The sequence below is a fragment of the Phalacrocorax aristotelis genome, chromosome 13 (genome assembly GCF_949628215.1).
Source record: "Phalacrocorax aristotelis chromosome 13, bGulAri2.1, whole genome shotgun sequence".
Taxonomy (NCBI): Eukaryota; Metazoa; Chordata; class Aves; order Suliformes; family Phalacrocoracidae; genus Phalacrocorax; species Phalacrocorax aristotelis.
Genome location: NC_134288.1, coordinates 983,307 through 1,090,909, shown reverse-complemented (window position 1 = coordinate 1,090,909; position 107,603 = coordinate 983,307). Strand labels below are relative to the sequence as shown.

The window sequence follows — 107,603 nt, the reverse complement described above, 5'->3', positions numbered from 1 at the left end:
AGACTGTTCACTGCAGTAGTCCTGATACTCCCCTTTGCCTATTTAGGTGTGAATTTTCTAACTACAGGGGTTCAGGCTTACCTGAAGTGTTGGAAGATTAAAATTGTTTAGGCACAGTGACTCCAAGGTGTCTTTAGCATCCAGCATCACTCCTCTACGAGAACAATTTAGTTCTTCCTGTATAATCTGTAGCCTGCTATTGCAACACCCCACTGATTATCTGCCTTGCACCAGTTTCTGATAAGGCTGTTCTCAGTCAAAACTGTGTAATCATAGAATCATAGAATGGTTTAGGTTGGAAGGGACCTTTAGAGGCCACCTAGTCTACCCTCCCTGCAGTGAGCAGGGACTTCTTTAACTAAATCAGGTTGCTCAGAGCCCTGTCCAACCTGACCTTGAATGTTTCCAGGGATGAGGCATCGACCACCTCTCTGGGCAACCTGGGCCATCACTGTCAGAGTTGCACCACTGTCACCATAAAAAATTTCTGCCTTATATCTAGTCTGAGTCTGCACTCTAGTTTAAAACCATTACCCCTTTTCCTGTTGCAACAGGCCCTGCTAAAAAGTCTGTCCCCATCTTTCTTATAGGCTGCAATAAGGTCTCCCCGCAGCCTTCTCTTCTCCAGGCTGAACAACCCCAACTCTCTCAGCCTGTCCTCGTAGCAGAGGTGCTCCAGCCCTTGGAGCATTTTTGTGCCCTCCTCTGGATCTGCTTGAACTGGTCCATGTCCTTCCTGTGCTGAGGGCTCCAGAGCTGGACTTGGCACTGCAGGTGGGGTCTCACTAGAGTGGAGCGGAGGGGCAGAATCACCTCCCTCGACCTGCTGGCCACGCTGCTTTTGATGCAGCCTAGGATATGGTTGGCTTTCTGGGCTGTGAGTGCACATTGCTGGCTCATGTCCAGCTTTTTATCCCCCAGCACCCCCAAGTCCTTCTCCTCAGGGCTAGTCTCAGTCCCTCCATCCTCCAGCCTGTTCTGGTACCAGGGGTTGCCCCAACCCAGGTGCAGGACCTTGTACTTGGCCTTGTTGAACCTCATGCGGTTCTCACAGGCCCACCCCTCCGGCTTGTCTAGGTCTCTTTGGATGACAGTTGTTCCATCCACCCATTGGAGCAACTGGACTTTGGATAGTCCAGTTGTTCCACCTTGTTTTTTGATTGCTAGTGTTTGTACAGAAGGACATTTGTGGCTGTTGTGGATCCCCATCTTTTAACTAAGAGAATTTGAATAGCTTAGGGAAGGATGACCCTAAAATTTAGGGGGAGTTTGCACATCAGTCTTCCTCACTTAGTGCAAAAACTCTCCTGTATCTTGATGAACTGTCAGCAGCCCGACTCCTTCGCTCGCAGCCCGTGTCCGTATTCCCATGGCCCGCTCCTTGCCACCTGCCTGAGCTCTTGGCAGGGACACCCCCCTGCAGCCCCCGATCCCGAGGGTTCAGTGCTTCGCTCGGGCAGCGAGCGGCGCGGGCAGCGGGCGGCGCAGGCAGTACTAGCAAACACGCGGTCCCACATGGTCTAGCGGTTAGGATTCCTGGTTTTCACCCAGGCGGCCCGGGTTCGACTCCCGGTGTGGGAAACAGCAAGTGATTTTGCTTTCTACCTATTCTTTTCTCCATTTTATTTGTTGATTCCGAGAGCTCCCTCCCAGCGCCCGCAGCGCGGGGTGAGACGAGCGACTCCCACCCCCACGCCAGACCCTCTGCGTCTCCCCGGGGACATCGGTTAAGTGAACGCCTGGCACTCGTAGCAGACTCGAGGATGACGAAGCAGCACCAGCGAAGGGTGGCGTTCCACGCACGGTGCTGCAGCAAGCGCCAGCCTCTCCTGCGGATCAAGCCGTCCCACAACCGTGAAAACTTCTGTTAGGAAATGCATTACTGAGAGCTCCCCCCTGGCCCTCCCGTCTGCTCCGGAGGTGAATCCAGCCAAGGCCACAGCGAGTGCGCCAGTGGTGCCGCAGGGCCGACCATCCACAGCCGATCGATCAGCCAGGGCAGCGCTACGACACACCAGGGCCGGACACGGAGCTCGTGCAGCTGCCTCCCCTCGAGGTCCCTCATTAGCCACCCCCACCCAGTCTGGAAGCACCGGGTCCTGCTCGTGTTGTGTTCGTCCTCCCCCCCAAACAGCCCAGGCACCAGCCAAGGGCGTGAGGTGTGCTGGTGCAGTGGACCAAAAAAGACAAAGCCACAGCCTCCCTCCAGAGCCTGGCTCCGTAGGCAACCGGTGGGAGAGAAAACCCTTCAGGAAGTCAACCGACATAAGCCCAGCCACACGCTTAAGTCCCAATCATATGATGAGGGAACAAGACGGAGCTGGTCAGAGCCAACCTTCAGGGGCTGACTGGGAGCAGCGAGTGAGGGCACCCAGCCACTGTGGTGCTACGGCAGCAGCCACAACACCCCCATTTTGTCTGTGCGAAAATTATTAATTTTGTTTACAACCAACCTGTACAAAAATGTTTAGGTTGGAATAGACCTATCTATTATAGTGATGCCTTTTTTTTTTTTAATTTTTAAAGAGCTCATTTTTCCTAAATGTCCCAAACTCAATTAAGTTGACCAGTTCAGCTTAAAAAGACTTGGAAACTCTGTGCAAGAGTGTCAGGATATTTTTAGGCTATTAACATTTCAGGAACTTTGTTAGAAATGACATTAAATGACACAGTAGCCTGGGAATTTTGAAAAAACAGGTTTTCATTTGCAAACCTATGGGCCTGAGTTCTCATACCTTGGTTGGTTTAAGTATTCCTATATGCTACAGCAAAATTATAATTTTGGGAGGCAACGTGTTTTTAGAACTTCTCTTTACATCGTTTCAGATTTGTAGGACAAAAAAGAAATAACCTAAAACCCCCAGTGTTTATTGCTTATCTTGTGCTGACTTCAGCAGGAAACCCACTCAATGTTATCTGTGCGTTGAACAATTGGCCAAAACTTACTGCGTATTATTAAATTTAAATACAAATGAGCTATTTTGTGGGCTCCCAGGGGAAACAAAGCACTGTTAATGAGGCGCGCAGGGTTTGTTTTGGACTGCTTTCTGAGTTAGACTGTTCAGCTTCAAGGCTCCAGCAATCAGCAGGGGCTTGGGCCAAAAGCAGCCCCAGAACGCCAGGTCACTGACAATTTAGATTATACTTGGGACAATAGCGGCTAAAAAGCTGTCAGGCAGCAGTGGCCCGTTAAGGGAGGTGTAGTTTCTGGCGGAAGGGGACAGCTGTAGCACTTTCAGGTGCTGTTCCTCTTACGCTTACTGAATCCTGCTGAGCCCTCGCCTGAAAGGAGGAAGGTCAGACCACAGATGCTGTTAAATCGTCACGTCAGAAGAACCAGTCATGAAGGAACACACACGGTTTCACCCCCCAGCCCAATCTGCGACCTAATCTGTTCTATCCCTCTGTCCTACAATAAATAACAAGCTTGAAACAGCACATCTTTAACGCTAGCCCTGACCATCGCCCATTTGGCCCAAGATAAAAGCATGTCAACAAGGTGAGCGCATACGATGCTTCTTCCTGTGCTCTCAGGCTCCAGTATCAGCAGCTCAGGGACTTCCTGACCTAGACACGACTTACACATGGTGTGTGTTAGTCACGACAGTTCAGTTCTTTTCACCCACCAAAAAGGCAAGGGCCTTTCCCCCCCTGGTGTGAGATCCCCGAAGCCACCCTCACTCGGCACTGCTGCCCAAGGGGTTGCGCTGACGCTGGGAATGGCACCGTGAGGGCCAACGGCCACCTCAGGAAAGGTGCTGGTTTTCTTTTACAGCAAGCATAAAGTTGCCCGATGTAGCAGGTGTGGGTACAAATCCGGATTCATGCTGAACGCCCTGCCTGCCCAGGCGCACCCTCATTACCCCGGTAACAGCATGGTGCAATGAGCGTTTATAGAGCTGATGCAGCTTTTTGGAGCGGGGGGGGGCTATAAAACCAGTTATGGTTACGGGGTGCTGAGGAAGGGGAATAAAGGACCCTTCCCGCGGTGAGCACACCTGACGTGGGCAGGGTGCCGGTGCACAGCCGGGGCGCGCGGCGGAACCACGCCCGGGCAGGAGGGGCTGCCGCACCTTTGTCACAAAGCGAGACGCCGTGACGCGGCTGCCCCGGCGGGGGCACGCCCGGGAGGGGGAGAGGGGACGTTACGCCCGCCGCTCACCTTTGACCTCCCCGCCACCCCCACCCAGGCGGCCGCGCGAGCTCTCGCGAGAGAGCGGCGGCGCGTGACGGCCCCGCCCGTCTGCCCAAGTCTCGCGGGTGTTCGAGCCACCGCTTCCGGGCGCGCGCCTTCCCGCGAGAGGTGGGGGGCTGTGCCAGTCCCTTCCTCTCGCGAGAGCCCCTGCGCCGCGCGCTGGTCGCCCCCGTGCCGTGCGCCGAGCCCTGCCAGCAGCCGGACGCGGCGGGCGCCATTTCGGGGAGCCGCCGCCGCCGGGGCCAGAGCCGGGGCCCAGCCCGGGTCTGGGTGCCGCCCGTCACCGTCGCGCCGCCCCGCGCCGCCCCTCGCCGCCTGCCGCCCTGGGGCCGGCCGAGCGGCGCCGCCCGCCGCAGGTGTAGCCGCCTGGAGAGGGCTCCCGAGCCCGCGGGCCCATCCCCCATCCGCAGCGCAGCCGTAGCCCGGAGCCGCCGCCGCACTTCGGGCACCCGAACAAGCACCACACCCGCCCGTCGCGCAGGTAACTACTGGACGGGGGCCGGACCAAGCCGCGGCCTGGCCAGCGGAGCGCCAGGGCCTGGCTTGGGGGTGGACCGGCGGCCTGCGCCCCTCCTGCCGCCGCGGCCGGCGCTCTCCGCCTGGGCGGGCCCGTACCTCGGCCCCGGCCGCCGCCGGCGGCATCCGCGCCGCTGCCCTGTTGCGTGGCCGCGGCGCCCCGCGGGCTGCCCCCGCCCCGAGGCCGCGGCCTGGCGTGGGGGGGTTGCGTGTTCCCGGGGCCACGTAGCGGGCGGCCACCGGTGCGGCGGTGTCCCTCCGCGTCTCCCCCCACGATGGCGCTGTGCCCGGTGACCGGCGGGGGCGCTGGCGGGCGCGGCGCGGGCCGGCGGTCCTGGCGGGACGGGGCGGCGCGACTCCGGCCCCGCGCAGCTTTCGGGAACCCGAGGGCGTTTGGTTCCGATCGCGCCAGGAGCGTGGGGAGGGTCGCGAGTGGGCGCTTGCTGCGTGGAGATGCGTGTCGTGTGGGAACTGAGCGTTCCTCCCAGGTGTCCGTGTTCTCCCCGCGCCTCCCTGGTGCTATTCCCGGGGGCTCCTTGCAAAGCAAGAGCGGAATTGTTATTCTTTGGGATTTCCGCAGCAAATAATTTCGAGGAGAGGGCCTTTTTAAACCCCTTTTGCGTAATACAACACAGCAAAAAGGGATGGAATCTGTCTTCAAAATATTGGCTAGATCAGTAGCCGTAAATGTCATGTTTTCTGGAGACCCACAGAGTCTCAGGTGTAGTTGATTCCTTGTTTCTGTTGATGGTTTGGGGTTTCTTTTGTTGGTGGGTTTTTTTTTGTTTTGTGGTGGTTTTTCTTCTCTACAGAGGTGTCGGGCATATGCAGCTTTTTTGAGCAACCTGAAAGGCTTTTATGAAAATTATTTTGAGCTTCAGTGTTTAATGAAAGATAGTTGAAAATCTGTCATGATTTTCTACTAATTTGAAATTAATAAGGATTATTTGTGATTTTTTAAAAAGAAAAGTAAATTTATACGTAGCGTCATTTTATGCGTTACATGAATAACAAACTTGATAGGAGGTCTGTGTTAGGTGAACAGAAGGTATTCTGATAAAAACATGGTGACGTACCAATGGAAGTGTTTTGTACAGAGGGCATGGATTGCACGGGGTGAGACCAAAGGTCCCTGTAACTCAGGATCTTGGCTGATGGTGGCCAACAGTAAATGCTTGAGAATAGAAACACAAGGCAATCATACAGTGGTACTTCTCTCTGTGTGCTCTTAGTTGTCAGTTGTGGTTCAGGGTAACAAGGCATGTCTTTGTTTAATGAAAAGCCTTTTCTGTGAACTTTTGTGCTTTTTTGTTTTCGGGTTTTGAACACATCTGCATGTGCTTTTTTCTTTGTTAGCATCCACAGTGCTCTGTAACAGTGAATTCCACGGCTTAATGCTGTGTGAATAAGGACCTTTGTTTTGAACCCACCGGATGATACTTCATCCACTCTTGGGTGAATGCAGTAATAGTCACGCCCTAGGTGCTTTTCCATGCCAGCCATGATTTGGCAGTCCTGGTTATGGCCCATGCTCCCCTTTGGTCACCCCTCTTCAGGATGAAGAATCCCACTCCAGGTGTAGCTGGATGGGTTAGCTGAATTACACGTGTGAATGTGTAATTGTGCGTGGGAGTTGTTACCCGTGGGGATTTTCTTGTAGAATCCTGGCTTTTGCCTTGTACTTTTTCATGGTCCTTAATCATGCTGATGTAGTTGTTCATATCAGATACTGGTGGAGCAGTGGTGAATTAAATCATCTGCATGTATGTGGCTGACATGAAAAACTGAATGTAAATACTCTAGTAAGATGTAAAATGTGAGCCATTACATGTAAAATAAGGATGGTCTTATCTGTAAGTGATAGCGCTGTAGTCCAAGAGGCAGTAACATGAAAATGAGGTTAGCGTGCCTTGGTTAAGTAATTTTGAACTTCCAGTGCTCTGATATTGCTAAGGATTATGTTTTGTTCTTGATTGTTTTAATGGGCATTGGTCAGATGTGGGTGGGGGAGTGCCTCGATTCTTACATGTGGTGCAGCTCAGTTATGAGGGTATGAATGAAGAGCTTAAAGGGTCTTGAAACGCTGGAGCCATTTCATTATGCTGGCCAAATCTCTGGACAGCACAGTTCCTGCAGCAATGCCTGTAACTGAGGTGCAAGAATTAATCTGTATGATTAAAAAGCCATTTTATGGCATGCATGCAGGAAAATCTTCACTCTTGAGCTGTCTCACTTGGACCAAAGAAGGAAAAAGGAGAGGAACTGCTTTATTGAGAGATTTGAGGAAGTTGAGTCTCCATACTTGAAAGCAGTCTTGAGAGATTCTGAATAGCAATCCTGCATAGGGAAAGGAAGTAAGTGTCAAAGGGATTCAGAGTGTAATAAAATCAAAATTTTATTAGTGGGTTGAAGTTGAAAAATAAGAGGGACAAGTTAAAAAAAAAGTTTATGGTGGCTACTATTACGTGGCATGGTGGATCTTTTTTGTGTGAAACCTGAAGTTGCAGACTGGATGGATCTTGTGTGTGCTGTAGGAGCTCTTAATGCTTGAATCATATCTGCCTCTTCTGTGGCCCCCATTGTGCAGGAGGCTGCATTTCTTGAAGTCTTCAGTAAATACAATAGTAGCAAATGCTAGGAAGCTGTGACCAGCTTTGCCTTAACATTTGTTCTGTGTTCTTTAGATGGTTCCTGGGTCCTTTGGTCAAGCTTTGGTACTTCGTAAGATGGCTGCTGGACCTGTGTTTCTGTATCAAATGACCTGTGCTCTTTTTTTTGAAAGAAATAGGTGTAGTACCTGTGGGGTTTCAGCTGGCTAGTGGTGTTCAATAGCATTTTTTGTTCACGGCTGTAATTGCTTTGTGTCACCTGCTTCATCATCTCACTGGGCAGGGCTTCATTCCAGCTCTTGTTGGGAATGTCTTCTGAGAACACGGCTCTATGCATTTGAGTCAATGCAGTGATGGCCTCTTAAGCAAAAGCCTTTGGAATGTAAAGCACAAGGCTGTTTCTGTCTCAGGTAAATTTTGCTTCTTCTTCTAGGTGTCCTGAAAAATGGCTGATGATATTGATATTGAAGCAATGCTTGAAGCTCCGTACAAGAAGGTGAGAAAAATGTGCCAGTGAGGTCCTGTTTACCTTAATATACCATTATTCATGAAACTACTGCTGAACTGTAAACTAACATCCCTGGAGCCCTCATGATTTATCTTATTGGAGATGCATTACATGTAACTTACAAGTAAATATATACTGTTAATGTAATTATATTGTGCAGTAGTTTCACTTCAGAGTGATGAATAAATGCCCATCTATCTCTCTTTGTAGACTTGCCTAACGATATCTCACCTCTACTCCCATGAATTCACCTTTGATTCCAGTGTGAACTGTCAATCATAAGGTAGTAATTGAGTGACGTATCGCTGTACCGTGGTCCCCTAGGTTTTAAAAAAAATAAAATTCAACCAACAAAAAAAAAACAACCCACAACGCAACCAAAAAAACCCAAAACAAAAAACCAAAAACCAACCAACCAAAAAACAAAACACACACACACAAAAAAAAGAGAAACTAAAAACCTCTCCTGAAATTGCCAGGTCCAGTTTGTTGTAGCAACAAGGTGAATGCAGTGGTTTGGGAAAACAGCAGGGTTCCAAGAATAACCTTTTCACCAGTCCCATGGCAAGTAAATATTTGAACAGTCTGCTCGGTGCAAGAAGAGTGAGACTTGCTTTTAATGCAGAAGACTGGTGGCGGTTAATCTTTTAACAGGGCAGATGGAAATCAGTTCTGAGTGAATGAATTTACAGAAATTCTTGGATCCCTGAATAGAATGTTCTTAGCAAGTAAAAGACAGTATCACAGTCTGCGGTATCATTCTAAAATAAGCTCTTGTATTCTTCTGTCCTAGTTGTTTAATTAGGAAATGTCAATTTTGATGCAAAATTTTTATCAATTAGCGTAGCAATGTCTTTCACCTAAACCAGCAGCAAATGAATACTGTCTTTTTTGTTTTCACCAAATGTGGTGAAGTGTTAACGTTATGCATGCTTTAGCACTGGTTTTGCAAGAAATGTATATTAAGTTTAAGTTGCTTAGGAATTGTACTTTTGATGTAACAGATGTGATTAAACTGTAAAGCAAGTATATAAATTATATAGCAGCTATTGTTAGCCTATTCTGCAGTGTTTATTACCACAATGTCATGAATATTGGATGAGCATGTGTAAGTTTTAAGTGGTATATTTAGTTTATGTAATAATTTAGCAGTTATATTAAAATCTTGAAGAGATATTTGTAAATTGTTATGTTAAAATTCTTGTGTCCTGGTTTAACATGGATATTTTCCATGTAAACAGGTATGGAAATAGGGAATGTTTAGGCTGGACTGGTGGATTATTGATGACTTTCTTGGGAGTCGACGTTACTAAAGCAGTGTGAATCCCTGTTTGCTTCAGGGCGAGATGTGTGACAGAGGTGACATCAAGCTCTTACAACCCTTCAACGAAAATGAGTGAAGATCTCGGGAATGGCATCGGTCACAGGAAATCCATAGTGGCTGGCTGCTAGCGTAGCCACTGGGGCTTAGGCAGAGATATAGCCTTGGTACTGATCAGAGGGGCACACAAACACAAACCTGAAACTTCCTCTTACATTTTATAGAAATAACACTTAACCACTTGAGTGCTGAATTCTGCAGGATAACTTGCTCTCTAAACCATGTAAGGAAGTATCTACAATTTAATATACACTCTTAAATGATGCAAGTCTTGTATTTTGTAATTGTATGACTTAAATTTAAGCAGCAAAGTGGTTAAACATGCCTACCTAAATTTTCTAAAGCTTTCCATGTTAAACTGTAAGCAAGTAATTTAGTATTAAAATTTTTGTTTTGTATTTTCTTATTCCTATTCCCATTACCCTTTGACCACTTGAAATGTTTCCGCTTCGTCCTCATGATGTTCTTCTATCAACCCTGCTTAGGATGAGAACAAATTGAGCAGTGCCAATGGCCATGAAGAGCGCAGCAAGAAGTAAGTATTTTCTCAGTTCTTTACGTTTGGGAGGAGGCTGCTGACTTCAGTAAACTTGCGAATGCATGTCAGTAGTGTTTAGGGAAATAAAATGGAAATGCTTGATATTGCTGCAGCAGTTATGAAATTTTATTTTGTTTACAAATGTAGCTGTGTGCTTGTAACTGATGTCATCAAAGTTGTGGAAATGTGTAATGTTAGCATCAGGTAAAAATACAGACCTGGTAGGTTCAGCACATTCCTTTTTTGTTGCTTTAGCAATGGAATGGATTTTGAGTTTTAAAAATCTATTTGGTGTAGAATTTTGTGAGTTGGAACAGTTCAAATAATTTAGAGGTGCCAGTGCTTGCTTAAAAAGGTTTAGTGTGTTAATCCCCTCCCTCTATTCCCCTGCCATTCAAAAACTTAGAAACAGCAAATTTAGAATCTAAATGTTACGAAATTATACCATAACCTTTTTAAAGAACCAGAGTGCAAGCCCACCTTCTTCAGGAAGCATAATTCTGGGGTCTGAACACCTGCTGGTGACCCAGACAGTCTGGAATCAATTCAGAAATTTGAAGAAAAATGCCTTGCATAAGAGTCTCTTAAATACCCCAAATAAATGAAAGGTTTTTAAGCCAGTGAAATAAATTCCTTACCTTACAAGCATCATTTGGTCATAAGATAGTTGATGTAGGAAGAATAATTATGAACTTCAGCTGAGTAAACAGTAACCAGTGTGTTTTTGTAATACAGAGTTAACTTCAGTCAGCATGTATGCTGTTGTCATCTTCTGAAATCATACAGATGAGATGAAGAAGGGATCCAAAGAACATTTCTTTCCAGGTGTATAAATAGTTGGGAAATTAGGTCTAATGCCAACATCAGGCTTACCTTGGAATCTAAATAATCTAAAATTGATTATACCTTATATCTGCGTTGTAAACAATACTGTGAACATCATTTTCATGCTAAATACCGAGATCCCTAAAACTCTGTCAAAAGCAGCTGCTCCCAATATTTTTAAGTTCTGAGTTTTTATTGTGTTAAAATATATATGTACCTGGCATGTAAAACTCTGCTTTTGTTTGGATGGGTAGTCTCAAAATATAAACGGGATCTGAAATATATGCTGGGATTTGGAAGAGCAGTGGTCATTAAATTTTAGAATTGGTTCTGACCTTGGTTCATTGTAGGATGATGAGAGTACTATAATGTGTTTCCGTCCATTTCCTCAGTTGCTGTAACCTTGCTAAGACCAAAGCAACCTTTGTTATCTTTCTGCCTATGGTCCTGTTTTTGGGTTGGACCTGTATGTTCTGAGTTTATATTTCAAATTCAGAAAAACAGTAAACTAAGCTTGGGAGAAAACTAAGTTATTGTAAAATAGAAGAAGGCAAAGGTGTCTTATTGCTGTTAGTCTTGTAATGTTACCTGTTGTGTAGAGTTTCACCTCTTCTGCTTTCCTAATTGTACCCTCGCTTCTGATCAGAAATGTTGCTCCTGTGATATCTCTCAAATTCTGTTTTTGAGTTAGCAGTTGCTAGAAGGTTAGTCACTCTTGTACATCAGTTCTCTGATATAGCTGGTCCCCTAAATTTATGAAGAGCAGACTACACCATTTTGTGTGCAACTTGTGACAGCATACTCGGGTGCTGAAGACTAAGGTGTACATATAGGCTTTACAAGACTTCTTGCTTTGCTTATCAGTTAAATAGTTTCGAGTGTCAGTATCTAGAGGATATTCTTTATCTACTTTAGTTGGACAATACTGAAATAAGATTCAAACTGTCAGGAAAACCATAATCCACAGCAAACATCAACAACTAAAAAATAACTTTAGATTCAGTGTGCAGCTTTCAATAGTTGTCAAATCATACCAAATTTCTGTTTTGAAATTGGAAGGATTAAGAATCTGCAATTTTACTAGTTGTCTGTACTGTATGTCCGGTGTAATCATGATTGGAAGGCAGAACACGGATCTTGACTGTTCGGATTCTTTACATGCAAAGAGGGTTCAGCTCGCAGTTGGGTAGTGAATAGTTGCTGTCTTTATTGAAGACTAGCTGCAGTTATTAGTTACAGGTACTGGCCAGTGTATTGAGCTACAGGTAGTATTTTTCAGAGCTATTATGATAGTGTTTGAGGGTTTCAAGTGTATGAGGGACCACTTTGAAAAAAGATGGTCTATGTAATCAGAAGGCCCAAAAGGAGGAGAGGAAAAATACAATAGCAGGGGATGTTTTGAATTTCAGAAGTTTAGCAGCAAAGTTGGTTACTCCCAAAATTTAGTTTGAGGCAAATTACTTAAGTAATTTAAGACTTAAGTCTTAAAGTTATTGCTTGAACATCTGTTTAACATGTGTTTTATGTATACATATATATATATTCTAAAAACTCGGGGACTGTAGGTTTTTATGGTCCAAGACTGAGATGGGGGGGGGAAAAACCTGCAAATAACTTGGAAGTAATCTGCCAGGAATGGAGCAGTGGCTCACTGGCTTTCAAATATGAGGTATATTTGACTTACAGGTTTTAAAATTTTAAATTTTCTAAGTAAATGGTTAAAACTACGATGATCTGCAGTTTACCCCAAATGTGTAAGAGCCTTAGACTTAAAAGAGCAAGTGGCTTATGAGTGGGCGTAGCGAGTAGGAAGCAAAACTTAGGCTGGTGGCAGGAAGTATCAAGAGAACAACCTTCCTTTCCCTCAGACTTGCCTCCCTTTGTTTTTGTTTTGTTTTACTTTGCTGTGAAAGTATAATTTATTGTTAGCATCTTGATGGTGTACTTAAAGTATCTTAAGTAAAGACAGACACATGAAGTACTGTATTTAGTGTGTACTAGATCTTATGCAGCAAATATTTTTCAGTCCTTTCACTCTTCCTGGAAGCATTCTTTAGTGATCACAAAATTTAAAATAAAAAAGCACTTTGGAGCAGTTTGTATTTCCCATGATAGATTTTTAAAGATTGCTGATACGCTTAACCACCCATTTAACACAAGAAACTTCTATAAATAGCAACAGGTAGAAACTTTTTCCTATCAATGTCTGTGGCATCAGGTTAGAGGAACTGGAATGTGGAATAATAACGCTGAACAACATGTGTAACCAAAGTTGTATTTTTTTTCTCAGGAGAAAAAAGAGCAAGAGCCGAAGTCGAAGCCATGACAGGAAGAGGAGCAGAAGTAAGGAACGCAAACGGAGCCGAGATCGGGAAAGGAAAAAGAGCAGAAGCCGGGAAAGAAAACGGAGCAGAAGCAAAGAACGCAGACGCAGCCGTTCTAGAAGTAGAGATCGCAGATTCAGAGGCCGCTATCGAAGTCCCTAGTAGGTTACTTACGTAGTGTTGCATGTGTGCTGCTTCAGGATATGATGTGTAAGCTTAAAGTTCACTCTCTGCTTTCTAAATCACTCAACATCTCAAAAAAGAAGGTGACAGGTTGGGGTTGAAGAGTGTCAATAAATACAGAGTGAGAAAAAGGAGGACAGTAATGTATCCAGTTCTTCCTGCTAGTTTTCATTCTTATCTGAATGCAGAAGGATGCGAAAGCAAGTGAAAGAATGTGTACAACTGACAGGAAAGCAAAGTTTATAACAAATTTAAAATAATGAGCAAGTTTTATATAAGTCCTAACTACCTTCAGTATGTGAACTTGATGGCTTAACTGTCAAAAAATGAATAGTAGTCTATGACTTTGGTTACAGGCTCATAAAACCTTTTGCTTGTATTACCGAAAGTTTTTACTGGCATGCTGCTCTTAAACCCTTACTGCATAAACGCTTCCTGTGTTTATGCATCCAAACTGGAGGTGTCTTGTCTTAGTAATGGCCATGCATTGCATATTTGCCCTGCTTTTTGTCAGACTTGTTTAGAGGCTGTGGAAGAATTCTTCAGTTCCTCTCAAATCTTTGGCTTCATAGAACTTCTGCTATAGGTAGTTCCTGACAGTTGTAAATAATTTTGCAGAAACAATTTTTTTCATTGGTTTTTGTTCTGTGCTTCTGGTTTTTATTCCAGCTCTCCCCTTTTCCTCCCCATCACCTCTTTTTACCTTCAAAGAAGCAGAAAACCAGTGACAACTGGGCTGTATGCTTGGCTTTCATTGATTACCTGAGGCTGCTGTTTGTGTCTGCTGTTGTCCTGGTCTCATCTTAACTGTTTCAAATCTCAGTGTGCAAGATCATGTCAGAAGCAAGCATTTGAAAAAGATGGTGTTTTTTTTACGACATGTAACATCATCTGTGGTGGAGAAATCTCTCAAGATGTTCGGGAAGACAGTGCCTTCTAGTAAATCGCAGGCTTGAACAGTTTTCTGCACATAAATGTTTTTCTAGGTGGCTGGGTCCTAACCCAGGGAATACATTCCTTGTGGTACTCTTGGAATGCAAACAAAAAATGCCTGAGGTCTCAGGGTCTCATTTTGCACTAATTCACCTGGATGTTTGCATTTTCATACTGTCTCTGCTAAGATGCAGTGGCATCCTGTGCTTTCATCAGTCCTGCATACTTGGAGATTGTAGAGTGTATCAGCCCTGCTTTTACTTTGTCTTAAGTATCTTTACTGTGTGGGTGCCAGAGCAGTGGAACAGGCTGCCTAGAGAGGTTGTGGAGTCTCCTTCCCTGGAGACATTCAAAACCTGCCTGGAGGCGGTCCTGTACACTGGGCTCTCGGTGTACCTGCTCAAGCAGGGGGGCTTGGACAAGATCTGCAGAGGTCCCTTCCAATCCCTACCATTCTGTGATCAGGCCTGTCAGAGCCTCTGTAAAGGTGCTCTGGGCTTCAGCTCTGAAAATTTCAGCTGTGCACAGCTGGCATGTTCTCTGCAGCTTTTTGGCACCTGTAAGATTATAGTAGCTAGCTGGTTTGTGCCAGTGCCACCCCTGTGGCTCCAGACTGCCTTATAAACACAGGACCTTGGTCAAGATCTTCAGCCTCCAGTATGTTGAGCATGTGAGTTTTCTCACCTCCAATGTGGAGTTGCATGGAGAGGATGTCCTTCATCTCATTGTTTGGCTGGGATTTGTTGCATTCTCCGAGCTCCATCGGAGGGTTTTGTTCTTTGTTTTCCCTGTCATTACTGGGTGAGAAGATTCTTCACCTGGAGGAATTGGGGAGTTTAAGTGTTCTGGTCTTCCAAAATAATTTCCTGAAGCAGGGGTTGAAAGTATGGATGTTACTACAATAACCCATGCTTGTTCTAATGCATCAAGATATGTTGTGCCAGGAAGGCAAATGATTACAAGGTGTCTTTTTCATTGTTATGATACTCTTCCATAGCTGCTCTGGGCAATTTCTGTGGTACTGAGAGATAATGAACAAAAAGGTGAGATAATCTGTATCCCCTGAGCATATGAGGTTGCGCTTATTGGTTTGGTAGTGTTGTTCTCTGCTTCAGTTGCTGAATTGTTGCTTTTGTTTAACTAAGTAGAATTTTGGCATTTAAAATAGTTTAGTGGAAGACTGATACAGGGCAACTATGTGCATCCCGAAGGCATTGGTAATGACTGCTGTGTAGCCAGCAGTTGGCTGTCGTTTGCTTGTAGGTCATGGGTGGTGCTGTTGAAGTGATACATGTACTAATGTGATTCCAAAATTCTAGTTTTGGCTTAGAAGGTGTAAAAGGGAAGGATCTCAGAAGGTATGAGAGAGAAGAACCCTTCATTTTCTCTGCAGGACTTTTCAATGCAGAGGCTTTACAATGCGAAGTTGTATAACAGGCGCTGACTTTCACGGAGATCCATGTTCTGGAGATGAAGACTTCTGCATTACCAGACTCCTTTGGATCTACCAAAAATGGTGCTTCCATATGAAGAAACTGTCTCTGTAGCAGTGCCATCAGCTCAGTGTTTCAAAAGTAACTACCAGAATGCTCTTGCTGGCTGGAGAATTTTAATCCGAATCTCACCTTGTGGGGCTCTTTGACAGTTCTGAGTTGGTGTTACTGCAGGCAGTGTTGTAGCTGACTGCAACACCCAGGTCAAAATGCCTTGTGGCTGTATTTTCTTTTTTACATTTTCTTCTTTACTCTTTTTCCTCCACGTGATCTTTCTTGTTTGCTTTATAAAGGCCCCTTTTCAAGCTAGTGTCTCTGTCTCTAAACTGAGATGCGTTTGCTGCGGGGTGTGATGTGGAAGCATCTCTGCAATAGAAGAGAAAGTCTAGAATAGATAATTTGGAAGGGAAAGTGTGCCATAGAGAACCTGAGGACTTCGAATTCGTCATCTCTAAGCACGAGAGTGATTACATGTTACTAATTTTTAAAAATTGGGTGACTGGCATGCATTGCTTAGTGTTCACAGGGCTTTTAAATGTTATTGTTCTCACATATGTTGCCCCTTAAGTGTTTTACCGTTATGTTATTAGGTCTCTTAGAAAGAACTTGACCAAGTGTTCTTGATTGGATGTCTGACAAACCCCAGCCACTGCTAACATACAGTAGAAGTCATGTGGACTGTGCTGTTGCTATTCTGGAATGAAGAATTTGGGAAAAGCTGCTGGGAAAACAGGGTTATTACATGAGGACTGAAAGTTCATAGTGAGTCTCCTGGATTTTGTTAGCCAAAGCTTGCCTTGTCTGAGACTCTTGTTGGACTCTTGGATATGACTGAGCAGGTGAAAACTGATATTTTACTGGCTATCTTCCGACCTGACTATTTTTCTTGGGCCACATGGCATCACATAGGTTTAGAAAAACATGCACCTAGCTGTGCTTTGGCTGTACACAGGACTTGGTGCATTTGGCTTATGAAAAAGGTAACCTCTAGACATAAGGATAAATTGCTTGTGGCGTGGTGCTTCCATACATGATAGCAGGAACCAGGCAACAATTGCAAAGAGTTCTTATGCAGTAGGACGAAAGAAGAAAATTCCCCAGACACCTACAGCTTTACAAGCAAGTCTCAGAAAAAACCCAAAGAAATGCATCCCGCAGAATACTGTTGAAACAGGATCTTCAGAAGGTAACTTGGGGCATCATCTTGCCCCAGGCAGCTTTCTGTTGAGTCTGTTCCAGTGGTCTGTTATGACTTTAGTTTGCTGGGGTTTTCTAATGTTCTAATGTTTCTCCCATGTAGTCACGTAAATAAGATTCCACTTATTTGTCAAGAGAGAAATGGAAAAGAGATTTTTGGAGTTGTGTGGTTTGGTTGGTTTTGTATTGTTTCTGGCCCCCCCCAACTTGGAAGCTGTGCATGTATTTGAAAACTTACTGTGTATCCTCTTGGGTTTTTTTCATTAGATTTAGACAAACACTTAAAACATTTCTTTCACTTCCCTTAAAATTGTGGCCTTGACTATTGGCCATGATTTAGTTGGTCTATATTCTGGAGTCACTGTAGTTGGTTTGTCTTGCTCTGTTTGAATTGAAATGGTGAACAGTGTTCTGCATCAGGAGGTGTGAAGATGCAAGGTAATCCTGTCTCTGATAAGAAGCCAGCCTCTGGACTTAGTACCAACATTTCCAGATGCAGCTTTTGGCAGTATGTGTCATAGACACTGGAGAATCTGAATGGACACTCTCGGAAGTCTTTTGCCTGACTTGAGTAGGAAATGGAGTAGTTTATCATAGGAAAAAAAAAGTCTGGTTTTGATCAATAGTGATCTCATCTTGGCATGTGCCTGGTGTTTGTCTTATTTTCTCTTAAGTAGTTTCTAAATGTTGTTTTTTTTTTCTCCTCTGCCATGTTATACAGGGCCATATTTCCCTTGCTTTAACCTGGCCAGCATGGTTTTGGATCTTGGCTCACTGCTTCCACCTGTGTCATGTATGATGTGTTTGAAAACAGGCATCCTCCTCCTTGTTGTGGATGCTGAGTTTGAGCATTCCTGCTCCACTGAGTAGCAAGAAGACATTTATCAGCCAAACCAGTTGTCTAAATGGATTTCGTGACAGACTACTTAATGCCTTCAGACTGCTGTGTTTTTTTCAGGGTGTTTCACATCAGTTTATAGCCAGAGCAGAAAGAATCAATTCTGTGCAGATGGAAAGACAAACCCCCTAGCATTCAGTCTGTGCAGCAGTGCCTCTGCTGTTCCGTGGGTATAGAGGAAGAACATTAACAGGTGGTGTTCTTTGCCTTGTATCTACAAGGAGATCAAGTTGAGGACGAACATGATAGGATGAATCTTACTGTTTGTGTCAGTCTGCTACCCTGGGCCCCAATAACTAGCAAGAGGACTGTCCTTAACATGGAATCAATGGGCAGATTGCCATTTGTTCTGACATCCTCTCTGAAGCCCGATGAACTAAAATTAGGTTCAACCAAGAGATTAGATTTCTTCTGTGGTGACATGCCTATGTAAGGTTAACTGCTGGCTTAAATGGCTCTGTGTTTTGATGTACATGAAGAACTTTAAGTAAAGGAAGTTGCATTTACATATTTGTAGCACTTGAGTGGCTAGAGCTGAGGTGACATTAGTGAATGTGTCCCTTGCAGATGTCTGCAGGGAGCCACTCTGGTCTCCACTTGCACCTTAAATTTTGTGAAACTTCCAGTTTTAAAATGTTACACTTGACCAAATAGTTCGGCCAGCACCACTTTGCTCAAAACTCTGAGGCTGAGTTCAAGGCCATTAAAGTACTTGCTTTGCAGTCATCAGTGAGTAGAATATACATATGGACCAAAAAAAAAAAACCCCAACATGTACAGATCACACTAGTAACTGTCGCTTAGAATATTTTGCACATGCAAATGTGCCATGTCTGGCTGCATCATGATTCAGTTCTTCCTTGGAGTCCTGCGTATTACAGGATTTTGAGATGCAGATGAAACTGAGCAGGGAGCATATTCTGTGCCTTATGGCTTGTTGGAGTGCTGCATGCAGATTATGCATGCTATGGGTGCTGCTAATGGCAAACTTTTACAAGTTCAGGTGTAAGGGTGGTTGGGCACTTGCAATGCAGTGGGAGTACAGACAGGAAATCTTGAATTCAGGTACTCTGGTGAGTAATGTCTGTCTTTGCTTTTGCCGTAGTTCTGGTCCAAAATTCAACAGTGCCATCAGAGGGAAGATTGGTCTGCCTCACAGCATCAAATTAAGGTTTCTGAGTTTTCTCTACTTTTTATTGCATCATTAATAGGATTTGTTTAAAATCAGACTGGTGTATCTGAAGGTTTTCTTATAATCTTATTGATCTCTCTCCATAGCAGACGACGCTCCAGAAGCAAAAGCCCCTTCAGAAAAGACAAGAGTCCCGTTAGGTAGGAATTTTAGCATGTTTGCTTTCTTTTTTAAAACCTGATTGAAATTGGAAAAGTAGTGGGGAAATAATGGATGACTACTTGGTCTGCAGCTTATACTCAAAAGTAATGCTGGAATTCATTTAGAAAGCTCATGAGCAGAGAGTATTGAAAATAGATTGCTTTTTCCCCCTGTCGAACACTCTTCCCTCCCCTGTGACGGTGTACAATTGTAAATAACGTCAGCTTGCAAAACATGTCTTGCTTTGCTTTTTGTATTTCTGTATTCTCAATCTTTTTCCTGTTAATTGTGTTTTAGATGCGCTACGTTATTTGTTATTGGTAGAGAAGCTGGGTACCTTTGAAATCAAGGAGGTGTTTATCCATGCTTATGCTTCTCATTTAAGGGAGTTGGATGTAGATAGCTGCTAATGAGATTATTCTCTAAATTAATGCAGTTAAATTTAATCAATCTTGCTTTGTGTTTTTAATTATTAGCAAACCCTTACTGAGATAATTAAAATTTTCTTGTGTATTCTCAGTGAATTTTTTTAAGTATTTATTAAAAATACAGATCTGTATTACATGGCTGGAAACTCGTCCAGGATCCAGCATGATAATTCTGTCCTGTACTTGAGTACAAGTCAGATTTTTTTAGATTTGAAGCTTTAACACCTTAAAGTGGTGCATCTAATGTCAGCTAGTGATCAATATCAAATAAAATTAATCTTGTGCTTCTCGTGTCAAGGATGAGAATAATTATTCACTATTCATACTTTTTTATCGGTTAGCAACCTGAAACTAAAATGAGAATTGGGAATTCTGTTTGTATAGATGTTGGTATTGTTTATGCAGTGGCTGTAGTGACTCTGATGTGACTAGGTGGATGTAAGATTTTAGTCTGCAAAGCCACAAAAAAAAATTCGTACTGCTTGTCTGAGAGTTCAGACGGCTAGTCCATGCATATTAATCCCATTTTCCTGTCCTTTCCTCTAACTGGGTTTGTTCAGCCTTGAGAAAAGGAGGCTCGGAGGGGATCTCATCACCACGTACCAGTACTTAAGGGGTAGCTACAAAGAAGATGGAGGCTCCCTCTTTACACGGGAGTCCCATGGAAAGGACAAGGGGGAATGGACGCAAGTTGCTCTTGGAGAGATTCCGATGGGACACCAGAGGGAAATTTTTCACACTGAGGACAGTCACTGTTGGAATAATCTCCCTAGGGAAGGGGTTGACTCGGCCACGTTGGACACCTTCAAGAGTCGTCTGGACAGGGTGCTGGGCCATCTTGTCTAGACTGGGCTCTTCCTAGAAAGGTTGGACTAGATGATCCCTGAGGTCCCTTCCAACCTGGGATTCTGTGGTTCTGTAATCTTTTTGACTGCAGGCTCCCTGGTGGTCCTTGTTTCAGACTGTAGCAAAATCGCACTTTTGATGGGGCTTCTGTACTTAAAATATGATTTCCTGGTCATATTTAACGCTTACGGCTGAAACAGGATGTTTAGTCATGTTAAAGAAGTAGAATTAGTGTATATTGTTGTTGTTTTTATTATTTATTCCTTTCCTTAGTTCTTGACCCTGCCTTTTCTAATATGGCAGGAATTTTTTTCCCCATCAGTCTTTGAATTACTGATTATTTGAAGTTTTGTGCATGGTCCAGAGAAGAGTCATCTTAATTCAGGTTATCTTCAAACTGAACTTCCCTCTTTCCAGAGAACCTATTGATAATCTTACCCCTGAAGAGAGGGATGCTCGAACAGTGTTCTGCATGCAGCTGGCTGCAAGAATTCGACCGAGAGACCTGGAGGAATTTTTCTCTACAGTAGGAAAGGTAATTAATAGGGAGGTTAAAATGATTCTGAATACTTGCTCATGCTGTCCTAGTACAGGATTGATGTTCTGTAGAATTGTAAGCAAGTGGCTTTCTGGAGCTCCCTATACACGTGAAAGGGGGGATGAACAATAACCAAGTAATCCTTAATGGCTCTGAACATGAAAAATGTAATTTTCAGGAGTTCATTGTTCAGCATGTGATGTGGCACTAAACATGGCAATGCAGTTTTGATTCAAACAACTTCATTTTCCAGGAGTTTCTTTTGCAGATAGGTCTGCCTGTTGTAGTGTAATTTTAAAAATTAGTTCAGTTTTTCATTTTGAAAAACTCTGTTCCACCAGCTGTAAGGTTAAAGCAATGCTTAAAGCATTGCAGTGCTGCAAGTAGTCTATTGCCCCTGTTCCTGTAGCGTACTACGTTTGACTTTGAATGGCAACTTCTAGTGCTAGCTTGTCTCTGGGATATGTTTGTTAAGATAGCTTTATGCTACTCTAGATTTGCAGTGTAATTAAAAAAAACAATTGGCTTGGCAAATAATTGGTTATTAATATGTATTCTTTCTGAGAAATGGACTGGGTTTTTTTTCCCCTTTACTTCTAACAGCATTTCTCTACTTGCCTTTCAGGTTCGTGATGTGCGAATGATTTCGGATAGAAATTCTAGGCGTTCAAAGGGAATTGCTTATGTAGAGTTTGTTGATGTTAGTTCAGTGCCTCTGGCGATAGGACTAACTGGACAGAGAGTCTTGGGTGTGCCAATCATAGTACAAGCCTCACAGGTAAGGAGTGGTAAACCTTATTTTTATTCATGTTGAGTGGTGTCTCTCTTATCTTGTTGGAAAATTTACTGTTTGAAAATTTGGTTACCGTTGAATGTTTGGAAAACCTTAACAAGAATGATTATTTAAGCTAATTATAAATGGACCTTTGTTCCCCATAGTTGACAGGCAAATTAAAGCAATTCAAAGAGATACAAATGCATTTTGAAAATACAGATATTAAGGAAATAGTAATAATGAAACTTGTAATAGTGTTAGAGAATTGTAGTATATATTATGTATGTTTTCTAGCATGTGTAAAAAAGGTAAAGTGTTAATTTAACACATACAAGCCGGAATTCTGCATGTTGTTGTTCAATCTGAAGGCTTTTGGAAGCAGTGTCTCTACTTAGTCATGGTCTTGGATTTTATTTTAAGTTGAAGTCCAATGGATAGTGTGCAGATTATAAATAACTTGTATTTTTTTTTGTGAATCTGCTAGTTTTAATCTGGTAGATGTATACTGCTTGTGTTAGGGTTTTTTATGAAATTCTTAATGAGTTTTCTTTTTGCCTTAGGCAGAGAAAAACAGAGCAGCAGCAATGGCAAACAATCTGCAGAAGGGCAGTGCTGGTCCTATGAGGCTCTATGTGGGATCATTACACTTCAACATAACTGAAGATATGCTTCGAGGAATTTTTGAGCCGTTTGGCAGGGTAAATTGACTTGGCATGTTGTGCTGTGGTGGTTTATCTGAAAGACCTAGATTGGTTGTAGAGCACTCACAGCTTCTGGAAATAACCCAGCTTCATATCTGCAAAACATCTGTTTCTTTCTTTTTTTTTTTTTGCTCTTCTCTACCTGTACATCTACAAGGCTTTAGGCACATAATATTGGAGCACAAATGAGAACCTGGATTTATGATGTGGTCCGGTGATTTTTGAATGGCAGGAGTTATGAAGGAAAGCTGAGAACTCAATGAGTACCTAAAATCACAAAAAAGAAACAACTATCCAGACAAAAACCCCTATGTTACATCCTGCTTCTGCAGCTTGTAAATAACTACAGCCCCTGCGTGTTTGTGGATGGGGGCCCCATGTCACAGGTTAAAACACAAAGCACAGAATAAGGTCTGAGTTCTGTTCACTGTGAATGTAGTAGTTTCTTCTGTTTCTGAGGATTTGTGCTTATGTGTTAGCTCATGTTACTGCTATGGACTAGCAGTGTGTCCCACACAGCCCCTTTTCACTCCTGGTCATTAGGCCCGTTTGCAGCATGGTAGTATGTTTTTTGTAGAGTGGGTTACAGAAGTGAGCAGATTCAATCTGAAGTTTCCAGAGGAGTCATAATACATGCTAGCCCTACTGTGCTAACTAATGTATCATGGGTATATCGTTCTTAGACAGGGAAAAAGTTATTTACTTAATATGCTGCTTAATGGAAAAAAATCTTAAAAGAAAAATAATAAAATTAATCAGTCCATTGATGTTTCTTCATACTATCTTTGGATATTAACCCTGCCTCATAAATGTTGTAACAGTGCTTTTCAGATGCTTTATTCAGATTCAGTATGTGTATCCCTTTAATTCTGTTGTGCAAAAGCCTGGAAAATTGCAGCAATTTATTAAATATTAATCCACATGGATGATCTCATTTTGTTTTCTCTTGAGGTCTGGCAGTGGATTTAATGCTGTGTAGGAGGCTTACAAGCAGAGTGTGAAGGTTTTTCCTTCTGATTCCATATACTCCAGTCTTAAACTCAGTTCTTCCTCTTTCTTCTGTGTTGCTGTCTCTTCCCAGCACTATTTTATGGCTCATGGATAATTTACTGATAATGTTTTAAACTCTGTAACTGTAAACTGTTAGGATTTCCCATGTGCCTACAATTATTTAAAATACGCATCTTTTTCTTAATGTCCCTGGTCAAAATAATGCAGACTGCTTTTCTTATCTTGTAAAACGGAGTTTTTCAGCACGAGATGCCACGACTCTGATGTTTCAATTAGATTTGATGATGTCTTGCACGCTCGTTGTCTGCTAGAATGTTGCATCTGCCTGTAGCTGGACTCAAGGGATAAATTGTATGTCACCCTTATGCTTCTGTTGTAGTATCAAAGTACATATTTAGCTGCCTGTACACTGATTTTGACTTGAGGAAAGAATGAGGAACTGATTAAAAAAAAAGTGGTTTCACATTCATATATGTATATTTGGCAGGACTGTATTCAGGTTTTGTTTTGATATCTTGTGGTTTGTTCCAAAATGTCTGTAACAAATAGCTTTATTCTTATTTTTAGATTGAGAGCATTCAACTAATGATGGATAGTGAAACTGGACGCTCAAAAGGATACGGATTTATTACGGTATGAGTAGAATTGCCAGACTACTTAGACAATTTCTGATTGGAACCTTCCCATGTAGTAGAGCTTTTACTCAACAATCTCTGTTAAGTCTCATCTTGAAAATGTCGTGTTGCAGGACATGCAACAACAGCCTTTTCCATTGTTTCTACTGGTTCTATGTGGGCATTGTGATTGAACAATGCATGTGTTTAGAATGGACTAGTGTCCTTTGGTCAGTGCCTGGCAAAGCAGTGCTGTCTTCTGCAGGCAAAGATACTAGTAGAGACTGGTATTTTCACAGTGCTGTGAAAATGATTGAGCTATTTAGGGGAAATAAAATTTTAGAGGCTAAAACTTAAGGTTGAAAACATCTTTCTTCTTCACCCCCAGATACATGATTTTGTGAACTTGTTTTTTTTGTGGCTGACCTGGCAATTTGTTATGGGGAAAAAAGTCTCGGCTGGGACCTCTGGCACTTGGAGACAAATAAAACCAAACTAACTATATAGCTGATATTTGATGTTTTTAACACTGACAAAATATTTGACTATTTAATTTGATGTTACCCAGCATAAAGCAGAACATCTGTTAGGAATAGCCAGAAAATGCATGGCAGTTATAAGGTTAAAGAAAGTGACTGTTCTTGGAAAGTGTTGAAAGAGAACTGTAGCCATGAGTTCTGTTGATTGAAGCCAGAGCGTCTAGATATGCAACAATAATACATATTTAAATATATTCTTATTTAGATATGAGAAAGTAAATACCCAAAGTTGTGTGTGTTCAGTTTAAATGAAAATACAGAGCATGTTTAAGTTAGCTTGTAGCTATTCTTAAGTTTAAAGTTTCTCATGTTTATGTAACTTCGTGTGGATATTACATACAGTAGAAGTGTTGCTGAATCCTGTAGGCAATATTACTGAGCCTGTGTTTTTTCCAATCTAACAGTTCTCCGACTCGGAGTGTGCCAAGAAGGCCTTGGAACAACTCAATGGATTTGAGCTGGCTGGTAGGCCAATGAAAGTTGGACACGTCACTGAGCGCACTGACGCTTCCAGTGCTAGCTCGTTTTTGGACAGTGATGAGTTGGAACGGACTGGAATTGACTTGGGAACAACTGGTCGCCTTCAGTTGATGGCAAGACTTGCAGAAGGTATGTGTGATGAATGGTAGAAAATGTGTGAAAATACAGAAGTTTGCAGAATTTGAATTAATACACCCCACAGAATATTATGCTAAATGCATGGACTAGTATTTTTAAGCTTTTGACAACAGTAAGATTTCTGATATTTCTGTTACTGTATCCCAAACTGAGCAAAAAGTGCTTGCTTCAAGGTATGTTCATATTCTGTTTTAGGTACTGGTTTGCAGATTCCCCCGGCTGCACAGCAGGCTCTGCAGATGAGTGGATCTTTGGCATTTGGAGCTGTGGCAGGTAAGAAATGTTGACCTATTTATTTTTAAAAAATACTTTATGCTTTATAATTTTGAGAAAAGAGGTACTTAGCTACATTTTGTGATCTTTTTAAGTGAGAATGTAGGTATTACAGCATGTTTTACAAACTGTAAAACATTGAAATCCATGAACAAATAAACAGCGACAGTGTACGACAGCTTCGGGCGTGATTCACTTCGCATTATTTTGGCAAATCTGTTGTAGTTCACTTAATTCATCCCAAACCTTAATCTCTCTACCTTTTCTATTCCCTGTACTAACGGGGACTTCCATGTTCTACTGCAGTGTAAATGTTAACTGTTAAAAATGACAGGTGTGTAAATTGGAAGGGTATTAACCCTTCTGAAAAAAACAGCTGTACCATAGGCAAGAAGGTTATTAGGACTTGATGGGGGACCCGGCAGCTAGGACTACAGTAGTATCGGGTTTGTACAATGTGTGTCCTGGTGAGGAAGGACACTGTCAGGGAATCACATGTTGCTTGGAGTTGGCTATAGTTTGTGTGTTCTGCAAGTGGGTATGTTGGAAGTGTTACTGAGGCTTTATTTTGTTGTGAGAGGGAATGAGGCTGAGGATATGATTGCTGCTGGTAGTTCATAGCTGGCCTAAACCAACTGTTCGGGAGGACTTCAGAACTAGAGCAGTGAGTAACCTCCTGCAGGAGATTAGGAATTGGAGTGGAATTTCTTTTTCTATTGCTTTTTTATTTAATGCAAGAACAAAGGGCTTGAAACTGTTGTAGCAGTGGAAAAGACTTGAATAACTAGATGCTGGAATGTGTGAGAAGTGTCAGGAAATCAACAGAGAATAGGTGGCATTGTTTTGTTTGTCTTCCAGCAGAGTTTGTGATGGAAGTCATTCAGATTTAAGATAGACCTGAATCATGTCACTGAAGTCCAGGTGCAGTTTTGAGAAGAGTACACACATGAAACTATAGGCAGTTGCTAAAAATATAAAATAGGGTCTTTCTACAGCTACAACTTCAGAAGGAAAAGGAACTGGCTAGTGAAAGAAAAATGTGGGTTGAGGAAGAAGGGGACAGGTTTCCTCTTTGAGAAGAAGATGGTAAAAAAGACACAGCAGCAAGGAAAAAAGCATACCTAGTCCAGAAGAAGGTAAACACTACAATTAGATTACCTTTAATGTAGGTGATAAAGTGGTGTGACAGTCTTGCTTGGAAACATGTGTAGTCAATGAGAAGTGTGAGAAATGTCTTAAAAACACCAATCCTTTCCCCACCTCCATACTTGAAACAAACAAGCCAAAGAAGTCCAGACTCCCCAAATCAGGAACATGGTCAAAAATGTCTGACACAGGTGAACTGTTACGATAGCATAGAACCAGTATGCGACAACATGGCTGTGGAGGAATAAAAGACAAGGTTGACTGCAGGTCTTTGAAAAATGTGCATGTTTAGTAACAGTAGAAATAAGTGGTAGGAGTAGCATTGTTAATTCCACTTGTATTGTACAAAAGGAATAATGCGGGCATGTGCAACTTAAGTAATTTTGGAAAAAGATAACGCTTTTTTACTACCATAGAGTCATGAGCTATCCCCAAAGTGAGATTTGGTTATGGATTAAAGATCTCTTTACTCTTGTTAGAGAAAATTACTACCAGGAATTATGTCATTATGGGAGACTTTAACTTCCCTGATACAGATTGGAGAAGAATTGCTAGTAATAATGGTGGGGCCCAGATATTCCTGGATGTGATATCCGACAAATTTCTTCATCAAACACTCACTGACTCATGAAGAGGGGATGCTATTTTAAACTCAATTTGGTAAGTAATGAAGATGTTATGGATGAGAATAGAAATGACCATTGACTTGAGGGATCATGAGTTGCTCAAGTTTAAATGGAAGGATAAACAAAACAGTTCTGCAACTAAGGCTTTTGATTTCAGAAGTGGTGGTTGAAGAAAGAAGGCAATGAAGTCACCTGGTCTAAGCAACTTGGGTGTTTGAACAGGCAGGATCTTCAGTCCTAAATTGCCATATTGGATCTGTATTCCACGGAAAAAAGAAACAGCCCTGTTAGAAATGGGCTCTGCACTGAACTGGGTGATTAACTACCTCAAAAGAAATACGGAATAAGCACAGAGCCTGTGAAGAATAGGAAAGAACTGATAATAAACTTTTTTTTTTGTTTGGGAAATAGATAAAATGGGAATTAGCTGCCAACAGTCAGACCTTGTAAAAGACACAAAAGCATAGATAAAGATTTACCAACTCTTGAAGAGAGCAAAAGGGAAGCACAGCTGAGGTTGAATGAAACAATACTCTCAAGGTGTTTCAAAAGAACTTCATGTGTCTGTAGGGGGACACTGGTCACAAAGTTTGGAATTTGAGGAAGGTAAGCGAGGAATATGGATTTTAAAAAAAATTATTCACAAGGTAGAAGCAAAGCTAAAAGTAAGAGCTGAATGGACTCTGTTCAGAGTAGTGAGACGACTCCTATCAAATTAGTGAGGTTAGTGAAATATGAGGTCTGGTATCTGGTATTGCTGATAAATATTTTAAGTCTGTGATACAGTATATAGCTGGAATATCTAATTCTAAGGAAGGAAGAACAGCGTCATTTAGCTGGTTTCCAGTCCTGTTACTCTGACTTCTCTCTTTCAAAAGGCATACTAAAGATGGGTAAACTGGAGAGTATTATTAAAGTATAGCATAGTTTCAGAGAAACTGCATGTAAAGACTAACAATCTTTGATAAAACTGACTTTCCTAGACAGAGGAGCAGTAGTAGAACTCTTGCCTCAGAACTTTTGACTTGTGCTATTTTCAAGTTATATAAACTAGAGAAGTGGGTAGTAGAGGAAGCACAAGATGTGTAAAGAAGCCAGCTCAAAGAAAGAGGGATTTTTTTTCAGTTGAAAGCTGGGAAGGTTAGAGGCTGTTGTTGAAGCCGAAGTTCAAGCATTGGGATGATTTTGTTTAATATTCACATCAATAATAATGGTCAACAAGAGTAGGAGTGAGGTGAGTAAGTACAGACGTACTGTCAATAAGGGATTCTTGGGGTGTTGTACATTGTTTTCCTGTTGAGGGTTGAAACAAATTCTAGCTATATAGCCTGGAAGCTTAGCAGTGAAAGATGGTCAAGGAGGAGGAAAATAAGTGAATGCTCCTGTTTACCAGTGAGTGAGTATGAACTGACAATATGGTATGTTTTTGAAGGGGTAGCTCCTTTCGTAGAGGTAGCATACTTGAGCATCTCAGATGTAACGTACTCATTTGTGAACAGTTCTGGTCATCCATGTTCAAGATGGGTTGAACCAAACTAAAATAGGGAAGCTAAATAACTAGTTTTATGGGAGACCTGAGAACTTGGACATTATTCCCATGGAGAAAATTGCAGCAGGAAAAAAAATTGAAGGTAAACAGTAGTAGCTGTGTACTTCCTGTTCCTTAGCAAATTCTGTCTGAAAACCTGAAAATTAAAATAATCATGAGGTTATTTATTTGAAGAACATTCTTCTAATGCTTTGTGGGACAAAACATTGCCTACTTTTGGGAAGGAACTATCTGTTTATGAAAAAGATTGAGATAGTGGTGCTGCAATAGAGGGACAAATAGGTGTAATCATCCAGGACCTCTGTTTGATCTGCTGTTCTGTTGTAAGTAATTACTTAGAAAACTGGGGAATACCTGGCAGGCCTTTGTTTATTTAAAGCCAGCTGGGTTCCATATAAACATGCAACTTCATTTTGGTTTAACAGACAACATGCTTTGGTAGAGATTTCTGTGTTTCTGCTTTTTGTATACTAAGTGTGTACTTAATCATGCTAAACTCACCACACTGTAAGAGTATATACAGAACATACTGAAAAAGTTACTTTGATCTTAACAGATGTATTCATTTTAGTTTCCACATACTATTTAAAACTGCATGTAAGAGTTGACAGTGAAGGGTGACAACATTTCTAAATTCTGGGTGGATTTAGAAGTGAGAGGAGAGGACCATTGTCCCACCACAAGTAACAGGAAAATTCAGTTAGTTGACGAAAGATGTGGTTAACAGGGGTTACATTTCAGAGGTGGTAGATAATTGACATGTGAAACTTGTTGCCACAATATACTGTTAGCTGATCTTCCTATGTTTAGAACAGATTTGACTCTCAGCCCTAGACAGAATTTGAACTGGTGATCTATGTAGATTTGCCACATTTGGTGCAGGTGACTGTAGTGCCCCAGGCTGAGTGACACTTGGTGAGTCAGCTGTCCATGATGTGTATGTGCAACTGTGTCAGAATTACAGAGGGAGAAGCCTCTGTGCTCATCTAACTAGAGTGATGCAGGAGATTTGGGGTTTTACTTTTTTCAAAACAGATCTGTTTACAAAAAAGTTTGGCTAGTACTTAACTAGATAATTCGTTATAGACTTGGCCAAATCTATATGCAGTTTCTGCAAGGAATACAGGCTAAGACAGTCTTCCCCATTATGGTATATCTCACTCTGCGGAGTTGAGGATTTCTTTGTGTTCAGATCCAGATGGAATGTGCGAAATATAGCCTATTCTTGTTACAGCTTAGCCTTCAGAGCTTGCTCCTTACATCTCTTATTTTTCAGTGTGGTTCCCTGTATGTGTTCTTCTGTGGAAGGCACTTGAGGAAGACTTGTCTTTGGGCCTCTCACTGCCAAATACTTAGAGGGGGAAAAAAAAATAAATCACTCCAGTTGGTCCCCCGTGTTTATTAGAAGGGGGAAAAGTATGTTGATACCTGATACCTTCAGGTATTTCCAAGCAAGCTTGGAAGCTTACTTGGGGTCCATCAGTTCACTGCTTTCTAAAAGAGTGAATTAAGGTGATGGTTAACTTTAGTCTTCTAACTCCTTGTGTTTGTGGGAATTAAATTGGAACATAAGTGGAGAGGATTATGCTTACACTTCTTGCATTCTGAAGTTTTCTGTTGGTTTAAAGATGTCGAATATTGGAGCCATATACTTGGAAATGGTTAGAAAGTCTGCATTTGTACACTCCAGGTACTTCAGGTTGGGGCAGCTGTATGTTATTAAACAATTAATTAGTGTTTTCTTGGCAAATTAAATGTTCTGAACACTTGAAAATGTTTTGAATTTGAAAAATACTGAAGTAACATGTTATTATTATGATGTTTATATGGGAAGATAACAGATGAAATATCACCTTATTCTACTTGAAATTAAGTTTGATAACTGCTTTGATATTTAAACACACAGTTATCCAAATGTGACATGCTTTCTGTTACTAAAGATGCCAAACTCCTAATGCCTGTAAGAATTGCTGTAATTATTTTCTCACGGAACAAAATATGTCTTAAAAACATGCACAGCAAAGGCAAGGTGGAAATGAGACTTTAATTTAAAGGGCATTGTCATGTCTCTCCTTTTAAGGTATTGTTTCTCTTTGAAATACACTTACCTTTGTAGTTATGGATCTCTGTCAAGTACAGAATATTCCAGCTGAGAAGCTGAAATTAGTGGAACTACTCAGAACTAGACAGGAAGAGTGAGAGTGGGTTGAGGTACTTGAACAAGCTCTTAACCACAAAAAATACAGGCTAAACAACCTGGCTCGCAGGTAATGATACAGGTAGTGCTAGCAAGCATGCTAATTAACTTCTGTATATTTTTCTTTAGATTTGCAAACGAGACTATCTCAGCAGAATGAAGGTAAACTAGCATTTGATGTGACTTGTCACTGGTAGGTTGTGTTGCAGAAGTCTGTAACCCCACTATGTATTGATTATTGACTGAAAAGAACTGAATGCATGTTAAACACTTGGCTGTTTTCTTTGTAGCATTTCCTCAGTGTTAGTAATGTTCCCCAGCCATACATTAGTCCTAGAAAATGTGTGGGTTTGTGTTTTTGTGGGTTTAGGTGTGGTTGGGTGTGGGTTGTTCTCCTGCCTTAGTGGTAGGGACTAGAGGGGTCGTTTGAGAGTCAGGAGTTTGGGGTTACTGTCTCGGGATTAGTCATCATCTGACTGTGCAACTCTTAATGTCTGCATACGTAGAGAGAAGTTGGCCATTATTTCAGTTAAATTGGCAGAGGCTGGTAGCCTATGGAAAGGGCAGCCTATAGGACAGTGCTTATCTTTAATTAGATGTACTGAGATGATGAGCAACAAAAAAGATGAGTAATAATTTCATAGTTTCTGGGAAAGAGTGTAGATGCATTCTACAGTTAAAAATGTTTATCATTTTAGCTGTCAAATATTGCCTGCATTATCCATTTCCAAATGACAAAAGTACAGATACACCTTTTTTTTAAGGATATTTCAACATGCTTAAAATACATACTGAGAATTCTCAAAGGCGTCTGTCACTTCCTGGGAAATCAGATGGGGTGATGCCACTCTGTCCCGAGCTGCTGCTTGGCTTCCATGAGGAGAAAGAAATCAGAGGTGCTGCTGGCATACAACTCAGGCAGAATTTTTAGATGCATGTGAAGATGCATTTGTCTGCATTTAAATGGTTAAACTGTACATCTGCCAAAACCAATGTACAGAGTTATCTTTTCACTTTTCAGCTTCAACTGTAGTTCATCTGTGCTATTTTCTACATCAATCAGTTTAAAATATCTCCATTACAGATAGTGTTTAGTTAGGCATTTTGCTTTCCTGCCTGCCTTCAATTTTCTGTTTAGTTAGAACTGTTGCTGTTATCGCTGAATGTTGGGGTTTTAAAGAATAGCTGGAAGATGCTAATTTAAAGTGGAGGTGTGCATAGCAGGTTCTTATATTTCTTACTGTTTTTTTTTCCCATTACAACAGTTCTGGCTGCAGCTGCTTCTGTACAACCACTTGCAACACAGTGCTTCCAGCTTTCCAACATGTTTAATCCTCAAACGTAAGTGACTTATTGTTGTGTGTTTGTGTTTGGCGTTTGTTGTTGACTTTAACATCTGAGAAAGGAATCGGCATGTTGCCGAGGTTTTTGTGCTGGGTTTCAGGGTGGATTGTGTCTGAGTGATAACAATTTCATCTCTGTCCTGTTCTTCCTCCACTCCCTACAGTGAAGAAGAAGCTGGCTGGGATACAGAAATTAAAGATGATGTGATTGAGGAATGTAACAAACATGGAGGAGTTATCCACATCTATGTAGACAAAAACTCAGCTCAGGTATGCCTGGTTCCAGGGGAACACTGAGTAGGCTTTAGGAGTTCTGTTGCTTTGTAGTGGATAGAGGGAACACTACAAATACAATTTTTTTTTTTCCTAAACTGAATCTAAATTTCTTGAAGTTACTTTGCAGTTTTTGCAGAATGTAGGTGGTTCCCGATTGTTCTGAGTCACTGTGTGTCACCCGAATGCAGGTTATGAGAGCAGTTTTCTGGTGCTGCAGTCTGCTCTTAAAGATTGGCTGAGCTGAAGTTACTGTGGAAAAACAGGCTGAAGAGTAGTGACCTCTTTATTTCTGGCTTTTGCCTTTCCCATTAAGCTGTGCATTTCCTAAAGCCAGGGACTTCCAATTTCTTCTGTTTTTAGAGAATGCAGGCTTTAGCACAAAGCACACCCTGCTCCAGCAGACCTGAGGTGTGCAGTTAAACATGTGCCTAACCCTGTGCTCGGAAACAGCTGTGTTCACTAGTAATGTTAAGGTCTTGCAGTGGGAGTGCCTGGGGTTGTAACAGAGAGGAGGAGAAGGGCTACTGATGCAGACTTCATTACAGGTTAATGCCTGTTTGAGGGACTCTCGGCCTGCACCTTGAAAAGGCTGATATATTTTTCTTTTGTGTTCACTTTTACACAATTATCAGCCTGCTTATCTCTTCCCCTGCATTTCACCTCATAGAATATAAACTATGGAAGGTCTGTGAAGAGATCTGGCCTTCTTGAACTTCTCTTACATAGAATTCACAGCCCAAACTGAAGTATGGCTTTCAAATGCTCTTATAGTCAGAGTAACTTGTAACCACTGGAGTCTTGAAGTGTCCTGTTGTGTTCCATTCCATTGTGCGAGGCTGAAATCTATGCTACTGTCCCTGTCAGTGTTGCTTAGATGGGATTGTTTCGCCCTGGTAATGTGTGTGGTACTCACAGACCTTTTTTATCACTGCGCTACTCCTACAGAAGACTTGTCACCTGAAACTTTCATGTGGATTACTGAGAATGTTAGGTTAGAGATGAGCTGCAGTCTAGGTTATAGAACAACATCCAAACTTTCCTAGCATTTTGTAATTTGAAGATCACTACTGGGCCGATGGGTGGGAGAAACCTATCCCACAGTATATTAGTCTGTCATAGAAAACAAAGTGTCCTTTGACAGCTGGGATGGGGGCACCAACGACAAAAAAACCCCAACACACAAACCCCCAGAAACACAACAGCTCTCGACATACCTCACACAGGTTCTGAGCCCACGGAGCTGTGAATCAGGTTCATGTTAGGTGGATTTAAAAGAGAAAAACTGGAGGTCCTATATCGTGAGTTAGCTGTTTGTTCCATGAAATCCGTTTTGTCAGAGTAGTACAGCAATGACTCAGATACAAAATACCCACTGATATTTAAAAATACGGTATTTGAACATAAGTTCCCATTGTGCTGTTCTGTTTTCCAGCCTTAGGTTCTGGTCACATTACCTTTTTAAGTGTTTTCATCTCCCATAATTTTAGGGCTCTTTCCCAGCCAGCCAGGCTTCTAGGCTAAGGGCTGTTGGTAGTCAGCTGTGAAGATATGATTTGTGGTGGGTGAAAAGATTGCAGTCCCAGCTGAACACATGGTCTCATGTACCGTGCCAGTCTACACTGCGGTGTGTTAGGGAGAAGTAAAGCTTTATGTTGCTGTATTTCATTTCCAGGTTTAAGTAGCTTGGGTGCCTGTGCAGGGAGAGGCTGGGAACAAAACTGTGTGTGTTAATTGCATTGTGCCTTAAGCATCAGCCCCTGATCTCAAGTTTCCTTCCTGAGAAGGAATGGATTAGATCACAGTGGGAAGAGTTAGTACAGGCTGGCAAAGGCTGCCAAGGGGAAGGCTGGATTCTGTGTCTTAATATACTCTTTTCCTGTAAAACCTGTTTCAGCTAGAATCTGATCTGGTTCAAGAATTACTGGTGGTGTTCTATTTCTAAGCAGGCAGCCAGAAAAATGCATACACGTTACTGTGGGCATCTGTATGTCTTGCAGTTGTTGAGTGTGAATATTGCAGTACTCTGGATTAGGCTGGTTTAGTGCTTCATTTGCAGATGGAGAACTTCAGGTATCTCTGGCAAAGTTAAAAGATCAGTGTGTCATTCACGTTAGATGTTATCTTAGGCTCTTGCCCTGCTGTGATGGGTTTTTTTCCCTTCGTCTCAGTCCGTATTCAAGTAAAGACAGATGCTGAAGTTCATGGAGGAGAATTTTTACAGTACTAGTCTTCCCTGAAGTGCTGGACATCCTTCCTGCCCCTGGGAATGGGGAATGCTTAATGCCTTTGATTGCACACCTAATTAGGCACTTGTGCTGGAAGCTGGTGATTGACAGAACTTCATGGCTAGTGTGCAGCAGAGGTAGCTAAGCTCCTTGTCCTTTCCTGTCGTATGAATTTTGTAGTCAGGAGCCATTAGATACTCTTGAAGGGTCATTGTGAGCCAGTAAGCAATCCAGTACTTGTTGGTTTCAGACCAAGCTCACATTTGGGCTGTTTTGCAAAATCCTATTTAGCAAGTTTCATGCTGAGGTTACCGTTCCAGCGTGGTAGTGCAGGTCAGTAAAAAACTGCTAGCTATGCCGTTTTCCCCTGCTCATTCTGCATCATGGGTTGATACCAGTAGGAGTGTTGAGGGAGGTTTGCCTCCATCACCACCAGGTGAAGGCAGTTTCTTGAGAACAGTGTGGGGTATTTCTTAAGCTTCTGATGGACTGTAACACTTCTGTATTACAGGGCAACGTCTATGTCAAATGTCCTTCAATTGCTGCTGCCATCGCAGCTGTCAATGCGTTGCATGGGAGGTGGTTTGCAGGTGAGTGCGTTTCTCAGACCTGTATTTAGTCATTAATTACAGAAATTACCAAATACTCATTTTTTAATTTTCTTTTCTTTAAAATCTCCTGATTAGGTAAAATGATTACTGCAGCGTATGTACCTCTTCCAACATACCATAGCCTTTTCCCAGATTCCATGACTGCAACCCAACTACTGGTTCCTGTTCGACGATGAAGATGGATTTAGTCAGTTTTGTACATAGTTATTTTTTGGAGGAAGATTGAGTTATCTTTTATTTAGATAAAACTAAAGGAGAGGATTTAATGTCATTTTGTGTACACTTCCTGCTACCTTTAAAAATAAAACGAAGTAAGCAGAAATGCAGTGTGTTCATTCTCCCTAACTAGCATTTCCACTGTACACAAAGCTGTTGACTTCTTGTTCTGCTTTGTAATTCTTGTACATTTACTAAGGTGATCTGTAGGAACTGAGAAGTAGCTCATAGAAAACAAGTTCTCTGTAAAAGGCCGATGGGACATAATGACATTTTTAATGTTTCACAAGCCTTTCTTTTAATGCAGCAATTACATTTTACATTTCACTAAATGTAGGTGATCTGCTAAAGGTTAAGATCAGAGATAGACTTTATGAAGGGACATATTTAGTGTCTTGTACAAATGGAAAATTGAAAAAGCTGCTGAAAGCTGACTCCAGACAGCTGCTCAGCTGGCTTTGTGCTGAATAATTGGTAAGAATAGAAGGATTGGAGGGTTTATTTCTTGATGGTAACTTTTGATTAATGTATCTGTAAAAGTTTCTTTGTAAATACTGTGTGAGGTGTGTCTAAATTTCCAAACAAAACAATCTCTGCATTTCTGGATAAGTTTCTGTGTGTGCAGTGTGGCACAGTTGAAGGATTTCAGCCGAGTCTGAAAATCAGTAGGAAATACAGACACATGTTTTGTTCTGGTTGCATATAATCTTTGCTCTTTTTAAGCTCTGTGAGCTCTGAAATATATTTTTGGGTTACTTCAGTGTGTTTGACAAGACAGCTTGATATTTCTATCAAACAAAGACTTTCATATTGCAACAATCTTTGTAAGAACCACTCAAATAAAATTCTCTTAAAAAGGCCTTCATGAAGCTTTATTTATCTGCTCTCTTGATGTGGCTTAAGCAGTGTGTGCTGGAGACTGGAGGTGGGTCCTTTGAAAGAGTGGATGTTTGGAATACAGTGTCTACGGGAGAAAATGTGGGAGCTGGTTCCTGCTGTTCTGGACCCTTGGTGTTCTGCAGCTGAGTTGTTACGGCCTGTGGGTTTTCTCACTGCCTGGGCAGCTCCTGCCCCTTCTCATGCCAGAGAGAACTTCCCCCTGCCCACCTCTGCCCCCACCCTTCACACACAGTTATGAACTGTGGGGATGCAGGAGTAATTTCTGTTGGCTTTTATTTTGGTTTCTGTTGGGAAGCCCGCCCAAGTGGCATGCCCTCTTGGTAGCCCTTTCCTACCTCCCTGTCACTTGCAACCACTGGCTAACAGAGGCTGTGTTTGACAGAGGGAGTGTGTTCCACCCAGGTGGGTGAGAGTGGGCTGGTCAGGGGTGCTGCCAGTGTTCTGCGTGGAAGCTGCAGGTGCTGCTGTGCAGGGTGTGCATAGCTGGGGCTGAGCTGCAGCACTAGGAGTGACCCTTCAGCAGTCCAGGAGAGAGCTGGCGGAGGAAGCAGGATGGGGCAGCTGGAGGTGATACAACACCAAACACAGGAGGGCATCCTAGGCCTATGTCCCACAGCTGAGGAAAGCCAAGTAAAGCTGCCCTCAAGCTTTGCTTGGCCTTATTTTAGTTGCCACTATTAATCCACTGGTACTAGCTGGAGTAAAATGAGCTGTTCCAGAGAAGCTGGGTGGTTCCACTTGGTGGTGGCAGTTTCCCTCTCAGAGGTTACTGAGGTGCATGAGAGAAAGAGCAAGCTTTTAGTGGCAGATCTGTGAGTCTCCCTTAAAAACAGGAAACGGCACTTCTCAGTAAAGGCTATGTAGGTGCTTGTTCAGGCTCTGCTGCTGCTAACCTGTCCTACCTATCCTTAAACAGAACTACAGGTGGAACAAAGATAAACCTTGTTTCAAAAGGCAAATAACAGGAGGTTGCATACTGAGCTAATCATTTTGCAGTTCAACTCTAGGCAGTGCTGGTGAATGGTGGGGGTAACCTGTTTTCCCTGGGAGGCACTGAGCAACTTGTAGGCATGTTAAGGTTGTAGGCAAAGACTCTACGGGCAGAGCACTGTTTCTGTAGCCCCCTGAAGGGGGAAAGCTCCCTTCTCTTGCTGAGGGAATGAAAACACTGCACATTCCTGTCACTGGAGGCAGCTGCAACCACTGCCTGTGCCCTCCCCTACTTTGGAGGGGCTGTACAGCAGAGCACACCTCACCCACCACAGGTGTGAGGCTGTATCTGCTGGAGCTGTGCAGGCAGCAGGATGGATGAGCTGTGTCTGTCTTGGTAATACAGTAACCAGCAGTGGAGCTAGTCCTGAGGGGAGAGCTTTAGGAAAGGCATTGCTCAAGGTCTGGCAGGGAGGTTACATTACAGAATGCCAGGTTGGAAGGGACCTCAGGGATCATCTAGTCCAACCTTTCTAGGAAGAGCCCAGTCGAGACAAGATGGCCCAGCACCCTGTCCAGACGACTCTTAAAGGTGTCCAACGTGGCCAAGTCAACCACTTCCCTGGGGAGATTATTCCAGTGGTGACTGTCCTCAGTGTGAAAAATCTCCCTCTGGTGTCCTGTTGGTATCTCCCCAAGAGCAACTTGTGTCCATTCCCCCTTGTCCTCTCCATGTTAACACTTGATGCCGTTATCCAGATCACTTATAAAGATGTTGAATAACACTGGGCCCAGTATCAATCCCTGGGGGACTCCACTAGTGACAGGTTGCCAGTTTGAGAAAGAGCTATTTACCACCACCCTTTGGGTGCGGCCTGTCAGCCAGTTACCCACCCACTGCACAGACCGCTTGTCTAGGCTATAACACATCAATTTCTCCAGAAGGAGGCTGTGGGGGACCGTTTCAAAGGCCTTGGAGAAGTCCAGGTAGACAATGTCCACTGCCCACCCCATGTCAACTAGGCAAGTCACTTTGTCATAGAAGGCCACCAGGTTTGTCAAGCACGATCTGCCTTTAGTGAAGCTGTGTTGGCTTTTCCCAATCACGTGCTTCAATTGACTTGTGATGGCCCCCAGGAGGATTCGTTCCATAACTTTCCCAGGGATTGAAGTAAGGCTGATGGGCCTATAGTGACCCGGATCCTCCCTCAAGCCCTTTGTGTAGACAGGGGTAACATTTGCCTTCCTCCAGTCCTCTGGGACATCCCCCGTTCCCCACGACTTCTCAAAGATCATGGAGAGTGGCCTTGCGATGATGTCAGCCAGCTCTCTCAACACCCTCAGGTGGATGGCGTCAGGGCCCATAGATTTGTGGGGGTCAAGCTCCTGTAGTAATTCCTGTACTAACTCTTCCTTCACTGATGGTGGGTCGGTGTTTGGATCAATCGGCAATTTCATGCCCAAAGCCTGGGACCCGACAGTGCTGGTAAAGACAGAGGTGAAGAAGGTGTTGAGGACCTCTGCCTTTTCAGCATCGCTGGTGACAGACTCTCCTTTTCTCTTTAACAGTGGGCCTGTGTTTTCCTTCTGCTTATGGTTGACGTACCTGAAGAATCCTTTCTTGTTATTTTTGACATCTACAGCCAGTTTCAATTCGAGCTGGGCTTTTGCTTTTCTAACTGCATCTCTGCACCCTCTGGCAATGCCGTTGTAGGTCTTGGCGGATAATCCTCCACTTCTCCATCTCTGGTGTGCTGCCCTTTTGGATTTGAGTAGACCCAGGAGGTCATGGTTGAGCCAAGGGGGCCTCTTGCTCCGCTTACTTCCCTTTCCTTTGTAGGGGATAAATTGGCTTTATGCTTCCAATAGAGAGTTCTTGAAGAACTCCCAGCACTCGCTGGCTCCTTTGTCTTCCATGGAAGCCTCCCATCAAATCCCTCCCAGCTGAGCCCTGAGTGCACTGAAGTTTGCTCTTCTAAAATCCAGAACCCTTGTCTTAGAGCTGACCTTCAGCACAGTCATCTCCATGTCTGGTGTTGAAGTCATCCTTGTGATTCATCACAAAATACCTTCAGCCACCATGTCACAGGAGCCCTTTTCCATTTTCCAGCAATTCAACGATTTCCAGCCCTAGTAGCGTGGCTGTCCCTGTAGTTGTTCTGTGCTGCTCCTGCCTGCTTCCTGTGCCTGCGCACTCAGACCGGGTGGAAGAAGGTGCCCAAGCTGCTGTGGTTTGCCCTCACTTGCAGAAGGACTTGCCCAGGTCCTTCTGGGGTCCCTTGCACTCTGTGAGGGCCTTTGTTACCATGTTACCAGGAACTCAGAAATGGGGCCAGCTTCAACCCACCCATTTTTGGAAGAGGAGAGAAATTTGATAGTTGATGTGAATTAGCCAGAAAGTAACTCTCCCACACTAGGGAATGTGTGAATGCAGTGGAGCAGTTTCCCGTCAACACATGTGGAACACGAGCTGCCCGAGTATCAAAGGGAAAAGTGCGTGCCCTGTACTTACACCTGTGAAATAGGAATGTTAATATAGTACAAAGTATTATTAATCCCCATTGTCACAGGAGCAAGAGACAGGAAGAAAGTGGAAATTTGGTAAAAAGCACGCTTACAATCAGCAGAGCAAGGATGGTGCTTCACCATTTCAGGAAGAGCTCTCACTTCTAGGTATCTGAAGATTTTATTATGGTACAGAGGAGGAATGGCGGTACGGGGCATGCTGGGTTAAAACCCAAGCTCCAGGTTAGCAGCGGATTCCCATACCAATAGCCATGAATGTCCCAAACGTCCCACCACTTTGCATCATCGTTTTGCCAACTCCACCCATCAGCTCTCGTCCTCTCATGCCAATCCTGAGACAAAGAAAAACACAGGAATTATATAGAAGCTGAAGCCTGACAAGTACCAGACACGCAGCAGAAAACATCCAATACAACCAGCTAACGGTCACCTGAGCACCCAAATCAAACACCTCCTCTTCAGTCTAAGTTTAAGATGATAGTGCCTGTCTCCACAGGGAGGGGGGATGCAGTGCCCCATGCCTGAGCTATTGCAAACACACAGTGAGCTGTTCTTCAGGTCACTTGAGTGACCCTCACCAATGGCCCATGCGTATTCATCCCTGCAGTGGCACCGGCTGATGCTTTACCCTCCTGCTGCACCATAAGCAGGAACAGCTTCACCTCCTAGTGCCCCCAACACCCTTAATTTGGGGGAAAAAAAAACCATTGTGCTGTCCAAGTATTCGACTTGCCAGAGAATAAAGAGTCTGAGCTGTTGTACTACCATCTTGTCTGGCTGCAGTTGCAGTACTTTTAATACCACCAACTTAAAACCACTTTGTGACTGACTTCCTATCCGCCACTGACACTGTATTTTCAATATGAGAGAAACCTGAAAGGCCTCAAAGTGTCAGAAGCATTTCTGTCCTCCAGTTCCCATTTACCTGAGGTCAGACAGAAACAGAAATAATTGTTCCTTCTCAGGAAGCTCTTGTAATATTTGGCTTTTAAGCACTGCAGTGACTAAGAAATCTCATGCACTTGATTTTTAAAACATGGAGATTTTCCCTCAGAAATGGTAGAGCGAAGTAATGTAGCTGTGTCGTTCAAGTACAACAGAACCACGGTCACCACTTCTTCCAAATACCCTAAATCTGTATTCTCTGCTAGCATCGTACCATTTACAAATACTCTTCTGGATCTCAGCCAAAGCCAGCAGAGAGGGACATAAGAAAACTTTTTAAACTCAATCAGATTAGACTTTTCCTCCATTTAGGCTTAGTACCAAATCATTGGCCACATTTAATCATGGATTAAAAAGCCTCAAGCACAAAGAGTTCTGCAAAATACAAAAGCACTTATTTTAGTAATTCCTTTTCATGGATGATGTATGCCAGAACCAGTCAGTGAGCAGCGCATTTGGAGCAGGGAGCATTGTTTGTTTCCACGCCGGGGAGCACCAGGGGAAGGTGGAATATTATCCCTCTCTGATTCACAATGGGACTGTGCCAGTGCCAGCCAGAGCTCTGCCTGCACTCTTGCAATTGAGGCTTGGAGTCTGTATGGTACTTGCTGTCGTGCAGGGGTATGTGACACACAAAGCAACCACGATGCAGATACCTGAGAGCTTACAGAGCACTTCAGGAAGCTTTCGAGTGAGGAGAGGGCTGAACCTGTACCTGCACAGACAATTCATCCAGCTTCTCCTGGAGCTGATCTTCCAGAGCCTCAGCTGCCCAACATAGCCTCCCTCGCGAGCGGCAGGAAAAGGTCTGCGAAACTGCGACCTCCTCGTAGGCAGCTGACACAGAGGCAATGCCCCACCACCACCAGACTTTCCCACTTGAGGCCGGGGCTGACAGCAGGCTCTTGAACTGTGGCTAATTCAGAGCCACTGGCAAAATTTCTCCTATGTGACAACATGGGACCAGACCCACACCTCCCTTCCCAGGCCCAGAGCATTTCTCTCTGGCTATTGCTCTGTTATGACCAGCCCAGGAAACCATTTCCTCAGCATACCTGAGACAGGAAAACGTGCCAAACAGCGCCCCCGCTGCCATGCCCACTGCAAAGCCCATCATGAAGCCCATCTTTACTCTGTCAAAGCAGCTGGGCTGTGATTGCCCATACGGGCCCACGGTCACAGGCATCTAGAAAAGAGCACAAAACCCCACATGGACTTACTGCTTTGTCTGACACCCTTCCATAACCAAGCTGGGCTGGGGAGCAGCCCCGCGCACTTCAGAGCCCCTCTAAGCGTAGCGCTGGAGGCTCCGCAGGCTTTCGGACTTGTTTGCTCGCCTGTGAAGTAGGAAAAGGTGGGGAGGGAACGCCAGAGCCTTGATGGCGGCCGCGCTTCGCCCTCGGCGAAGGCTCCAAGGGCCGTTTTGGCGCCTCTCTGTGCCCTTCAGCTCCCGACAAGCCGCGCCCGGCACGGCCCCACCGCTGAGCCGCTCCTCCCGGGCAGCCCCCGCCTGCGCAGGCGGTGGAGCTGGGCCGCGAAGCCGCCCTCCGGGAGCCCGAGCCCGGGACGGGCGTCCCCCGCCTCCCCGCCGCAAGGCCTCGCACCCGCGCACTGGGGGCCTCGCAGCCTGCCCCTGCCTGGCCCCGCCGCCGCGGCGTGGCCCGGCCCGGTCCTACCGCACCTCGCTCCCCGCGTCGGCGCCGCGCCCTCCACCGCCGCCCGCTCCGGTCTCCGCTTCCGGCGCGCGCTGTGACGCGGCAGAAGGGGTGGGCAGCCGCCCCGCCCCGCCCCGCCCCGCCCCGCGCCGCGCCGCCGCCGCCATCGCCATGCTGCTCTGGCGGTTCCTGGCGGCTCCGCGGGTGGTCCCCGCCCCCCGGCGGCTCTCGGCGGCCCCGCCGGGACAGCGACCGCCACCGCCACCGGGTAAGGCCGCGGAGGGGGCGGCGGCGGGGCTCGAGGCGCCGGGGCCCGGCCGGCGGAGGGCGGTCCTGCCGCTCCCGCGGGGCCTGACGGCGGCTCGTCCGTTCCACCGCCACCCCCCCGCTCCCTCCCTCCCTCAGGGCGAAGCGGCGATGGAGGCTGGGCCCTGCGGCCGCTCTACATGGACGTCCAGGCTACCACGCCGCTGGTAAGGGCCGGGCCCGCTCCGCTCCTGCCGTTCGCCCCTCGGCCCCGACCCGCGGTTCTCCCCGAGAGTGGGAACCACGGGGGGAAGAGGAGGAATGGATGAACTCCGTGTCTGCTGCCCTTCCGGAGCCCCCGCGTGTGCCCCCGGGCGGCCGCGGTGTCGCGGCGCCGTGACTTGGGGCGCGGGGGGGGCCGGGGCTCCCCCGGAGGGTCTCTGTGCCCCGCCGAGCTCCGCCGCGGCAGCCTCAGCCCCGCGAGCCGCGGGCGCGCCGCAGGGCGGGAGGGTGGCGGTGCCGCCTGAGAGCCTCCCCCGGAACCTCTGGTGTTGCTTTGAGGGGCGGCCAGAAATTCATTTAACCGAAACACTTAACCTGTGTAATTTTTACTGACTTTTCAAGACCTTGTATTTCTTCTGCTCAGAAAATACCATTCTTCTGTGGTCGTCTAGGTGCAGGCTGAGGCTAAGTGCGAGGGCACAGAACATAATTGCTGGATGCGTGAATTTGCTGGAGGCTGGGTTGGGCATAACCTGTGATAATCTCAAGTTTTTGAGATCTGGCCTGAGCTAAACCTAGGCGCTGCAGAAGCAGTACTGCAGATGCTGGGGCAGAGAGACGGGGGTGTAGAGGGGACAGAGATGCTTTTCCTTTTCTTCCCCATGGCAAAGGCTGAGTGGTTTGTGTCCTGCAGGATCCCCGGGTCCTGGACAGCATGCTCCCGTACCTGACAGCCTACTACGGCAACCCCCACTCCAGGACTCACGCCTATGGCTGGGAGAGCGAGGCCGCCATGGAGAAGGCAAGACGGGTGCGTCCTTGGCTCTCCACAGTCACAGCGGTTTTCCTGCTGGCGAGGAGATTCAGTGTCAACAGAAAATCAAAAGCAACCCTGAAAGTGTTGTAGTTAGTCAGTTCTCTGTGCACTGGATTTAGCAGCTTCCCCTTTGCTTAGCTATACTTCAGCAGATTTATTGAAAGAAAAAATAGTGAGGTTGAAGCAATTGAAATCACAGAATCCCAGGTTGGAAGGGACCTCAGGGATCATCTAGTCCAACCTTTCTAGGAAGAGCCCAGTCGAGACAAGATGGCCCAGCACCCTGTCCAGACGACTCTTAAAGGTGTCCAACGTGGCCGAGCCAACCCCTTCCCTGGGGTGATTATTCCGGTGGTGACTGTCCTCAGTGTGAAAAATCTCCCTCTGGTGTCCTGTTGGTATCTCCCCAAGAGCAACTTGTGTCCATTCCCCCTTGTCCTTTCCATGGGACTCCGTGTAAAAGGGAGTCTCCATCTTCTGTGTAGCTACCCCTTAAGTACTGGTACATGGTGATGAGATCCCCACTGAGCCTCCTTTTCTCAAGGCTGAACAAACCCAGCTCTCCCAGCCTGTCCTTGTATGGCAGCTTCCCAGTCCTCTGATCATCTTGGTGGCCCTTCTCTGGACCCCTTCCAGCCTGGCCACATCCTTTTTGTATAGCGAGGACCAGAACTGGACACAGCACTCCAGGTGTGGCCTGACAAGCGCTGAGTAGAGCAGGATGATGACTTCTTTCTCTCTGCTGGCAATGCCCTTTTTGATGCAACCCAGCACCCTGTTGGCCTTCTTGGCCGCAGCAGCCACTGTTTGCTCATGTTGAGCTTTCTGTCCACCAGGACCCCCAGGTCCCTTTCCACAGAGCTGCCCTCCAGCCAGGTGGATCCCAGTCTGTGCTGGATTCCTGGATTATGTTTTCCCAGGTGCATGACCTTACAATTCTCCTTGTTGAACTTCATAAGCTTCTTGCTGGCCCGCTCTTCCAACCTCTCCAGATCTCCCTGCAGAACAGCTGTCCCTTCTGGAGTGTCTACTTCCCCACTCAACTTGGTGTCATCTGCAAACTTCATCAGGCTACACTTGATGCCGTTATCCAGATCACTTATAAAGATGTTGAATAACACTGGGCCCAGTATCAATCCCTGGGGGACTCCACTAGTGACAGGTTGCCAGTTTGAGAAAGAGCTATTTACCACCACCCTTTGGGTGCGGCCTGTCAGCCAGTTACCCACCCACTGCACAGACCGCTTGTCTAGGCTATAACACATCAATTTCTCCAGAAGGAGGCTGTGGGGGACCGTATCAAAGGCCTTGGAGAAGTCCAGGTAGACAATGTCCACTGCCCACCCCATGTCAACCAGGCAAGTCACTTTGTCATAGAAGGCCACCAGGTTTGTCAAGCACGATCTGCCTTTAGTGAAGCTGTGTTGGCTTTTCCCAATCACGTGCTTCAATTGACTTGTGATGGCCCCCAGGAGGATTCATTCCATAACTTTCCCAGGGATTGAAGTAAGGCTGATGGGCCTATAGTGACCCGGATCCTCCCTCGAGCCCTTTGTGTAGACAGGGCAGAAACCAATACTTCAGGCGAAGGTACCCCAGGATTTTTGGTTTCCTGAGGTCACAAGCATGGTGCTGCAGTAATTGGGCTAACTTCACATTTTATTATTCTCCTAATCTTAGGTATGGGTCTTTGTAATTTTTTTTGGAAGCAATATGTACTGGGTTTTTGTCTCATTAGCCTGTCATAAAAAAATGTAAAAGGTAATGCTTAATACTGCTACTGCTAATGACTACAGCTTCCTTACGTATTCGGTATTAATGCAGATATCGAGACTCTTGTACCTGTGCATAACGTTGTTAGATACTAGCTGTAATCCTGTCGATGCTCAAGGGGGTATCTGGACAACATTTTGCATGTGTTTTGCTATGGTGAATTCATTGCATTTTATCTCAACAAATCAAATTTGTATTTCTTTTTAAACAGCAAGTTGCAGACTTAATAGGAGCTGATTCAAGGGAAATTATATTTACCAGTGGTGCAACAGAATCAAATAATATGGCAATTAAGGTAAAAGGTTTATACTGATAGTTATTTATTATGTTAAAATTATGCTCTTAAGAACTCTATGCATCTTTCACACTTTGCTAATTAACAAGGGTTAATATGTTCGCCTAGTTAGCAAATGTTTGCATCCCTGGATTTGCCCCTTTTGGTATTCTGCTTTTGGTATTCTGTATTTTGGAGGAAGTGCTGGGATGTTTTGGTGCCCAGGATATGGTTCTGAGGACAGAGTACAATATTCAGCGTTTATCCTACATGTACCAAGTACAATCCTTCTACTTACATAACTAAAATATTTATTGTGAAATACAGTGGAGATGCTGACTACAAACTTTTTTTTGGCTAGGACTAGGTAGCGTTTTAGCCTTTAGTATGTGGTTGTTCAGAATTCTCATTCTATATGACTCCATTGCAAATGTTTTTTAAAAAGTATTTTTGTTAATTGTGACTGGAAGTTACATCAGTTAATGTTTTCACAGGCTTTTCAAAAAGTGAAATGCTTTGAAAAATGAGTGCTGGTGGAAATCCGTACTGTGATTTACATGTCAGTACCTTTTAGTTTAATGACTTTGGGGAAAACAGGGGAGACCCAAATTAATTATATCTAAATAGTAATTTCTTGTTTCCGATCATTTTGTGTAAAGCTTGCTTTCTTCAGTGGTCTAATGGCAATTTTCTTGTTAATGGATTGTGCCCGACAGGGTGTTGCAAGGTTCTATAAATCCAGAAAAAAGCATATCATTACTACGCAAACAGAGCACAAGTGTGTGTTGGATTCTTGCCGTTCCTTGGAGACAGAAGGTTTTCGGGTCACATATCTACCTGTTAAAAAAAATGGGCTCATAGATTTGAAGGTAAGTTGTTTACCGACTGAAAGAAAGTGAAAATAGGACCTTTTTGCTTAAAATTGGTGCTCAAAAGGACCTTGTGTCCTCTTGATGATAAAGAGGAAAGGATGATAGATATTGCAAGGTAGAGTGAGAGCCACAGTCATATCTCAGTTATGGTTGGAGAAGGATTTTCTGTTCTTCCTGGCACTCTGGACTTTCTCAACCGAAACATCCTCCTCTCATTGCACTGATCACCTGCAGTCATTCATGCCCATGTAGGTGGAGCTTTTGCATGCCCTGTGGAGAGCCCAGGACATGACTAGAGTGGAGCTGGCTTTTGTACAGTGGTGTGACCTTAGCTACTCAAGGCATCAGGTGCAGCAGTGACAGTACTCCTTTCTGATTGCTGTCAGTGAACTGACCCTTCTGGGTGTACTGGCCACAGTCCGGGGAGTTAGAAGTTGTATACACTTATTTCATTGCTTGTGTCCTGTAATACAGGACAGCATCAGTTTTATTTCTAGCCCTGCCATCTGACTTGGAGAGACGTATGTGTGTATGGGTAGAGGGATCAGGCCTGCAGGCACAGAAGTGTTAGTTACGTTCTCTGAGAACTTTGCTGGCAGACTGCTTTGTATGATGCTTTCTTGTATATTTTGCAGTTCCTTTATAGCAGCCTTACTTCGTCTAGGTGGGGCTTTAGCTATTTTGTGGGTGGTTAATTCATTAAAGAAAATAGTTCAGGGGAAGGTATGAGACACAGCAAAAGCCTCCTCTGACTTGTTTTAATCAAGTTGGGTGGCGCGGTGGATACCAGGGTTAGGATACGCAGAAATGCAATTGATCACATTCCTCTTCCTACAGGGATTTCATGTTCACGTGGATCAGGGCTCTCACCAGGACTGTTTGTCAGAACCCCAGGGGTTCCTCAGTAATGTGCGAGTTAGGGGAAATTGAAGTTGTGCACAGGAATCTTTCTTCTGCTGTTAGTCACAACTTCTGTCTGTTTGAATATTTCACCAGGAGTTGGAGGCTGCATTCCAGCCAGATACAAGTTTGGTTTCTGTAATGACTGTGAATAATGAAATAGGAGTAAAGCAGCCAATTCATGACATTGGTGAGTACGCCATGGCTTCCAGAGCCCAGCTGATGTATCTTCCGCTTCGTTTTATTTAATATTTTCATAGCCAAGTGCTATGATGCAAAAGGTTAGGTGTAGTATAGTTAAGGAATAAGTAATAATGCTGTCCCAAATGAAATTCAGTACTTCTACAGTGAGTATTGCAGCAGTTTTAGCCTTGTAGTACAGATCAGCTGCTGTGTTTCTAGTTTCGTTCTGAACTGTGCGATGGATGGAAAAATTGCACAGCATAATTGGCTAAATTGAGTTTACATACTCTAACGGTTTAATGAGCACTTCTAGTGTTTAGGAGAAATGTGCAGAATTCGGGGTGGGAGGGGATGGTGAGCACCACACTTAGACACCCCTTCCCTTCCAATATTGCCACATACAGTCATGAACCATTGGTTTGGAGGTCAAAAGACTGCTGAAGAGCCAGGTTTCTGAACAGGAGGAAGGGAGAGGGTGTACCAGGCTCTGATCAGGCTGGTGGAGGGACAGGGACCTCAAAGCAGTGTGGCAAAGTGGGTGAAAGGACAGCTGGAGAACTAAGGTCGTTGGAGCAGACAGGGTGGGCAGGTGGCCCGCACAGGCAGGTCCCTGGATTCTGCAGTGTTTCCTTGATGACGTTTCACATGACAGTGACAAAACACCCTTCCTGCCCCCTTCATATTTAAGATGTCCTTTCATGAGATGTTGGAGTTTTTAGGCTTTGCCTCTGCCCTGGAGTTTATAGCGCATGATTTTGGAGGTTTTTTTTTGCCCAGGCTGGGGCAGGCATCTTACCCTGTTGTGCAGCTGATTTACCTCTTGCTTAGCTGCTGCATTTGTTTTTTTTTTTCCTTTATTATGCTCAAAAGCAGCATTTTCCCTAAGGCTCTTCAGGCTATATTTGTTCATTGACAGGTAATTGAGCATCAGTGATTTGCTTATAGGTGTGAGGACTGTATTTTCCTCCTGTTTATGCTGGCACGGCCATTACTGTTGTCCCACACTTAAATGCCAGAGATACCTGGTACCAGGCTCTGGTTCCCACAGTAAGTTCTTGTAACACCTTTGAAACAGGTCTAATAGGCTGGGGCTGAGGCCTCGTGCCATTGGCGTAAGGCCCTGTTAGGCTGAGGCCTGTGGCCTGATGTTAGCATGAGCGGTGAAGTTCTTGCAGGACAGCTTCTCCTGTGGAAGATAATGCTGAGCCTGTTGTACAGAGGAGAGGTCTGGGGTGCAGCTCTACTAGGTGCGGATTCCATGGAAGATGTGGAGTTTTTTGATGACAAAAATAAATATTATTTAAGTTCGCTGCCCGTGAATGTTACATTGTTTTATTCCTTACTGTATTTTAGCTCTGGCTGCAAAGACATTGATTACAGGCTTGAGTGGCTTCAGGTGGGAGTAATCAGCCTGTGTGAGAACCAGTGCCAATTCTGAGAACATTTCTGAACCTGAGTATTGCAAAACTTGGAAATAGAGGACATGGCATAAAAATACATAAGTATAAACTTGAAAGTAAGGCTGGCTTGTGCTAGACTGGTGTTGAGAAGAAAAATAATGAAAAAAAAAATTAATTTTGTCCAGCTGTGGAGTCATCCCTGCGGGGAAACTTGGATGTCTAATGCAGCCATTTGTACTTAAACTTTGTAGGTGTGGGTTTGGAGACGATCTCACTTCTTAACAGCAGAAGGCTTTTCAACTTCTCAACTGAAGAAAAACACTGTAGTCTTGTCTGCTGATCTGCCTAAACCTGTGCCCATCTAGGCATCAGCTAGAATAGCTCCTGCACAGCTTTGGACACCTTACTGTCAAAGAAACATGACAGCACCTGTTTCTTCCTTTGTCACCTCAGAACTGGTCCCTGCTATGAACTGATGCTTTAGATTCATTGTTGGAATCATTGGAATCATAACGATAGGATGACATAATGTGGGGCTTTTTTGCTTTTGTGGTTTTATTGCAGGTGAGATCTGCCGCGCGCATAAGGTTTTCTTCCACACAGATGCTGCGCAAGCGGTTGGTAAAATTCCTGTGGATGTCAACGCCATGAAAATTGATCTAATGAGCATCAGTGGCCATAAAATTTATGGGCCCAAAGGTACTTACTGAAGTGCTTTTCTAGAGAATTGTTGTTTCCACGCCTACCTTAAGGTAACTACCCAAGGTATGAAGTCAAACCTGTCTGTGATACTGACTGTTATGTAAACTGTAGAAAACTGTTGTGAGACTGGTATTGGGCTGACTTTGGAGTAGTTCAGGCACTGCTGCCAGACTTAGAGCTGTGGTAAGTGGATCTTCAGTGCTGATGGGTTGTGAGGTGGCTTCACCAAAGGAAAAACACTATATTACAATGGTGACAGCATTAGGAGAAGTGGCTTTTCCGGAGTCATCTGCTTGGTGTGAAGCAGCACTGATGCTGAAATGGTTGAAATGAAATCACGGGGTTATAGGGCAAAGTTTAGACCCAAGTGTAATGAGGAGATCAAAAGGTAACTGGAAGGTTTAAATTCTTAGTGACTTTGGTTGTCTTCTACTTCCAGTGGCTTCTCCCCCCCAACCCCATTTGTGCATCTTTGAAGAATGGGGTTTAAAACCCGGCTATGGATTTTCTAGTTGACTTCCAAATAGCAGAAGTTCAGATATTATAACTGTTGCAGTCCATTTAGTTTGTAACACTGGATGTGGAAAGACAAATCAGGTTTGCTTTATGCTATGTGCTGTTCAGAAACAAAAGGTAAAGTTGTTATTTTTTTCAATGTGTCATCTTTTTCTGTACGAACTCTTCTGAGAGATGAAGACATATCTCTGGACGAGGACTAAGTTTTCAACCAATAACTTTGGGCAGGTGACAGACATAAATTTTCAAAACATTATGGCCAGAAGTGGCAACCATTCTTCCTGTGGTGACAGTCACTCCTTAGGTATGCTAAGGCACATGAAGACATGGAAATCAAGTTTCTAGGTGAGGAGACTAGAGAGTGAAATTGGCTGGTTGTCAAAACTGGCTCATCTAATCTGCCCATTGGAAACTGATGCCACTGATGAGTCTCCCTAATGAGAAGAAAGGGAGAGGACTCCTGGGACTGGTGCTGGCCTGGTAATCCAGGAAAAGGAGTTCTTCTAGAACTTTCAGTTGGAAGCCAGTAAGGGAACATCAGTGAATGAAATATCTGCAGTGCAAAAGGATGAAATCCAGCTGTGCACAGGACTTGCGAGAAGTAAGGGAAGTGCTGAGTCCTTAGGTAGCTGAAGCACACAGGGAGAAACTGAGCTTCTCCCGTGACTGAAGCTCTGGCAGCCTGAGTGAAGAGGACGTGAACAGTAGGAACAAAGACCATTTCCTAGAAAATACTGTGCTTCCATATGGGCTCAGTACATTTTTCTCCAAGGAGGAGATGTCCAAACACGTATGTGCTGTGGAAATAAGGAATGTTTCCTAACTTTGGGAGTCCCTTTTCATAATTTCAGAACTGTGGGTGTACACTCAAACAGCTTTCCTTGTTTTCAAGGGGTTGGCGCTATCTATGTTCGCCGTCGCCCACGTGTCAGGCTGGAACCCCTGCAAAGTGGGGGGGGACAGGAGAGAGGACTGCGGTCTGGGACTGTGCCCACCCCTTTAGCAGTGGGCCTGGGGGCGGCATGTGAAGTGGCACAGCAAGAGATGGAGGTATGTGAGAAAAGATACTTCTCCTGGATTCCAGAAATAATGTAACAGGGCCAGTTAGGTCTTAGATTCCTTAGATCTTGTGTCCATGTGCCCAAATTAAATTTGATTCTGATGTTGTAACACGAAGTAAATACTCTGAGATCTTCAGTGATGTTTTGGGGTAATTGGAAGTTGATTTTCAGCTTTCTTAAGTTCCTTTTTCTTGAAGTGGTTTGAATCATGGTTTTCTACAACAGGTTTACAGTCAGAGTTTTAGTGAAATACAGCTTTAAGTGCTTGTACTCATCTCCTCATTCTGCACACAGTATTATGTGTGGTCTTTACTCTGCCCTAGTGAGGCCACATCTGCAGTGCTGTGTCCAGTTTTGAGCCCCCCAGTTTAAGAAGGACAGGGAACTGCTCGAGCAAATCCAGCAGAGAGCTGCCAAGGTGATCAGGGGACTGGAGCATCTCCCTTGTGAGGAAAGGCTGGGAGACGTGGGTTTGTTCAGCCTGGAGAAGAGAAGACTGAGGGGGGATTTTATAAATACTTATAAATATCTAAAGGCCGGGTGTCAGGAGAATGGGACTGGACTCTTTCCAGTGGTGCCCAATGCCAGGCCAAGGGGCCACGGGCACAAGCTGGAACACAGGAAGTTCCACCTGAACATGAGGACAAACCCCTTCCCTGTGCAGGTGCCAGAGCAGGGGCACAGGCTGCCCAGAGAGGCTGTGGGGTCCCTTCCCTGGGGACATTCACACCCTGCCTGGGCACGGTCCTGTGCCCCCTGCTCTGGGTGTGCCTGCTCAAGCAGTGGGTTGTAGAAGATGATCTGCAGAGGTACCTTCCAACCCCTGCCATTCTGTGACTCTGATTAGCAGCATCTCTGAAATGAAATAAATCACGTTTATGTAATGTACATTTAAAAAATAAGACTTGCTAGTCCATTATCGTACCTATTCAATGTATATAAATTAAAGTTTACTGCAGCTTTGCAACTAAGAATATTTTTTTCCTGGCTTGGACAGTAAAGTTTATTTGGCAGGTCTGGTGTCTCAGCCTCTGTGTGCTGCTAGATCTGTTGTGGGCACCAATGTGTTCCTTATAGCTGGAACTTTCATGTAGTGCCAGTGGGATGTGTAAGCCAGATATCTGTACAAGTAGGGCCAAGCTTCTTCCTGGGACACAGGCAGAGATCCACCGTCTGAGCTGGAGGGTTGGAGAAGCCTTGTTACAGGCTGGAGAGCCTGCAGAGCCTGAATTCTGCATGAGGCTCAGATCTGGATTCTCCTCCTTGCCTGGCAGAGTTTTGGCATTTCTAAACCAAGTAATATTTGAGATAGCTTTGTTTTCTTCTAAAGCTTTTTCAAGCATGTAAACAAGCATGAATTGCATGTGTGCATCTGGCTGTTTCTGTGCATTGGAGCTGATACCATACCTTTCTGCTTTTTTAGAGAAGGTGACCTAATTTTTTTAGTCTAGAACAAGACAGCACGTGTAGGCAGTCTTCATTGCATAGGTACGTTGTGTGAACACTGAGTTCATGGTAATTTGTGAGAGATTTTTGGGAAATAAGGGGCACTTACCATAATAGATGCCCTTTCTTGTGTCACAAAACATGTCGTCTTATGCATTACCTAACTTTTCTTTAAACAAAAAGAACTAGGTGCTTTTATGAAAGCTACTTTGGCAGCTTATATATATAGATCTTTCTGAATGGTTTGGTGTATTTTTGAAGGCTGAGCTAGCTACAACCAAACTGTGATTCTCTTAAAACAGTCTCTAGAGTAGGCAAAGTTTGACAGTTTCTTTTTTAAGTTTCAGATGTGTTCTTTACCTAGTCTAACCAAACCCAGCTACTTCAGTCTGCTCATGGCTGGTGACACAAAGCAGTTTGAGTGAAGTCAAAGTGTACACTGTTTACTATTTTGGTCTCTTTTCTGGTTTCTTTGCTAGTATGACCATAAGCGAATCTCACAACTGGCAGAACGACTGGTTACAAAAATAATGAATGAAGTTCCTGATGTGGTCATGAATGGAGATAGAGAGCAACGCTATCCAGGTAACGTTACCAAAATGAGCCCATTAGAACCATCTGGCTCCTCAGTGTTAATGGCCATGACTGAATAATGCACTGTAGCTATGCATTGTGCAAGTACTGCCATGTGGGGTAGGATTTGCCCTAGATTTCAGCTGATGGGAGGTTTTTTTTCCTATTTCATTTATTTGTATGTAGGATGCATCAATTTGTCTTTTGCGTATGTGGAAGGGGAGAGTCTTCTGATGGCTCTGAAAGATGTGGCTCTGTCTTCAGGAAGGTAGGTGGAATGTGTGGGAAGGACAGCAATGTATTTTGGAGAGAAAATAACATCTGCTAATGGAGGTACAAACTAAGGAGTGGTCTCGTCTGTGCCCCGTGTTTGTGTATTCGGGTAATGAGTCAGCCTGGCGTTGATTGCATTCTAAGATGGTGTTTCTCTGTAGTGGCAGATTTCAAATGAAGGTCAAATCTACTCATCCTGAAAGAAAAAAAAAAAAACAAAAAACCCACAACCAAAAAACCCAAACAAAAACCAGAAAAAACAACCTAGAAATTCCTAGCTGCCAGCCTTGCAGACTGGTTGCCTGTGATCTGTGTAGCCTTGGCTTGTAACTGCCGGTTACCAGCATTTGAGCAGCTTCTGTACTTCAGCAGGATTTCACGCAAGTGGCTGATCATCACTAGAACCTAACATGGCTGGACAAATATGTAGATTAAATTAGGTCATAGTACCTATGTTAATGCAAAAGCAGAAACAAAATTGAATACACTTTTATGGAGCTCTGTTGACTCTGCAGAAGTGATGAGGAATGTTTCTGTTACTAAGACAAACTTGATGCTTATGATGAAGTTAATGGAGTGTAAAGGTGCCCTCCTTACCTTTGAGAATGAAACGGTCAGCGTATCTTAATTAGAAATGTGTTGGCACTATGAAGAGGAAGAACAAGTCTCCACATGACTGTCTCTGAAGCCAAGTGCTTCTGTAATTTGAAAAAGCTCTTCTGAGGCTCTGCTTTGCGCACCTGTTTGTGCTGCACGTTGCTACCTGCAAAAAGTTGAGTAATGACATGTAACCAGTTTCGCCTACTGCTTCAGGATAGAAGTTGTCTCTACTGACAACTATAACTAGATCATCTTGCTCTGGATTCCTCTGTGCACTTTTTTTCATTTATTTGTTCTGCTGTCAAACAGCAGCTTATGAAGTTTTTTTTTCTTTTTTAATGTTCCTGTTGGTATGTTGCATTCTCTGGCTAGTTTTGTCTTGGCTCCTTTGTCTTTTTTCATGGCCTTCACTTCAGCTACCTCTTAGTCTGCATTCCCGCTGCATCTGTTGGGCATTGTGTTTATCCTTACTGCATTATCTGCGTTCTCTCTTCTTACCTCATGCTCGTAACTTACTACCCTCACTCCCCTCTGATGCCCACCCCTTCCACCCTTTTTCTTCAGCAGCAGAAATACCACGCTTCTTGCTTGTATTCATTGGTGGTTTCTAAGAGGCTGGGGAAGCTGATACAGGTTGTTGTGAAGAGTCATAGTATTATTAAACGTCTGGAAGTGACCTGTTCTTTGTTGGAGGGGATTAGTGAAGTGTTGCTTGAGTGTAGCATCTGCACATGAACTAAAGTTTGAACTTTGCTTGCCTTCCCTTTCCCCAGTGCTTGCACGTCAGCTTCTCTGGAGCCGTCCTATGTTTTGCGGGCAATCGGAACAGATGAAGACTTGGCTCACTCATCTATAAGGTGCGTGGAGTGGTCTTCCCTAACACTTCCAAATATTTTTATTTTCTGCTAAAAGTAGGCGGTGGATTTGTTCCGCTCCTCCATACGCCCGTTACTTTAGTCCTTAATGGTTTCCTTTTGGTTTAGGTTTGGCATTGGTCGTTTCACTACAGAGGAAGAAGTAGATTATACTGTGCAGAAGTGCATACAGCACGTTAAGAGGCTGAGGGAAATGAGGTGAGCCATCTTGTTGAACACAGATTTCTCAGTATGATAATCATTTGAAGAGTTGGATTTAGTTTAAAATAATTGTTTGCTTCAAAAAGCTGGTGGTGTCTCTGTAGTGTTGCCACAGTAGATCGTGGGCCAAATCTTAATAGTAGTGACAAATTTTTAAGGAAAAAAAAATGATAACAAACCTTCTCCCAGATCCTGCCTTTGCCGGGGAAAGAATATGAGTTAGGGCAAGCACGTAGGGCAGTACCTAGAAGTTTCTAAGCAAGAGCCGGTATTGCTGAGTTTATGTATTGATAAGTTGTTTTAACTGGGTGAAACTGAAAGACTCCTGATTCATCTGGACATCTCTGAGAGACACAAGTACTTTCTGCCTCAAGGGGGAAATGAGGTGGAGCACCTGCCCTCTCACCTCTTGTATTTTGGGCTGAGGATGTAGTTGAGGACTGATTGTCTGAAGCTCACTGACCTCCAGAAGGGGAAGACAGGTGGATAGGTATCTCTTAATTCCTTGTGTAGTTGATGAAATTTTCTGCTTATTGTTGATGTTGTCCTGTGCATTTTAAATCGCCCTCACTTTTTTCCTTTCTTTACAGCCCCCTCTGGGAAATGGTGCAGGATGGAATTGACCTCAAAAGCATTAAATGGACTCAGCACTGAGAAGACATCGCTATCTATGGACTAGATGTGGATGTGGATTAAAATGCATTGTCTGTACATTCCTGAACAAATTATGCAGCACTTCTGTTTTTTGACAATTGGAATTTGACTAGAAAACTACCCTTTCTGATCACAAAGTCTAAGAAGCCAAAAATGAAACTAGTCTTTATCCTGAATAAAGGCAGGATGATGTAACACCCATTGTATTTATATTGACACATACAGAATTTTATGCTAAAACTTAATTTATTTGGAAATGTATTTTCTAATAAGAAAATTAAATCCCTGTTACACCGGGGCCGGTGGAATCCTGGCGAGGGGTTGTTGCTTCTCAATGTAAAACATGTCGTAGAGGTATTCTGTTTGCAGCACAGACCTATTGCCAGGCCTCCCGTTCTTTCTGTTAGTGGCGGGCATCCTGCGACAGCAGCTGGTTTTCTGCTGCTCAAATGCATTGTACTGCAAGAATATTGTACTTCAGATAGGAAGCTTGGCATTTCTGGAGGAAAAGCATGTGTCACTGTGGCTATGTGCCTTCACAGTTAAGTTGTACATGCAGTTAACGGGGTTTTTTTCTGAAACTGTATTTTTGGCTCTTTTTCCTTGGTTTTACCTTTTTTTGGGTGATGCTTGTACAGACCAGTGTGCATTAATCCATAACATCCCTTGGCATTGCAGTTTGACGCAGTGATGATGCACTTTGCTGTCCCCTCCATTGTGCTTTTTCCATGCAATTTTTTTCTAAGTAAGGAAATAAAACTTGAATAACTGGGTGAGGGGGTGGGCAGAATGTGTGAGCTTCAGCTGCAGTACCAGTTTAGCTGGAACTTGAGTGGTAGAGGTGGTGGGGAGAGCAGTTAAAGTGCAATGTCTTAATGCAGTTTGGGTTTTTTGTTTTGTTGTGGTTTTTTCTCCCTTTGTGATGAGTCCTTAGCTGTTACTCAGGGTTTGCCTGTGGGCCCTTGGCCTCTGTCACTTCAGGGAGTCTTGCCCATTTGAGCCTGGATGTTTTGTCTGGAGATAGGAACATGCGGCTCTGGATTTTTGTCTGCGTGACAGACTGTACTTCTGTCTATCTAGAGACTTGCATGGGAATCCATTCCCTGCAAATTCTGGGGGAAAGCATCTGTTAGAAAGGGTTTGATAGGACTAATCCATATCAGCATTTCTCCTTTCTTACCATTGTTGATCTTTCCAGTAGGAAACTTAACCCCGTATTACACAGTGCCTTTGTTTCAGCTGCATAAGTAGACAGCTCTCAAATTAGTTTTGTTGACTCATGGATGCTGTATTAGCTGCTGAATTTAATATACTCTATAGACAGTACATCTTCAGTCCCGGATGGTATCTACCTTGAGGACGAGCCACGCGATGCAAAAGCTGAAGCTAAGTCTCACAAAGGTGAATTGTGTCACGGAAGCTTGTTCTTTTTCTTTTGTAACCAAGGACAGATTTGGTTTGTAATGCAAAGCTAATCCTCAGTTGTTCTATTTGAAATTACTAGCTTTAGCAGTTTCAATATTGTAGGGCTGGCACCTTCTATTTCATCACAACATTTTTAAAACTACCGTATGCATAAGTAGGTTTTAGAGGTGGTGGTACAGACTGTGTTTTATCCTTGGGCCATACATGTTTTCTGGATTAAGCATGTGATAAAACTTTCCCAGCATGTTTTAGAACTGTATGTTTGTGTTTCATGGATGATTAAAAAAAATATAGATAAGACTTAAACTTGGCTACTTTCAATCTTTTTGGATCCACCTTTCTGGCTGAACTATGCAGTGCAATCAGTAAGTTGCTAAATTGCAGCCTTTTATTAGAGAACACAGATATTTCTGTGGACACTCTTAAAAGCTCTTTGTCATCGAGTAAACACTTGACCTTTAATGAGCCATTCCTCTCAAACTCAGTGCCTGATCTGAGCTAGTTTGTTTTTTGTTTATTTTTTTAAACTCAAATAGCTTAAATTGTGATTATTTTGAGAAGAGAGAATCCCAAATCTTGAAGATTCTGAGCACCTCTTATGTGCTGAGATTTAAAATACAAATTCTACATGTAAAGGTTTGGGCAGCTCACTCACACTGTTAGGAAATGTTTGTTTGAAAATGCTTACAGGACAAGATGAGGAAGAATGTATAGAGGAGATACTTTTCCCCATGACAGGAAGAAGTAATGCCAAGGATGAATCCCTAGTTGTAGATAACTGAATGCAGTTAAAGCTTTTCACATGGGGAAGTAAATTTCTTTGGGAAGAGAATATTTACAAATGGAACTGCCTGAAACTCAGAAGTGAGGGAGCTGGGGGGGGAGGGGTGGGTTTGTTTGTGATTAATTGGAGCCACCTGCAGGGCATTGAATTAATAATACGAGGTGAGGATACCAGGAAGGTAGGGGGTTAGTGTCACAGTTTTGCAAGTGTAATAAAAATTGAACCAGTGTGACAAACAGGAATAAAATAAACTTCCAGTAGTACAAGGTGGTTAGGTAATACACAAGGGGAGCAAAAATCCTCCGTGATGGATTTCAGTGTTTCTAAATGCTGACAGAGCATATCGCCTAACTATAAAAATTATTGAATATGTCTTTAGGAAGGATAATACAGAATTAGACAGTTACCTGTTCTGGGCATGAGGAGATGGAGAAGAGATCAGTTAACAGATTTGTTGGCAATGCTATAAAGCCAGCCATAAACTTATTGGGGATTGTTTAAAATGATAAATTAACATAAACACTTGCTCCCAACAAAATACTGCCTCTTATCTTTGATCTTGTCTGCCTGAAGGATCAGCTTGCTGTTCTCTGTATGTCTGTCTGGTGTGACTTCAGTCATGGTTCAACTGTTTTCAGTCAAATTGTTTCTGTTAACAACATGTATGCCCTGTGCCTTGAAATGAAACAGGTTCCCAAAGCTGAGTTCCAAAAAGTTGCATCTAGGAGCTCTTCTCAACTAAACACAGTTTTGATTAAGTTTCAGGATGGTGAATAAGGTCCTGTGCTGGAAGAAAGCAAAGGCCAGTTTTTAAAATGGACAAGCTGAGAGCTTGGGAGAACTGAGCACTCTGGCAGCTGATGTTCCTCATATCTGTCCAAAACGGTAATTAAAAAAGGCCGGTACAAGATGCTCTTTTAAGAAAGATAAAGCTCGTACTAATCAGCAAAGTAGGTTTGTGCTGAGTAGGCATAGTAAAACAAGGTGTTTAATTTTAAAAAGTAACTACACAGGATCAATAAGGCACATCATAGCTGACTGCAGATTTGAAGTACAGATAGGAATGAGGAGAGTATTTCTGGGAAGGAACCTGTGAGGATTATTTCTGCTGAACGGTTTTCTAAATGATCTGGAAACAATTAAGGCTTGCAGTTGGCATGTAGCAATCAGAAAGGACAATACATAGTAGTGTGACTCATTTAGTAAACTGGATTCATTCATCCAAGCCATGTCCTTGTACAGATGAAGGAATAGGATCAGGTTGTGTTTACAGAATGGTATCCCTAGGGTGCTGGGGAAGCGAGGAGCCTGGGAGTTGTGGTCATGTTTCCAGACTAATGGTGTAGCAAAAGCATTATAGCAAGGAGGAAGATGTTTTTATTGGTTCCCTCAAGGTTCACTTTAAAATGTCCCGTGTTAATTTTTTTTTCCCTAGTTGGGTACCTAACACCTTACTTCAGTTCTGGTTTAGGTGGAGGAGACGGATAAATTACTTCTCTCGGTCGTTTCCTAGTACCTAATGGAGGCAAATCCCATTCTTACCTAACGCTGTCTTTCTCTGCCTGCCTTCCACCACATGCATGTTACAGGGGACCATATGGGACATCGCTACCACTGACCCCTGTCTTCTAACCTTCTGCCTACCGGTGTTTTGCTTTCCAGAGACACTTTTTGCCCTGCTGTTGGTACCTAACATGCTGCCAATGCCCCTTTGGTACCTCTGGGCACTTGGCATGTTCCTAATACTAGTCCAGAATTTTATTCCCTCTCATTCACTTTACAAACAAATCTGGTCCTGTTAATCTTGGGTGAATGAAATATTTTCTCCCAATGAAAATTTTGGTATGTCTGAGAAGACAGCTGGGGACCTGTGGAGGTCATATGTGTTACAGGTATCTGTTCCAGACTTTGCTCCAGCTGAGCTGCAGCACAGACCAGAATGCTTGAGGGGCAAGGACACATGCTGGTCTGCAGCAGCTGTCCAGGGCATCAGGACATGCTCTCCAGTGTACTTTGTGGAGCCAGTACAGACAGAGTCTACAGGCCTGCTGAGGATTTTTAGTTTGGTCCTGGTTTTTTTGCTGGTCCACAGAGTCACAGCTCTCCACCAGACTTTATTTCAGCAATAAAAAGCAATGTGGTGACTCATGACATAGCACAAAAGCTGAAACATCTTGGTTTTCTCCCAACCAGGGATGCTCAGCACTGCCCTTTGTTATCCTACACATTCTCCCTGCTTCAGGGTGGCTGGTGCAGCCTGGGAAGTGCTGCAGTGCCACAGAGCAAGGCCCTGAGCTGCTGGTGCTCCTGCTGCTCTTTGTGTACCTTGGGCAAGCAGATCTCCAGGGGGTCTGGCAAGACCAGCTGTGGATACCTCTGGTAACTCCAGTCACTTGCTTCTCTTGCCTCTGTTGAGGCGCACATGCTGACAGCTATCCCGGCCTAGTGTCACTAACGCTATAAAAAGGCAAATTACTGGATACTACCTACAGCAATCAAAGAGTGATGTGTAAGCAGATGGCACACCTAGCAAGATAAAAAAGAGGTGTTAGCTTTACAGAACTGATAAATTTTCAGGGGAGACATTATCATAAATACCAAATAGGGTACAAAAATCTGTAAAAGGAGGGATAACAGGGAGAAGATAAAGGAGTGTGGGCTGTTTATTGGAAGGGGATGAGGGTAGTGAAGGAGAATTGGGGGTAGGAAGACGGGATATACAGGGAAACATATCACGGAGTGCAGTTATTGTGGTGCCAAGCAGCTCCAGGCTTGGTCCCATTGCCTCAGGACAACACACCAATCACGTTTTGGCCCTGTTTTCTGTTAAGTGGTGAAATACAACATAGTTAACTGAATTGTTGAACTTCCAAATTTGCTGGAAAAGTGTTTGCAATGTGAGGCAATGAGTTATTTTCATTTGTTTCTTGTAGCAGACTATGCAGGGTTTTTTGTTTTTTTAATTTGAAATGGATGCTGCTGTAGTGTCCACTAAAGTGTAGTGACAGAGCATTTCCTCAGAGGTGTCTAGCTGTTCTTCAGCACAGGACACCGCCTAGTTGTTTGTGTTGCATGTGGATTTAGCCAAGCAAAGGGTGAATGTGGTATGGGGCAGTTACACTCTGAAGGGCATCGAGCCAGGGTAAATCTGACTTCAATTCTGCAACCTGGTCCTAAGTGAGGAAGTCAGAAGCGACCACTCTCCTCAGGGTTATTCTGTTCGCTGGAAGATCGATGCCGCCTCACCAACCACCCTCAGTCACAACATCATTAACTTCCAGGAAACGTGTCACACTATCACATATTGCTACCGTACCAGAGGCAACGGTGCGGGTCTTGTACCGTGGGTCCGGCGCTGCTGTTCCCAGCCCCCGGCTGTGGCGTACCCTGTGGAAAAGCGCGCGCTGACGGTCGGAAGGGACAGGGGCGACGACCGCTTTGTCACGTAACCGCCACCACCCCGAAGGCGAAGTGCGACCGACGGCCCGGCGCATGCGCGGCCCCGCCCTGGGCGGGGCGCCCGACCGGAAGTCCTGCGCGTACCAACAGGACCCCGCCCTCCTCGGGCCGCCCGGCCAGGCCCCGCCCCTCCCTGGCGGCGGGTGGCGGCGCCGCATCGGAGCGGCCATTTTGTGTCGCGGCGCGGTCGGTGGCGCTGGGCTCGGCTCGGCGCGGAGCGGGGCCCGGGGCGGGTCGGCTCCGTTCTAACCCTTTTTCCCCCGTACAGATCCCTCGGTAAGAGTGCGGCGGCGCCCGGGCGGGCTGGGTTGCCTGTCCTGCGCTGCGGGCCCGCGGCGTGCGAGCCGAGGCGAGAGGATGGCGGCCGGGGGGGCGCGGCGTTCGCGCATCCCCGCGCACAAAGGGCCAGGCCTGGTGGCGCCTCCCGCGCTGCGGGCCCGGGGCGCGGAGCGGGGGCCGCTTCCGTGTCTCTGCGGCCTGGCGCGCTGGGGCCGGGCGGCCCGGGCCGCGGAACGGCCCTCGCCCGCTCCTTTCCTTCCTCCCTCCCTGCCGCCGCGCCTCCGCCCGCGCCCGGCGGCCCGCGGAGCTGCGTGGCCGGCGCGGGCAGGTGAGTATGTGTGGGCCGAGCGCAGGCGCCGTGGGCCCGGCCGGTAGGGGCGGCCAAGTGACCTTGTGCCGGAGCCGGCGGCGGGTCCCGAGGCCGAGTCGGGTCTCGGGCTCGAGGCCGAGGCGGAGTCGGAGCGCGGGAGCTCTGCCGGCGGCGGCTGGGGCTGGGCGAGCGCGGGCTGCACGGCGGCGGCCGGGGGGTGGCGCAGGCCGGGAGCGGCGCCGGGCGGGCCCTGAGCTGCGGGGGAGCGGCGGGAGCTGCGGGCCTGGCGGCGGCGCGGTCCCGGTCCCGGTGCCTCGTCCCTCCGGCGCGGGAGGAAGCGGCCGGGGCCGGCGCGGCTTGTCCCGGGGGTGCTTCGCCGGGCGCCGGCGGCTGCTCCTCGCCCGGCCCAGGGGGACGAAGCGGGGCAAACGCTCTGCACTTTGCGGGGAAGATGGTACCTGGTGCCTGCGGCGCTGCCGCTGCCCGTCGGGGTGACCCGCGGCGTCGCCCTAACGCTCTTCACTAATAAAACCCAGCTCTGTAAAAAAAAAAAAGAACAAAAAAACCTCCCCCAAAACCAACCAAGTGTTGAAGTGGGTCCCAGAAGTACACCAGCAGTCTGTGTGAACTTTCTTTCAAAAAAAACCTCTTGGCTCTGGTTTTGCTCACTCTTAAACTTAACGATTCTCCTTAGTGATTTTCTTACCCACCTTGATCTGCTGGGGTTAGGCAGAAAAATCGGCAGGTTGTTTCCCCGGTGGTCTCCTTTTAAGGTTGTTTTATTGGCTGTTTTGTGTCTAGTGCATGGCGGTTCTTCCTGTTTAGCTGACAGGGTGTTGGGGAGAGTCTCTCCCGTGAAGTCCCAGAGGTGTGGTGGCAGCGTGTATGGGAGCACATGTGCCCTAGTCAACGTTTGCCTAGTTAATATGCTCTTGGCGTTGGGTTGATTGGAAAGGGTGTTTTTACTTACGAGAATGATGGGTGGTTTTCTTTAAAGTTGATAGAATTGAGACTTGCAAACAAAAGTAGATGCTGTTTGGTGGAAAGGTTAAACATAGTAGAGTGGAGTTTTGCACCTTGCTGCTTCGTTTTGTTTATGTAGTTTTATATTCTAGCATGTTGTTGTAGTCCACTGCAAATCTTCAGCTTGTTTTCAATGTTGTGAAGAGGAATATATGCAACGCTGTGGTTGCTATACTGGAAATACATCAAATGAATTGGGTTTTTCTTCCAAATGGAAAGTTCCTTGTGCATGAAAGATTTATCTGCTTCTTGAAGCAGGTGTGTTTGTGCATGAAACTGTTTTTCAGGTGACTATATTCTTTCCTGCATTGTAAACTACTGTTTGATTCTGCTAGATATGAAAGTGTATAGTTGAATCCTTCTAATATAGGATTGCTTGTTTCTCTTAAAGGTCTAATAATAAAAAAAAGGTTGTCTTTTCCTAAATGCATTTGCCATTTTAATATAAGTCTGAAGAGCGTAGTTCTGTCTTTCTCACTTGTAAGTCTGCTGTTAATGTCCTGGAAGATCTGTGAATATCTGTGTGTGTTTTAATTCCCACTGTTAGGGTTTTTGTGGATGGTTGTTTGATAGTACTTCTTTCTGTAAGTTCACTTTGGTAACAATGCTTATTACTGAAAATGGCTTGTGTGGGCTGCGTGAGGAGGTGGCAGTTATTTGTTCATAGTGTGATTTGTTCCTGGATAGTTTTCCGAACATTCACAGTTTTAGTATGAGATGGTCTACTAAGCAATGAAAGAGCAAGGGTTTTCCATCCCTTCTTTAAATACAAAATACATATGTTGCCACTTAAAACGTTTGTCTCTTTTGTTGAGTTATAGTCCCAGGAAGACAGTTTTTATACAGGGATGAAAAAAAAGGGCTTTTGATCAGGATTTGGATAACGAAATGGCAGATTACAGCTGCAAATACAGTATCTAGGTGGGGAGTTCTTAATGTGTGCTCTGTAGAGGTGACTGCCTAGAGGTGGCTGTGAAATGTCACTTAGTTTCATCTTTTTGTGTGACTGAAGAATTCTTCACGTGCAGCTATAGGGAGGCTTTCTGAGATGCAGCTTACGTTGCTTTGTTCAAGTAAGAATATGTGTATTGGAGGCTCCATTAATGATGGAGCAATGGGTTTGTTAAATTTCAGGGTTTTGAGGTAGTTAATTCTTTGCCTTTGAAAGAGTTATTTGTTCACCTACTGGTGATGGGAATATTTTAAAGATTCTTTGATTGTTTTCTGGTTCTTATATTCTTTGTGGAAGGCAGATTCATGTCTTGAAACCATACAAAAACCGCGCGATGCAACTACCGACAAATCATACAGGGATAAGGTATTAGAAAATGCACTTTTCCTCATGTGGTTGTTATATGTTGCAGTGCCTTGTGGTGGTCGCAGGTTTGAACTTGCTATATATACAGTTCTTTGTGGACTGTTACTGCTGTTGTGTTGCCTGCATTGATTTTTGCCTCCATTTATTCTTTATTGCAGTCTAAAAGTTGGTTTTAATTGGTTGCCCACAGGATTGGCTTGGCTTCTGCTACTTGTTAAGAAAAAAACATCTGTCTTTGCAGGTAAGAGCCTTTGAATTGAAGACTTCTTTATGTGCACATTGAGTATATCTTGCATATTTGAAGCTTTTTGAATCTGTGACTTGGTGTCAAATAATCTATAGCTAGTCTATTTACTTTGACTCCCACTGGTGATGGTGGTGCTGGCAATGTTGTTCTTGTAAACAGAAGTTTCTGCCAAACTAATGTTTTGTTGTTTCATCAGCATGTGGTAGTCTGGAACACTCTCCCAGTTATTTTGCACTGTTGGAAAGTGTAGCTACTTTACTGCAGGCCACAGGTCTGCATGTTTCTAACTATTGGAGCTTAGACATGTACAATAAGTGGTTCTAATTAGGTTTGACAGCATTTAAAGGGATCGTATAGGTTCAAATTAGCTCAGAGATTACTATCTTAATCTAAAAGGTTGATTTTTAGGCCTTTTTTTTTTTAAAAAAAAGAACTGTAGTCTGCATTTTTAGCTTTTGCTAGGCAGTCGCAGCCTGGATACTTAAAATTCCTCCTGTCATACCATTGTTAGTCCAGTTTTTAGTCTTCGTCCTAGAATTGCCAAATACGTTGTGTGTGGCTGTGTGTACTGCGTGGGTGTTGTACTTTAATATTCCCCAGGGACTATGCTGAATCTTCTGAACTTCTTAATTTGAAAAATGCATACATCTTAAAGCTAGTCTGGTGTTTTTATCAATATATGCATGTGACCCAAATTCTGCTTATTTTACTGACTAGCACATAGATAGAAGAAGTAATATTGTCATCTTGTATGCCTTTTTGTAGTGTAACACCAATGTTTTTAAAGATGTTACTGTCAAGACACATAAACGTGGTGTTAAGGCTCATCAAATGGGTTTAATCAGATTGTCACCATCCCTTTAATCTCCATTTTTGATGTTGAGTTGCTAGCGGGGCAGCTTGCCCATAATACAACTCTAGGGTTTGGGCTTCTGGTCTCTCCAAAAATATACCAAATGCACAAAATGACAACAAAACCCTCATTTGCCTTAAAGTACCTTTTTGTAAAGGGGGAAAAGCTGGCAGCATGAGAACGCCTCTAATGGTCCAACAAAAAGCCTTCAGTGCACCCTTAGCAGGCGCCTAGCCATTCTGTGTCTGAAGTTAACATTGCCTCTGCATGTATGCTGATCCTTACAAGTGAACAGTGAGATACTTGAGCAGGCTGTGTTTTTTCATTAGTTGGAGAATTTGAGTGAGTGGGTTATTGTCTCCTAAGTGCGTTTTGGAAAAAATTGGGCTTGTGAATGCTTAGAAATGTGAAATTTGGCCCTTTTGGTCCTTCTGACTTTTCTTTCAATCACAGAAGCAAAGCTAATACTTTGTTAAAGCACTGAAGCAGTTATGTTTTGAGTTGACAAAACGTTTTTTGCCAAAAACATTTGATGGAGTAAAGTCCTTAAAATTCTTTCCATTCATACCATGCTACTGTTAGCTCTTGCTTAATAGCAAGCATGTGGCTTAATATCATGCATGGAATTAACTGTGCTGAAGTCATTGCAGCTTGTTTTTCTAGCAACTATATGCAGCTGTTTGCGTTTTTTTTTTTTGGCAATAGTGTTTTCGTGGCCTAAATAGAATACATAGTAAATACGTAGTAAAACTTCATTATAAATGCTAAGAGGTATCTTGAAGTTTTGAATTTAGTGCAAGATTGAAACACTTGCATTATCCCGGAAGTATGTAAATCTTCAGATGCTTGAACTCTTAAGAACTTTTTGTGACCTTATCTGTTAATTTGTCTCCTGGGCTAGATTAATGGAATCATAAGTAAATGCAGTTAGCTAGCAGGTGTCTGTTCGGATAAAGAATACATGGTGTTCAACCAGCAGATCTGAGCAGAAAAATCTTCCCAAGATGCTGCTGTTTAACTGATAGCCATATCAGATTGTCATCCCTTTGGCGTTAGTAAGGAAATAACTAACACAAGAAACCTCAAATATCTAACTCCTGATGCATAAGAATTTCTGAAACTCATTTCTTTGTATAATAGGTAATAGAGAAAATGTAAACCTCCAAGCAAAATTCGCTGTTCGTAGTAGTATTTTAGTTTTCAAAGCATAGGTGCAAAATCAGGGATGCTTTTATGCCGCTTGCCTCAGGACCATCTAATTCAAAAGCAAACCCATAGTGTAATATAGTAAATTTTGGTTTTACAATCCCCTTTATGGCTTCCTTAAAGTAGGCAGAATTTTTATTTTAGCTTTAGTTTCAGAGATTGCTATTAATGACAGGCAAATTCAAAATCAAACTACAGGATCATTGAAAAATACTGCTGTTTTAAAACAGCACAAAAAGTCTTAATGCTTTCCTGGATGTGTACATAGCATAGATAGTTCTTACTTTGACCTGGTGGTTTTTTTCACATGAGGCAGTTATTTTGGTGTTGGAAAATGATTGGGCAATGAACTTTATTCTCAAGTTAAATAAGTGACTATAAGAGATAAATGCAAGATGTTGCTTTTGTTACCTCGATGTGGAGATGAGAGAGTTGCTTTAAAAAAAAATATGCCTGAGGCTTAGTGTATATATTCTCCTTCCTGTTGCTGCCACTCCCTTGGTGGAGTAGGGGTTTTCCTAGCAGTGTGTACAGCTAGATTTTTTTTTTTTTAGTCCTCGCATGTTCATCTTGCAAGTTCCAGTCTCTATTTCAAGATGGTGTAGTAAGGAATTGGACATTCATTCACAGCAGCTAGAGTAAGCAGCAGAACTCACTTTGTGCCAGTGGGGCTTGTCTGCTGTCGCCTTGAGGGAGAAGGGTACTCTGTACTTTTCTGGTGTCAACTGGATGTGGGCCAGTGCCCTTTAATACCCCAGTATGTTGCTTGAGCTCAGTAGTGTATGGAAGGGGTTAGTTCTCATTTAGTGGGCAACAAAACAAAATACTGAAGTACCCATTTGAGTATTCTGAAGTTTCATCATGAAAACAAAATAATAGCTTCTTTTTTTCCCTTGTAGAAGAATTGTTACTCTTGTTCTCATTAAGTACTGAATTCAGCCTTACTTGGCATGGCTAAATTGTTGGATAGTGGCTTTACGTAGTAGTTAAGGATGTATTCAAGGCGTGTCTACTCTAAAGTGGTTGGAAGACCTGGACAGGCAAAGGCAGCTGAGTTAAAGATTTGACTGTATGCTGGGACGTAATACTTGGCTGAATGTGAAACGATGGGAGGTAGTAACTGCTTGTAGTTGGTCATAGCTTTGGCATGTGGCCAAAAGTCTTTGGTGGTGCGCTGCCTCCTGGTGTTGCATTGTATCATCTGGTTCATCCTTGAACTCAAATGTTTAGTTAACACCATTTGTATGTGACTAATGGGAACCTTAGATGTCTTCCATATAGATACTGAACTGGCTTGTGCTTAGGAAGTCAAGAAGTTTCAGAGATTAAGTGGCTCAGGTGAAACAAGGTGCTACTGCTGTCTGTTTAGGATGAGAGGCTGGCTTCTGAACTGGTGAATTGTGCTAGTGTTAATATGATGCTTTCAGTCTTTACTGAAGGTTTGTCAAGTATAATTGAGAATTATCTAGTTACCTGTTCATCTTGACCTTCTGATATGACCTTAGGCTCTTCTGCACAATGTGTACAAGGTAACTGTCAAGACCTACCTGTTCAAAATTGATCTTAAGCTTCCACTAACCTCAGCTGCAGAGGTAAAAGTCATTTATTTTGTGCCTGAGATGGGACATCTGCAACTATTAAAAAATTATACCTTGTTTTTGAAAGCTGGGAAGGCCAAATATCTAGCTAGGATATGCATAGATGTTAATCTAGTTTAGGTGAGGTCTGTATAGTCACAGAATGTTTGGAGCTAGTTTATAATGGTTAGCTAGATTCATGGTCACCTAGACCTCTTGCCTTTGCTAGGAGAAAAATTTAAGATCAGTATAATCTAGATGGCCCCTGTCAGGTTGTCGTGTGACTCTCACTGTTGCTAGCTGGCTATAATGGGTTTTTGTTCATAACCAACCTGCTGCTATGTTCCTAGTCATCTTCACCTGGCAGAAGAGAAAATCCCTCCACAAATGAGAATTGTTTGTTTCCCATAGGTGTGCAGAATTTTTCTCAGTCACTTTGCCGGGTACAGTGGATACCATATCAGTGTATGGTAAATTAATTTTGTTTGGCTAGAATATTCATTTTGCTTATGTTCCATTAAGTATCCAACTACTGATATGATAGTTCTGATTTTTGCTGTTCCTTTAAGGGTTGTGGTTTTTACCCCTGACACTTGTAGGTCTTAGTTTAACAGTTATTTTGGAATTTCTAGTGCAACATGTATACTAATTGTATTGGTAAATGTTTAATACTTCAATCTGTATGAAGTAAACAACCACGACTAAGGAACTTGGAATATAAACATGCTTAATCTTTGCAAGATGTTGTTAGGTGTATGTAAACAAATATAGTAGATGGTGTCTGTAGGTAATTGCATGGTGTCATAAACAGTAGTCTGACATAGCCGTTGCCTTTTCTCATCTGCAGGTGTGTGTTGTTTCAGCGCAGCATGGCTGTGGTCATCCGCTTGCAAGGTCTCCCGATTGTGGCGGGGACCATGGACATTCGCCACTTCTTCTCTGGATTGACCATTCCTGATGGGGGCGTGCATATTGTAGGGGGTGAACTGGGTGAGGCTTTCATCGTTTTTGCCACTGATGAAGATGCAAGGCTTGGTATGATGCGCACAGGTGGTACAATTAAAGGGTCAAAAGTAACACTATTGCTGAGCAGTAAAACTGAAATGCAGAACATGATAGAACTCAGTCGTAGGCGTTTTGAAACTGCCAATCTAGATATGCCACCAGCAAATGCTAGCAGGTCGGGACCACCACCTAGTTCTGGAATGAGTGGAAGGGTTAACTTACCTACTACTGTACCTAACTTTAATAATCCTTCTCCTAGTGTAGTAACTGCTTCTACTACTGTGCATGAAAGCAATAAAAACATATCCACATTTTCTACTGCCAGTATGGGGACTGCACCTCCAAATCTTGGGAATACCTTTGGTAGCCCAACATTTAGCTCAACTATACCTAGCACAGCATCCCCAATGAACACAGTACCTCCTCCACCAATCCCTCCTATCCCAGCTATGCCATCTTTGCCACCAATGCCTTCTATTCCCCCGATACCTGTTCCACCTCCTGTACCCACACTGCCTCCTGTTCCTCCGGTTCCTCCGATACCCCCTGTGCCCCCCGTACCTCCAATGACACCTATGCCTCCCATATCAGGAATGCCTCCAATGAATCCTCCACCCGTAGCACCTTTACCCGCGGGAATGAATGGGTCTGGAGCAGCAGTGAATATGAACAGCGGCTTGAATCCATTGTTTATTGGTCCCATGAATCCTGTAAATCCTATCCAGATGAATTCTCAAAGTAGTGTCAAGCCAATTCCAATCAATCCAGATGATTTATATGTCAGCGTTCATGGAATGCCCTTTTCTGCAACAGAATCTGATGTGAAAGACTTTTTCCTTGGGCTCCGTGTGGATGCAGTCCATATGCTGAAGGATCATGTAGGTCGAAATAATGGAAATGGACTAGTTAAGTTTTTTTCTCCTCAAGATACATTTGAAGCACTGAAGCGAAACAGAATGCTGATGATTCAGCGCTATGTTGAAGTTAGTCCTGCAACAGAGAGACAGTGGGTGGCTGCTGGAGGCCACATTACTTTCAAGCAAACCATGGGTCCATCTGGGCAGTCGCACCCTCCTCCTCCCCAGGCTCATGCTAGGTCCAAATCTCCTAGTGGACAGAAAAGATCTCGGTCAAGATCTCCCCATGAGCAGGGTTTTTGTGTTTATTTAAAAGGTCTTCCCTTTGAATCGGAGAACAAACATGTGATAGATTTTTTTAAAAAGCTAGATATAGTTGAAGACAGCATTTATATAGCTTATGGACCCAATGGGAAGGCAATTGGAGAGGGTTTTGTTGAGTTCAGGAATGAAGCTGATTATAAAGCAGCTTTGTGTCATCATAAGCAGTACATAGGCAATCGCTTTATTCAAGTTCATCCAATTACTAAAAAGGCAATGCTAGAAAAGATAGATATAATTCGTAAAAGATTGCAGAACTTCAACTATGACCAGAGAGAAATCCTCATGAATGCTGAGGGAGAACCAGGCTTGCCAAAATTGTGCGCACATATATCTAATATTCCATACAATATAACAAAAATGGAAATCCTTCAGTTTCTAGAGGGACTGGCAGTAGAAGAAAACTCTGTACAAATTCTTGTTGATAATAACGGTCAAGGTTTAGGACAAGCACTGGTTCAGTTTAAAGCTGAAGAGGATGCTCGTAAGGCAGAGCGTTTGCACCGTAAAAAACTGAATGGAAGAGATGTGGTTTTGCGTTTGATAACTGTAGAAGAAATGAGAGATATTGAGAGAAACCCACCATCTCAAGGGAAAAAGATACTGAAAATACCGATACAAGGAAGTGTGCCTGTGCCAGGAGCACAGGGCGCTGCTGGGGATGAGCATGCCTTCTTGGGGGGAAATTCTAAAGATGCAAACAATGGTCCTCCATTTAATTTCCCTGGTAACTTCAGCGGGTCTGGCACATTTGGTCCCCCTCTGCCACCACCTGGAATAGGTGGATTTCCTGAATCTAGACCAGGAATACCTACAGTTGCAACTAGTGGTTTACCTGGTGCAGGTATTGAGGTCCCAGGTTTTGCAAGTGGTCCTGGTAATTTGAGTGGACCAGCAGGTTTTGCAGGGGGTCCTCAGAGTTTTGGTAATGGTCCTGGCAATTTAAGTGGACCCCCCACCTTTGGTGCTGGTCCTCCAGGAATTGCTAGTGGTCTTGGACATTTAAGTGGACCTCCAGGGTTTGGACCTGGACCAGGAAATATACATATTAGTGGACCCCCAGGTTTCGGAACAGGGTCTGGGAAGCCTGGACCAACTGTCATTAAGGTGCAAAATATGCCCTTTACTGTTTCGGTGGATGAAATTTTGGATTTCTTTTATGGTTACCAAGTGATCCCTGGTTCAGTGTGCTTAAAATACAATGAAAAAGGCATGCCCACTGGAGAAGCAATGGTTGCATTTGAGTCTCGTGATGAAGCTATGGCAGCTGTTGTTGATTTAAATGACAGGCCTATAGGCTCCAGAAAGGTAAAACTTGTTTTAGGGTAGCTGTTAATATGAAGTAGTTGTAGAATAGATATTCATAGTGCTGTGATAAATGCATCCGGATTGGTTTTTATAGTATTTCCAGGATAGAACCTGTGGATTGTTTAAATTGTAAAACAGATTGGTTTCAGTAAGACAGAGCACTGGGTTAGCCATTACATAAGAAACACTGCAAGGATAGATGTTCATTGGATTTTCCTGTACAAATACGTGGAGAAGCTAGACAGATTGTTATTCATCATAGAAGTTTGGTAAACTACTAGACACAGTGCTTATCAAGGAATCTAGATTGGTTTTACATAGTTTCGGATAATGGAAATAAATGAAGTCAGTGAAGCTCTTCAGTGGGTGCTCTTGCAAGCCATTGTAAAATAGATAGCTATTTCTAGATTTGGTTAAAAGCTGGCTGAATTTGCTTTGTTTACAGGTCAAAGCTTTGTTTAAAGTCCTGATTTTACTCTGCAACTGAACAAATTCTCAGTGTACACAGATTAATTGTTTTGTGTATGTATCTTTATTTTTTCCAAGACTCTCACTGTATGAACAGTTGAATTATGCCCGTTGCTGATGTGTCTACCAAACTAATTCTATAAGTATGAGCGGAATCATTCTGTAAAATTCAAGCTGTTCTTTGTGGAATAACCTTTAGTTATTTATATATTGCAAATTTAACTGTGCAGAATAAGACTTTTGCCACAAGTATAGCTAACCTCAAACATTATCATATGAGTTTTATAGTACACTTATAAACATTTGCAGTAGAAGTAACAACTTGAAAATACTCATTATTGTTTAAGTAGCTTGATTTGTTAGGATTACATGAATCAGTTGGGATAGGATCTTTGACACTAGTTGGATATTGATGTTGTACTTCTCATGTGTCTATTGAACTCCTTACATAGAGTCTCTGCTAAGAGAACCAAAGTGGTGATTATTAGTAAAAGATTGGAGTCCGGCTAAAGTTTTAAATTAGTTTATGTATGAAAGAAACTTATCTTCAGCAACTCTGTTGTGAATTATTGCTATGGGTGAATTCAGAGATAAAATTTATTTTTCTCCAAAACAATACTGAGTTTACTATATATTCTTGCAATAAAGTTGTGCTGTTGTTTTCAAAGTCTGTAAAGAGTTGCCATTTTCTTTGCTGTGTAGTAAAACCTTCCATGGAAAAACAGAGAATTGGAAAGGAAGTAATTACATAAGTTAAAAGTAGCATTTTTTTGGTTCATCCTTGCTTGGCTTATGATAAATTTTAAGGCTTGGGCATTGCCTGAAAAATCCTGCTGTTCCCTGCAAATCTTGTACTTAAACATAGTAAACTTTAAACCGTTTTGGTTTTTGTCAAAGAAAAACAGTGCCTTTTGGTGTTGCATATCATGGAACACTGAAGTGTATGGTCAGGCAAAATTGAGAGGTGCAAGTGGCAACAGTTTTATTCCTGTGGTGTGTAGGAGAGATTTGAAAACCTGTGCAGCGCTGCATCCTGAGAGGATTTCACAGTACAGGACTATGTGGAAGGATTGTGTAAAGGTGTACTTCAATAAAGAGGTGGTCGCATTACACAGATGCTTCTGTAATTCATTAGCATAATTCTGTTTTGACAGATTACTAGGTGGTCCCAACTTTGGAAAAGTCATGTGATTTGTATATACTGTTCAAAATTAAGCCTCCTGTTAATAAAACTGTCTGTCTCTGAAGCTTCATGTTATGCGTTTCAACAGTCTTTGGGAGTAATGTTTCAACAGCAGATCTTTGTTTTTTTTTTTTTTTTCTTTGAAAGTCTGAAAGTACTCTTGCTGATGTCAGAAAGATGTGTGATTAGGAGTCAAGCCTTTCAGTTTATTTTTTAAATTTTGCTCTTTGTTTTCTACACAACTTTTATTAAAGTTTCATACTATATTGGAGTTATTTGGGTGCTTGTTTCTTCATGTTTAACATTAGAATAAAATTAATGAAAAGGAAAACTTGGCTTCATTGTTCACAGAATTGATTTAAGATAGTGTGTGTTGACTTGCAGAAACTGGTGATACTTTTTAAAGTTCAAATGAATCACAACAATGCTTGCCTTGTTGTGAAATGTAATTACAACTACAGGTGTCTGGAATTAGATTCACAGTTCTGTGTTACTGTCTTTTGATTTCGTGTCTTGATCCTCTTGGTAATGGGTACAGTGTTATTAGTGTTTGTTGGACATGGCATATGCTGCGAAACAGGCTTGTGTGCCTGTTCCTTTGGACTTTCTAAAAGTGCAGGTTTGTTTTGGAAATCTTTCATTTTCTGATTCTTATTTTTTCTCTATGGTCTAAAGATGTTTAAATGCTTATTTTAAAAAAAGGGCAAACTAATGCAAAAAGCCTTTGGTGTTGGGAATACTGACATGGATGGAGTGTTTAAGTGGCAGATTTGGGGTGGGGAAGGAGCTCTTCATCTTGCCAAGCATTTGATGCTCCGTATCCTGTTAGAATAAATTAATAGTGAATTAGTTAGGAAATAACTCCTCTTCCTTGAGAGTAGGCTCAAGCCATAGCCTATTCAGAATTTCTGCATGACTATAAACAATGCAGCTGCTGTCCGAGATGGTTATGGTTGATCCTTTAAAGCATATATATAGAAAAGTTCATTACCGAGTGTCACTTAGAAATAAAAGAAGCTTTCTATAACAACTTGCTTTCATGTTAGAAGCAGCCTTAAACTGCATGTCATGCGAAATTATGATAGATATCCTTATGTTAACAGACTATATGGCTAGATTTGATTAAATTGCTTACTTTGCACATGTTTATATTTATGAAAAGCCTTAAAAATAAGGGGTAGGACCTTTGAGGTCCCGTCTCCAACGTGGAAGACATGTAACTGCCCTTGCATATACACTTCAAGGCTGGCTGCTAACAAGAGGTAGCAACAGAAAGAATCAGCTAATGGACACTGCTGAAATTTGCAGTTCTTGTGGCCTAGATGTTTTGAGTGTCAGGAACTGACATCCTGCTTAGCCTCGTTGGAGCAATAAAGTCTGTGACACGGATGTCCCAACTTCTTCAAGTTATGGAAAGAAGGTACTTGTGTTCACATAACTGGCTAAGTTGGTGTGTTTAGCAGTTCCTTAAGTTTTAGTGTCTAAGTGGTACTTGTGAAAAAAAAAAAAAAGTGGTAAAATGTTACATTCATGACATGATTTCTGTTAAACACACATTTTTGTTGTGCCATTCACAAGAGAAAGTACAAATATAATTATTCGATGATAAACTTGTGACCTACATGGAAGAACTGCAGTGGTTAGATGAAAGTGTGACTTTAAAGTTACCAAGTTTTCAAGCAATTAAACATAAATGTCACAGACTTTGTTTTTAACACAAGTGCAATTCTGTAATATCACAGACAACACTAAAGCTAGTTCTTTATTGATGAATGGTTGCCATATTCTAAATGTAGATTTATGAGAGGTTTGAGGCTTTGTAGGTTTAAGGAAAACTGAAGGGTACTTCGTTTTTATTCTAAGTAGTGTTCCTTTCATAGCATTTAACGTTTTCCTTGAATGTCTATGCTCTGAATTTGTTGTGAGTGGAGAGGAAGATTGATGCAAAAATGAAGATTATAGTCGTGCACCAGCTGACATTGAAGGTCTGCCCTCTAAAGAACATACGTTCTGCTCAGATCCGCTAAATTGCTCAGGCTGGCTGTAAAGAAGTTGTTGCCTATGCTGTGTGAAATTAGCAGCTTATTTTGCTGAGACTGCTTTGGTACTCTAAAGACTGCAGACTCTAGAAAAAAAATATTTTTTCAGTAACCTAGGCACACCAGTGGTAGGTTAACTGTAAATAATTTCAGTTTCTATATTTTGTTCTTCCTCAGTCTTCTGCTGTGCTGGTTCCAAAGCCGCTGCTTCCCGCAGCGGGTGCTGTCAGTCCTCAGCGTGTTGCTCAGCAGTGCGCGCCTCCGAACCGTGTTGGTCTTCTGATCTGCAAAGTTGAAACAACTACATTTTATGGACCTGGTTGGACAACGGACAACTCTTTCAGAGCAGTTGTTTTAGGATGATAATACAGATATATGGATTAGACACTGAATCGAAGGGTTGCAATTCCTGTTTAATACAGACTGTAGTGCAAGCAGACTAGGTTCTATCTTTGACAAGGTAATTGGTTGGAAGGGAGCAGTTTTGAAACTGGACTGGTATATTAGGAAACATTTAATCTGAGTCTAGGGACGTAAATTAGTTTCATTTCAGTTTGCTGCTTTAGATATTGTTGCAGGTCTTTGGAAAGAAAAAAAGAGCACTAAATTCTGTTGCTGTAAGAGGTTTCTCAGAAACGGTGCCTTGGACCTGGAAGCAGTGTAGCCAAATATATTTGCTTGCCTTTGCCCTTTTGCAGGTTTGCTGATGGTCCCTTCTGTTCTGTGCCTGTATGTTCTTTCATGGTTTTTGGAAAACTGAGCTAGAGTTTTCGTACAGAGCGAATGACTCTTCCTCCTGGTGGAAGAGGAAGTGAAACTGTTAAATGTTTCTGCAGGAAGAGTAGCCTCAAGGGATTCTCTTCCTATCTGTTTTTGGCAGTGAGAACGTGATTGTAGTTGAAAGATTTAGCTTTCCCACGGGATGAAAATGTGTTGGCTGGTAGTATGCGTTCGACTTAAGGGTTGTGGCTGTGTACTGAACTCGCTACTCTTCCCCTTATCTTATGATCAGGTAGGTATACTGTAGCTTATTTTCTATACAGATTACTTTGTCAGTGATTTTCTTGGAGCTTTGTTACTATATGGAATGTTTGTGTGTTTGTGCAGGGAGTGCTTCCCATCTTCCTGATGTCGATGCTTTTTACTCATGGGTATAAATACAATATGTAAGAAAACGAGTCCTGAAAGTGTTCCTTTTCCATAGCTCCAGACTGAACACAGGTGTCAGATGGTTTAGTTGTGACTCTTTCATGCACTGGCACTCACTTCAGTGCAGCTTTCTTTGTTATCATTCTTGTGTTTTTATAGATGTATTCACAGCATTGCAGCTTAAGAGAGAAGCAACCTGTTGAATTCTGACCTGAGTTCCTTTATTTCTTCTGTGGAGTCAAAACTTGCTCCTTTGTGGCTGTTTTTTTTCTTGTATGTTCCCATGTCTACAGTCAAGTTCAAATGGTCTTACCAGTTGCTTCCAAAGTATATTAAACTTTCAGAAACGGCGAATATGTTTCTTTTAATGTGAGTCTGATTTCCACAAAATCAATTTTGTAACTCTATTTACTTCACTGTTTTTCCCCAGCTTTTGGGAGGTCTTTTACAAGTTACCAGTGAACTAGACTGTAGTTCCTCATTCAGTTGATGATAGATCACAATCAGGATAACTTCAAGGGTTGGAATGGGGATTGCCTTTACAGTATATAGTCGAGGCAGTACAGTTTCCTTGTAGAGTTGAAACCTGAAAATTTAGGACTCGGAAGGCTTGCACAAGGGAAACAGGAATTGATCCTGCCTAAAACTCTCTTGGTTAGCATAGTCTGCCTTTTTGGACCTGTCACTGCTCCTGGAAGGCAGGTATCTTTTTGAAATCGTCACACTGTAGTTACAGTATTGTTAACCAAAGAATCGGTAGGATGGTATTGCACTTATTTCTGATCCATCTGAAGGTAGGTGGAACTTCCAGCTAGCTATTTCGTACTTTCAAACAATTAATTTCACTTCAGCCATTTCCAATTAAATGTGATCATGTGGATCTAGTGTTGGTTTTTGTGACGGTAGAAAGCTTATAAATGCTTTCTAGTCACTTAAAAATGAAGGCAGATTTTGGGAGGAAAATAGCAATGTAGTCAGAACCTAAACTATTTAAAGAATTCCTTTTAGGTAATTTTGACTGAGTGCCTTTAATGATAAAATTCATAGGCCTGCTGTCACTAAGATTTCAAGACTGTGTAGCACCTGTTTGCTTAGAGACCTGGCTGCCAGAGTGTGCTCCATAATGTGAGTTTTTAATGAAACTTTTGTTTTCAGCAGTATAACGAAAGTATTGCTGCTTGTTTTGACGGGAGGATGGCTGTAGCATGTGAAAAGTCCTTGCTTGTTTGAACAGGAAGCTCAGCTTGAATGTGAAAATTATGCTGATACCATTTCATTATTAGTTAAGTGTTTCTAATAAAAGGGCTGTATTTATAAAGCCCATTTTATTGAACACTAATGCAACCAGCTACAAAAGCAAAGAGGCTAATTAAAGTAAAATTAGGCACTGGTGGTTCATTGACTGAATGTAGGGGTAGCTCTCTTCTTCAAGGAGGGGAGGCAGAGTTGTTAACTTACTACTAATTCACTTGCCTAGGATTCCCCCACTGCATTCCAGCATTGCTGCAGAGCCAGTCCTCTGTGTTAGAGGTCCAGTCTCATACGAATAAATGGAGTGTTTTTTCTAGCACTTAGAGCTCTTTTCATCTATGGAGTTGAATGCTTTTAGGAGTGAGGTAAGTGTGTATGCAGGGTGGCAGTGTATAGCTAATTTGTCTGAGTAACCAGTAAAACAGTGTCAGAATGTTTTCATCCTCACATTAAAGGCACATCAGCATTAATGTCAGTAAAGTGACATTAGGGTTGAAGTTGAAAGGTTAAGGCCAAAGTTGCACTCTTAGCTTTAGTAAAAACAACAAAGTGATGCCCTAATCTAATTAAGAATGTTTGTGGTTCAGAAACTTCAGCACTGAGCTTATGTGAAAGAGTGAAACAGTGAGTAGACAGTTAAATTCTTAAACTAATGTGAAATTTAAATTCAGTTGTTAATGATAGAATGTATGAGGTGTAACTGATCTAAATGGTTTGCTGTTAAATAGTTAAACCTGAGCCCTTAAGTCTTCTGTATTCTTAGAATGTAAATCAGAATTGGTTTTGATGGTCAAGTCTGTTTTAAGGTTTTTAAACACAACTGTAGTCACTTAAGTCAATAATTATCTCTTAGTATGTAAGAGCATTCTGAGTAGACTGGATGCATCCTTTGAAGGAAACAGCCTTTCAAGTATATCTGAAAAATTGCATACACGTACCCTAATTAGTCCAGGAGCAGAAAGGAGAGTGCAGTGTTTTCCTTCTGCTGGATGACTTCTGCTCTTTTCATGTTAAAATTTGTCCTTGGTTGTGCCTGTGAATAGAAGATAAACAAGAGTAAGTTTTCTGAAACCAAAAATGCTTTGGTTTAAAGAAAACCAATAATAAATCAGTGTAATATAAATCCTAAAGAGTGTGCAGATAATGTTATATCTCTATTAAATATCAGCTATTTTCAGTGCAGTGACTTGACTGAATACAACCATATTATGATCTTTTAATTCTGTTACTGTGAAAGGTGAAAGGGATCCCTATAATCAAGTTCTGTGCCAGCTACTGTTGGTAGTGGTGGATGTAACCTTCCTTGTTTAGCCTTTAAAAGGTAGTAAAACCCTGTTGTTTTCAATGTTTTTGAGCAGCGCACACTCCAAGGTGCTTACACGTAAAACGTGAAAACAGATACTGTTTTAATCATTTTGTGATCTGCAAATCCCTCTGCCAGAGCATTAGGTACATCTAAAAGGCCTACTGGTGAAGGATCTGCGATGAACGGACTGCTGATGTGCGGAGCCTGTCCCATGTTTTGTCCTGGCTGCTGCCCGTCTTGGTTGTTCAACTGTTCTCATACTATGCAGATAGTGCTCTGCTGCCCAGAGAATGTGCAATGTGTAACCAGAGTCTGCAGGTTCCACCTAATGGCGATAACTCCAAGTCTCTGCTTAGAGTAAATGTAATTCAATTGATGCTTTTACAGCTGTTAAATTTACTCTAGGTTTTTCATCACAGAAGTTTTTGCTCAGAGAACTTCTCTCTGCCTTAGTTTGGTCATATGTATTAAAAAATTGTTGGAAATGCTCATTTCACTTTGAGAAAACAAAGATGCTCACATGTGGGAGAACCTAAGATTTACCAGTATTGGGTTATAGGGGTTTTCAGGCTCTTAACTTAGAGTCATGTTTTCTAAAGGGTGTGGAACAGAGTCATAGCAAGTTCAAACTTAATGAAAACAGATAGGTTTTTTAGTGTATAGGTTGAAAAGTATTGCAGTACATATACTATGGGTAGCAGACATGGAAGAAGCTTGAGGAAATACCAGTCTGTTTGCAGTTGCGGAATCCGTTCCTTCTTAATGCAGGGAGATTTTATGATCGTTTTGGCCTGCTTGGCACTGAGACAAGCAGAATAGCTTGAATCCATTGTCGTAATGGGTGAAGATACACTGACAGGAGAGGTTGGATCTGGAGGAGATCAAAAAAGGGACGCAAGGTCAGTGTGGTGTTTTGTGGCCTTTAAATACTTCTGTTGTGAGTCTGAATGGGGGAGAGACTTTTAAAATACCTTGCCAAATCCTTAATTTTATTCTGCTTCCTCAGTTTCAGGTTTTTGTGGTGGTGGGGATTTTTTTGTAGGTGTTTCTGCTTTGAAGCATCATTATTCTGCAGCAGATTAGGATGGAGAAGTGAAGATATTTATACACAGATGGTAATAATTAAGTGGCAGAAAAGTATTGTGGGGATGTGACTATCTTAAAAAGAAACCTACTCAAATGGAGAAAGAAGTAAAAGACAGTGTTGGCATAAGAAAGGCTTGACTTGCAATGAAAAAATTGAAGAAATAAATTAAAAGAAATCAATCAATTTCTTAGGAGCACTGCAGAAGCAATATTACAGGATTTTTTTTCCAGATCATATTTCATGAGGATCTAGATTAAAGATTAAAGTCCATAAAGAATAAAGCTCACAGTATATAGTGTGTGAGAAAGTGTGATTCTCTAATGTGTGAGAACTTGAAAGGTCGCTTCTGCTTTATGTCCCTACTCATTTCTTAGGTGGGAGTTGCACTGTGCAGTAATAACTCAAGGGCAACCGAGAATAGTCTAAAGAATTCATCTGGGTTATCTCAGTTGTTTTTGGTGATCATTCAGCAGTACAAAAGGAAAAATAGGGCAAACTTTTAACTGAGTTACTATTGGTTCTATGTGGTCACCCAAATTCTTCAGTAATGTGAGTTTGATAAAACAGCAGAGATTGGTAAAATGTATTGCTGGCACATTTCCTTTTAAAGTATTATTTTGAACTCATGCTGTTCATACAGTATGTACTAGTCTAAACAGATGGACCATAGTGAGCTTCTGCCTTGACATTGCCTGCATAATATCATGGCTGTGTCTGGGGGAATGGGTAAAATCATGCTGGCTCTAGAGTAAGCACAGGATGGTTTCAATTTCCAGCCTTTGGGAATGGTAGAGGCTGTTGAAGGGATCAGCAGAATGAATGCCAAGATGTTGCCTCAAAAATCACAGGTGCATGTAAGAAAGTAGTGGTGAAGCTACAGTGTAGTTGAAGAACCAAAGAGAAGGAATAGGGTGTAGTCTTCATCTCAGTTTAAGGAGTTTGGACTGAGAAGTGGAGGAGCCATAGCCGGGTTGATTTATGTGGGGCATGGTACAGAATGTTTAGCTGTTTGTACCTGAGCTGGGAATAGCTGGGGTTTTAAGGGCAAGAATGAGGCCTTACCTGAGAAAGGCAAAGATGTGCTATGTAAAATGGCATGTTTGGGGTTGTTACAAAGGTCAGTATATTTGAGCTTTTAAATCTGTTTTTCAATTCAGTTGTTCTTTACATTTCAGCAATAAATATTTGAGAATCAAGGGGGGGGGGGGTCTGAATAAAAGAATACGAAAGGAATGAAAAAAAAATTCTTACTTGGTGGGAGAAGTCAGTGGGCACTTCTAGGATTGCAGTTACTGTTCCAACTTCAGCCAAATGAATGGCTGACTCCAAAGCCCCAACCTGCTTTAAGTTAGTTTTTCAATGAAATGGTTTTCAATATTCTGCACCTAAATGCTCTGAAGATCTTTGAAATGTGGTTGGTTTGGGGTTTTTTTTGCATGAAGAGCTTGGAAAAGTAACTGAGATTTTGTTTAAGTTCAGGTATTAATTTGAACCCCATTGTAATTTAATGTATTACAAACTAATATTTGAAATAGAATCAGTGTTGACCTGTCAGTTTTACTTATTTCTCAGAAAAGCAGAGGGTGTATATATATAGTAAAGGCATGCACAGGCCTTTCAGCTTGTTGGTTGTAATTAAGGGGGATATTGGTGGTGCATAAGTTAAAAGTGAACACTGAACAGGGTATAGGTTAGCTTGGAGGAGAAGCTGTTGTTTCCCTAGAGTTGGGGCGTGGCTCTTGCTTGGTGTGGGGGGGAAGCTGCAGTAAAGATGATGATATGACTGAAGTTCGTTTGTGTTTTCTGCTGGAAATTACAATCCCATTTCTGACTCTTGTGCTTTATTTCAGCTCTTTTAAACTGTTGTAAACTTGTTACTTTTATTATTGCATAGATAATCTACAGATATATATATTATCATATGGATATCTTATTAATGTATAGATGTGGTGCTTAGGGACACGATGTAGTGGTGGTCTTGGCAGTGCTAGGTTAACGGTTGGACTCAATCTTAAAGGTCCTTTCCAACCTAATGATTCTATAAATGGGAGTGTTACTTTCTCAGTTGGTTTCCACGGGTGTCTCGGAGGTCGAGTTGCCACAGTATGTGCTCAGCACTCATACCTGTGGGCTGCCTTCAGATATAAAAAACCCAAATTCTTGTGGTGGTACTGGAGCTTCGGGGTTCATGTGGAGACCACTCAGTAAGTAGAATTAGGCCCTAATTTCTGTGCATATTCAGTAGTGCCTTAGGTGTGCAATAGTCAGTAACTTTGCGTAAGGCTTGTAGTCAAATTTGGAGCTCAGAAAGGCTTGTCTGGGCTGGTGGCCATGCTGCTGGTTACCTGCGGTCGTGGCTTGGAGTGGTTCAGTGTCAGCGCAGTCTCACTGCTTCACCACTGCACCCTGTCAGAAACATCTGTCAGCTTTCTGCTCTGTGTCTATCCTCCATGGGAGCTCTCATCCCTGAAATTAAGGCCAGACCTTAAGAATGAAATTAAGGATGGACCATGGATGCTCCTTATCAGGACTGAATCAAGCTTCCAGAGCAGTTTGGTTATAAAGGTGTTCTTAATAGTATTCAATATTCTGTTTATTTTTTAACAGTTAACACATGCCTTTTGTTTCACGTTTTATGTCAACTTTGTAATAACAGTTAATTAACCCCCTTCCCACAAAGTTTTGATTGATCAGTCAAAATGTATGGTGACACATACTGTGAAACACAGTATAGGGAATACTGATTGTCTGCCTGTAGTCATGCTGGTTTTAACCATCCTTGCTCCAAACCCCCAGGAATAATGAAATGGTAGAAAGAATTGTGGCCATTTATATTCTCTGCAGAGCTGCTGGGCTGTGGGGTGAGGCTCTGTGGCCCATGGAAGAGATGGTGTGCTGGGAAAAGGCTGTATTTACTAATTTTTGTGGACTCTGGTCTTTCTCGTGAGGCTCTCTTAATCTCATCTTAAAATGAAGATGCTTTTTAGTGCATGTAGTGATACAAACCTAGCTTTATGAAGTCTTTTAGAGCCTTATGGGGTTCAGGAAAGTAGGATTGCATTAGAATTTTTGTTTTGCTAATACATTTAGAAAGTGGTGATGACACTACCTTGGTACCAGCATTAGCTTAGTAATATCAAAAACTGAAATGTAAGAGGCTGCCCCATGAAAATTGAACCAGTAATCTGAGAAAGTGTTGGTTCCGGTGGTCTGGCTATTCAGGATCACAGCAGGAGAAGAGAGAAGCTGTTTTGAAGAAAGTGGGGTGATAACTGTGACATGTGGGACTAAACTAAGCAATGGAAAAGGAGGGGGACCATGTTAGGTTGTTGGGAAGTGGAAGTCTTATTAACAGGGATGGTCTGTTATATGTGTTGGGTGTATTTCTTGAGTTGTTGGGTGGCATAAGGCCAAGATGGTGAAGATCGCAGTTGGTACGTACCGGTGGCTGGATTGCTGGCATTTCTGTTGTGTTCGTAAGCAGAACGTAAGGCAGAAGCTGTGGTCAGCCCAGTACAAAACAAGGTCATTGGAAATCAGCTGTCCTTATGTATTAAATTAAATTATTAATTAAATTAAATTATGTCCTATATGTATTAAAGCCTCAAGCTTGAGTTAACCAAGTTCTTCAATCAATGTGTAATATTTGGTGTACACTGAAATAGAGCGTGCTGTATTCCTGTACAGAATGGTGTAGTTGATGAAAACTTATTAGTGTGATGAACTAGGAACCGACTGCAGGTTTTCTTGTGCTTAATCCTTGCTTATATTCCATTTTACGGGGAGCAGTGAAACCAAGATGAGCCACAAGTCTGGATCATTTAATAACGCTAACATTTTCTCTCCAGAAGAAATAATTCCTGGCACTGCTAAAAATACTGCTGGTGGTGTTTGCTGTGAAGTTATTAAATTTTTCTTGCCTTCCGGGTGACTCAGTGGGCTCTGTGAGCTGCCATAGTGGGGTGATCTGAGTAACAACCCCCTCTCGCCCTGTACTCCCCTTTACCCCATCCTCCCCAGCCTGAAGGGAAAGGGGAGCTTCTCACCTTCTGAGCCTGAAGTGTGGTATGGAGGTGTATAAAAACAAATACTGTAATTCAGTAATTCACACCTTATGCAGTTCAATACATGATCCTTAGTCGACTAAATGGTGGCACTCCTACTGCAGAGGGATAGGTACAGAAGAGTTTGTTTATGCTTCAAATATCCATATCTGGCATTTTGGGGAGATGTGAGACCCTCCAAAGCTCTTGAATTGGGACAATTAAAATCTTTCAGCACTCTTGTCTGGAGCTTTCTTCAAGCATATATGGACAGTGCTTTCTTCTCTTATAATTTATTTGCTTTTAAGCTTCGGTTAAGCTGAATTACTAGAAGAAATATTATAGATTAGTGTTAGACTTGTCTATGGAGTTGATTTTGTTTACATTGGAGAATGTTCTTTTCCATGTGAAAAGAAGTTGATTTTTCTGTAGAATCATGTGAAAAGGATTGGAAGTTCTGAAATGCTTATACAAAACTTCAGAAAGTAGCAGGTAACTCCTTATTCTTCTGAACGTGTAATATGGATCTCCTACGTAATTTTCCTAGAAGGCAGCATTTTTTTTGTCTCGGTTTGATTATTTAGCACCAACTTCTTTACTGAGGTGCTTCAAGTTCAGTGTAGAACAGCTTTGTTGGAGATACGGGATTTATTTTTCCATGTGTATTACACAGCTATTGGAGTCCATGATCTTTACAGGGAAGAGGTGGTATGCACAGTAAAAATAATTTTGACTTCTTAAACTGGACCTCAGTTTTGTTATCTGAGCACTTCTTAAAGCTTACTTAGTCCAGAGCCATTCTGTGTTTTACTTGAATAACTGGGAATCATGCCTGGTAGAGCAGTGAAAGACTTCTCTGGAGTATGTGCTCAGGAACTTACGGACTTCTGTGGATACTGTTTTGCTCTAGAGTTTCTAGGGATAACATGGGTGATGTATTATTTTTCCTCGAAGTGTGGTGTTATATCCTGAGCAATTCTAAGTAAAGGCAAAAAAATACAGATGCCTGATGGATCTGAAGAGAAGTGTTGGCAACTTTTTCCCTTGAGGAAGGAATATGCAGAATTCGGCTCAAGATGAAACTTCACAGGCAATGCTTATCAACACTGAGACCCACGAGTTGTGAGAACTTCAGATCAGATGTGTATGGCTATTGTCAATATAAATTGTTGATTGTGGGGGTATAATGTAATGTCAGTTGTGATTTTACAGACTATTTCTAACAGCAGCACTTATCCAGTGGCTTGCTTACGTTGCCTTTTCTTCTGAACCTGCTATGCTGGGGTGCACCCAGGGGCTCTGTTGTATGTATTTTAAATAGAGTTTGAATTTATTATCATGTTTGGAGTTCATTTTTACTCGGCAAACTGAACTCCTGCTGCTAGAATAGTTTTGTGACTTCCAGGCCATGCTGTACCTTATTCTGCCAGTGGCAGAGTGGGTTGGAGAGATTGTTACATTGTGATCGTTGCAAGCTGTTAAGGATCAATCTATAATAAATCCTTTATAAATTGAATGTGGTTTAATACCTTTATGGAAAGCCATTTGCTGCTATTTTTGCTTTGGAAACATCCATTGTCTTCTGTGAAGCAGAAGTTTCAAATAATAGACATCATATTAGTTAACAAGGGTGGTTGTGAGGGGGGGAAGTAAGGAATCAGTGAATTAGAATTTCTGGAACTGTTGGAAAACAGAAAAATTTGAGCGTTGCAACAAATATAAAAAATATTCTGTCATAGTAAAGATTAATTTTTACAAGTCTAAAAGCTAAATTTATTGTGTGTATGTATGTTTATAAGTGTGCTCTATGAAGACTCAGTGAAACAACATGAAATTTGTTTTTGAAATGTTGGATTGAATCTGCAAGCTGAATGAGATTGGTGTTCTTTGAGGGCATGCCAAGGAAAAAAGGAAAGCTATTAATAAAAATAATAAAACCCCAAGTTCTTTCAGCTTAATTGCATTAAACTGTATACTTAGCCTGGGTTCAGAGCCTTTGTGCACTGTTTGAGCGTAGTAACCACTAGAACCTTTCTCGTGTCATGTGTCCGTCACACAGCACTGCTAAGTGATGAAGCGTTACCGCTGGGTCTGTGTCGTTCACAGCCGTGCTGCCAGTGCAGCCCTCGCTCCTTGGGAGCGAGCTGGCGTGCGCCAGCTGGGTAGCTTTCAGAGTGATGAAATGCCAAGTTGTTGCAGGGTTGTGTGGGTGCTCAGAACACAGAAGCTTAAGAGAAAATAAAAAGCATTGCAGGCTTCTGCCTAAAGAGAATCAGGATGGGAGGTTGTATTAGGCACGGGGCTGTTCCTAAGTACAAGTGCTGATTGATGGCATTTTCAAAGCTTTCAGGATGGTCGTGCCTCAGAGGAAGTGAACAGAGCCTTTATGGAGGGAGGTGGAGATGAAAGTCAATGGATACGTTTTGCATAAACAATTCAGGTTTTTGTTGAGTTCAGGAAGAGAGATGCAATTACTGTAGAAAAATACAGTTTACTATGAAGAATGAATTCCAGAATTCTTGCTTTAGGGAGGAAAAGAATATTTGAGCCAATGCTTATAATCACTAAATCCTGTTTGAAAATAGCTGATAACAGAAGTTGGGGCTAGTTTTCCTTATTGCTGAGGAATTCCACTGTTGTCCCGCCCTTCAGTATTTTGTGTGTATGTGTTTGGGAATGAAAATATATTACGCTTTTGATCTTTTTAAGCTTTTCAGATGCAAGCAGGTTTCAAGGGATTTGCACTTCTCCCACTAGCTGCGCTGACAGGATAACTGGGTGAAGGTGCTTACCTAGAGGCTAAGCAGATCTTCAGGCTTGACTGAAATGGTTGTTGTGTCTTAACAGACCACCTGCTCCTTGCTCTTGCTGGGATACCCTGAGTAGTCTGTGATCAGGATTTTCTGCTGCTGTTATTCAAGGAATGGATTGAAACTGGAGAACACCGTACAGTGTATTTGGAAAGCTGTGAAGTGGAAAAAAACTTTGTGTGTGCTCTTCAAGGATGTCCGTAGGCAGCAATGTATAAACAATTTCTGGCTGAGGTTCAAACTGATATTTTCAGATTAAACATGAATCTATCTGAATCTGTTAAGGAGCTATTCTTCTTCCCATAAGGGTTCTGTCTAAAGTTGCTTGCTATCCCCCGAGTTGGCGAGGAGGGAGCACAGCCTGTTAGAAGAACAGTTCCTGCTCAGCTGCTCAGAACAACCAGCCTGGCTGTACTCCATTGCATCCTGGTTGTCACGTGTGTCAGCTGGTGCCCTGTGATCTCCAGGTGGAGCAGGAGGATGTAGTGGGAAAGGAACCCTTGTGGTTTGTAACTGCTCAGGGATTCGGCAGAACGTCTGGGACGTGTCTCCAGGGAAATCCTATGCCATTACTAAATCCAAAACAGTAGGATGAGGCAGCCTTGTGGGTATGAGTGTATTGAAAGATAAATCGTTGGAAATGGTGGAGTATTTTCATAACTGCATTGCTGCTGACCTGGAGAGAAGATCCAGATAGCAGATGGGAGGTGGTCAGGTTTGAGGACTTGTGTCACTTCACCTCCTGGCTTCATTGTGTGGTTTAACAGTTCCTATCTCAAACTTTTAACTTTTCCTCAGCAGTGTCTTTGTAACATGGAATAAATATGTATGGACTTGTTCTGTGTGCAGCTCGAGGCCTGTAGTGATGCTTTCCTCCTAGAAAGGCATTGCTGCTTTTTGGGGATGCTAAAGCTTACAGGCAGCAGTTTCTTTGAGGTTAATTTTACGCCTGATCCTTTGTGCTCTTGGTTCTGTCTCCTGTTGGTACAGAAATCTCTGTTGCGATAGAGAAAAACAGAGAAATGTTGGCACAGGAGTGAAGGCTGGCTGTCCTGATCTTCCTTGTCAAACAGCTGGTTTCATACAAACATGTACAGTTGTCTGCAGAACTGCAGGCTGTACAGATGTGCAAGAGTGAGATGTAAGCTGGTCTGGTGGGATGGTATGTGTAGGTAAAGAAAAAACCTGATACCTGTGACTTGTGATTTTAGGAGGAACGTATTTATTAAAGGCAATGGTTTCTTTTGTGCGTCTTACTTGGTGTTGAAAAGTGAATGAAGTGGAAGATGGGTGGCTCTAATTAGTAGATTGAACAGTTGACCAGACTACTTCAGACTAACCTCTCTGAAAATGCTGGTGTTAAAGCAGATGATGATGGTGACCATAGTAGAAAGCTGAACTATGATCCTTTTTGCCTAAAGCTTTGCTAATTCTATGGGACACCAGTTTTGTTCTGCCGCCATCACTGGAGCATCCGAGTGCTGTGGCAAAGTGTATTAAGTGATGTCATTAACATCTGTCCAGGGTAGGTGGCAGCCAGGAGGTCTAAGGAATTAAATGTTGTCTAATAAAAACTCATCTCTTTGAAAAATATTTACACCCTGCAACTATGAGAAAGCCATGTGGATACTCGGATACTAGAAAGAGCAAACAATTATTTCCTTATTTTCCAAACTCTGAAGGAACTTCTCTGAGATATTCACGTTTAAAGTACTTGGGCAGCTTGAGAGCTCCAACAATCTCTTGAATGCTTTGGTGCTTGAAGGTTTATCTTCTAAATTCAGTTTTGAGAATTATGGCTCTTCCTTAGACAGAAGCATCTGCAGTTTGATACGTAATAAAATTTAGTTATCACAAGGTTGTGAGATCGTAACAGCTGTCACCGCAAAGAACTGGGGCTCTGTGGCTCCCGTGGCTTCGAAAGCAGGCCTTGCAGCCGTGGGGGCTTTTCGGCTCTTTGGCCGCCCTGAGCAGATCGCCGCCCGCTCCGTCCGGGCTGGCGGCCGCGGCGCTGCCCGGGCGGGGCTGACGTGCCCTTCCCGGGGCGCTGCGGGGCTGGCGAGCGCCTGCACGGGCAGAGCTGCGGCTGCCCCGGCGACGCGGCAACGTTCGAGACGTTTTTGGGAATGCATTTCCCCCTGGGGCGCCGGGGTGGCGGGGAGGGGCCCCTGACCCAGCGCCTGTCACCCGGGCCCCCGCCGTCGGGAGCCGGAGCTGTCGGGCGCGGCGGGCAGCGTCCGATAACGGAGGCGGCCGCGCCGGGTGCCCGGCCGTGCGGAAGCCGGGCTCCTCCCTCCCGCCGGGGCCGCGGCCTCCCGCCGGTGCTCGCGCTCCCGTAGTCCTCCCGCCGTGGCGGCGCCGCGGGCGCGCGCTGCTCCCCGGAGCCCCGGCTCCGCCCCGCGGTCGCGCGCGCCGCCGGGAGCACCGGGTCGGGGGCGGGGCCGGCCTGACCCTCTGCTCTGCTCTACCCGCAGATGGCTGGGTGCGTGTCACGAGTGGAGCTGTCGGTGTCCTGCCGGGGCCTCCTCGACAGGGACCTGGGCTCCAAGTCGGATCCTCTCTGCGTCTTGCTGCAGGATGCAGGCGGCGGCCGGTGGGCTGAGGTAAGGGCAGCTGCACGCACTGCTGGCTTTCCTAGCGGGTGCTTCATGCATGTAATTCAGATGCATGTTCCACGAGTGGTCCCTGATGCCCGTGCTCAAACTCTGCTTGGAGTTTTACGTTCGTTAGTTTCATTAACTGCTTATATGTTTGCCTAGAGTTGCATTGGGATGTTTGTTTGCCTGTTACTGCATAACCTGTCCTCTTTCCTTTACCTCAGAGCACGCAGTCCAGACTGCAGCATTTCACCATACTTTCCTCTAATTTGCAGAATTTTCCTGTACGGTAACATTTATTGTTGGATGTAATTTCCTTTCTTGGCAAGCCGTCGGTCAGCCTGGCAGCAGTGGCCTGGTTCTGCACCGAGCATGGAGCATGGTCCAGGTTGCATAGCCTGGCTGGTGCCTGTGTTCGATCAGCGCAGAAGTCTGGGTCGCAGATTAAAAGCTGTGTTGGAGAAAGCATGGTTCTTACGCATCATCGACGGCTTTGCTTCTGCGTTTGTGCAGCTAGATCGCACGGAGAGGATCAAGAACTGCCAAAACCCTGAATTCTGCAAGAAACTGGTTGTGGACTACTATTTTGAGAAAGTGCAGAAGCTGAAATTCGGCATATATGATATTGATAACAAGTCCTTTGATTTGAATGACGATGACTACCTTGGCGGGATTGAGTGCACGCTGGGACAGGTATGCGTAGAGGCGTGTGAAGTGATCCGCAAAGCGTGGCAAGCGTTGGGTGTATTATGAAAAATGAGGTGAAAGACTGCTTTATCAAAGGCTTCAACATATAAAAATTTGAAAACATTTTGTTGAACAGGTTAGTTTGCATTACTGTTGAACATAGAAAAATCATTGTGCCAGTCACAAAGTGAAGGTTAGAAATATACAAGGTTTGCCATTAATTGCTTAGGAGGTGTGTGTAGCACTAAAGGCAGTCTGTGAGTAAGGAAGGTATGGTGCTTGGAGAGCTCTGATGGAGTTTCCTTTTTACAAAGTGATCATCAGTAAATTTGGGTAAATAAGGCCATTTGAGATTCTGTATTCATTTCCTGAGGAGAGGTCTGTATTGCTAGGTAGGAGAAGAAAAGTGGGGTTTGTGTTATTAAAGAAAGACTTGATAATTAAATAGCCTTTTCTGATTTTAATAGCTTCTTGGCTACATGTGATGAAAATGTCTCTTGTGTCTTGGGGGTAGAAAAAATAGGAGGCTAAAGTTACGTTTGGAGACGAGTTACTGGGTGCTGTTTTGTGGATAGTGAGAAGGCAATTTTCAGATTGTTGCGCCACTCAGGAGCGCAAACTGATGGCTGTCGCTGTTGGAAATGCGTTTATCTCTTAGATCTCTCAGGAGAGTTTGAGAATTTTGCTTCTGAATAGTAGTTCTTTGCTCTTTTTCTAATGACATTTATATTGTCTTTAAATCTTAGGTTGTGTCCAGCTCGGTGTTCACCCGACCGTTGGAACTGAAGCAAGGAAAGCCAGCAGGAAAGGGCACCATTACGGTAAAGAAGGTTTTTGGTGTGGAAAAAATGGTTTCTCATTTTTTCATATGTTGTCTGGGAGAAAGTAACGTTTCTAGTTTTCTTTCGGTATACCTTCAAAGGCTACATGTGTACAGGAAAGAGATATTTGTAACTGCAGTTTCTTTCATGGACAAAGTATGAGCAAAACTCTGTGGGGTTTCTTTTCTTTTTTCTTTTTTTTTTTTTTTTTTTTAATATCTGTGGCACAGATTTCAGCAGAGGAGATTAAAGATACCAGGGTTGTGTACATGGAAATTGAAGCCCAAAACTTGGACAAAAAGGTATTGATTCTTCTCAGTTGCATTGCATGCTTCTGCGATATTTACGGTTAGTGCCTTTTGGCCAGGAATCTCTCTGTATTTGCAGACATTCAACTAAGATGGGTAATTCACGCATGGAAAAAGGCTCCCTGTGTTTCATTACTTACAGTGAAGTAAACTGGAGACATAATTTCATGTTGAAAACCACAATGTAGAACCAGAAACTCAACTGCCAGGTTTAGGTATTAGGGGATTTTTTGGCATTGGATTCATTCTGTGTATATACAGTTCGGTATTGTCTCCAATGAATATTGTAGCTGTGAACTGAGCTTTCTGTAACGTTGTTAAGGAAGAAAAGGTGGAAATTCAGGGATGCTGCCTCGATGTTATTTTAAGCCAAAGACCAACCCAGGGATTTAGTGACCCTACTGCTCAGTCAGCAAAATGACATGATTTATAGTGACAAAAATGGTCTGAGGCGGTGGTCTTGGAATCAGAGCTGATAAATTCTGATGACTTAGAAAGTGCAGCAGTTTAAAAGAGAAAAGTAAAGTAAAAGAAAGGAAAACAAATTTATAGTTTGTTTGACTTTGTGCTTTGTTTGAAGTATTGTGTACTGATCAGCCAGCTCTTCTCTCATCTTAGTAAATTACAGGAGGCTGATTACTTCTGTTGGTTTTTGTTTGCAGGATTTCTTAGGTAAATCGGATCCGTTTTTGGAGTTCTACAAGCAGAGCGGTGCTGGAATGTGGCAGCTGGTGTACAGATCAGAGGTAGTATTTCTCTGCTGATGTTTTTCTTGGGTGGATCAGACACCTTACTCCTACCAAAAGTGGGAGTCCCACTCCTGGTCATACTTTGCACCAGTTCTGCAATGAAAGTTGTCTTGTACCCTAGAAAAGGGATTCTGCTCGCTGACCTGGCAGAACATTGTTTGTTTACTGCCTGGTGACTGGATTAAGCTGGCTCAGTGAAGGGTCCAACCATGCACCGAGGGAGAAGAGTGGCACAACTCTCCTCCCTTTCAGCGGTGATGAGCTGTTAGGTTGGCTTGGCTCCAAAATATAACTTTACCCAAACTTCAGCTTTTATTTCTTACAGAGCTTTTGCTTGGCTGCCCATGCATGGCAGGGTTGAACTGACTGCGGCTGTTCTTAGGTAGCTGTGCAGAACCCTTGCCTTATGTTTCTTAGTGACTTGCGTGCGGCATCCCTCACGTGACATTATGCTGTAATTTTTTTAAGGTGATTAAGAACAACTTAAATCCGTGCTGGAGGAAGTTCAGTGTTCCCTTGCAGACGTTCTGTGGCGGAGACTTTAATAAACCTGTCAAGGTACAGCCTTCAGAAATCCAATCTCTGTTGATATTAACTATGAGTTATTAGGTTGTCTAGCCATATTTAAATTTTTCAATTGCCTTTCTAGAACAGTAGTGTGGCAGATAACTGATTATATATCTATTAAGTATGAAGTCTGTATTAAAACATCATGAGTTGTCAAACTAAGAAGTCAGGAAATGCAGAAGTGACACACTTTGTAATGATCAGTCATAAGTATTAAAACTGATTTTTTCACTATTCTGGGCAGGTTTCAGTGAGTATTTTTGTTTTCGTTGGTTTTGGGGGGGTGTTTGGTTATTTTTATTTGTTTGGGTTGGTTGTTTTAAACTGTGGCTTTCTAGCACTCTTAAGTTAACTGAGAAGCTCATATATGTGGGACAAGCTTGAGTGCCTTAGGATACTGACACTGAGGGGACCGTAATGCATCTGTCAGATTCATCCGTTCATGAGACTGGCAGTCTTGCTTCCACTCTTTTTCAATATGTTCCAACTAGAAATTTGGTTTTGAGTCAGAACTGCAATTCCTTGTGGTCTTGTATATGATGACTAATTCTCTTTGGTCCTGGTTTATGGAGGTGGTAGCAGAGCAATTACATCTTCTATTAAGTTTCTACAAAAGACAATCTGATAGCAAATTAATTTATTTTCTTTTTCCAAGCAATGCATTGATAATGTAAAGGCATTTAAATCCATAGATAATTCTATGTGAGTGTAGTCTCTCTCTGCTTATCCAATTCCTAAACACTTTCCATTTGCAGAATTTTCCTGCCTCATTCTGTCTGTGAAGAAATCTGATGTTGGAAGTTTGATCTGAAAGGTTTAGCAAAAAGCATGTTTTTATTTGTGCTGCGTGGCAGGTCCAAAGAGTTACTGAGATTTTTAACCTGGAAGTAGATGTTCGGGTGTGCTGGGCTTGTCGATACATGGCAATGTTCTACGTGTGTTCGCGAGCTTTTATTGTTGGGGAATCAACAGCCTTGGGTCAGAAAGAAGTTCTCTTGGTCCAAAAGGGAGCAGCAAATGTGGAAAGGAGATGGCAAGGAGGTGCATGTTGCTATTTGTCAAAACTGACATGAGATGGCACAGTCCACACATTCTATTGCATGAGGCTGTATTTGCTATAGTCCAAAAAGATTTGTGTGGTTGGTTTTGTTGTTGTATGGGGTTTTTGATTTAGTTTTGGTTTTTTTGTTTGTTATGGGGTTTTTGTTTGTTTGTTTTCCAGAACTTTTCAGTGCTTTGGAATTCACTTTGGAATGACCTGCTTCTTAAAAAGGATAGATCTTTACTGACAGTTGTTTCAGTCAAAATTGTTGATGCATGTGCAAATAATCTATTTCACAGCACAGCTGTGAAAAAAGATCATACTGTTCTTGTACTTAACAGGTTAGGGAAGTCAGGCAGGAGTTTCACTAGCAGCGCTGAAGAATATAATATTGCACTGGTGTTTCATTTTTCATCTGGTATTTGCTGCTCTGAACCTTGTTTGAGGCTTCCAAAAATTTACTTAGGAACAATTACATGTGACATAATGGTAGTCAGTGAAGGGAGAACTCCTTGTACTTGAGCACAGTGGAAACAGCTATTTTAATGTGTCCCCTAAATATCAGCTTTGCCAGCTGTCTATGAGGATTATGTACTGACTATGTGCATGAATATAAATGTTTTGACCAAATTAACTGTGCTACCTAATACTTTGGTAGTTTTCTCTTAATTGTGATGAAAAGCGATGTTCTCCTTGTTCTGTATTAAGAACAGCTCAGGTTTGTGACACAGCGTAATCTTCATGACAGTTTCATTAAAAATAGGGGCAAATCAAAGTAGCAACTCTCCCCCATAGTTACTTAAATGAAAATAGCAAATGTGAAATTTGAGGGTGTTGGTATTGGAACGAAAGCTGCCAGTCCATGTGTTTGATGGTAAACCCATTTGCTGTGAATTCTTAAAGTTCCTCCTCAAGATGAAAGGGGCCTTTTTACCTGCTGACTGTGTTCCAAGGCTCGTAATGAATATTGGATAGTTCATTTGCAAAGGAACAATTCATCATTAAATAACTATATACAGAGTCCTGCAGTATTGCTAGCAGGATTTTGTTTGCAGTAGCACCACAGCAGCTTTGGGCTGCATACAGTGAATCTTGGCCAGTTTTAGAAAATGCTTGTAAAAAGAGGTTTGTTTTAAGCCATACCATGCTGCGAACCAATAATTTTATTGGTGTGGCTGAGAGGGGGAGCAGGAGCAAGCAGGAGGGGAGAGGAAGTGCATGGAGGTCGCAGCTGCTGGATTCTCTGCGGCTATCCAGGTGTGTTGGCATGAAGGAGGCCCTGCACTGGATGTCCGCACCCTGGCTTCTGCATGAGAGCCTCCTTCGTTGGACCCCCTGGCATAATCCAGTTGCTTTTGGGTGAAGAAATATCAGAATTGTTGAGAGAGGCAAAGTGGAGTTCAGGCAGGAAGGTGGGAGTTGCTTCATGGTGGAGCATGCAGAAGAGGGGAGTGGAAAGGTGTGGTGGGTTGGGAAGGGGAAAGGGGGAGAAAGGGGGCACAGTCTCTAAGGTGATCTTGTTTTCCAATTAAGAGACTGAAGGATGGCACATTTCATTTAGGTGGCTAGATTAGGCGATAATTAACCCAGCTTTTTGTACAAGTTTCCCACTCATACCAGTGGCAGACTGCTGGTGCATCAAAGTAGTCCTAAAAGAACCCTGTCTCAAATTCAAATACATAGCCATTGAATTTGACATCCTTATTGAGGTGTTACCCATGGGTTCATCTTGTCCCTTCATCCTGAGGAGGAAGCTGTCTCTGTGGTTTAGACTGGAGTAACATCAGTTTCTTTGTTATTAAAGACAGATCTCAGAGAGAGCTTTTGAGCCTGTGTAGCATGTGGACTTCAACGGGGGAGGAAGCAGCTGTTCACAAACTGTTTCTTGATTGACTGCTTCTGGAAATACTTGTGTCCTGTAGTCATGTGTGTTGTGCATATTATTAATGCTCCTCTTAGCTGATTTTATGGGGAGCTATTGACAATACACATCTTACTGTGTTTGCTCCAAGCCATAGTTCTTAGCATATTTTTATTTTTAAATGCATTGCTCTTTTGCATTTCCTGGTTCTGAAGCTGTCATGCTGATCTAAACATGACTGGTCGTTAATTAAGTATTTATACTTTGATTGGTATAAGATGCAGAAAAAGACAGACCTAGTGCCCTGTGGAAATTGCAGTTTCTTTGAAAATTGATGCTTTTGCTGGGCAGAAGAAAAGAGTATATTCAGAAAGTGTTTAAATAACAAACTGACAAACTTTTAATTGCTTCTTCCCATTACCCCAGTTGCATATCTTGTCCCGAATGATCTCACATTTACATATCTGGGCTGTGAAATGTTGGGTTGTTTGTTTTTTTTTTGTTTGTTTGGGTTGTTTTTTTTTTTTTAATCTCTTGTGTTTAAACTAGGGAAAGCTTTCAATTAAAACTTTCACTTAAATGGGTGGGCAACTGAACATCCTACTTTTTCTGAGATTCACTCTGGGTGTCTTTCTTACTATCAGGTTTCAGTTAGTGATATGGATGGCACCACCAGTTCAGATGTGATTGGGGAATTCACTAGCATTGCTGCAGAGCTGTCAGGAGCAGGAGATCAGGTGGTGAGCAGCTGGCACTCTCCCTAATGCAATACACTTGCCCATGGCTTGCTCTGTTCTCTTTCAGGTACAGTGTGCGGATCACGACAGTGATGGGTCGCATGACTTGATCGGCACTTTTGAAACTAACCTGACTCAGCTGCAGAAAGCAAGTGATGGCTCTCCGGTGAGCTTTCTCAATCCCCTGTAACTTCACCCCTAATTCAGTCTTTCACAATCCCTTTTTAATATTGACCTCGGAGATATACTTTCAGTGGTTGCCTCCAAAAGTGATTTTTTTCTGTCTGAATCTTTGTACTACTAAGCCAACATCTGGGAAGAATAAAACCTGGTGTGGGAATTATATTGCTCTGTTTTCCTTGGGTACTGTTACCATTCCTATTCCTAAAGACATCCTTGAGCCTGTTGTCTGCTAGCTGCCTGCCACTTTTCCCAGCGGTGCAGCTTGTTTTGGTCTCTGCTGAGTCAAGTGGAAATAAAAGGGCTTGTTAATGCTTCAACAGATGAGCCCAGAGGTAGGGATTGTTTCAGATAACATTTGTGCTTGAGCTGGTCACCTTCACAAGCATTCTGGTCTCCTCTCTAGCTAAATGAGAGAAGCAGTGCTTCCAAGGGGCACACTTCTTAGAGACACGGAATCGTATAGGTTGGAAAAGATCTTTAAGATCAAGTCCAACTGTAAACCTAATGCTGCCAATTCGCCACTAAACCATGTCCCTAGGCACCACATCCAAATGTCTTTTAAATACTTCCAGGGATGGTGCCTCAACCACTTCCCTGGGCAGCCTGTTTCAATACCTGACAACCCTTTCAGTGAGGCAGTATTTCCTAATATTCAATCTAAACCTCCCCTGGCACAGCTTAAGGCCATTTCCTCTCATCCTATTGCTAGTTACTAGGGAGAAGAGACCAACCCCCACCTCGCTACAGCCCCTCTCAGGCAGTTGCAGAGAGTGATAAGGTCTCCCCTCAGCCTCCTCTTCTCCAGGCTAAACCCCCCCAGCTCCCTTAGCCGCCCCCCAGCACACTTGTGATCCAGACCCTGCCCCAGCCCTGCTGCCCTTCTCTGGACACGCTCCAGCCCCTCAAGGCCCTTCTTGTCCCGAGGGGCCCAAACCTGAGCCCAGCATTCGAGGAGGGGCCTCCCCAGGGCCGAGCACAGGGGCCCCATCCCTGCCCGGCTCCTGCTGGCCACACCAGGGCTGACACAAGCCCGGGGGCTGGTGGCCTCCTTGGCCACCCGGGCACTGCTGGCTCATGCCCAGCCGGCTGTCAGCCAGCACCCCCAGGGCCTGCTCCGCTGGGCACTTCCCAGCCCCTCTGCCCCAGGCCTGGAGCGTTGCCTGGGGTTGGTGTGACCCAAGTGCAGGACCCGGCACTTGGCCTTGTAAAACCTCATAAAGTTGGCCTCAGCTCAACAATCCAGCCTGTCCAGATCCCTCTGAAGAGCCTTCCCTCAAGCAGATCGGCACTCCCACCCAACTGGGTGTCATCTGCAAATTTACTGAGGGTGCACTTGGTCCCCTCATCTAGATAATTTATAAAGATATTAAATAGAACCAGCCCCAACACTGAACTCTGGGGAACACCACTTGTGACCAGCTGCCAATTGGATTTAGCTCTGTTCACTACAACTCTCTGGGCTTGGCCATCCAGTCAGTTTTTCACCCAGCAAAGAGTACCCCTGCCCAAGCCATGAGCAGCCAGTTTTTCCAGGAGAATGATGTGGGAAACAGTGTCAAAGGCTTTACTAAAGTCTAGGTAGACAACATCCCAGCCTTTCCCTCATCTACTAAGCAGGTCACCGTGTCATAGAAGGAGATCAGGTTAGTTAAGCAGGACCTGCTTTTCCTAAACCCATGCTGACTGGGCCTGATCACTTTGCTATCCTGTACGTGCTGTGTGATGGCACTCAGGATGATCTGCTCCTTAACCTTCCCTGGTACTGAGGTCCAGCTGACCAGTGTCTAGTTCTTCCTTCCAGCCCTTCTTGTATATGGGTGTCACATTTGCTCATCTCCAGTCAACTGGGACCCCTCCAGTTACCAGGACTGCTGATAAATGATGGAAAGCAGCTTGGTGAGCACATCCACTGGTTCCTCCAGTACCCTTGGTGGATTCCATCTGGCCCCATAGACTTGTGTGTGTTTAGGTCAGGTAGGAGGTCACTAACCATTTCCCCTTGGATTATGGGGCCTCATTCTGCTCCCTGTGTTCTGGCTCAGGGGGCCGAGTACCCAGAGAACAACTGGTTTTATATTAAAGACTGAGGCAAAGAAGGCATTAAGTACCTCGGTCTTTTCGTCAGCCTTTGTCACTCTTTCCTCCCATATCTAAAAAGTCTGGAGATTCTCCTTAGCCCTCCTTTTGCTCATAATATATTGATAGAAGTATTTTTTATTGTACTTTATGGCAGTAGCCAGATTAAGTTCTAGCTGCCTTGCCTTGGTCATCCAGTTTAGAAGTTGAATCATTTGCTTGTGGTGTCAGTTTCTCTCTCTTGATTGCAATGAAAACCTGAACTCTCGTTCTCATGGAGACGGATATCTAGATTAATATCTAGATATATCAGATGAATCTGCACACAGGACCTAGCCTAGGACTGCTTCCATTTGCCAGCCAACTTGATTTTTGTGGTTGTAATCCTAAAGCTGGTAGAAGATTCTTGCCTCTTTCCCTAGGCCATGTGAAATCAGAACTAATGCAAATGAAACAAAACAGTGAAACGCTGCCATTGGGAACCTGCGACCTAGGTTTTTTGGCCTCCCTCATCCAAAGGTTTCGCCGCCTCATTTTCTGTTTGAGTGCATTCCCTTCCCTTAACTGAAAAAGAACCTGATTATATTAAGAGAAATGCTTGTATTTGTGATAAACTTTTTTTTTCCTCTGATACAATGACCCTGTTCCATGATTGCATGCAGAATAACAGTTATGTTGTTGAGAGAGGGTTTTATGAGGTCTTCCCTCGTGTTTTGCCCAGTGCTGGTAGGAAAAGCATCCTGTTTAACTTGCCAGGTAGAAGCCAAAGTAGTTGAAAACTTTTTCTAAAATTAAGTTTCAGAATTCTGCCAGATATTTGTGTAACTCAGAAATTGTGTGATGTCTGACGCTGTTCTGTTTCATTAATTTGCCGTGCTGTAAATGCAGATGTTTTGGAACTTGCTTCCTGTATGCTTGCGTTCTGTAGGTGGAATTCGAATGCATTCATCCTGAGAAAAAACAAAAGAAAAAGAGCTACAAAAACTCTGGTATTATTAGAATAAAATCCTGCAAGGTAAGATGATTTTTGTTGGTTTTTTACTTTTTTAATTTTCTGATTGTAATGAAATCTGTTCTTATGGGGAGGAGGTATAACACTATCTACCTGTTCCTCTAGATTGAGACAGAATATTCGTTTCTGGACTACGTCATGGGAGGCTGCCAAATTAACTTTACAGTGAGTTGTTTTCCCACTGCACATCTTGGTAGATGACAGGACAAAGCAATGAAGTTATGATTAGTACTTCTATTTGCAGTGTGAATGACTGCGAATGCAGTGTGTATTTGCAGTGAAACTTCAAACTGGAAAAACCACGATATTATATTTTACTTTTTGTGATCAAGTAGCAACTTTAATGGAACCAGGGTTTCTTAAACTTCTTTTGAGAAATTGGTTCAGTCTATCAGTGGAAAGCTTTACTATTTCTTAAACATGCATGTACCCCAATGGGAAAAGGTATGCTGGCTTGTTTGCCTGTCCCTGTATAGGGCTGCCTGTGTGCCTGGGAGGAAGGGAGCTGTGTGGGCCTCGTCTAACCCTCTGTTTCTGGGTATGGTTAGTTCTTCTCATTTGCTTATGGTGATGTCTCAGTGACTTGCTGTCATCATCTTGACTGATTAGGTGGGTGTAGACTTCACTGGCTCCAACGGAGATCCCAAGTCACCAGATTCTCTTCACTACATCAGCCCAGACGGGATAAATGAGTACCTGATTGCTATCTGGAGTGTGGGAAGTGTAGTCCAGGATTATGACACGTATGTCATGATCTTAACTGATCTAGCCACTGCATCAAAAATGTGTCACAGCGGGTGTCAGTGATCAAGGCTGATAGCTTGTTCCAGAGCTGTAATGTTTGAATGACTGAGGTGCTACCTTTCCTCGGGAGATTCCTTCAGGAGCTGCTACCACTTCCTCCTGCTTCTGCACCAACAGGGAGGGCAGTGGCAGCCCTTCGTAATTTGGCATACTTGCTTGATTTGTCCCTGCACGTCTGCCCTATTATGGCCCTGGGTTACTCTCTAATGCTGCTTTAGCTGGTTACTAATCCCTTGTTGCTGATAATGCGTTTCAAACATGAATGCTCTGTTTGATTTAATGGGAGTATGTTTGTCAGCTCTATCCTTTAGCCAGGCTGTGGTTGGTTTGGCTTTGCTCCTGCAACTTGGAGATCTCCTGAGAGTCCTATGGGGTGCTACTCTGAAACTGTCAAGCCCAAGCCTGCAACCCTTAGGTGACTGGTGGCTGGCCAGGGGGAGCTAGATGGTGTACCCATTCCTCATGGCAGGAATTGAACCTTGGTCTCCAGCTGCTTTCTGGGAATAAAATGGAATAGTGAGTTATTAAAGAATTGCTCCTTCTCATTTCTTCTTGTTGCCCTTTCTCTCCAGGGACAAGCTGTTTCCTGCATTTGGGTTTGGAGCTCAGATTCCTCCTAGCTGGCAGGTAGGGCCTTCACAACACTGAGCAATTGCTCTGTCTGTGCCTCCATTCCCTAACTGTTTGTAATGTCCCCTTTCCTAGGTATCTCATGAGTTTGCTTTGAACTTCAACCCCAGCAACCCTTACTGTCAAGGTGAGGGTGCCTCTTTGTTAATATTTCACTGAGGGGGACAGGTGTTTAAAGTGGTGTATTTCTTCCATAACTGGTGCATAACTGCAGCAAACTAGATTTACACTCACCTGGATGCTGACAAGAATGGATGGGTGTTGATGCAGACTTCTGTGTGGTCTATGTAAGCTCTAGTGAAGGGGTCTAGATTTAATCTGATGTTAGTCTGTGCTGAAACTTTTGTTGCTGCAGCTTGGTTACTTCTGGTATGTTATAGGTGGCAGTGGACTCAGATCAGCAGTGTGCCTGTGCTTGTCATATTTCCAGAGTAACCATCTGCTAAGGCTGTGAGAGATCATGGTTACTTCATTGGGAATGTGTATATGTTTGAATATTATCTTTTAAAGAGTTGACTTAAAAGCTTGTTTTCTTTATAGCCACCTTCTTTAGTGGAGGTTGTTTCAGCTGTTTGCGATGGCAGCTCTCTAAGACGGATTATGACCTCTAAGGACTAAGAACTCTCTCAGCATACAGTGACACAGAATTGTTCGTGAACAAGCATTTTTAACTCATTTCAGTTCTTCTCTCTGGTATAAGGCCAACAAAAAATGGAATCTGAGATTCAGTGTTAAAATCCAGGCATTACTGTTGTCAGTTCAGCATTGTCTGCCTCACTGGGATGTGTGTCTTTGACCTTTAAGGGTCCCTGTGCAGTAGTTTTGAGAGTTGCTGCACTAAAACCTGCATGGTGGACAGCGCAAGCAGCAGTATCAAATGAGGCTACATTGATACAAGCCAAGAATAGGCCAATTTAGGTGAATTAGAAGAATATGCTCAATTTAAAAATCAGACTTTAAAATTTTTTTTTCTTTTTAATTTGTTTAGTTAATCTGAGAAAAGCTTCTTGCATAGGAAAAACATTAAGGGTGCTGTTTCTGTTACAGAAATGTTTGAATCCTGAATCGGGATTATTGTCTAACTTTCATACAAGGAAAATACAGTTCTAGAGAGCTTCTAACCTTGTTGTCTAATTAGACTATAAGCAATTAAACAAGACAAAGTAGATGAAAAGGTAGAAAGAACAAGGTAAACGTAGTCATCAGCATGCCTTCACCAGATTATTCTTCCCACAACTTCCATGAGCTTTGTGATGTTAGAGGTGCAAAGAGTAATGTGAAGTCTGTAGAACGGGGGAGAAACCTGCAAACCTTGTCTCTGCAGATGTCCACTGGTTTCAGCCCTGTGCTTTGTATATTTGCTGTTATCCTGCTGCTTATTTGTCCTTTAGGAATTCACAGCTGTATGAGAGTTACTACACTTTTGCCGTACTATTTTAGTAATGTTATAAAAAAAATTACTGGAGAATTTGTGAAGCTCTTGTGGCAGCTTGCCTTCCTTGTGTTACAGGGATCCAAGGAATAGTAGAAGCCTACCGCCAGATCCTTCCTCACATCCGACTCTATGGGCCAACCAATTTCTCTCCTATTATAAACCATGTGGCAAGGTTTGCAGCACACTCGGCACAACAAGCAACTGCTTCAGTGAGTGCACGTCCTTTACTGGGGATCTGCATTGGGTTGATATTTCAGTTTTCCATGTTTATGATGGCATAGAACGGAATGGTAAAGTGGTATTGTCTTCCTTCCTTCGGATCCCAAGTTTGGTCCTCTCCTACCACCTACAGGGAGGCTGTTGGTGCTCTCTTGGTACATATTGATATGAACTGTGTAGTGGTTCAGCCCCAGTCGGCAGCTAAACACCACGCAGCCGCTTGGTCACTCCCCCCACCCCTGTGGGACAGGGGAGAGAATCGGAAGGACAAAAGCAAGAAAAAAAACTTTTAGGCTGAGATAAGAACAGTTTAACAATTAGAATAAAGTAATAATAAAAAGGGACGGGGAAAAAAGGGAAAAAACCAGAAACACAAACGATACAACAGCTCACCACCCGCTGACCGACACTGCCTGTCCCTAAGCCGTGAAATGCTGCCTCCCTCCCCCAGCCAGCCCCTCCCAGTAACATACTGGGCATGATGTTACATGATATGGAATATCCCTCTGGCCAGTGGGAATCCGCTCTCTTGGCTGTGCCCCCTCCCCCTCCCGGCTGCTTGTGCCCCCGGCAGCGTGTGGGAAGCTGGAAAAGCCCTTGACTATTCTAGTATAGAATGCATGGCAGAGCATCCATGCTACCATACAGTTGTGTTGCACATCTCATTTCTATGCTTGCGTGGCCATGGCTGCTGTTAAAATTCAACTCTGTTTCTTTAAACTTCATTCCTTTTGCTTAAGGACAAAGGACTCTCATACTGTGATAGATTTAACTGATTCCATTTTGACAGACCAGTCAGAGGAATTTCACTGTACACTCTGATACTTGCTTTATGGTCTAGCTGTGTCAGTATTTTTGGTTCTACATACATTTGTGTGTACGTCGAATAAATTTCCCAGACTGTGAGGTGCTTGGTCCAGGGACATCCATTTCTTATATTTCTGAGGGTATTTTTTCAGCCTTCCCAACACTTGGGAGAATCTTATTTCTCTTTATATGTTAAATATCTCTACTACTTCTTATAGATTAAAGCCTAACTACTTAAAGATTCTGCCAGTAATGGGGTACAACCATAGTAACACTTGTTTTAACTGGATTTTAGAATTGGAAATTCAGTTTTATTTTTATTGTGTGTGTCTCATTTTTTATTTTAATTTTAAGTCTGTAGGTAGCTGCCAAAAAACAGTGGTTGCTCATTTCAGAACCAGCTACTAAACCTTAAGCCTCTGGAAAAGGAAGGATATGTTAAACACTTTAGCATACTGATGTGTTGGTTTGAGGTATTTTTTTCTTTCTAGAAAAGCTCCTGTATCCCCTCTTGTTATCTCTAGAGCATCTTTGTGTCATGGCATTCGTCATGGCCATGTTTTGAGATTTCTAATACTTAAAATTTAAATTATTGGTAACTAAAAAAGAAGGCTTTTTGAGTTACACTCCAGGGATATTAAACTTTAGCCTTTTTGAGATATCAGTGAATAAAGCAGCATCCATCAGTGATTTTTGTATGCGGCTTTGTTGATTTAGGAGTACTTTGCTCATCTCTAGTGCTTTCTGCCACTTGATGTAACTGTTCTTTATAAATTGAATTTAAGCCTCTATCTTTTTTGTAGTACAAAGGAAATTTGAAGTGCACAGAGAAAGGTGTTATACATGTGAAAAAATGGGAATAAACATAAGTTTCTTTAACGTTCTGTGGGTAAGACAAAACCAGAACCATATGATCTCTTTCTTAGAGTAAGAAATTGCTCCATTTGCCTTCAGTTATGTGAGCTTTGGTGTTGATCTCCCTAACTGGGTGCTTTCTAATATTTTTCAGCAATATTTTATCTTGCTGATCATCACAGATGGAGAGATCACTGATCTGGACCAAACCAGGCAAGCAATTGTTAATGCCTCTAAGCTGCCAATGTCCATCATTATTGTTGGAGTGGGTGAAGCTGATTTCAAGGCAATGGAGTTCCTTGACGGAGACAACGGTGTCCTGAAATCCCTGACAGGAGAGCCAGCTGCACGAGACATTGTCCAGTTTGTTCCTTTCCGACAATTCAAAAATGTAAGTTGTCTTTAACTTCAGAACAGTCCTGCTGCCAGTATATATGCAGTTACTACATCTGAAAAATGAGCATGGGTCTAGACAAGGCAGCAAGCTGCATGCTCAAAGTGCTGGCCAAACTGTTCGCTCCCAGTGGGAGTTGAGATGTTTGCTTTTGTGTTTGAGACTGTGTGCCTTGTCACAGCTCTCTTGCAACTTCTCCTAAAGAGCTCTCGTCGTATCATTGATTCGGTGTAATACCTCTTGGCTATTGCAGAGTTAAAGGAGTAAAGAAGATGTTTTCTCTCCTGGGATGCAAACATATAGGCAAGGAACTGAGATCATGGTGTTGGTCTCTAATATTGAGACCCATGAGTGATGTAGTCTGAGATGTGTCTTCCCTGCTGTTAAAAGCAGTCCTTTCGTTCCCAAGCTCCTCCCTACTTCCACTGTTGGCGCTAGCATTCATGCATACTGCACAGGGAATTGGGTTGAAGAGTGTAGTCAAATGAAAATCCAAAATAAGAGAAACTGCTAGTGACTGGGGCAGTTTCCCACCCAGATCAGGGCCATATAAAGGCTGTGTGAGCCAAGGCTTGAGGTGGGAGCAGTGCAGGGGTGGGAACGAGTGCTTTTCATCAGCAGTCCTCACTGAGACTGACTGGAAGTGCTCCTAACACTACAGCAAGGAACTCTTGAAACAGGGTGTGAGATGTGGCAGGTGGTGGTCTGCACTCTGAATTCTGTAAGAGAGTTTGTAATGGGGCTGATAAATCCTTTCTCTGCAGTATTTCTGATTTATTCTCCCTGTTCTCCTTGCAGGCTCCCTGGGAAGCTCTTTCCCAGATGGTTCTGGCTGAAGTGCCTAAGCAGCTGGTGTCGTACTACAAAGGGCAAGGATGGCCACCTGTGAAACCACCAGAAACAAAGATGATGTAGATTGCAGCCTGACCCTGGCCGCCTGTATCACTGGGGTGAAGAGAGCTGTCTGCACCCATGCTTTCCCTTGCACGCTGTGGGTGCTCAGTGCCTTGAGGCTGTACCGTTCACGCTAATTCTGTTACCTACCTGTGCTCTGTATCTTTGACCTGTCCTGTTCCTAACTGGAAGAAATACAACTACAGGAAAACCAAAACTGCTGGCAGTATTTGTCACAGAAAAATAGACCTCGTTGGTTTTCCACCTTGCAGTGGTGACTCATCATACCACGCATCATTGCTTGACACGACCCATCCACTGCTTGGTATCGTTGTGGGCACATGCACTGAGCTGCTCACGCAGCACTGCTTCTGTGCTGAATGTGGCAGCAGAAGTATTGCAGTCGTGTTTACTGTAATGATACTTATCGTGTGTTCCTCGATAGGTTGGGGTTTTTTTTCTTCTATCAAGCTGCCTTGGGAATGGGGACCCTCCTGTACTGGTTGGTACCAAAGTCTGTTGGTTGGATGCCTGAGGTGGTTCCTGTTGCACCTTTCTAAAGTGCCAGTATATTTTTATACTTAGAGGTTTATTTTTAAATTTGAGTGACCATACTTCGCAATCTTTTTTTAATAACATTTTTCTATTAGCAAAAATTGCTTCTGTGACGGCCTCTTGCTTGGAGTAATTGTTGCAATTTAAGAACACTGCACTTTGTTTATTTGTGGGGGATTAAGGAGTATTAATAATTAATTGGGGGTTGGGATTAATGAGTCACATTAATATGACTTTTAAAATCCAGCAACGGGAAACATTGAAATAAAGATGCTTTGAGTGATTTCTTTGTGTCACAGAAATTAGAAAATGAAGAAGTAACTATCTGTGGAACTCCAAAGAGATGCTTCCTTGTCCTCAGAAGTGTAACGTGTGTATTATGTGGTGTGGGGACTGTAGAACAGGCACCTGATAGCAAAGCACAGTTGTTTTCAGAGGCGAGAGTTAATAGTTCATTTCAAAATAGACATAAAGAATCTTGGGCTTGTTATTGCACTACAAGTGATCATCACTTTCAGTTTCATAAATAAATAATCTTTGATCTACACAACATACCTGGACTCTTTATTTCCTTTCTGGGCTTTTCCTTTTGTTTTCCAGCAATGTGGATGTTTTGGTTTATGGAAGATCTTTGCTTTAGTATAGCCTGTTGGTGATTCAGCATCTGAGTTAGCCTAGGCTGAGTGTGATCAGCTGTAAAAAGCAGAGCAAGTTGTCCATCATAATCATGGTTACGTGGCTGGTGTCTACGTGAGGGTTTTGGCTTTTATGACAACAGGACGTTCTTCAACAACCATAGGCTGCTAGGGAGGGACGGACTCCACCTGTTGGGAGGGGGCAAGGGAATCTTTGGCAGCAGGCTGGCAAACTTGGTGAGGTGGGCTTTAAACTGAGGAACCTCGGGGGAGGGGGACAAACTGGCTATGCTAATGCCACACAGACAGTGGGGGAATAAGACAGGACAACCTGAGCAGCGATAAAGGTGCCATAGTGGCCTCATGTGATGGTTGGTCTCCTGGTTGCCATCTCAAGGGTGTGCATGGCTATAGTGGG

The 107,603-nt window shown here is 43.3% G+C and overlaps 5 protein-coding genes and 1 non-coding gene across 18 annotated transcripts; 5 read left to right on the top strand and 1 right to left on the bottom strand.

Annotated features, from left to right (window-relative positions):
• Nucleotides 1-1,509: 1,509 nt before the first annotated feature.
• Nucleotides 1,510-1,581, top strand: TRNAE-UUC (transfer RNA glutamic acid (anticodon UUC)). The gene has a single exon. It is a non-coding gene; the product is annotated as a tRNA-Glu (tRNA).
• Nucleotides 1,582-4,373: 2,792 nt separating this feature from the next.
• On the top strand, nucleotides 4,374-36,325 carry RBM39 (RNA binding motif protein 39). 7 transcript variants are annotated; one of them, XM_075108470.1, is made up of 18 exons: nucleotides 4,538-4,676; nucleotides 7,754-7,816; nucleotides 9,695-9,744; nucleotides 12,863-13,057; nucleotides 18,706-18,771; nucleotides 18,882-18,932; nucleotides 20,625-20,742; nucleotides 21,371-21,523; nucleotides 22,081-22,218; nucleotides 23,800-23,865; nucleotides 24,790-24,994; nucleotides 25,199-25,276; nucleotides 30,924-30,956; nucleotides 31,559-31,690; nucleotides 32,060-32,135; nucleotides 32,302-32,407; nucleotides 35,150-35,228; nucleotides 35,325-36,325. In XM_075108470.1, the coding sequence occupies exons 2-18, from the start codon at nucleotides 7,766-7,768 to the stop codon at nucleotides 35,423-35,425; spliced, it is 1,698 nt and encodes a 565-aa protein (XP_074964571.1). In that variant the 5' UTR covers nucleotides 4,538-4,676; nucleotides 7,754-7,765; the 3' UTR covers nucleotides 35,426-36,325. The 7 variants fall into 7 exon arrangements, with proteins under 7 accessions (XP_074964573.1, XP_074964571.1, XP_074964570.1 ...); XM_075108469.1 differs by having other exon boundaries at nucleotides 18,879-18,932; XM_075108472.1 differs by lacking the exon at nucleotides 31,559-31,690 and having other exon boundaries at nucleotides 4,374-4,676; nucleotides 18,879-18,932.
• A 3,637-nt stretch (nucleotides 36,326-39,962) lies between these two features.
• On the bottom strand, nucleotides 39,963-42,592 carry ROMO1 (reactive oxygen species modulator 1). The gene is made up of 3 exons (XM_075108477.1): nucleotides 42,448-42,592; nucleotides 41,822-41,952; nucleotides 39,963-40,153 (listed from the first exon to the last, which is right to left on the bottom strand). The coding sequence occupies exons 1-3, from the start codon at nucleotides 42,586-42,588 to the stop codon at nucleotides 40,045-40,047; spliced, it is 381 nt and encodes a 126-aa protein (XP_074964578.1). The 5' UTR covers nucleotides 42,589-42,592; the 3' UTR covers nucleotides 39,963-40,044.
• On the top strand, nucleotides 42,573-57,740 carry NFS1 (NFS1 cysteine desulfurase). The gene is made up of 13 exons (XM_075108468.1): nucleotides 42,573-42,689; nucleotides 42,827-42,894; nucleotides 43,584-43,700; nucleotides 45,691-45,774; nucleotides 46,470-46,622; nucleotides 47,622-47,715; nucleotides 49,673-49,807; nucleotides 51,219-51,376; nucleotides 53,313-53,418; nucleotides 53,593-53,674; nucleotides 55,053-55,136; nucleotides 55,263-55,352; nucleotides 55,946-57,740. Exons 1-13 carry the CDS (start codon nucleotides 42,593-42,595, stop codon nucleotides 56,007-56,009), a joined length of 1,332 nt encoding a protein of 443 aa, XP_074964569.1. The 5' UTR covers nucleotides 42,573-42,592; the 3' UTR covers nucleotides 56,010-57,740.
• Nucleotides 57,741-61,812: 4,072 nt separating this feature from the next.
• CPNE1 (copine 1) lies at nucleotides 61,813-107,102 on the top strand. 7 transcript variants are annotated; one of them, XM_075108920.1, is made up of 17 exons: nucleotides 61,868-61,953; nucleotides 64,798-64,848; nucleotides 89,792-89,920; nucleotides 90,428-90,607; nucleotides 91,348-91,422; nucleotides 91,653-91,724; nucleotides 92,393-92,476; nucleotides 92,948-93,037; nucleotides 96,754-96,852; nucleotides 99,874-99,960; nucleotides 100,063-100,122; nucleotides 100,567-100,700; nucleotides 101,334-101,388; nucleotides 101,467-101,518; nucleotides 102,902-103,035; nucleotides 104,862-105,098; nucleotides 105,900-107,102. In XM_075108920.1, exons 3-17 carry the CDS (start codon nucleotides 89,792-89,794, stop codon nucleotides 106,014-106,016), a joined length of 1,605 nt encoding a protein of 534 aa, XP_074965021.1. In that variant the 5' UTR covers nucleotides 61,868-61,953; nucleotides 64,798-64,848; the 3' UTR covers nucleotides 106,017-107,102. The 7 variants fall into 7 exon arrangements, 5 of the variants coding, with proteins under 5 accessions (XP_074965020.1, XP_074965021.1, XP_074965019.1 ...); XM_075108919.1 differs by lacking the exon at nucleotides 64,798-64,848 and having other exon boundaries at nucleotides 61,813-61,953; XR_012663040.1 differs by lacking the exon at nucleotides 61,868-61,953 and having other exon boundaries at nucleotides 64,772-64,848; nucleotides 104,890-105,098.
• Nucleotides 69,360-73,903, top strand: RBM12 (RNA binding motif protein 12). Its single transcript, XM_075108916.1, has one exon. It carries the CDS (start codon nucleotides 69,360-69,362, stop codon nucleotides 72,000-72,002), a length of 2,643 nt encoding a protein of 880 aa, XP_074965017.1. The 3' UTR covers nucleotides 72,003-73,903.
• Nucleotides 107,103-107,603: the final 501 nt, after the last annotated feature.

Excerpts from the sequence above, each read along its gene's own strand:
- RBM39 (XM_075108469.1), top strand. The coding sequence starts at position 7,766 with ATGGCTGATGATATTGATATTGAAGCAATGCTTGAAGCTCCGTACAAG. Across the intron at positions 7,817-9,694 it reads TTGAAGCTCCGTACAAGAAG|GATGAGAACAAATTGAGCAG; the intron begins GTGAGAAAAATG and ends AACCCTGCTTAG. Across the intron at positions 21,524-22,080 it reads TCATAGTACAAGCCTCACAG|GCAGAGAAAAACAGAGCAGC; the intron begins GTAAGGAGTGGT and ends TTTTTGCCTTAG.
- ROMO1 (XM_075108477.1), bottom strand. The coding sequence starts at position 42,588 with ATGGCGGCGGCGGCGCGGCGCGGGGCGGGGCGGGGCGGGGCGGGGCGG. Across the intron at positions 41,953-42,447 it reads GCGCCGACGCGGGGAGCGAG|ATGCCTGTGACCGTGGGCCC; the intron begins GTGCGGTAGGAC and ends GCTCTTTTCTAG. Across the intron at positions 40,154-41,821 it reads GGCACGTTTTCCTGTCTCAG|GATTGGCATGAGAGGACGAG; the intron begins GTATGCTGAGGA and ends TCTTTGTCTCAG.
- NFS1 (XM_075108468.1), top strand. The coding sequence starts at position 42,593 with ATGCTGCTCTGGCGGTTCCTGGCGGCTCCGCGGGTGGTCCCCGCCCCC. Across the intron at positions 43,701-45,690 it reads CCATGGAGAAGGCAAGACGG|CAAGTTGCAGACTTAATAGG; the intron begins GTGCGTCCTTGG and ends CTTTTTAAACAG. Across the intron at positions 46,623-47,621 it reads ATGGGCTCATAGATTTGAAG|GAGTTGGAGGCTGCATTCCA; the intron begins GTAAGTTGTTTA and ends ATATTTCACCAG.
- RBM12 (XM_075108916.1), top strand. The coding sequence starts at position 69,360 with ATGGCTGTGGTCATCCGCTTGCAAGGTCTCCCGATTGTGGCGGGGACC.
- CPNE1 (XM_075108917.1), top strand. The coding sequence starts at position 90,287 with ATGGAGCATGGTCCAGGTTGCATAGCCTGGCTGGTGCCTGTGTTCGAT. Across the intron at positions 99,961-100,062 it reads TTAGAATAAAATCCTGCAAG|ATTGAGACAGAATATTCGTT; the intron begins GTAAGATGATTT and ends CTGTTCCTCTAG. Across the intron at positions 101,389-101,466 it reads AGATTCCTCCTAGCTGGCAG|GTATCTCATGAGTTTGCTTT; the intron begins GTAGGGCCTTCA and ends CCCCTTTCCTAG.